This window comes from Cibotium barometz, chromosome 18 (assembly GCF_041138505.1).
Source record: "Cibotium barometz isolate CiBa-2024 chromosome 18, ASM4113850v1, whole genome shotgun sequence".
Classification (NCBI taxonomy): Eukaryota; Viridiplantae; Streptophyta; class Polypodiopsida; order Cyatheales; family Cibotiaceae; genus Cibotium; species Cibotium barometz.
Window position 1 is genome coordinate 22326480 of NC_141063.1, and position 144179 is coordinate 22470658.

Below are 144179 nucleotides of genomic sequence, written 5' to 3' on the forward strand. Positions count from 1 at the left end.
CGCCCTCTCAGGCTCCATCGCTCGATCCTCCTGCCCCTCAGAGGGATGTCTGCGCACTAGGGTGGGCTAATTTACCGCACTAGCCTGGGCCCTCAGAACTAGGCAGCATCACAATCACTCGCCTCAATCGGCGAACCTCATTCTCCCAATGGTATGAGGGATACCATGGGCCAACTCCAAGCCTTACTAACGTCTCCGCCGTCCGGCTATACAAGCACAAGAACGGGGCAGCGTCAAGGCAGGGAGAGTTGTACCTGTATCTTAATTTAACCAAGATATAACAATCCATTTACTCACTAAACCATATGACTAGGATCCATGTCACCTTCTTTAAGAAAACAATCTTTTTCACAAAGATTTTAGCATTTCAACTTGAGATTGTGAGACATTCTTTATTAAGGCATATGCTATTGCTTAAAAGAATACAAACTTTAAATGGTAAATCAATCAAATAGATCACTGTAACAATCAATAGAGAAGCCGGGGCCATACCTCAACCCCTAAGAATGATATGTAAATAAAAAAACAAAATATGTATATACCTTATAGAAATTTGTCGTTTATCTCGTTGTCCTTGCTTGTCTTCAACAAGAGCTTTAGAACTTGACATATGAGAATAGAGTCTTCTAATACCTTGTCCTTTGATTGAAATCATCCAATAATCTCCAAGCTTTATCTCCTCTTACTCATACTGTGATTCTTCTCTCTTTCTAAGATCTATGGCAAAATAGCCTTCTCCTACAGGGCTACGGCATACTATTCTTTCTCTAAAAGAAAAGCTATGGAGTTTTGGTCTCTTCCTCCGAAAGACTATAGCAATCTAAGCTTCTTTTCTGAGATATTAGATAAGAATGAACGGATATATGCATCTCAAACTCTAGGATTACCTTGAGGCTACTTGCTGTCTTCTCACAGTTTTCTCTATGTAAAGACCCTCACAGAAACAGCAAACTGTTTCGGCCATAACTCTCTGATAAAAACTCAAAATATGGTCATGTAGCCAGTCAAAAGAACGGGAAGGCATCTGGTCTACAAGCCATCGCGGGCAGAATAGGCAAGAACGTCTGTATATAGCCGCAAACGCACTATCTTTAGAAACGCGTTGTTTTTCCACATTTTTAGTATGCATGGACTCTAAATGTGTAAAAGTACTCTAAATATGACGTCTTATCACCTAAAATCGAATTTCTATTTTTGGGGATACTTATCTCTTAATAGAATTATTCTTATGTTCTTATTTCTTTTAGGATTTTTGGAGCTAATATTTTTATTCTAACACTTTTCTAATGTTTCTAGCCTTATTGTCTCACTCTTTCTAATTACACTCTCTTTTCTTATTGAAATCTATATTAAAAGAGACACATACATACATGGCTTGGGAGGGACGTTACAATCTCCCCCACTTAAAAGATTCGAGATGTCCTCATCTCGCGAGCTAGGGTAGTATCTAAGTAAATCCTCCTGTCTCTTTCAAAGCGGTGTCCCCACTAGTTAAAAATCTTCTTTTATCTAAACATTGTTCCGAGTCCCTTATTTCATGTGTTTGGCTTGTTTTATTTTACCTCCAAAAGGTCTTTATTATTCTAAAGTTGATTGGCCTTATTATCCTAATTTCATGTATCCATATACCTCTCATATGGTATGAACTTTCGAATTCCTTATTCTATACCCCCATATAATATGGTACTTAATAAATTTTCATGGAAAAATGTAAGGGAATCAATCCTTTACGCAATCTAACCTATGATAGCAATTTCATAATCTTAGTATCATCTTGTAGAATACCTCTATTCATCATGCACATTACTTCACATAAATCTTGCACCAATCCTCTTCTATTTACTCATAGAAATACTTGTTGAATTCGGTTATCTTTAACCCTGCTATCCCTATTTCTTGACCTAATTTTTGCTCTAGCTCATGATTCCTTGTAGCCAAGAGTGGACTTGACGTTCCTCTTGAATTAGGGAGCCTCTTCTTGATTAACATGGAAGGACTCATGTCCTTCTCGACACTTTCTATATAAAAACTTTATCATAGTCTCTGGCTATAACTATGGCTTCTGAAATAGAGAATAGTTTTACATTCTTGATGAGGTTATTCAAAGGTAGATTAAGCTTCCAAATGAATCGATGGAGAAGAGTTACCTCATCTATCTCTACAACAAATCGGAGAAGTCTTGGTGGTATTCTTTTAGGGTCTTCCCTTCTTGGGTTAGCTCTAAAAATTCGTTCATTTTATCCTCTCGAAATCCTGGAGGACAAAACCTTTCTCGAAGGTGTACTTTCATGGCATCTCATTATTGATTCTAGTTCTAGTGGGTTAGGTTGACAACAGTGCTTCCAACTAATTCGGTATTTCTTACAATTTTTAGACGAGCAAGGGTGAACTTGCTTTTTTTTCATTTTATCCATGAAAAGCTCAAAACTATCAAATACTTATCATAACGCCACATCTAAAGACAGTCAAGATTAGTACATCTAAGATCTTCATTTTTTTGAGAATTACATATCTGGTATCTTGGGATTAACACATCTAAGAGCTCATGATCCTTTGGGAATTACACATCCAAGACCCATGTTTGTCTGAGATGGTTTAAAGATCTTGGATGATCGTCCTAGTGTACAGTATCGAATGGATGGCATTCACACGTCAACTATTCAAATCTTAATGGAGTTACAATCTTAATAATTTATAATATGCAAGTTAATGAGATATATCCTGAAAATTTCTCTAAACAAGTTTCGATCTATCCTTCCAGTCTCTCACTAGTTTCTTAATTTGATCACCCTATGTTTTTCCTCACAAAAGGTTTTCTCCCCAGTCTTATTTCTCAAATTTATTGTACAAATATCTTGCGTGTGCACCCCCAAGATACAAGAACAATTTCATAGGATGATTGTCTCAACATGTGAGGATATTCAAATCACTTCTATGGCCAGTAGAGATGATTGATTCGTCCTCATATGATCAATAATCACTTGTTTTAATCCCTTGATAGTTAACCTTTGAAAAACAAATCCTAGGAACTAAGATCTGCTCTGATACCACTTGTAAGGTTCCCCCCTTCCAAAAAATAGGGGAAACACTTAAGATAGTTCGCTAAGTCTTATCTTAGAGAAAATTTTCTACTCATCGATACCTTGACCATACAGAGATTCAAGGATACGATTCATAGGTAAGACCTAGCTCTATCCCGCAGGGGGAGCGTGATTTTCTAAACATCAAATCACCCATAGGGTAATTGATCATAAATTGGGTAACTACTAGGCTTGATTCTTAGAGACAACGCTTTTTTCCTCATCCATGCAAGGCACAGCCGTTGGCCTAGTCTTCTAGAATAGAATTGCTCGAGAACCTATTTATCTAACGTAGGGCTTTCACTTAGTATGTTGGAAAGCTACCCGACTGATCGGGTCCACCCGTCCGTAGGATGGTGCCGTCGGGGCATTCCATCCTCCCACTTTCCACCCTACTCATGCGTCAATTTGTTTTCTAATTAATCCTACCACACTGTTTGACATAAACAAACATGTTCCTTAATTAAGATCCTTTCACAAGGTTTATTAAAACAGCCTTTGCCTTTTTCCACAATACAATAATGCCAAAGATAAGATTTATAAAAACAAAGTTTAAACATGAATCAATTTCATACAAGCCAAACTGGCTCTCTTATTCTTTTCCTTTATACCACCGATGATCTAGAATTCGGCCTTCCAGCCTCCACATGCTGGGCAAAACCCTACGGGACCATACACCTCATCGTCGGCCGCTGGCGAGGACTCAAGCCGGCCTGTCGCCCTCTCAAGCTCCATCGCTCGATCCTCCCGCCCCTGAGAGAGATGTCTGCGCACTAGGGTGGGCTAATTTACCGCACTAGCCTGGGCCCTCAGAACTAGGCAGCATCACAATCACTCGCCTCAATCGACGAACCTCATTCTCCCAATGGTATGAGGGATACCATGGGCCAACTCCAAGCCTTACTAACGTCTCCGCCGTCCGGCTATACAAGCACAAGAACGGGGCAGCGTCAAGGCAGGGAGAGTTGTACCTGTATCTTAATTTAACCAAGATATAACAATCCATTTACTCACTAAACCATATGACTAGGATCCATGTCACCTTCTTTAAGAAAACAATCTTTTTCACAAAGATTTTAGCATTTCAACTTGAGATTGTGAGACATTCTTTATTAAGGCATATGCTATTGCTTAAAAGAATACAAACTTTAAATGGTAAATCAATCAAATAGATCACTGTAACAATCAATAGAGAAGCCGGGGCCATACCTCAACCCCTAAGAATGATATGTAAATAAAAAAACAAAATATGTATATACCTTATAGAAATTTGTCGTTTATCTCGTTGTCCTTGCTTGTCTTCAACAAGAGCTTTAGAACTTGACATATGAGAATAGAGTCTTCTAATACCTTGTCCTTTGATTGAAATCATCCAATAATCTCCAAGCTTTATCTCCTCTTACTCATACTGTGATTCTTCTCTCTTTCTAAGATCTATGGCAAAATAGTCTTCTCCTACAGGGCTACGGCATACTATTCTTTCTCTAAAAGAAAAGCTATGGAGTTTTGGTCTCTTCCTCCGAAAGACTATAGCAATCTAAGCTTCTTTTCTGAGATATTAGATAAGAATGAAGGGATATATGCATCTCAAACTCTAGGATTACCTTGAGGCTACTTGCTGTCTTCTCACAGTTTTCTCTATGTAAAGACCCTCACAGAAACAGCAAACTGTTTCGGCCATAACTCTCTGATAAAAACTCAGAATATGGTCATGTAACCAGTCAAAAGAACGGGAAGGCATCTGGTCTACAAGCCATCGCGGGCAGAATAGGCAAGAACGTCTGTATATAGCCGCAAACGCACTATCTTTAGAAACGCGTTGTTTTTCCACATTTTTAGTATGCATGGACTCTAAATGTGTAAAAGTACTCTAAATATGACGTCTTATCACCTAAAATCGAATTTCTATTTTTGGGGATACTTATCTCTTAATAGAATTATTCTTATGTTCTTATTTCTTTTAGGATTTTTGGAGCTAATATTTTTATTCTAACACTTTTCTAATGTTTCTAGCCTTATTGTCTCACTCTTTCTAATTACACTCTCTTTTCTTATTGAAATCTATATTAAAAGAGACACATACATACATGGCTTGGGAGGGACGTTACAATCTCCCCCACTTAAAAGATTCGAGATGTCCTCATCTCGCGAGCTAGGGTAGTATCTAAGTAAATCCTCCTGTCTCTTTCAAAGCGGTGTCCCCACTAGTTAAAAATCTTCTTTTATCTAAACATTGTTCCGAGTCCCTTATTTCATGTGTTTGGCTTGTTTTATTTTACCTCCAAAAGGTCTTTATTATTCTAAAGTTGATTGGCCTTATTATCCTAATTTCATGTATCCATATACCTCTCATATGGTATGAACTTTCGAATTCCTTATTCTATACCCCCATATAATATGGTACTTAATAAATTTTCATGAAAAAATGTAAGGGAATCAATCCTTTACGCAATCTAACCTATGATAGCAATTTCATAATCTTAGTATCATCTTGTAGAATACCTCTATTCATCATGCACATTACTTCACATAAATCTTGCACCAATCCTCTTCTATTTACTCATAGAAATACTTGTTGAATTCGGTTATCTTTAACCCTGCTATCCCTATTTCTTGACCTAATTTTTGCTCTAGCTCATGATTCCTTGTAGCCAAGAGTGGACTTGACGTTCCTCTTGAATTAGGGAGCCTCTTCTTGATTAACATGGAAGGACTCATGTCCTTCTCGACACTTTCTATATAAAAACTTTATCATAGTCTCTGGCTATAACTATGGCTTTTGAAATAGAGGATAGTTTTACATTCTTGATGAGGTTATTCAAAGGTAGATTAAGCTTCCAAATGAATCGATGGAGAAGAGTTACCTCATCTATCTCTACAACAAATCGGAGAAGTCTTGGTGGTATTCTTTTAGGGTCTTCCCTTCTTGGGTTAGCTCTAAAAATTCGTTCATTTTATCCTCTCGAAATCCTGGAGGACAAAACCTTTCTCGAAGGTGTACTTTCATGGCATCTCATAATTGATTCTAGTTCTAGTGGGTTAGGTTGACAACAGTGCTTCCAACTAATTCGGCATTTCTTACAATTTTTAGACGAGCAAGGGTGAACTTGCTTTTTTTTCATTTTATCCATGAAAAGCTCAAAACTATCAAATACTTATCATAACGCCACATCTAAAGACAGTCAAGATTAGTACATCTAAGATCTTCATTTTTTTGAGAATTACATATCTGGTATCTTGGGATTAACACATCTAAGAGCTCATGATCCTTTGGGAATTACACATCCAAGACCCATGTTTGTCTGAGATGGTTTAAAGATCTTGGATGATCGTCCTAGTGTACAGTATCGAATGGATGGCATTCACACGTCAACTATTCAAATCTTAATGGAGTTACAATCTTAATAATTTATAATATGCAAGTTAATGAGATATATCCTGAAAATTTCTCTAAACAAGTTTCGGTCTATCCTTCCAGTCTCTCACTAGTTTCTTAATTTGATCACCCTATGTTTTTCCTCACAAAAGGTTTTCTCCCCAGTCTTATTTCTCAAATTTATTGTACAAATATCTTGCGTGTGCACCCCCAAGATACAAGAACAATTTCATAGGATGATTGTCTCAACATGTGAGGATATTCAAATCACTTCTATGGCCAGTAGAGATGATTGATTCGTCCTCATATGATCAACAATCACTTGTTTTAATCCCTTGATAGTTAACCTTTGAAAAACAAATCCTAGGAACTAAGATCGGCTCTGATACCACTTGTAAGGTTCCCCCCTTCCAAAAAATAGGGGAAACACTTAAGATAGTCCGCTAAGTCTTATCTTAGAGAAAATTTTCTACTCATCGACACCTTGACCATACAGAGATTCAAGGATACAATTCATAGGTAAGACCTAGCTCTATCCCGCAGGGGGAGCGTGATTTTCTAAATATCAAATCACCCATAGGGTAATTGATCATAAATTGGGTAACTACTAGGCTTGATTCTTAGAGACAACGCTTTTTTCCTCATCCATGCAAGGCACAGCCGTTGGCCTAGTCTTCTAGAATAGAATTGCTCGAGAACCTATTTATCTAACGTAGGGCTTTCACTTAGTATGTTGGAAAGCTACCCGACTGATCGGGTCCACCCATCCATAGGATGGTGCCGTCGGGACATTCCATCCTCCCACTTTCCACCCTACTCACGCGTCAATTTGTTTTCTAATTAATCCTACCACACTGTTTGACATAAACAAACATGTTCCTTAATTAAGGTCCTTTCACAAGGTTTATTAAAACAGCCTTTGCCTTTTTCCACAATACAATAATGCCAAAGATAAGATTTATAAAAACAAAGTTTAAACATGAATCAATTTCATACAAGCCAAACTGGCTCTCTTATTCTTTTCCTTTATACCGCCGATGATCTAGAATTCGGCCTTCCAGCCTCCACATGTTGGGCAAAACCCTACGGGACCATACACCTCATCGTCGGCCGCTGGCGAGGACTCAAGCCGGCCTGTCGCCCTCTCAGGCTCCATCGCTCGATCCTCCTGCCCCTCAGAGGGATGTCTGCGCACTAGGGTGGGCTAATTTACCGCACTAGCCTGGGCCCTCAGAACTAGGCAGCATCACAATCACTCGCCTCAATCGGTGAACCTCATTCTCCCAATGGTATGAGGGATACCATGGGCCAACTCCAAGCCTTACTAACGTCTCCGCCGTCCGGCTATACAAGCACAAGAACGGGGCAGCGTCAAGGCAGGGAGAGTTGTATCTGTATCTTAATTTAACCAAGATATAACAATCCATTTACTCACTAAACCATATGACTAGGATCCATGTCACCTTCTTTAAGAAAACAATCTTTTTCACAAAGATTTTAGCATTTCAACTTGAGATTGTGAGACATTCTTTATTAAGGCATATGCTATTGCTTAAAAGAATACAAACTTTAAATGGTAAATCAATCAAATAGATCACTGTAACAATCAATAGAGAAGCCGGGGCCATACCTCAACCCCTAAGAATGATATGTAAATAAAAAAACAAAATATGTATATACCTTATAGAAATTTGTCGTTTATCTCGTTGTCCTTGCTTGTCTTCAACAAGAGCTTTAGAACTTGACATATGAGAATAGAGTCTTCTAATACCTTGTCCTTTGATTGAAATCATCCAATAATCTCCAAGCTTTATCTCCTCTTACTCATACTGTGATTCTTCTCTCTTTCTAAGATCTATGGCAAAATAGCCTTCTCCTACAGGGCTACGGCATACTATTCTTTCTCTAAAAGAAAAGCTATGGAGTTTTGGTCTCTTCCTCCGAAAGACTATAGCAATCTAAGCTTCTTTTCTAAGATATTAGATAAGAATAAACGGATATATGCATCTCAAACTCTAGGATTACCTTGAGGCTACTTGCTGTCTTCTCACAGTTTTCTCTATGTAAAGACCCTCACAGAAACAGCAAACTGTTTCGGCCATAACTCTCTGATAAAAACTCAGAATATGGTCATGTAACCAGTCAAAAGAACGGGAAGGCATCTGGTCTACAAGCCATCGCGGGCAGAATAGGCAAGAACGTCTGTATATAGCCGCAAACGCACTATCTTTAGAAACGCGTTGTTTTTCCACATTTTTAGTATGCATGGACTCTAAATGTGTAAAAGTACTCTAAATATGACGTCTTATCACCTAAAATCGAATTTCTATTTTTGGGGATACTTATCTCTTAATAGAATTATTCTTATGTTCTTATTTCTTTTAGGATTTTTGGAGCTAATATTTTTATTCTAACACTTTTCTAATGTTTCTAGCCTTATTGTCTCACTCTTTCTAATTACACTCTCTTTTCTTATTGAAATCTATATTAAAAGAGACACATACATACATGGCTTGGGAGGGACGTTACAAATCAGGTGTCCATAGCACCAGAAGACCAACATAAGACTGCCTTCAATACCATGTGGGGAATATTCACTTTTACAAGGTCATGCCATTCGGTCTTACAAATGCCCCAGCAACCTTCCAAAGATTGATGTGCACAGCTTTTAAGGACTACTTGCAAAAGTGGTTGGAAGTTGTTATTGATGATCTATGTGCACATTCTTGATGGGAAGATCATTTGAACTGTTTGAGGAAGGTATTTGAACGTTGCTAATTATATCGGATATCACTAAACCCTTTGAAGTGCCAGTTCTGGGTCAAGCATGGTGTGATACTAGGACACAGTCTCAAAAAATGGCATATCCACTAATGATAGCAAGGTCAATTTGACTTGGAACTACCACCGCCCACCACCAACTACAAAGGTGTGCAAAGGTTAATGGGTCATGTGGGTTATTATATCGACGCTTCATTATATTTTATGTGGAGATAGCCAAACCCTTATATAAACTGCTCATTGTCTTTGAGTGGACCAAGGAGCATCAAGAGGCTTATGATCGTCTAAAGCAAGCCTTGGTAGGCGCACCCATTTTGCAACCCCCCAATTGGAATCTTATATTCCATGTACACATCGATGCATCAAATTTTGCAATTGGTTACGTGCTAGCCCAACCTGGTGAATTCAAGTTGTTGGACTATCCAGTTTGCTTTGCTAGTCGTCAATTGAATGATGCAGAGGCGAACTACACCACTACTGAAAGAGAAGGATTGGCCATGGTCTACGCAGTCCAAAAATACCGACATTATCTCTTGGCTAACAAATTCATATTTTTTGTGGACCATCAAGCTTTGCTATATGTGATGAATAAACCTTGCACCACAGGAAGAATCACACGTTGGCTACTATTGTTGTTAGAATTTGACTTTACTGTCATGGTAAGGAAGGGAAAACAACATGTGTTGGCCGACCACCTGTCCAGAGTTCCAAATGGAGAACCAGCAAATTGGTGTCGGCGATGACCTCCCTGATGCTTGTCTATTCAAATTGGATATGATACCGGAGTGGGGCGAGGAGATTTCAGAGTATTTGGCTTATGGCTTCCCTTAGAACATACCCTTAAATAAGGATAAGATGCGAAGGCTTATCAAGCTTGCAGTACCATATCAATTGATTGCCGGTGAGTTGTATATAGACTGGGCAAAGACAATGTGCTTAGATGATGCGTAAGGGATGATAAATTCGTGACCATAATAGAAGAGTCTCATTCTGAGATAGTAGCAGGTGGGCATTTTGCCGGAGAAATTACAACCCAGAAGGTACTCCAAGCTGGACTCTGTGGCCCACGTTATTCAAGGACGCCCCAATGAGTTCGTCAAAAGATGTGAGAAATGCCAACGTTTTGCGATCCCACAAAAAAGAGACAAGATGCCACTAACCCCCATCATTGTCAGGCAACCATTTGAGAAATGGGAAATAGATTTTGTGGGACCTATAAGTCGGGCAGCTCATCCATCACAAGCCCGCTACATAATCATAGCCACTGATTATTTCACTAAGTGGGCAGAGGCCAGAACTTCAAAGAAAGCGGATGCACGAACAACTGCGAAATTTGTATATGAGCAAATCATATCACGATTCAGATGCCCATTGGAATTGGTGAGTGACCACGGCTCACATTTCATTAATGAGGTGATTAATCAATTGCTTGTTGCAGGATTCTTGGTAATCCATCGTAAATTGTCACCATACTACCCTCAAGCAAATGGTTAGGCAGAAAGTACCAATAAGATTTTGTGTACCATCCTGACGAAAACTATGAAAGCAAGTCGAATAGATTGGGAGCATAAGCTTACACAGCAGCTCTTTGGGCCTACCGCACATCCTATAAGGTGGCAATAGGATATACTCCTTTTCATCTAGCTTATGGTGTTGAAGCGGTTATGCCCATGGAATACTTAGTCCCTAGCTTAAGAATTGCTATACAAGAACGTCTAGCTGAAAGGCTAATTGACTTGGAAAAACTGGATGAAACCCGGTTGATAGCATCACACGGACTCATGGTTGAAAAGTTGCGCAAAAAAAAAAATGGTTTGATAGAAACCTCAAGCAAAAAGAGTTAAAAACAGGGGACCTTGTGCTCATGTATGGTGTGGGAACCGCTAGGAAAAAGAAACTAAAATACCACGGTCTGGGACCATTCCGCATATCAAAAATCACACCTCAAGGGTCTGTCCGAATAGAGACAATTGACGGCATCCAAATGGAGGGCTATGTCAATGGGAGTAAACTAAAAAAATACTTTTGACCATTAACCCAGGAGATACTCTTCCAAGAACACCTCTTAAAAAAATAGAAGCAATTAGCAAAAGAAAAGATCCACCAAGCGCAAGATGAGGCTAAAGCTAGGCAAGCAAAAGCTAAAATGCAAAAGGACCTGATTTATGTCAATATGGCGTCCATAACCCTGGTGGACGAAGAGGATCTAAACATTGAACCAGCAAGACTCAAGTTGGGACTCACAACAGATAAGGGCATTGCAACAAGTGTTGCATTGATAGATACAGGATCGAGCCACAACTTAATCTCATATGATACTTGGATAGCCTTAGGCAAACCAAACCTGGAACACACAGATGCAAAAGTTCGTAGTGTGCACTTAACAACCACAAAGGCTGTTGGGTATTATGTTAACATTTCCATCAGTATAATAATCCCTTGGTTGGAAAGGTGTTTGTAATGCCTACAGGTACAATTGAATAGAAAATGATTATGGACGATCCTGGATCTGTGCCAACAAGTGCAATATCCAATGGGAAGATAGAACAACATCGCTAACTATCGGTACAAAAGTACTATCCATACAATTATGGACCTCGGCAAATCAGGGCAAACAAATCGCTACAGAAGCGGTACTTCAAAAACCAGAATCTACACCCACTGTGTTCAAACTGCCTACACAAAGCCCAACATACAAGAGTACATACAAATGGGTACCCAAGATTCACTCAAAGGGTCAGCCTGAGAGGAAGGAACCAATGAATGAGGAACGTTCTCATAAGAGAACCTAGTTTAAAAGTCAACCATTGACAACACCTATACAAAGTGACAGAAGGTCAAGAACTTGCAGAAGCCTCATGAGACTGTTGTCAATAATGGATCGAAAAGGACCTACTATGAGCATAAGGCTACTATCAAGGCAATACAACAATATGGCTACCTAAAAGAAAATTGATGTAATAGATGCCACAACAGGTTTGGATCAATATACAAAAGAAGGTAAGAGCTTTCAGCAACTCCCCAAAAGGACAAACTCCACACCTGCACTTATGTGGAGAAGGAAGCATCAGCAACTCCCCAAAAGGACAAACTCCACACCTGCACTTATGTGGAGAAGGAAGCATCAGCAACCTAAGTTAAGAATGACTCAAGCAACAACAATAGCCACAGTAAATAAAGAATTGAACAATATGTGTGAAGGAAAAAACAAGGGTGTCCCCAATAAAAGCAATACACAACCAGACACCGCAACAAAAATATTTAATTGGGTGGAAGGAACACTAAAAATCTCCTAATTAGAATTAAAAAAATTCATCAAACAATGCCTAAAAATACTAGAGAAAACCTTTGGTTTCCATGGTAAAATTAAAAGAAAAGGTAAATCAATGCATCATCATGAGCATGCGGGTGTGTTTGAGCACAAAAACTCAATTTTATAAACTTCACGTGAAAGAGCACAAAAATACTTCACGTCGTGAAATACCTAAAATGTTTCACGACATGAACTATTTTTGGTGTTTCAAGCCGTGAATAACCCCAAATTGTTTCATGACGTGAACCATTTTAGTGTTTCACACCATAAAAAAGTACAAGAAGTTCACGTCGTGAAACGGTAAAAATGCAAAACCAATCACAAAATGACATGTGGATTGAGCATTTAACGTAGCCGCCCAGTCTGACGGCTATGCTCTAAAAGCAATTGTTTTCTTGATTTCGCCACTTTCACTTGTGATTACGCGTTCTCTTTCATCGATTCCTTGTGCGCTTTTGACTCTTTGCTCCTGACATCACCTTCCCGACTTCTCAAGGTGGGAGCTATACCCTTCCTTTCCTTCCTTTTTGATCTTTTGTTTTCATTGTTGTTTCTTTTGAATGTATAAAGTTTTTGGGACGACATGTGTTTAAATTATATCTCTTTTAATTGCCAATTCATGGATTGATAAACAAATGAAAACGTAAAATGCAAATCCACCTTCCACAAAAAAACTGCATGAAAATATAAGGTATAGAAAACAAATAAAACAAGCTTCATTGTCATGCAAATATGTAAGAGTTTGTAACTTCACGGGAGTACTTCACGTCCCCAAGTCTACAACTCCACACAGGAGACCTTCACGGGAGAACTTCACATCCCAGACCTTCATGCGGGAACTTCACGGGAGACCTTCACAAGGGAACTTCACGGGAGAACTTCACAGGAGACCTTCATGGGAGAACTTCACATCCCAGACCTTCATGGAGGAACTTCACAGGGGAACTTCACGGGAGACCTTCACGGGAGAACTTCACGTCCCAGACCTTCATGGGAGAACTTCACGTCCCAGACCTTCATCATGGGGGAACTTCACGGGGGGACTTCACGGGAGAACTCACGGCAGACCTTCACGGGGGAACTTCACGGGAGACCTTCACGGGAGAACTTCGCGTCCCAGATCTTCACGGGAGAACTTCACGGGGGAACTTCATAGGAGAACTTCACAGGAGACCTTCACGGGGGAACTTAATGGGAGACCTTCACGAGAGAACTTCACGTCCCCGACGAGTAGTCTGCAACTTCATCGAAACCTTTCATGCCTTCAAATTCACACACGAACCTTTCACTAACATACTAACACTAATTGTATTTTTATTTTAAAAAAAAGAAGGGGGTGGCTTCTACCAGTCATTCGACTGAAAATATATGGTTGTACAGATGTCTATGTCAGAATCTGAGTCCCGAGAGCAACCACCTCCAACACAAGCCAGTAGTGCCACAGGGTCCGAGAGTGCCAGCAAGCTGAGGAGCAACTTCTTGGGCCCTTACGTGCCCAGTCCTTCCAGGGAACTCTCATCAGAAGATAGGTCATTACACTACATGGGAAAATCACTCTGCAGTGCCACAGTAAGGAATGCCTCCATCTGTTGGAAGATGCGAAAGTAAAGAATAAGCTAGAAAAAGTCAGCCTCGGTGGAATGGCTACAGTGTTACCTAAAGGGATTGACACAGACCTCTATGCAGAATATCTCCGTATATATGACAAGCAGACAAAGAGAGGAAAAATTACAAAGGCAGATGGTACCATGGAAGAACTGCTCATAACATAAGACCTTATCAAAGGCGCCTTACAGCTCCCTGCCACCGCGGTAGTAGTCCGGGCCCACAGACACACAATAGATACAATGCCCATTAAGGAGATGCTAAAGAGAGATTCTTATAACTCCAATGGGGCAGAGCACGAGAACATCAAGGATGAAGCCATGGAGAAAGCTTGCAGGGCAATGTCTTTGATGATGCAAATTTAACCAGTTGACAGGTATAACAGGATAAACCTTAACAGAATTGCCAAAGCACATGAAGAAAAGGAGGACGATTGGGCCTTTTTTATGCACAAAGAAATGGAAAATTATCTCAAGGCACATTAGTCCAAGGTCAACAAAACCTATCGCTAGCCCTAATCCCCAGTCAACCTACCGAAGCTACTGGAAGGGTGGATGAAGGACAAGCAATGTTAATGGAGACATAACAGCTCATAAAGTCAATCAAGAAAGATCGAAAGAAGAAGACTGACAAAAGGATGAGAGGACTACTAGTGGATGTCACCATAGAATCTCAACAATTGGAAGCGGCTGTGGCATCAGAGATCAAGACATACCAAAAGGCTCTCCAAGAAAAACTACAAAGCCCTACTATGCAGGAACAACACCAACAGCTCTCCCCTCCAACAAGCCCTACACAACAAATGTTTAAAGAACTCTCCCCGCTAAAGGATTCACAACTAGCGGAGATGCATACAGAGGAAGCTAGAGAACAAACACTGAAAGATCATACTTTGGAAGAACCAGTACACGAGGAGGCATCAGTTGCACAACAAGATTTAGAGAAGCCAGCAAAATCTAGTAAGAGGCCACACTCCCCAGAGATGTCCATGCCAAGCAAACAAAGAAGATTGGATGAAGATGAGCCATTGCCGCATCTTGGTTCTTTCAAGGAGATGGATTCTCAATTCCTCCAGGATACCTTAGAAGGCCTCGACACACTCCTCAATGATCCCCATATAAAAATAAGTGCGGCCACTAGTACCAACTAGGAACAAGAATAGAAGGTATGGTGTTGCCATTTGTTGACAACACACATGCTGCACGACAAGAATGCCACCTATGGAATCAGCTACTACAAGAGGCCAATGCGCCCAAACACAAAGTGTGAAAGATACCTTGGCGGCAGCAGAGGAAACTCATAAAGAAGTAATCATAAGGAGTTTACAAGCTACAAAACAATAGGAAACAAGATATGGTGCATTGGAGAGCAACAACTTGGTTTTGAGTCAAACCATTGTACAAAAAATAAATTAGAATACTGACTTGAATGCAAGGCTAGAGCAAGCAAAGGAACAGATACAAAAGGAGATAGCTCACACAAAGGGCCTAACAACTAGGCATGCCAAGAAAATGGAGTACCAAGAGAGCGCAAAGCATATTGAGGATATGCTTTGACAACAAATAGAGCTCCTCACAACCAACCTCAAAGAAGAACAAGAAAGAGTACAAGGACTGCAACAGGAAACGAGAGCAGGTTAACAAAGCACATGCAGAAAAACTAAAGGCTCTCAATGAAGTAATCATCATGAACCAAACAATGGCGCAAAGAAGCCAAGAAACAATATCACAACTAGAAAACCAATTATAGGATGCACAAAGATTGGCAACACAACAGGTAGTTTAAATTACTGAAGCTAATCAAAGAAAAGCTACTGCCAGAAGAGCACAAGAAGTTGCAACAAGAACATTCGAAGCGCTGGATGCTGAATGGATGATCAAAGAAATAGCCATTTCTACAGAGCTCAGCAGTGCTGATATCCGCATGCAAGAACTGGCCCGCCAACTAGCCACATAGGAAAGGAGTCAAAGACCGGAGCCCACAAATGATTTACATACCCTCCTTGAGCGTGCCTCGGAATTGGGACAATTTCCAGTAACTCCTCGGGCCCTTCTCAAACTCTTACCTTATTTTTGTATACATTAACACTCACATTACTTCAATACGACATTAACTTAGCTGAAGATATAGGTTTAGGAGAATTAACCCTTATTAAACAAAATACCGAGCACGATGCTGACCCAACCATCATTATGGGTATTTTGAGGGGGGATCTGATATTAACTAACCCACAAGATATCTTCTTTTATCCTTTGCATCCAATAGTCCTCAACCTCCATAGTTGGTGTCGTGTCTTACAAAATTCAAAAATTCTGGACAACAGAGTCGACAAACTCGACCTGTTTGTTCCAGATGACATACCATCAACACAAGCTAACTATGAGGTTATGGGTAGTACTTATCAATGGGTGGTTAGAAGTATATAATACCCACCAGCATTTAAATCTTTTTGGGTCTACCTTATATCACCCAGTGGGCATCCTTAAGCTATATACTAATATCCATAAGCATTTAGAAGCTATGCTTACCACCGTAAGCAATAATTTTGATGCAACTCACATAAATTACCCAGATGTGGATAACGAAGAAATCCCTAAAAATTAAACCTTTTTTCAAGCTCATAAACCTAGCCACCCACCCCCTAGTTCAGGTCACGATGAGGATGAGGATCCATCTTCATTTTTCAAAAACACCTACCGTGTGTATACTAATATCGCCAGTAGGCTTCTTGATCCCTACACTCTCACCCCGGAGGAGATATTGGCACATGTTCCATCTCCACCAAGGCAACCTCAGGAGGTACGTAATCTACCTCCAATTGATAATGTTACACCTTACACTAACAATAATGTTTTGGATTCCATGACAGCTATAGAATTCATACAACAAGGCAATCCACTGTTAAAGCTAGAGCTTATGTTCAATGCCCTGATGCAGACCACCCCGTTTGATCCTACAAGCAAGATTCTCCCAGAGGCATATTCTGCAGTCACCCCCATATGGAAACATTATGTGCCGTACCCTCTCCGGGCCACTCATCCAAAATTATAGGAATTACTGCCATTGGCTGGAGAAGGAACATTATGGGCCAATGTAGCAAAACACACGAAGCTGGTAAACCCCCATCTCTCAAACTTGTTGGAAATTCGCTTGGTCACTTTTATGATCAGTTATTCTTACTGAAGATGGAGGAGGAAACATCTAGTACACACCAGAGGTGGATACACTACCATACACACAAATGAAGAAGCACCACAACTGCAAGATTTTGGAGTGCAACCTTTATGGAGAAAGGAATTTCTAATAGTCACTGAAAACAGTAGCATTTACATCAGTGCGCCACCAACATTACGAGTGGATCCACTCTACATGCCTATCAAGAGGAGGTGGACACCACTCGAGTTTCAAGCAGCAAAGGAGAGGGATTCTCATATCTGCTACAATTTTCCAATATTTAACCTAGCAACATTTGCCAGGATTCAGGCACAAAGACAACTACTCAATTGGATCATAATTTGGCAAAAAATACCAGATCCTGCAATTGTAGCCAGTGTCAGGTTCATGAAGTTTAGTGGTTCTGATAGACCAACCTAGAGAACCTTATGATGGCTACGAGGCTCAGCATCTACAATTCGACATGAACCAAGGGCCGACAGACAGAGGTATAATGATATATTACCATCGTCTAAGAAGTCTTCCACGTTATATGCACATAACATTTGAAGACGTGATCGACATCGGGTTCTGGAAGTCCCATTCGGCACATTAGGAAGTGAATGGGGTCTTCTTGGGCCCTTTAATTTGCCCAAGCCTAATCAAGGTGATTAAGGAATAGCCAAATGGGGGGTTGCCATGTGGATTGAAATGTTGGGTTTGTAAGAGAGGTGTAAGAGTGGTCAAAGGGTGCACTTTTTCCCCCAAAAAGGGGGGGAGGCAATTTTACAATTTTCGGACCTCCATAACTTCTACATACAAGCTCCGATTTGAGCGGAGATTATAGATCCGTGATCTACGCATGAAGAGCTTTCCATAGATATGTTACATGATATGGTTTTGTCCGCTAGATTTTAAATTCCATTTTCCCCCCAAAATTTAAATTCGAATAAAGTAGTCGTTTTGAAGCTTCTAATTAGAAAACGTTTCTTCTTAAGAGAAAAGGTTTGACTCCTTAAACTGCCAAATAAAAGGGCCCAAGAAGCCTTCCAGTGAGGTCCTAATGTCCAGCGCACACTCAGGAAACTTCAATCTCGCCGCAATTTCTATCGCCATGAATTCGGTGACGAGGTCTTCAGACCTCGGTAAATAGGTTCTGGGGACAGAACCTACTTCAAGAAAGGGGGAATGTTAATTCCATTTGGATTAACACCATGATCCTCAATTGAGGACATTAATGAGTGTTATGTAAAGGCACTATAAAGGTTGTACATTATGAGACATTGGCTACCCAAGGCCTAGTTATTAAGTTTTGGGCGCCCAAGTGTGCATAAGGGACAATTGTATATAAGGTATTTTCTCATAATGAAGGGACACAATCCCCTTTGTGCTATTGAGAGCTCTTCCTTTGTACTTGTGAGAGAGTGAGGAGTGAGAGCATTCTAGCATTGTGCCTCTCTCATGCTTGTGTGTTTATACTTGTATGAGAGAGTGTGAGAGAGTGTGATTGGCCTATGTGATGGTGTGAGCAACTCCACGGTGACAGTGAGGAGGTGGAGCTTGGAGTTTGGAGCATACATGTGAGCTTGGAGGCTTCAAGAGACATGAGCTCAAAGCATTGGTAAGTACCCCATGACGATTGTGTTTCATTGCTCATCCATTAGGTGAATGTGTAGAGTTCCCTCTTGGAGGTGTGGTTTAGCATAACAAATTATGTGACAGGGCTCACATTTTGATGCAGCCACATTAGCTTAGGACTCACATTTTGATGCAGCCACATTAGCTTAGGGCTCAAAATATGATGCATCCACTTCAGTAAGGTGAATGATGTGACAGGGCTCACATTTTGATGCAGCCACATTAGCTCAAGTCAAAAATTCTAAAAAATAAGGCTGGTTGATTAAATGCCCCCCTCTGATGACCCACGTCCTTTGACAGTTGTGAATGATGCATATGGTTATGAAAGAAGCATACATTATGCTTGTGAAAGAAGCATTATGGCTATGAATAAAGCATTATGGTTATGAAAGAAGCATGCATTATGGTTATGAAAGAAGCATGCATTATGGCTATGAAAGAAGCATTATTGCTATGAAAGAAGTATTATGGCTATGAATAATGCATTATGGATGTGAAAGAAGAACTATGGCTATGATAATGCATTATGGCTATGAAAGAAGCATGCATCATAATGGCTATGATAATGCATCATGGCTATAAATAATGCATCATGGCTATGAAAGAAACATTATGGCTCTGAAAGAAGCATGCATCATGGTTGTGAAAGAAACATTATGGCTGTGAATGATGCATATGGAAACATTATGATAGAAGCATTATGGCTGGAGTATGGTTGTAAATGATGCATATGGTTGTGAAAGTAGCATTCTGGCTCTATGAAGGATGCACTATGGCTATGAAAGATGTTTAATGGTTGGGAAAGATGTATTATGGCTATGAATGAAGTATCATGTTTGAGAAAGATGAAATATGGTTATGAGATATACATAATGGCTATGAGTGATGTTTATGGCTGTGAAAAGAAGTTCTATGGTTAATTTCTTTCATGATTAAGTTTAGGATTTAATGTCATGATTAATTACTCATTCTTATGATCATTGGGTTAAGTTACAGCCCTTAATCTAGTGGCTATTTATGAGATGCAGAGAGGCTTTCAAAAATTCATGTATATTTGGGCATATTGTAAGGCTATGGTTTTATACTATTTGAGGTTGACAAGGGGAATTGGAGAGAGTAAAAAAGTTATTCTTTTAAGCAATTAAGATTATTAAACATGTATACATAATGAGTCTTATCACTCAAGAAAGTGTTCTTTTATTTTTAGTTTTTAAAGAAGAAACTAATAATATGCAAGACAAATAAGGGTGTTTGAGAAAGAAAGGAAGTTAAGGTTAGGCAATGAGTATGCTCTATAGAAAATCTTGAATATGTATTTGTGAAAATTATGAAAGGATTTTATGTTGAATTTAAACCAAGTGGATATTCAGCAAGAAATGGTGTAGACATGTTGCCCTTTTAGATAAGTGAAATTGGCTAATCTATGTATGGATATAAAGAGATGGAAGGTTAAGATATACCTTGAAATGCTACATGTAAAAACTAGTTTATATTGTTGATTTGAAATGATTATAAATAACACTGAATGTGTATTAAAATATTGTCAAAACTTAGCTAGAATAGAGCGAGGCTGATGGCCCATGTCAGTCTCATGGTGGTAAGGAGAAGTGCGGGTGGAGGGTCTAACCAACCCTCACCCCATGTCCTTTGCCTTAGGAAGGGGTGAGATCAAGATTGGCGGGCCATTGGGTGTGGGGGCTATCCGGAATGTACACCACACAAAGTAAAACAAGGGAGCGATCCCAGTGAGCAGCGGTCTAGAGGTATGGGGGCTGACTAGGGTGATTCCCATGTGAAGAAACCTTTGGTCCTGGGGGCTAGCCATCGAGGTCTTGAGAGCTAACAAGCATGCAAAGCAACCCTTGGACATGGGGGCAGACCAGGGTGATTCCCACATGAAGCAATCGTTGGATATGGGGGTTGGCTTTCTAGGTCTCATGTTTAGGTAGTACAAGTTATAGGCCTATGTATTAGTCCAAAGCTTTCCTCTTTATATGATTTTAGATATGTTCACTTGTCTTCTTTGGGTTGTAGCATGATGTACCTTCTTTGGGTTGTTTAAACTACATAAGCATGATGTACCTTCTTTGGGTTGTTAAAACTGCATAAGCATGATGTACCTTCTTGTAGCAAACTTGCATGATGATAAAGTAACTTTGTTGGTTTATTTCCACAAGAAATGACTTGATAAAGAAAGTTTTTTTTTAATGTTTTCCAAATTGTCATGTTCCATGTAAATCCTTGTGTTGTTCAAATGAAATCTCCCTTGGGCTCAAAGTTGGGGGCATCCAGGACCTAAGTGGAGGCAACCTATGCATGCCAAGTGGCCGAGGGCCTAGGGGCAGGTGGTCGGGGCCTCACAAAACATTACTTATTAGGATTTAATCTCAGAAGATTGAAACTTAAACCAATGCACAATATGATTCCTTTCAAAAATTATTAACAACATATGTTGGGAAGAAATAAATCTCATAATTAAAGGTTGAAATTCAAATTTAGTCTCATTTTATAATTATGCTTGCGATGTGTAGAAATGGTGTGTTAAGGTGATTTTGAGTACCCACAAGATCATATTATGTATAGATTTATAAAAGTTTGTTAATTCCATTTTGGGTTAACAAAGGCACTCCCTACTACACATGGGAGTAGGATGTTAACCCCATTTTGGGCTTGTGCTCCCTGGAGTAGCCGAATAAGTGTTATGTAAACGACATTCAAAAAGTTGTACATATTATAAGAAAAGCTCATAAATAACCAAGATTAATAGATTAGGGTGAAGTTTGGGTACCAAGGTATGAATAAGGGCCAATTGTATATAAATGAATTTCTCATAATAATGAAAAAACACAATCCCTCTTTGTGCCATGCCAATTGAGTTGTGCATGTCTACTTTCTCTATCTTGTTGAGAGAGAGAGAGAGAGAGAGAGAGAGAGAGAGAGAGAGAGAGTTGAAATTAGAGTGTGTGATTCTTGGTGCATGTGCCTCTTGCTCATTGTATGAGAGTGAGTGAGAGTGAGAGAGGTGAGTCCTTGTAAGGGAAGCAGAGTATCTTTTTAGTGGTGGTGACAAAACAAGGAAGACATTGGAGCTTGGAACCAGTGGAGCTTGTGGGAGGATATGAATCCCAAGCTGAACAACAAGGTAAGTCCCCTATGATGGTTGTTGTTTGTTCCACTTTTGCTAAAATGGTAGAGTTCTAGAGAGGTTGTAAATGAGCCATAACATTTTTGGCATCATTGAAGGGGATAGCTATCTTGCTTATGAGAGTGAATAAGAGTGAAATAAGGGAGTCATTGTAGGGGAGTATCTTCTTGGTGGTTCTTGGTGAGAACAAGGAGGAAGGAATGGGAGCATGGACTAGCACCCACTAGTGGAGCTTGGAGGCTATGAATCCCATGCCAGAAGCAAGGTAAGTTCCTTGATTGTGTGAGAGTGAGTGAGAGTGAGTGAGAGTGAAATAGGTGAGTCAGGGGAGCATCTTCTTGGTGGTGACAACAAGGTGGAAGGTATTGGAGCTTGGAACCAACAACCATGGAGATTGGAGGCTATGAATCTCAAGCCAAAAACAAGATAAGTCCCCTACGATAGTGGTAGAGTTATGGAGAGGTTATGAATGAGCCATAATAAAGCTAAAGCATCAAACAAACGTTATAGAGAACTATAGCCCTGGAAGTATAGCACATAACTTGTTGTACATAACTTGCTAATGTTTTAATTTATGCTGCCCATATTGGTTATGTGGATACTCAAAAATAATGGAATAGGATATTTCTACGCACTTTAATAAAGGAGAATTGTAAATGGGACTGATTTGAATTTCAATTGGATTCTTTTTCCATGAATTTTGTTTTGGAAGAGAGTTGTAATGTGCATTGGTTGAAGGTTCAATCATTTGACATTAACACTAATTAGTGCTTAAATATCAAAGCTCAACCCTAAAAAATATACCAAGTGTAACTCGCTTCTCAAAATGTCTCAAATTGGAAGGGAGTTGTGCATCAATTTAAGTTTGAGCTTAAAACTTAAAGAGATACTAAATATAAATTGCTTCTTAAAATATCTTAAAGTATAAATTGCTTCTTAAAATATCTCAAAATTAGAAGAGAGTTATACTTGGTATCCCTTTGAGGTTGTACTTGGTATCTCTTTAAGGTTTAACCTCTTGCTTAATATTTGGAGATTAAGAAAAACATTAAATCCTATAAAGAGATACTAGGTATAACTCTTTTTAAAACAATTAATTCCTAACCAATACCAAGTATGCTCCCTTATAAACTTGGTTCTTTGACCCAAGCACCTCACCCCTGAACCCTGGACACCCTCGTCGATCGCACTCCGACAACGATCAGGCTCCATGTCTAGTCGAGACCTACATAGCCTATTACAGGCTATGTGACAGCCACATAACTACAAGGACTCTAGCTCAAGGTGAGGCGGCTCCATGGTTTTTTTTGTTTTAGCCACATCATGAAGGTTGCCATCTTTATGTAGAGACAGATTTGCACACTTAGGGATATATGACCTCTTTGGTATTTTTCTTTTCATTTTTTGTTATCTACCTCTCATTTCTCCTCTTTTTCTTGTGGATTTGATAGAGCATGTCTTGGATGAGAGGTCCACAGTATCATTTCAACTTAATATGTTCTTGGTATCTCTTTAAGGGTTTACCTTTAAGTTGTAATTATACCTTTAAGGATTTACCTTTAAGTTGTAACTATACCTTTACACAATTTGCATCACAGCTTCAAAAATCCAAAAGGGGTCCTTTAACTAATCTTGAGAATCGATCATTCTAATTTTGAGCTCCAAGTTATAAAGGGAGTGGTTGTTAATATCACTTTGGAGATTAGTCCTCTAATATGATCTTGATGATCTCAACATTTTGTGCTCCAAGTTGTAAGGGAGTGATTCTTAGTATCACTTTGGAGATTAGTCCTCTAATATGATCTGATGATCTCAACATTTTGAGCTCCAAGTTATAAAGGGAGTGGTTGTTAATATCACTTTGGAGATTGGTCCTCTAATATGATCTTGATGATCTCAACATTTTGAGCTCCAAGTTGTAAGGGAGTGATTCTTAGTATCACTTTGGAGATTAGTCCTCTTTTGGTGCTACTTTAAGCTCAAAGTGATTCCTTGGGATCTATGTTAAGCTCAAATTTATTCTCTTTAGAATCATTTAAAGCTCAATTTATTCTCTTTAGAACCATTTTTCAAATAATTTTAACTCTTTAAATTTTGATTCCTTTAGAACGTGGTACCCGGTAGTTTTGTATGTACACTAATAAACTGCCATCGTGCATCTGATCAGCCCGACACAGTCTTGCTCTCGTGCCAGCTTGCATACATGCCAAATGGCCCCACGAGTTTATTTTTATTTGTGATAAGGTTTTGGAGCTTGCCATGAAAACACTTTCATAAGAGCCTTTAGTCATTTGCGGTCTCCATCATTAATATCATGGGATTGACTTGGGCATCAACAATAAAGGATTTAAAATTATTGTCATGGGATTTGTTGGCATCATCAACAATAACTGTTTCATTACAAGCAATATCAACAACAAAGTCTTCATCAACATTGGCATGGAAGTGTCGCAAGAAGAAAATGTTGTTCACTGCTGACACGTCACCAAGAAGCTTTTTCACTTCCATAACTTACCTAAATTTTTATGCTTTTCTATTTGAGTGTCAAGGGTTCTTTGCTCGGGTAGTCCCTCAAAAATGAGTTGTATTAAATGTATGTGTCCGTGTTTATGTGTTTTTACTATAGGGCTACTTATGTGTCATCCATGTTAGGAGCAAAGGTAAGTGAACAAAGAGCTAGTCCTAAAGCTCTTATCAATTGTTGATTCAAGGATTAGCATGGTAGAGGAGGTGTACATGGTTGGATCGCTCCTTTGCAGTACATTTGATGGAGAAGTGTTTGTTGGATAATTCAAAAGAAGGAGTGTTTGTTTGTGTAACCATCCTATGTGTGGAACCTTATTCATTTGTGTGTGTGTGTGTGTGTGAACGCCTACTTAGGTGTGAACACCCTCTTATATGTGGATAGGATAAGTGTGCCACATGACATTAATATGTGTGTATCTTGTGTATGTGACATGTGTCCTGTGTATGTGTGAAAAGATTAGGCTTATACCTATAAAAGCATTATACTTGGTGTGACGTTCAATTACTCTAATTATAATCATCATTAAGTCATGTCATATTATCTCTCTTTGAGCATTATCTCTCTCTCTTTCTCACTCTTCACATCTCACGACACACACACCATGGATTTGTTTGATCCCATGTAGCCTAGTGTTGGAATGGAGATCAAGGGAGCAACATAAACATAGATGCAGTAAGCAAGGAGAGATAGATGGAAGCACAAAACTCAAAGTAGACTGATGAGAATAAGTGAAGTACAAGTGAAGTGACATGATAAGGTCACTTACACACACTCATACATACGCTCTATAGAAAAAACCTCCTAAAGAGAATAAAATTACACCAGCCCATTATTAGCCTATGTCCACACATCACTACCATATAAATGGATATAAATCCCCCCTCTATAATGATGATGTAAACATGTATAAGGATCATGTGGCTTATCAATCCCCAAATGGCAATAAGCCTAAAGATTTATGAAAATCTTCAAACTTCTTTCATGAGAGAGCCTTCGTGAACATATTTGCCACATTGTTTTGTGTGTAGAGATATAAGCCAGATTAATCTCCCTTGCTGGCAGATGAGCCTCTCCTTGATATAATGATAATGCACCTCAATGTGCTTTGTGTGAGCATGAAACACTAGGTTCCTCGTCGCAAATGGCTAATGCAGTGAAGATGGAGGTGGGGGACTACTATCCTCTGAGTCATCATACACACTCCGGAGTTGTAAAAGCTACCTTGTTACTCAACTTCACAACTCAAAGTGGCCACTATCAACTATTTCTTTCTTAGCCATGATATACATGGATCACCAAGGTAAAAGCAAAATCCACTAGTGGTTGCGTGTCATATCATCTAGCCCAATCAAAATCACTAAAAGCATACAGCTAAATATCACCGCCCTTAGCATAGAATAGGCCTACGAGACTTTGCATAAACCTGCTCAATTGGGAGACCCCAAAACTAAATTCCTAGACTTGTATTACATAGGATAGATGAGGCACCCCATAATCTGCTAATAAAGTGATGCATCAATTGGTTCACCTGCATCCTAGAGACTATGCTTAGCACCTGTCTCTACTGATGTAACAGGCTTACAGTCTTCAAGACTAAACTCTGTAAGCAACTTCTATATGTATTTTAACTATAACATCACAATACCATCTTCACGTTGTACATACATTGTATGCCCAAATAATAATGCAATGAGTCCAAACTCTTAAATGACACATGTAATTCAATATTGAAAGGTAAAATTTTCTCTTCATTAGGGTCTTTGAGAGCAATATGCCATCAACATATAAAACAATGACCAAAAAATAATATTTACTCCACTTTACATAAAGGTTACTCTTAGTTAGACTATTGCAACAAAAACCATTTGCATCCAAGTATGCATTTATCTTCTTATACCATGATGTAGGAGCATGCTTAAGGCCATATAAAGCTTTCTTACCTCACACACTTTAGAGTCATGTCCCTTCTCAACAAAACCATGAGGTTAAGGTACATATACCTCCTCATGCAAATCACCATTCAAGAAGGTAATTCAAGAGAAGGCATCAACTTAGTGCAAATCCACACTTTTTCTCTCTAGGAAATTATGAAGGAAAAAACCTATGTGCATTAACGTGCGCATTTTGAATATACTTAAATGATGGCTAAGGTTATAGAATAGAAATTAAAATATTAGGACTAGTCTAAGAAGAAATAAAGATTAGAAATATCCGAATTGAAGAGAGAGAACGTTCAGGAAATAGTGTAGAGAGAGAAGTTGCTTACATGTGCTAGTTGTGCATGTGCAAAGAATGACCATGGTTAAGGCAAAAAACCAAATTCATTTTAGGTAATTTTGGGCTTAGATTACATCAACTGCATTATAATGTGCATTAGCATTGCATTTTTGTTAATCTCTAGCTCTCTTAATGTTAAATATAGAGCTTAATTGCTTAATTCTTACGTTTTAATTGTGTTTTTAGCTGCATTTGAGTGCATTAGTATAGTGTGTCAGCATACATTTTAAGTAGCTTAATCTTCAATAAAAACATAAAAGAAAGGAAGAACTACTTACTAAATCATAAAAGAAGGAAGAACTAGTTTATAAAAAATATTTCTTGAACCATGAGAAAGAGTCAAAAGAAGAATCTACATATTATACTGCAAAGTTGAGAATGAGCCAAGGATTTCTACAAGGCTAAGCTAATGTGTTTGTAATATATCATGGTGGCAAGACCCTAAAAATTGGTGGCTAAAGTGATCTATTGACATGGAAAGATAAACTCATCTTATGAGATTACTGAAATTACTCTTAAGTTCAGGCTCATACTCTGCAAGAGTCTAATACACTCTATGGAACGGCACATGTATGCCAATTCTAAACCCCCAAAGGTTTCACAAAATTACAAATCGGTCTCAGTATGGATGGTTGTAGATATTGGCCACTCTTGAGAAGGTTGAGAGTCACACTGACCAATTCCCTAACAATGTACACATTGGCCACACATTGTATACATTGGCCACTCTTGACAAAGTTGAGAGTCATGACACAGTGGAAAATTTCCCTAACATTAAACAAAAAATTGTAAACTCAATGTTTTTCCTCTTGAAGAATCTCTCAAGGTATGGTTGTAGACATGAGTATCGGCGGCGAGAGTGTAAATCGATAAAGAGCATTAGTTAGCACTAATGCTAGTCACAATATCATGTCCTAGGAAACTTGGGTATCTTTGGGCAAGAGTTTTTAATCAGTAAAGAGAATTAGTTAGCCTTGATGCTTGCCACAATATCATCTTGAGAGACTCTCTTGTGCTAAATACTAATGGAGAACCAATTGAAATCGTGGGCCATTTCAAACAAACAATACTCACAATGTGAGGAACCATGAAACATAGGTTTTATGTGACAACTTTGGATATACTTAAAAGGAAGAAAACATCCTTAGTGGAACCTAGATGAGTGACATATGGTGCACAATTAATCAATCCATGCAACTAGCCACGCCACTAGACACACTTAAGGTCATTTTTACACTACTTTTGCATGAAGCGATATCCGTAAAAGAATTGAAACCCCCAATGTTGACCTTGCTCTAACTCTTTCTAGAATAAACATTGGCCAAAGAAAGAAAAATGATACAAGCTCAAATCTATCCATGGTGTGAACCCAACCTCATGACATTTGAGTTACGGGATTTGTTGGGCCAACATGTACAAGTTTATATCTCTTAAATGGATTACATTCATGAACCCACCATTTTTGGGGTACTTTTTGAACATAGAATCTATATGTAAATTAACCCCTTGAACTATAAGTTTTTTGTGCTTATGTATTAGATGTAGATTTAATTTTGGGGTATGAATGGATCATTATGCTGCCAAAGCTATAAACTTTGCTTCACTAGTGCAATAGCTCTGAATGTGCACAACATGGAGATAATAGTACTATTTTGCAAAAGAGAAGATCCTACACAAAACGATCTCTATGATGCTGAGTGAAAAAGATACTAGCTTCCACACCAAAAACCTCTTTTTCTAAAGACTTACATTCTCCTCTAGATGTCCTATGCAGCAAAGAAGCTTCTATACCGTTAACTCTATCCTCTCCATCTAGGGAACAAGCTTATATCTCCAACTCCATAACCTTGTAATTGACATCCATTTGTGTCAACACCATAAAAAGGGTGGAATTTCATGCTAACAAGTGTGAGAATCAAGATCTACCCTCTACCTTGGCATTATTCCATGGTCAAGCCTCTACTCTTTTGTAGACCCAAGCCTCATCACTCATCTCGATGTTACCAAACCCATAAAATAAAGTGCTTCCACCTACGCTAATTCCCAAGAAGGATACAAAACCTTTAGGTATTTAGACTTGTATCATATCTTTAACATGTCCTTAATGGTATCAAGAATTATGGCTCAAGCATCTGCTTTTAGCCTGCCATGTAGTAAAACATTTTAGTGAATATATGTCGAGGGTTGAATATTTTACCTTATGGGTTTTTGCAGACACCCTATCTAGCTCTCCTAGAATAATATGCCTAGTTATACATTTATTTTCTCTTTAAATAAGCTGAGCCATGGTGTTGCTTTTTGCGTATAAGTACCTATTAACCCCTGACATTGGTATGCATGCATGCACATAGGTACACGTTAGCCAATGACATTTGGGTGACCATCATGCATTCTCTCTTGTTAGGGAAATCAGCTCCTATTCTAGGATCTTTTCTAATTAGCCCCCTCCTTCTTGAGGTTGATGGGACCTAATAAATTGGCTACGAATATCTTCGCAATCTTCATTTGTCATGTACACTTCTTACTCCGATATGTTCCAAAGTTTATGTGTGTGGGTGGCCTATATGTGCTTATTACACATAATAGTAGAAGTCATAACCTCATGTCTTCTCTCTCTCTCTCTCTCTCTCTCTCTCTCTCTCTCTCTCTCTCTCTCTCTCTCTCTCTCTATGTTGGGTAGCACCTTGTGGATCTTTAAGAGGGAATAACACATAATAGTAGAAATCATAACCCCATGCTCTCTCTCTCTCTATGTCGGGTAGCACCTCAGGGATTTTAAGAGGGAATAACACACAATAGTAGAAATCATAACCACATGCTCTCTGGGTAGCACCTCATGGATTTTAAGACGGAATAACATATCATAAATGAAGTACATCACCTCATGCTCTCTCGCACCTCAGGATTTCAAGAGGGAATAATAGATCATTAATGAACATTAGGAACTCAATGGAGTCTTCTTGGGCCCTTTAATTTGCCATGAGGTTATGGAAACGTTTAACTTTTTGACAAATAGGAGCCCGCCATGTAAGCAAAAACCATTGGTTTGTAAGAGAGGTGTAAGAGTGGTCAAAGGGTGCACTTTTTCCCCCAAAAAGGGGGAGGGGACAATTTTACAATTTTCGGACCTCCATAACTTCTACATACAAGCTCCGATCTGAGCGGAGATTACAGATCTGTGATCTACGCATCAAGAGCTTTCCATAGATATGTTACATGATATGGTTTTATCCGCTAGATTTTAAATTCCATTTTCCCTCCCAAATTCAAATTCGAATAAAGTAGCCGTTTTGAAGCTTCAAATTAGAAAACGTTTCTTCTTAAGAGAAAAGGTTTGACTTCCTTAAACTGCCAAATAAAAGGGCCCAAGAAGACTCCATTGAGTTCCTAATGGTACATCACCACTTGGTACTCGTACTCTTTGTGTGCTAGCATTGTCCTCATCAATCCCGGTGGTAAAATATTGCACCTAGTATCTCATCCTAGAGGGGTTCTAGGATGGACTTGGTGCAATATATGATGGTAGAACATTGTACGTATATCTCATCCTAGACGGGTCATTCTAGAGGGGTAGAGGGGTCCTACGACAAACTTGGTGCAGCATACCATGTATCTCATCCTAGAGGGATTCTAGGATGGACTTGGTGTTGTATATGATGGTAAAACATTGTACATGTATCTCATCCTAGAGGGTTCATCCTAGAGGAGTCCTATGACAGAATTAGTGTAGCATGCCATGTCGTAATATCCTCCTCACCTCTTCTTTTTCTCCTCCTTCAATGGTGTGCCCAGAGGAGGAGGCCATGAGGTACTTGAGAGATTATATATACATTAGTGTTAGATACTCTCTCACACTTCCTTGCTCTATATAATACTTCAATAGAATAAAAGTTAGCATGCAAGGTTTATCTTGGTTGTGTATGGTAGATCTAGGAAGGTAGAACTAGAGAAAAATTAAAGAGATTTGTGTGAAAGTAGTTTTCGAGGCTTGGAAAAGTTCCCAAATTCCTACAAAGTTAAAATGTGGGGTGGGGTCTTTATAGGTGCAACTTCTACAAACGTAGAAGTGTACTTCTTTGAGCATAGAACTATACGTTTTTGAACATAGACGTATACTTCTACAAATAAATAAGTGACATTGCACTGACTTCTATGGACAAAGAAGTGCAAGTTTTGAGATTTTTTCTCTAAAATGTAGAAGGGGTTGAATCATACATTTTGTTTATTAGATGTAGAATTATGGGCGTAGAAGTGATGTGGCATGAACTTCTTTGAGCAAAGAAGTGTGACTTCTATGCTAATGTCAGAGCTACTACTATGGATAGAGAAGATGACATATGGACAAAGAAGAGGACTGGACAAAGAGTGATGTGGCACTTCTATAGGCATATAAGTGTTTTGAAGTTTTGGCCCTCTTTTGGTGATTTCCACACTTTGGAAACTCTACATCACTTTTTTGGACTTATTCTTATGTTCCTCTCTTTTGTCCCTCTTTTGGTGATTTTGGTGATTTTCACGCTTTGGAACTTTTACCACATTCCTTTTGGACTTATTCTTCTCTTCCCCTTTTGCTTTGTTTGATATTTCTCCAATACTTTTCCATGTTCTTTGATATTTTTTGCTAATTCAATCGCTTCCTTCATTTCTTCTATTTAGTCTACTTTCCTTAGCATTTTTCTTTTGTTTGGACAAGACTTACTACGGCATTCATCTCATTCTCTTTCTTAGTATACTTTTCGTAATATTTTTTCTCTATTTTGACAAGACTATGTCATTTAGCTCATTCTCCTAATCAGTATACTTTCCTTAACATTTTTTATCTATTTTGATGACTTACTACATCATCTTGCCAAGTCTAGCTATTATATTTGTTTTTGTGTAATGCAAATGGCTTAGCCAACCGCCCAACCACTATAGTGATGGGATCCAATTTAGAATTTGGTTAGGTTTTGTCCCGGGTACCAGGGAAAAGAGTTCCCAAGCCCCCTAGCCGGATGTTCATGCAAACATAAACTAGTCACACCACTTACACACCCAATATGAAATTGCCTTTTTCTCAGCATCAGCTATCTTTAAAACAATCCTTTAATGAAACCATTGTGTCACTTATCACAATCCTCAAAATCTCCGGTTGAATCCTTATTTCCAATTAATCCTTCATCGGTGTACTTATGGCATCATTGGCTCATCACACTGCCACTTCTACACATGGTGGTAGTGGGTTTAATTCCCATGAATTAGCTTATCTATTATATATGAGATTATATATGAGAAATCCTCAAATCTTTGGTACCTCAAGTACTTATTCATGATACCTTTTCATAGCTCTCTTTGGAGCAAATTAGGGATTGGACCATTGGGCTTGATATAGAGGCTTCTTCTCAGTACTACATTGTGTAGGTGAAGTTGATTACTTTTTTGTCATTTAATTTATTCCTTTGGTAATCCATTCTTTTACATTTCCTTTGGTGTCTTAAATTGCCACATCTTTTAGAGTTATTGGAAACATTGATATAATGTATGCTTGTTGATCCAACTCATGATTCTTATGGCTAAATTTTTACATTTCCTTTGGTGTCTTAAATTTTCACATCTTTTAGTTACTAGAAACGTTGGCATAAGCTCTGCTTGTTAATCCAACTCACAATTCTCACATTACTAACTTTTTATTATGGGGAAACTTTGTTTACAGTGACAACAAGTAGCCTACCTTGGGTACTTAGGCATTTAGTATTTATTTGATAGAACTCTTGGGATAATATCAATTGTCTTGGTGCCCACATGGTTTCGCTGGTGATATAATGTGTGCTCCTTTGTTATCTTGGTACCCACATGGTTCTGGTGATATAATGTGTGCTCCTTTGTTGTCTCCTTGATGTGATTTATGTTTCCTCACTTTTTCATGGCCGTGGCTCACCTTGATAACCATGTGGTAGCATTTCCTTGGTAGTAACCTTGTGGTGGTGCCTCAACAACTTGGCAACACCCAACATTGACTTTTAAAGGCTTAGGTGTGGTATAGTCTCATATGTTAAGCTAGGGTGATTACCTTTTGTCACATCCAGATCTAAGTTTCATTTGGGGTGATCATGAGAGCTAGCTTGGGTTGATAAAGCTTAACGTATAGTCTCATATGTTAATCTAGGGTGATTACCTTCTATCACATCAAGATCTGAGTTTCACTTTGGGTGATCAAGAGAGTTAACCTAGGTTGATAAGTTTAAAGGATTTGGGTCTTGGATAGTTGATTTGGTTGTTATGGGGGAGAGGGTGAGGAATTAGCTAAAGGTTTCCAGTGGAACTGGGCTGGTTTGAGAGAATGAAATTACTTGTTATCTATGATGTGATATATAGTCTCTCCTAGTGGTGGATATGTCATTGATTATCTACCATTCGCCCAACAATAGGTCTCCCATGTTCATGATATAGGACTTTATTTTAACATGGTTACATTTTATGAAGAATGAAATTCTAATAACCTTTAATTTTGACAATAGGAAGAACCTTGCTATATTAGTGGGTTAATATTTACATCTGTCCAATGGAAGCCTTGCTATATTGGTGGGTTAATACTCACATTTGTCCTGATTCATCTATGCACGCACCAAATTTGGCTAGAGTTGGACCACTTACCAAAAAAGCAATATCCAATAAATAGTAAGCTAGTCCAAGACTAATCACACCGGGATGCTAAGGGCATCATTTGGGCAAAGTTTGAGAAAATTTTGAGGCTTAGTAAGGAAATTTAAGCTTATATATGTCATCACACCATGGAATGCAAGACCTTATAAGCAAATACCCCCCATTCTGTGGCAAGGATGTCTTGTCTTGGTCAGCAAGTGGATCAATGAATACTTCATTATATCCAGAGAATCCATTTTAGAAGCTGTAAGCCTCTTTTTGTGTAACTCTTTCCCACACATGAATACTCGATTATATCTAGAGAATCCAGGAAACTCTAAGCCTCTTTTTGCACAACTCTTTTCATTACATACTCTATATATGGAAGTGGGTAGTGGTCTCGAACTATGGGCAGCATTCACCTTTAACATAGATTCTGAGTTTGCGATGGCACAATTATAATTGGTGAGACCCACTCTGTATGCTCTATCTCATACTAATGAATCCTGCATCAATGAGTTTTTATAGCTCATCCTTGACCATTTATGCATATTCTGGATTCATTGAATATGGTCATTGCTTGACTAGTCTTGCACCTTCCATGATTGGACTGGTGTATTTGGCCACTTAAAGGAGGAATACCTTTCATGTCAATAAACTTCCATGCAAACATATCCTCATATTCTTTGATTAAATCAAGCAAATATTTTTCTTCTTGGGGTGAGAGGTCTTTAGCAACAATAAACAAAGGTCTTGGTTCTTCTTCAAGACTAGCAAGATTAACCTCTTTCACTGCTATGAGGCCATCATATGACGAGTTAGTACATTCCCTTGCTCTACATTGAGATTTTTCATATCTCTAATGTTATAGGACTTGAGATAGTCTAGAATAGGGTATAGATCCTCCTGTCTATATGAATTTTTAAGCTCCTTGAGCTTTGCCTTTATCTCTTTATTAGTTTCATCTAAAGCTTTGTTTTTCTATCTCCTAGCCAAACGTGAGAGTTTTTGTCATATCAACAGTGTTGTTGGGGGTTTTTGCTTATAAAGGGAGAATTCCCATTGTGTTGCAAAGGTAATGTGAGATTTGACAGCCTTAACATATCTTATCCAATGTTTCTATGTATCCTTACATACAATACTAGCTGTCCTTTTCTTTTCTGGTTTTGTTTGTAGCGTGGATTTTTTTGAGCATGTGTCTCTTCTATTATAGAATTATCACTATTCGATGTGGTAGTGGATATGTTTATTGTATATAATGACGTTACTTTTGTGCCATCAAGATGCCCAAATCGTGTTCCCAATTTCTGGGTCAAAGTGTCCATAATTGCATGTATGTGTATCCAATTCTCTGAATCATCAAGCTCGCGACTAGGTGAAAATTTTGAGTAATATAAACTCTCGCCCATCATGCATTTATTCATGTTTGACAAATGTTGATTGTAGTGGATCTTATTGTTGTCTTTGACTCATCCGAAATAATATTTTGTGTGAGGGGATGTGTCTTCCATGTCTTCAAATCCTCTTTGAATATGCAATCACCCTTACATAAATAGGTCTGATCGTCGGTGTCCCAATCACATACTAATCATGCATGTCGCATTGTAAGGACGTCCAAGAATCATGTTATACAATCTCAAGCTTTCAAAATTCATGAATCACCCTTACATAAATAGATCTAATCAGTGTCCCAATGATATACTAATCATGCATGTCACATTGTAAGGACATCCAAGAATCATGCTTACAATCTTAAGCTTTCAAAATTAATGACCTACAAATGCATGTTTGAGGCCCATTCTCAAGGTTTTTAATTTTAACATCAGTGAGAACTCCCATGGGTTTATAAGTATTCCCATTTGCAAGTTTCACTGTTAGGTTTGTGTGGTCAAAGAGGAGTGGTTTTTCCCATGACTCCCAACATATGCACATTTCCTTGTACGAGTGAACCTACTGGGACTTGTACTTGTGAGGATAAGAATGATGTCAACCTTATAATATGACGAGGCCTATATCTCGACTCACTACTAGGAGATAGGCTAGATTTGGTAATTGTACAAGGAAATAATGTCAACCCTGTAATATCACGAAGTCTATATCTGGACTCACTAGGAGATGGGCTAGATTTGGTAATTGTATAAGGAAATATTGTTGGAGTTCATGGTGTACGGGAGTCCAAAACTGTGCAGAGTGTGATAGCGACTCAAGTGAGTGTGTGTTGGAGCTCACATGGTGTGCAGGAGTCAGAGACTATGCAGTGTGATAGCGACTCAAAGTGAGTGTGTGAGAGTTAAAAGTGCAAGAATGCTTAGCAGCACGAGTACTTCTTTGATTACGTTGAAATGAAAGTACAAGGGCCCTTTTATAGGCTTGGCCAAGCCTTATCTTTGGCTAAATTAAAGGCCTAAATCATAGGAGAAAATATCTACCTAAATGGTGTTGACATCACTACTTAGCTAAAGGCACACTTACATGACCAAGTTTACTTTCTGGTTATTTAGGAGGAACACATACACACACATAAATGGCAGATACTCGATGGACTACGAAACCCACCAAACCCCCCTTTAGAGTTAGCAAGGTCTTATGTGGGTTGCCTTCATATTCATGATGATTTGGGCTCACGAATGTACACGTGATATAAAAGATCACAGCATACCAACACCTGAAACTCTCATGTCATGTGTGGGTTGTGTTGCCTATAACATTGGTTGGTGTCATGATTGCCATATCTTTGGCAATGTGTACAACACAATTGAGACCTAGTCCTCAAATGCAGGCACTCTATGCTTGTGTGGTTTTGACGACATATAGCACAGTAAATCAACTCACATCTTGGATAGAGGTTTTGGTTATTGCCAACTAGTTGCATCTCATGCACTTTGATTTTCTTGAGCAAAGCATTGCTAAACTCTCCTACAGTCAGTCCCACCGATTGATCCACATTTTCCTTAGAGACAGGTCTATCTAATGTATCTTATTTAGATGTAGCTAGCGGAATCAAAGATTCACTCACTTCTTCCTCCGTCTCCATCATATTATCATCCATGCTGATTGCCATTTGACAAGACTCCTCAAAGGTTACTAGGTCCTTGAGAACCAAATAGTCATGTAACTTCTTATTGCATAGATCTAATCGAAACTTTGGTCGCAATTGTTTACCACTCAATCTTTTCCATGGTTCGTGATGTGAGTTAAGTGCTTGGTGTGTGGCACATAATCTCTAACTCATTCACCTTACATTACTCAATCATATCACTACACTCCAACGTGCACCATTCTGTGTAAACCCTGGTACAAAAAGAGATTTTAAAACATAGAATTTACCTTTTTCTTCAGGTCTAAGACCACAATACCATTTTCCAACTCTTCCATCTAAAGTTATATTGAAATCACAAGCCTTGTTAAGGTTGTCGATAATCCCATAGGTCTCACAAATTTGCTCAAATGTTTCCAAATGTTGGATGGGGTCACCGTCACCTGTGAATTTGGTCATTTGTTTGGCAATGTGAACTGATTTCACTTGATTAATTCTCAAATATCTTTCTACTACAAGTTACATAGCTAAACCCCTTCCTACTTCTCTTGCCATTCCCAAAATATTTAGAGGTGCAATCCCTAGTGTTGCAACATAATGATAGCCGTAGGTGGTGGAACACCACGATACATTATTGGCCTCATTATAGGGCATGCATGGCTTCTAGAAATTGGTCTTACATGGTCAACATAGGGGTTTATATAAGTTGGTTTGTGTATCCCTTGTCCCCGTCCTCTTCTTCCTAGGATAGGTCTTACAATTGTCTATGGTCCCCTTACAATGACAGTTTCTTATGGCACATCGGTTGCTAGATGAATGCCTTGGATTGGTCTTTCCCTTGCTTGTCAAGCCTCTTCTTCCAACAACTGTGCATGCTATCGAGCAACTTGTGCTAGGAACTTCATATCCAAACAAATTTTCCACATCCACCATGGAACACGGCTCTTGTTTAATTAATTTCTTCCGCTCTCACATCGTGGAGGGTTCACCAACCTCAAAATGTTGTTGATCTCCACTAGCGTGTACATCTGGTGCCAAGTTTACTTCCATGTATTGTGCCCCTTGGTTAGAGGTTATGGGAACTTCAAATTCCTTCCTTGAGAACCTCGATTGTTGGGAGAGATAGGTTCATGCATGTGAGAACGTGCATATGCCCCTGCTTGAGGGTCTGGTTCCAAATTTCCTCCCACCTCTTATAGTATTAGAGTAGCATATTGATTTGCTAGAGACGAGGGCAATGGAGCCTCAGTGTTATATCTAGCCATTCTTGCTCTATGCTCAGTGTCTAGACATGTGTGCCATTCTTTGTCATTTTCATAATACGAATCAAGCTCTTTGGCCACTCTACTTGCAAAGGGCTCGGTAAGAACTGATAAAGTTCTCTTATCATGATTGTTTCAGGTTCGTGGGCGAATCACACAACTCTAGAATGGGGTATGTGATTTATCAGAAGCCCCTCTTCTACATTGATTGTTGTGTGTAAATGTGAAGGTCTTTAAACAAGATGCTAATTCTAAGCTTACAGCATAGAAGAATACTAAATGAGGCAAATGAGCTAAAACCAAGTCCTATTCATTCATAAGGGGGTATTTATACAAAAAAGGTAGGGCTACAATTTTCCCACTCAACACTAACCCTAATCACCATGATCCCACATTTGTCCACCTAAATGGTACCAAAAGAGACCCAAACACCACTACCTAAATGAGACCCACTACAGATACTATGTGACTTAAATGTTTCACTGTCCTCGGTGCAAGCCAAAAAAAGATAGTGAGTTAAACAAGCCTCAAAACCATGGCAAGAAGCGTACATCTATATGCCAAGTTTCCCACATACAGCCACCATGCTAATCCAACAAACTCCATCCCATGATAGTTGCTTACATCAACGCCATATTCTCCAATCCATAGAAATGATGCTAAGACTCTCGAATGACTGGTCTAATCATCGGGCTCCCTTGAAAAACTTGTGCTCCCTTGAGTAACTCAAGCCCTCATCTCTACATGAAGCCAATGCTCACCAAGGGGGGTAGGTCTAACCCTCAAAGCTCCCGTGATACTCAAACCCTCATGCTTCCAACTGAAGAAGATAAGAGAAAAAATGTGACACCATCATAGGGCTAATCAACAATGCACAATTGCACATGTGGAATTGACCTAGCACATTGAGGGGTAAGGGTTGACATAACGGAAGGCTAACAAACCCACAATGTTTTTTGGATGTAGATGGTTAAAAAAAAGGGTGAAAAGGGGGTAAGGTTTTTAGGGTTAGGATTTATATTTTGTTTCTTCTAATGCTTCTTGTAGAATATTCCCGGAATCAACCGACCTATTTTCGGCCGGTTGATTCTGAGAATATTCTTCGACCGATCACCCCATGTACTGCAGTTGGCCCATTGACAGCCCTGCTACGCACTTGGCTTTGCTCTGTGCTTAACGATGGCCGCACCGGGCTCCTCTCTCTATGCCTGTGATGGCAGCCACACCGGCCGATTGAAGCTCCTGTGGTAGATGAGATATGGCCACTTAGCTCTTCTTCCTCTTCTCTATGTGCCACGCTGCGCTGTGGTGGATGATGGCCACAGGAGACACCGGTGCACAGCGGCGTTGCTGTGCTTCCACCAAGCTCTACTACTCTCTTTGCTCCATAGCAGAGGCATAGCATCGAACAACACCTCAACTGTGTGCCGCCATGGCAGGTGATGGTCATGATGAGGGGGTGTGCTGCAGTAGCCCACGACTCGCAGAAGTGGTAATGCCTAAAGAAGTAACCCTAACCTCCCCCCCCTCCCCCCCCAAAGCTATTAATGGTGACATCCCTATGTAAGTAGGATCCATGCTAGCAGCTTAAGGGTGTCATGATGACTAGGAAGGTACCCATAGAGTTAGAGCAAGGGTTTGGTGGAGAGAAAGGACTCCCCCAAATGCTCACCTAACAAAAAGTCTACATAAGCTGCTAAACCTCTCTAATCAAGATTAAGAAAATTAATGCTTAATTATTATAAGCTTACATTATAGCTTAATACTAAATGAAGTGTGGCATCTTCCATTCATAAGAGGGTATTTACACAAAAAAAGGTGGGGCTAGGGTTTTCCCATTCAACTCCAACCCTATCATCATGATCCCACATTTGTTCACCCAAATGGTACCAAAAGAGACCCAAACACTACCTAGAGATGTGCTGAAACAATAGGCATTATAAAAGGATGATCCACCTTTTCTTTTCCTTTGCATGATACATGTGAACTTATTGAATTTTTAGCACTCGTAATAATACCACCAAATGACACAAATGCCTTTTTTTTGTATGAGTTAAGTTTGGGACTTTTAGCAAAAATCCTTATGTGCATGTGTGTGCACACTCACCCCTTTTGTATTTCAAATCGAAGAGCAGAAATGGAATTAAGGACCTTCATAAAAACAGAATGAGAAATGCACTTAGACCATTAAAAAGTTGATTCTTGAAATAAAGAAACCTTAAGATTTTGAGAATAGACCACAAAAAATTAAAATAAAAACTATATCCTTTGTATATATGAATAGGTACTTTTTAAATTTAAAAAAATCCTATGAGACTTCGAACAAAGAGAAACTTAGAGATTACTAGAGCCTTGGAAAAATAAAATTAAACCATTGGTATAAGGATTAAATAGTAGTTAAAGGGGAGACTAATTCGACATTAAAGAGAGAGAAAGGAACAGTGGAAACTGAAAAGAAACTAAGTCGATATCTAACCACTAAATTGGAAGTAGATAATTGGTGTTTATTTATATGCAAAAGTGAGTTGAGTAAAATGAGGCTATCCGGCCACTTGCTTACTTTGCATGTGTAGACCCACCTTGGGGTTATGAAAAGAGCCCTCTCTCACATGAAATTAGGCGTATTTTTTCTAAAGCAAATAAACAAATTAGCAAGTTTCTTGAACTCTCTTTATTCAATTTCACTCATGGTTATTCAAAGTACCATAATCTTTTTAAATAAAATACTTATTTCATGTCTCTAAAATACAATAAGGAAAATACTTTCAATTTCCTTTAGTCTTTTACTTTTGAATATCAAATAGAGGCATAAATTAATATAGATCTATTTAATGAGAAAAATATCCCTTTTTCACCTTAAACTTTGAAAAATAATGTAAATTAGATTTTCTTATACTGAGAAATATCCTTATAATTACAAAATTAAAATATTATGATTATTCAACCTGTGAAACTCACCCTATGTTGAACATAGACTTTGTTTTTTATGAAAGTAAACCCAAAAATCTTAACCTATAGGAGCATAAATTATTCCAATGACCCTTGAAGTATTTCTTGATTTTTGTTTAAGACAAAAGACTTAAAGTAATTTTTTCCTTCATTAATTAACATTCGATAATGACTCTAAGTGTAGCTTTTACCTTTCTAGCCTTATTTTGGGTAGATAATAAGATTTAAACCTTTTTTATTAGTTAATTGAAGATTTTTTCTAGCTATAATTTTTACCTTTAGCCTTATTTTGGGTAGATAATAAGATGTAAACCTTTTCTAATTTAAACTTCCTATGCACTATAAGGAAATCTTGCATCAAGAACTTTGTTTATGAAACGTGAGCCTTGATCACTCACTATTTTTAGTGGGCAACCAAAAAGTTTAAACATATAATCATCAAGAAAGTTTGTGATTGATCTTGCATCAAGAAGCCTAAGCCCACTTGGTGAAGTAGTTTGTGGCAACACTGATGGAGTGCACTTATGTTCCCTTAGCCAATGTTAGGCTAATAGGACACACAAAGTCTATAACCCAATTCTTAAAAGGTGGTTGTGATACCACTAGGATAAGGGGCATGTGGTCTTTATTTGGACCATGGGCAACCCCTTTGGCATTCATGGTAATGCTTATAATAAACTCTAATACATCTTCAAAGAGAGTAGGCCTGGCTTAAAGAACCTTGCGAGCTGAGGTGTTAGGTTGTGAGGTGTCTTTGGCAATGCCACAATGAGCTTGCTCAAGAATGTCAAAGAATTTAATTTCATGAATGTACCTTCTCATAATACCATCTTGGTCTCTCTTGTAAACATTCCTACTTTTAATTGGTATGGAGCAAGCTTCTTTATAAGGCATCTAGCTTAATCTTTATCTTTATCTTAATGTGGGAACATGGAAGACTACTAACGGCAAGGTAGTGGGCAATGTCTTTGCTCCATTTGGGTACATGGTCAAGGTGAACTAATGGAGCATTGGAAAGATAATATTCCACTTCTTGGGGAGGTTCTCCATTTAAAATTCTAGAAAGGTAATTGGCATACACATGTGGTGACCCTTTCTACATTGTGATAGTAAAGTTGAATTTGACGAGCGAGGACGAGCAACCATGTGGTGATTTGTTCTGTCGAAATAGTTTTAAAATTTTGACTCTAGTCCACTAAGTGTGTGATTTCTCCTCAGCATTTAATGCACCCATCTGATTCTTTTCTTTAGCCTCTATAGAATACTATCTACTCATCTCATGAAACACAACTTCGCTCACTTGCATCTCACGTGTACTGAGGTTAGGGCTAATGTGCGAAGGAACACTTCTATCCCGCCGGCCTATAGTCAACAAAATCTCATCATCGAACTCAAGGGCACGACGAAAACTAGTCAAATTCAAATAAAGGCGCGTGCTTGGACTACTCTTGGTTATTGAAGAATAAGAATAAGGAACATTGAATTCGCACTTGTCGGGCTGGCATTTCACTCATATATAGGAGAAAGCCTACACCAGCCCTAGCCTACTGCTGCTTCCCTTGGGAGTAGGGTTGCATAAATCCTATCCCTCCCTTGCCAAGTTGGCACTAAAAAGAAGCAAGCCTTCCTCTCCCGCGTGGGTTATAAGGAAGCACATCAACAAGACACCTCATTTTTCCATCTTGATAGACAAAGGAACTTTTCCAACCTGCACAATAGGGTGTGTTGTATCATCACATGTTTCTACATTAAATGTAAGCATGCTTGAAGTGAAGGATTAAATGTTTTAACACATTCTACCAATTCTATTTCCCTTTGCAACACCAAGTCACAGTGGTTTCTGAAATCTTCCACATAACATCCATGAGTGTTAAACCTCGCTTATAGACCCTACTCAATCATTTGCCCAAAACCAAGTTCTTTGTTATGTTTGTTGATACATGCAACACATTAGCAAGACACTTCATTTTTCCATCTTGATTAGATAAAGGTACTTTCCCAACATGTGCTATTAATAGAATGTGCTCTATCATTACATGTTTCTACATAACATGGCCGATCATGTGATTAGAGATACCTAAATAACATTCCATAAATCTCCTAAACTTGGTACAGCTTTACAGTCATGAAACTAAGCATACCATCATAAAAGTAGCCCACTTCTATCTTCAATCTCTTGCTTACTTGACAATGCTTAATTCCCTTGCTGTAACTCCCCACTTTTTATGTCATTCTACTTTTTACGGCAGTCCTTTGTTATATGCCCTAGTTTGTCATAGTAATAGCATTTTATGTTACTTCCACTCTGATTTCTTTACCATCCGCCTTTTTCTCTCTGGTTCTCCTTGCCACTACATTGGCCTCTTCCACCTATTTGGAAACTGAAATCCTATTGTTATTATCCATGATTCATGTTTTCATATCAACATGCACCTTGGCCTCATTTAGATGAAGATCTATCTCTACCTATGTCCGTTTAGAAGGCATGCACCTGCACATTACTAGAGGAATTATTTCTAACTTTTATCTCCTCACTAAATCACAAGGTCTATAAGGTCCAAAAAGTTTAAGAAATTTCTTGAGTTTAGGTAGATGTCTGAAACTCATCATAGTCTTTTTTTCGGTCTATTCAAAGTAACCGACGTTTATCATCAATAGTGCTCATGTTATAAACTCCTAATATCCTTTTCCCATGAGAAAGGTTAGCATCCTAAACTTATATGCTTGAAAGTTGTTCTTGTCAAATTCTCACTCACAATCCTATAAAATAATGTTATCTGTTGTAACTTTTACCTACACCAAATATGGTATTATTTAGGCACTCAAGTAACCTTGCAATCTTCAGGTATCTATCTGACATATACATACACAATTACCAATGGTACTATAAACATACATACACAATTAATTACCAGTGATACTCTAAACATATTTATATGATATTATGTAAGCACTCAAGTAACCTTGCAATCTCCATGTATCTATCTGACATATACATACATAATTACCCGTGGTACTGTAAGCATATTAATATGCAACCACTTCATGTGAACCAACAATCACATTAACAACATACATCTCCTTTGCTTGTCACTTGCTTGCCTCTTGAGCTTTGCATGTCGACTCTCTCATATCATGAGAAGAATGCACGGAAGAGGTTGAACTTGAGCTCCTTCTAAGAAAACTTCTTCACACATACACACACAAGTTGACAAACACAAGAGAAAAAGATGGCTGAAATTTTTTCTTTCTTCTTATGTCTCCACAACCATAACATAAAGATAAGAGTATATACTATAAAGAAAAGTACTCTACTACTAAAATATACGATGCTTATATGGTGAACCTATAGCTATATGAACTGGTGCTATAACTATGCCATAACTCTAATAATCAAAGTGGATGTCTTATAACATGTAAACCATTGATGGCATAACAACCATAATCTCACCAACCATGGCAATGGTATAAGTGTGGAGATGTCATCCTAGCATGTCGTTTATAACTACACTAATTGAGCTTGATGTCTCAATATAAATCCCTGTCAAGGTGCTAAAAGTTTTAAGGTTTCTACAAGGGAAACCCTTCTCTCTAGGTCCCAAAAACCTCCTGTCTACACCCGAATATTCTAAGCCATGTCTTATTGGAATAGTTAAACACAATAGATTAACATGTTGACGTTGAAATCGTTAATAAATAGTTTGATCCTTAGTATTGAAAAACACTCAACAAGTTCTAAATTTTGAAATTTTTTTACATATTTTTAAAATCTTTTCTTTAACAAAATGAACTCAATGCCCCACCCCCACACAGTGCATATACAAGGTATATATTTTGATACTTTAAAATACTATTAATCTTGTGTTTTTTGGATGTTAAACATTGAACAAGAAACATGAGTAGAGGATTCTTACTGGAAAAAATGTATTTTGATTCTACACGGATTAGAAAACATAGTCTTTCATAAAACATGTGCAGAATAAAAATTGTTTCCACACACACACACACACACTAAGCCAATCTGTAGTGAGAACCACTGCTCTGGTTAAATTCATTAGTCAACAAGTGATAAATACCTGGTATTAAGTGAAGTTAGAAATAATAAATGATTATAATGTATGCCTCTCTAGCTGCCCTTTTTCACACTCCATTGTGCACTCTCTGTTGGAGCTTTACATGGACACCTTTACTCTGAAGCAGCATTGATCTTGCTGTAGCAGTTTGTAGCTGCTGCAAATGAATATTTCTACTTGCAATGTGCGTGCATCTTCACTCCTGAAAAAAAACAGTGATATACTTATAAGTCAAAATGAGATTCATCAGACACAATTGTTAAGGTTATTATGGACTCATGCATGAAATAGAACAAGTGAGAAAAACTAGTTGACCTTCGTCGTCTCTCCTCGAAGGGATCGAGAATATGAGAGGAAGTGCTCATTGGCTGGTAGCTGCTCCATTGTTTTCACCTCTGGTCGTAGATCTTTGGCACTTTTGAATTTCCAGAGCCACCTTTTAATAGAAGTATTGCATTAATTACTAGCTTTGATAATCAAATGCCTAATTTTGACAGTCACACATCCATACCTGGATGCATCATACAATTAATGCCATGCATTATCAGTACACATGCAATACAATACACACCACCCATTTCCCACAACTCATTAAAAACTGCTTAAAACACATTTGCTAATTGTTCCACACCTACAAGGAGCCTCTCGTAGAAAACATTTAGCTTGATGCTAGATAGGAGAAATGAGTTAGTTGAATGGTACCTTCACATAGGCAGGATGAGTTCCAATGGCCGCCATAACCTGCAAGAGGCCATCTATCTATTACATATGAAATCAAATAAATCCAAGCTGATTTTTCAAAGCCTTTGTCATAGGTATTGTTTAAACAATCAAAATCATGCCACCTGATACCGTGGCAGGTCACCTAGTATACTCAAAAAACCTTAAAAACACTTGATTAGCACACAAACACATACAATGCAAATGGGGCATGGATGCAGCTAACAATTCTGTGTATGTGTGTTGTGTCATGTACCAATGGCCGCCACAACCTGCAAGAGGCCATCTATTAAATATGAAATCAAATAAATCCAAGCTGATTCAAAGCCTTTGTCATAGGTATTGTTTAAACAATCAAAATCATGCCACCTGTTACCGTGGCAGGTCACCTAGTATACTTAAAGAACCTAAAAACACTTGATTAGCACACAAACACATACAATGCAAATGGGGCACACACAATCCCCCCCCCCTCTTGGGAACTTTGTTCCACAAGGGAATCCAAGCACAAACCTCAATGGGCACTCCATGAAACTCTGACCTAAAACACCAGCTTTCCATCAAAGCATATCATCTTCCTGCAACCCATGGTAGAATCCAATCCCAGTTGTACAACCCTTTGACAAGCCCCAATACCAAGCCTTCCACCAGTTGTACCAGCCCTTTCCCTAGGTGTACCAACCCTTGCACCTTCTTCAAGTGTCCAAACAGACCATACATGTACCAATAGCGCAAGCTTTTATTGAAAAGAAAAATAGTCCTAACACACCTTCCTAGGCACCCAACAAAGTAGATGAAGCAAATCTGCTGGAAAGTATTCAAAATCAGCTCCATAATTCACCAAAACTAACCTTAGACTAAATTCGTAAACAGTAATGATAATAATTGGTTTCATATTGTCACCATTTTGAGAATCTCCAAAATTCATGTGTGTGGATGGGCTTTGGATGCCCAAAAGATTAAGAATGTACAAGCTTTGGGACTGGGGGATTATCCAGTATAGAGAACCAAGTGTTCGTAGCATAGTCCAGGCACTCGAGACGGTTTCTTGGATAGAGAAATGGACTTTAGAGCTCAAGTGTCAAGTGGAAAGTAGTTATGGCGAACTCTTGAGGATTTGGGAGAGATTGAGCAATGAAACAGGTTTCTACATGGTGCTTACATGTATTTCTCATGTGGTGGAACGCAAAGAGATCATCTCCTAAATTTTAGGGGAAGTTGCTATTTTTGGCAATCTCCGATGGAATTTCCGTTCGCGTCATTGCCTCCAAAATTCAGCAGAGATCGAGGGTTGCCAAAGCGCCATTGTGAAATTAGCTATCATCTGCGATATTTTTAGAGCTGAAGATTGTGAAATTTTTGGCCTTTGGATTTGGGACATGTGGCAGATAAGAGGATAAAAGTGAGACAAGTGTCCTCACACTTGTCAATTCAGCTCTTCACATCGCATTGTAGCATTTTCTTGCTTGTTTGAGTTATCTCTTGGGCGAGTTTGAGCTTCAAGAAAATTTTTCGAGGCTTAAAACTCTGATTTTTCAACATTTCTCTTCATATCTAAGCCCACCATAGCCATATCCAACTTGGGGAAGATGCTTTTCACTACTCTACACCATCTTGCACACCCTGGATGGCTGAATTTCAGCAAAACAGTCCTAAAGATTGCTGAAATTTCTAGTTTTAAGTAATATACAGGCTGTTTTAGAGGTTTTGGCACTCATGGATGCGACATACAGGCTGTTATACTGGTTTATGCGCTTACACATTAGTCACACCTGCATTATTGTATGGAGCTCCCATCTGGGGTCCCAATTTATACCATAGGAGGAGACAGAGAAGGGAGTCAACTGTAGCCTGTGATAGATACAAGAGAGGTATATGATGGGTGGAAGCCAATAGAGAGACCACTAGTGATGATGATCTCGCACATGATAAGGAGTAAGCCTTCAGTGCCACATGAGATTGTGAGAGCAGAGATGGGGCTGTCCCTATTGTGACAGAGGCTCTTTTCTAGACAATGACATACTAGCACAGATTATGGAAGCTCCCACTAGATAGATACCCCCGGCTTGCCCTAGAGTCCTCAAGACAGCTGGCACTTGATGGGAGACACGCAGTGTTGGTATACACAAGTGAGCACTTGGTTTGGTATGCATGGCATGCAGATGGGGGCACTCCCACCGTTTCAGCATAGCATAGAGGCCCCTTCCTTTGCTCTCAGCCGCACAGAATTGAATAGGGTGATCAGGAAGGACATTGTGAGACTGGATACTCAGAGGACCTGGCATTCACCCCTCCAACCCCTAGGGACGAAGACGGCTTTCTATAGAGACCATCTTCTTCACATAACGGAGGACGGCTTAATCATATGCCCGCCCTACATGTATACATATCTCTCATTCGGGGTGCAGTGTGCGATTGGACAGATCCGCACCTCATCCCACCAGTTGAGAGTGGAGATAGCCAGATATGGGCCGAGAGCAGCTGCACCAAAAGACAAGGCATGCCAGCTTTGCCATACAGAGGCTGAGACAGAGGCTCATTATATATGCAGATGCCTAGTATACTATGAGCTCAGGAGAGGTTCCACTACCTCTTCCGAGAGGGATTCGGACCATTCTCTAGGATCATTGATTTTCCATACCAGAGATGCATGGGGCTCTTTCTTCGGGAGCTCCATAGACACAGGGAATCCCTACTATGGCCCAGATCAACTACACCCGCCCCAAGGACCAACACAGGGAGCGCTCACTGACTTCTTCCAGACTAGAGCACCGAGAGCTGATCCACCCACTGCCCCTAATCTCCAAGCTGATGCAAGAGCCCGGTCGAGAGGAGTGACATTAGAACAGAGCCACCGAGCTATGCAAAGCCCGATGCCCCAGACTTAGTGGCCACCACCCACACTCACATCACCTCAAAAGAGAAGCCATCATTTCCCACCATCGGAGGACTTTCTCCCGCCCTGTCAGCCTCACTACTTCGGGTACCATATTGCAGCGCCCTATCAAGATATTCTTGGCTGATGCGAGAGCTTGAGGCTCTTTATGTTCTTTTTTTTCATGGATATTTTCTTTTAGTTTTACTTTCAGTACCATGATAATGTATTCCATGGACATGATGTAACATTTTGGTCTCATAGGTCATTTTGGCCTTTTGAAGACATTAATACAACTCTCTCTCTCTCTCTCTCTCTCTCTCTCTCTCTCTCTCTCTCTCTCTCTCTCTCTTCGGGAAATGCAAAGAGATTTCGATTTCCTCATCTGCCAAAAGAAACGTGCATTCTTTGCAACGCACAAGTCCGAATTGTACAAACTCTTTCTAAGTGCGGACACCTTGGACACATGGCACCTTTTGGAGGAAAGGAAGACCTCCACACCCATCATTGAGCCTCTCATGTGGGAGACCTACACACGCCATCTATACGACATTCCAATCAGCCCCCCCTTGATTTATCTCACATTTCCCTTCCCATCTCGGCCAGCCTTTTCGCCGCTACCAGTGTCACTATAGCACTATTGAAGCTGCACAATGGTAGAGCCAAGGACCATGAGGACCTCCACACGGAGCACTTTGTACACCAATCCACCACCTTGGCTCCTATTGCACATCCCCCACCCCCCCCCCCCCCCGCAAAGAGATCCTTCTATTAGTTACCGAGAAAAACAGCCAAAATGGCTAAGTACAAACTCATCCCCAAATGGGAAATGAGAGTCAAGGTATACAAGAAGGGAGGATGCTCTTCTTCTCCGGCTAGCCACTCTAGGAGGAGAAGGCTATCTCATACAATGGGGGGAGGGGGAAACAACCACACAGGTGTTCTATAATGCCAAGTGGGCTTGCCACCACTATCTGTAAGAAAGGGACCGCGCCACCAAATCTTCAGGAAGGCTGTGGCCTCTGGAGGGTCATCGGTCCTCTCGGGAAACTGAAAACCTCGAGGGGGACCCCGACGAGGTAGTGGTCTCTAGGAGAGGAGAGTTGGGGACGGGTTCTTCAAAAGAACTGAGGGGGGGCCATCACCGTCGGGGAGTTGCTGAGATAAATGCTCATAACAGTTCTCTGACACAACCTTATCCTCTGGATCCTGCTACGGTCTCTGGAGGGTCATCAGTCCTCTCGAGAAACTGAAAACCTCGAGGGGGACCCCGACGTGGTAGTGGTCTCTGATAAATGCGAGGCCGGGCCTGCTGCGGTCTCTGGAGGGTCATCGGTCCTCTCGGGAAACTGAAAACCTCGAGGGGGACCCCAACAAGGTAGTGGTCTCTAGAAGAGGAGAGCCGGGAGTGGCGAAAGAACTGAAGGGGGGGCATCACCGTCTAGGAGTTGCTGAGATAAATGCTCGTAATGGTTCTCTGACACAACGATATCCTTTGGATCCTGCGAGCCTAGGGCCATTCTACCTTGGGTCAATGGTCTGCTACTCTCTTGCGTCAGTCTCAGTCACGGTCGGGGCTTCATGCTGTGGTACTTGGGAGCCTATGTCCGGCCCACCCCCCTGGGAGGGTCTAAGCTGGGACCGCAAGGGGGGGAGGGGAGGGGGGGACAATAGGAGGCGGCCTCCGGATTGTCGACGAGAACGAACTCTGGCAAGGTGTCCCATCTGGCAACATATGAAACATTGGCCTGGGAGGCTACAGTACTCAACTCTCTACAAAATCACGTCCACCCGCAGACTAGGGAGCAAAATGGTGTGAGGCACTGAGTCTCGGGAGTCCGGGACGCAATGCAAATACGAAGAGATGGAATCCCAACCATCTCTGCAAGAACTCAAGCGGCGGTGTGGGAGGGGATTCCATCACTCTCCCAAGGCACCACCTATAATTGGGAGGAGAGGACCTAAGACCTAGAAAGCAGACTGTCACAGAAAAGACTGAGACGCCAGCCAAAGGGTTGGATGCCGGGTCGAAGCCATGCTGACACCTCGCAAAGAAGGCATGGGCTCAACTGCATGACTCTATCAAAAGCAGTGCAACAGGGCTCAACTGCATGACTCTGTCCGAAGCTATAGGCGAATCAAACTCAACCTGATAGTAGTCGTGTCCCAAGGGATGAATGTCAGTGATCTTGCCTGGCTTGCCTATAACAAATCCCTGAACTATCCGCGTGCCGGGCGGCTACCCACAATCTTGCATACCAAGGTGGAGGCTTCCAAAGAAGCGATTGTCGAAGCGAGGAGCTGGAGATCCTCTTCTGAAAAGGAAAGGCAAGGGACAACGGCTGGAGATCCTCTTCTGAAAGGAAAAGGCAAGGGACAACGGCCTCGGTCGGGGATGACGGAGAAGCTACAATGGAGTCCTCCTCAGAGATCAAGACCGGAAGATGCCGTAACTTGCCACAGATTTAAAAAACTCCCAAAAGCTAATATGACCTCACCAGGAAGACAGAGAGGGTAAGGAAGGAGGGGGGGAGGGGGGACAGAAGGAAGGAGGGAGACGACGCATGCTGGGAGGGGCTACGGCGGAGAAGGAACAAGGTGAGGGGGACAAGGGTGAGGGAACGTACCAAAGCGGATGAAAAGAGGGGGGGCTGGTGGAAAAAAAAAGGGGAGGGGGAGGTGCAAGGCGGACAGAAGGAAAGACCAGCGGGTTGGAAAGCTAGGGGAGGCGCTGGAAGAATAAGGCACGGGAGCAGGAGCTCAGCAGGTCAGTGTGAAGGCTGGACCACAAACACCATTGTCCTCATCCACAAGGCAGAAGACCCTACAGGTAACAGACCCCAATAACTACCGGACTATCATGATTCGTGATTGGCCACACCTTTGCCAAGACCTATGGGGCTCTATTATGAGGCAAAGATTGAAACTATGGCAAAGAGGTAGAGGTAGAGGTAGGCGCAAAGGCAGAGAGCACCAGGACAGGGAGGCTTTATGAGAAACTATTCGACGTTGGATCATACTTGTACCCTCAAGGTCGTGATTGAGGAGGCTAGAGCAAACCGGCAATGGGCTTATTGTTGCTTTGTGAATTTCTGCAAGGCTTTTGACTCGGTCTCCAGGTCACGACTCCTTGGGCACTTACACCTAGGAGCTCTACTTCCCACCTCAGATGATCTTGGCACTGTGGCATTATATGAGTCTGAAACCATCAGGGTTCGAGCGGGCCATTCCAGATAATCAGTAGTACTACGGGGGTCAAACCGGGCTGCCAACTCTCTCCAACTCTTTGGGCTGTACCTTGATGAGATCTCGAGCTTCATTGACCGAAAGGGTGGCACAATCTTCATGGGTAGCACAGATAATGATGATGATAGTCATTCTCTTATATGCAAATGACATTGTCCTAATATCGGACTCAGCTGAGGGGATGTAATGACCATTTAGATGCATTGCAGGCCTTTTGTGATGAGAGGGACTTCAAAAAAAATCTTAGGAAGACCAAGATTATGCTTTTTAACACCTCCTATCCACTTGCAACCAAACACTCTTTCACATGCAAGGAGAGAAGGTTGAGTGGCCAAATCATATGTATATTTGGAGAGAAGGTAACTAGTGAAACCTTTGATTCCTGGCTTTTAACCTTTGCTCGCGCAGAGACTGTAGATTTTTGTTGTAGTCTAATATGGTTCCAGTCAGGTGATGTGGTCAATTTGGTCCATTTGGACCAGTCGTACGGTGGCCGACATTGGTGGACCTGCGATATGACTAACCCTGGATACTATATATAGACTAGTTCCATAGTCCTCATTTCATATCAAGATCATTCAGTTTAGATCTATTCACTGCAGTAGTGCACCCTTGTTTGTGCATGATATCTCTGTCCAGAGTCTACCTAGTCACCATCAAAGCTCTTTGCTAGAGCCCATGGGTGGGCAGTTGCCATCAGTTTGTAACTTTGGTTTGCAATACTAATTCAGTATTATTCTCCATACCTCTTGCTTCAAGTTCCGTTTAGTGTATTTTCTTACACACTTGAATACCAACAAGGGCTTGCGGGATTTGAACTCAGGATCTCCCCTCCCCGAATCACAAGCCCACACCATTGGGCTACGTCACACGATCGTTGGTTGACTAGGTCTAGGTTTCATCTTTACAATAAGCCTTTGTAGCTTTTCACTAAATATTTTCTCTTCTTTCTCCCACACACCCTAAGCAAGTTTTCCATAAGCCCCTCAAGAACCACTAGAAGGTTTACCCAACATCCATCTATGGCAGGTTTGAGACTCGGTCATCGACACAAATGTTGGGTTCTCATACATCTGTTGTACAAGAATACAACCATCCAAATCATATTCTAATCTCCATCTCTTTATTGGACTGAGATGCCGTCATCAACACAAATGTTGGGTTCTCATACATCTGTTATACAAGAATACAACTGTCCAAATCATATTCTAATCTCCATCTCTTTATTGGGCATAAAAGCTTCATTGCATGCCTCGGAAGATCATGCCTGTGAGTATTAACGTGTTACACCACACAATTGTGTGGGAAGATCATGTATGTGAGGGATTATTGATTGCATCACACAGTTCATGTTCTTACATTGCACAACTCTAAGTACTTTAGAGACTCTGCATCTCTACGTCCATTTTGGACTTCAGAACTTGAAAACCGTACACAGCTGGCAAAGCCTGACCCCACCAGGATATGACTTCAGAAGAGGGATAGAAACTGTGAAAATTTTCAAAATCCTTGTTTCTTCAGCAATCAACAAAATACATCAAGAATCTCAATTGAAAACTCAAGAAGATTGAAAACTAGCAACAAAATCAACATTAGATTGAGTTCGGGTATGAAGCAAAGTTGCTGACCGTCTCAAACTTTTCACCAAATACACTCAAGCGCACTATCTGCATTCCTTTACGGACTTTTACTCCTTGATAGAAATCTTCAGTTCCATAAACGATTGCACTCGTTGCTATCAATTGATCACCGACATCCACCAGCCCTGATTTGTCAGCATTCCCATCTTTCACAACATCAGCCACAAATATGTTGCCAGCCTTGTCTTCTTCTAGAATAATACCTGCACTGGAGGTAGAATGACAATAAAAATGTTGCATTGAGTGTGATTCTTTGTAAATCTTCAGTTTTTTGCATTCCAATATTCTACACACCCACTATGCCATCAGGGTTACTTAAGCAGCAAAGATAAGGTGGGGAATAACACCGGGAGCCACCTTTCCAAGAAAGGGCAACCAGTAGCCGGGAGTCCCTTTTAGAAAAGGGGGCGACTGGTGGCCATTCCCAGCAATTGTAAACAGAGGGATGGCCACATCAGCCTTTGGCAAGCGCGAGTTTTCAGTATGAGATGTGACCCGACACATCAGCAGCGAGATGTGAAAGTTGACTGGTTGAATTGGGCCAACAACATACATGACGGATGGGAGCACACCACCTCATAACTGCAGGTACCTCTCACTAGCACATAAAGCATTCTTTGACAATCTCAATGACTGCATCGATTAAGATTGAGCATTCCGCAAAATATCACAAAAAAGGCAACTTATACAAATAAGACCTCCCATAATCCATACCAAGAAAACATGAAGATGGCTCACCAAGTGGTTTATTCAATTCAACTTTCACCCTTGTGCAGCCAGGGGGGGGGAAATCAGAATCCTCTACTTTATCGCTTGAAGTTATTTTCCCAGAATCCACTGTTGCATAGAGGCGTTTGCTTTGCATTTGTGCCATACGTAATTCAAATGTGCAAAAAACTCTTCCATAAGCCCATGTAGGAGGATGAAGTGCATCAGCCCCTCTGCTTTTAAGAAAAGCTATCCTCTGCAAATCTTGACCTGATTCCAATACCTCATACATATTCAGCTTCAACAACAGATTCAAGAAATTCCATCACCAAACCACAAATCAACAAGGCCATTACAAACCTCTGACTTTCATTATACGGTATACCACACCATTTTTTCTCTAAGGTTAAGAAATATGGGGTTTGAATGACAAGATTGTAGAACAGCAATGTCTGCATACTCACATTAAGAAGCAACTGGATCAAAGCACACAAATAACACGACTGTGTAAAAACATGCATGCATGCGTCCATTAAATATGTATGAAATCTTGAAACCTAAGTTGCGAGGAGTCCACCTATTTTTCTGACAATAAAAATAAAAGAAGATCAGTATCAAATAGATATACTCCCCAACCCCCCCCCCCCCCCCCCCCCTTTTTCCCCGTTGCAACACCAACCCACCCCTCCCATCCCTCTTTCCTGCTCAATTTCCTCTTCACATAGCCAGCTTCCCTTCAGCTCCCTTGGCACAGCCCACCCCTCTTGTTTGTTCCTTCTGTGCTGCCTGTCACCAGCCTGGACAATTTCTTGTTTTTATATTTGGATGGGCTCTGGAGGATGCCAAGATGCTAGGAACTGAAGCAGTACAAGCTTTGGGAATGGGGGATTATCCGGTACAGAGAACCAGGAGCCCAAAACCTGATCAAGGCGCCTGGAAGGAGTTCCTTGGACACAGACATGGTCATTTGAGCCCAGATGTTGAAGGCCACATACCTGAAAACCCTATTAGGGTTAGGAATAACCCGCATTGAAGCTGTATCAATGATGACTGCGATAGATTGTGGCTACTCCCCTCCCAATCATAGCCTCCCTTCGGGAACCAACCCCCGAGCCTGAGGTCAGATTGCCGAAAGTCAGCCAAGCCCTGACAGCACACCTTGGCATCCCAATACCACTAGGACGCCTACCTGCAGTCATGTGGATACATTATAATCCTCACAAGTGAACCCAAACTCACTTATATAGTAATAACTGGGCTATATTTGGCCCACTGCTTCTATTATAAGCTTTTAGCCATTATAAGCCTCTAGCTAGCTTTTTATTCACTCTTGGCCAATCCCAACCTCATCCTTGCTACCTCTTAGCCCTTGGGACGTCCCTATCAGCCCCTATGCCTGGCTAAGCCCTAACCCTAACTTGTGTTAGCACATCCCCTTAACCCCTAATTATCCTACTACACCCCCCCCCACCCCCCCCCCACCACCACCACCACCACCCCGGGCGCAATTCACTGTCTTGGGCCCAATTAGGGATGTAACATTATCTCCCCCTTTTTTTAGATTCACGTCCTCATGAATCCAAGTGGAGACAATCATATGTAGGCTTAACCTCAAATTCGTCCCACCATAGCATCTGCTTGAGTTCCCTAGCCCTTGTGGACTCTAGTAGTGGATCTTTACTACTAGAATGATAGAATCGCGACAAGGTAATTTGCTTACCAATTCCATCCTAACTCAAAGGTCAGAGTTGGATAATTTAAAAAAACTGAAATCTAAGGAACCCTAGCAAAAGTCCACTACACAATTCAGCGCTCACACCAAACTATCTGTGCCAATGCTTGCCAATAGTCACTAGCTGACTTTGTGCTACAAAAATATCGGTGCCTCCCCGTGTGGAGACAATCATATGTAGGCTTAACCTCGAATTCGTCCCACCATAGCATCCGCTTAAGTTCCCTAGCCATACCTAAGCCAGTGTGGACTCTTGTAGTGGATATTTGCTACTAGAATGATAGAATCACAACAAGGTAATTTGCTTGCCAATTCAATTCCAAGGTCAGAGTTGGATAATAAGAAAAAAAACTGAAATCTAAGGAACCCTAGCAAAAGTCCACTGCACAGTTCAGCCCTATATGTGCCAATGCTTGCCAATAGTCACTAGCTGACTTTGTGCTACAAAAATATCGGTGCCTCCCACTTGCACTTCATTTTGTGTACAATTCTTGGAGTACACATTTGTACAATCATGGGTTAACTCAATCAATCCATATATCCGTGGTAAGTCGTACAACTTTCCCACCTCATGCATAGACCTATGCACTCTACAACCGATTGTACAACCCGCCAATAGCTCTTTCTCAAAGCCATACTGGTTACACAATGTGGGACATGCATCCATGCATGAGAAAAGTCCTCTATCACAACCTAATATGCACGGAAGCAACCCATGTTGCTCTGCAACACGTACCCAAAAGTACCACAATCCAATTACAAGATCCCCTCTATCAACAACCCAAACAACAAAGACTAGACAGAGACCAAGTTCCAAATCGGCTCAACACTCGGAAAAGTACCCTCAACCCACACAAAGCTAGACCAAAATCTGAAATTTCCTCCACCCTCCCTCTGAGCTCATGGCTCGTGGAAGAGGATCTCAAGCTAATGCAACTTGTTCACAGAGAACAACCATTCTCCCAAGTTACATTCCTAAAAGGCCTGACCCCTCGGGTCATTACGCATTTCTAAAGCAATCCATAATGAAGGCAGTAAGCACTTCCAGATTCCCAACTACAAACCGTTAAGTAGCTTGTCTCAAAACCAATTGTCACCACAAACAAATAGGTCCATAATGAAGGCAGTAAGCACTACCGGATTCCCAACTACAAGCTGAAAAGCTTCCTCATGTTACTGGTTATTGGAATCTCAACAAAACTCGGAAACCCCCACGACAATATAACGAGTCCCAAAATCAGGGAGATCCTATGCACCAGTTCTCACAGTTGTCCTATCACGACGCAACAAATTCAATCACGGGGACTACATAACATCTTTCTCATCCACAAAAGATTTCGTGAGATGGGTCCAAATTCTCACAAATGCAAGAAATTTAATCAACCAAAAGTTCCAACCAAAAGTTCAACCTTTAGTCTAACCTTGGGGCAAGTATTCAACTCCACTCCTAGTCCACTATGTGTCCATTCCATTGTCCTCACAAGTCCCTAAAGACAGACACACAACCTCCTCAGCAAGAGGTCATTGTTGGCAGTGCTACAGAGACACGGGTCCTGGATATGGTGGTTCAAAGTGCTCCATGGTGTGTGCTGTGCACAGAGAGAGAGAGAGAGAGAGAGAGAGAGAGAGAGAGAGAGAGTGTGCTAGAGAGAGTGTGCAGTGCTAGAGAGAGAGTGCACTGCACGACTCAATAATGTGATTGATATTTCTTCAATGAAGTACAATACCTTTGTAGGTATAAAGGTTTAGCTCATGACATCATTGCTTATGTCAAACACACATAAAATATCTAGATATTATGCTAACCACTCTAAGAGTGGGTTCACACACTAATATACATATAACACTTCACACACTAATACACATATAGCCACATAAGTGGGTGTTCACTACCGAGGGCAGAGAACCCTCATTGACACTCACACATAAAAACATAAACATTTAGGGGAGATAAATCTCCCAAGTTGGGAGATGCTCCCCGCACAGCTGTTGCACACGTGTACACACTCTTGCTCTTTTGTCGATGTTGTCGATGAATCCCTCCGCAAGAATGTGTCAGAATATGCAGCGGAAATGATAACCAAACTTGGGTTCACAAGAGCAAGTAGAGTGCAGAAAATAGACAGCACAAGAGACACAGAGAAATAGGCGTGTAAACTCTTCTCTATACACAAGATCCCGCAGAAAACTGTATGATACAATGGTGAGGAGCATGGGGCCTATTTATATGCCCCATGGATGCAGTCGGCCAGCGCTAGAGGCTCTCCACGACTGCATAAAGCAGGTCGGCCAGCACAATATCTCCACGACTGTATAAAACCAGGTCGGCCAGCATAAAAGCCTCCACGACTGCAGCATAGGCAGTCGGCCAGCCACCAAGAGCACATGAGGTGCAGTCGGCCAGCACCATGGGCTCCTGCCAACATGTGGCATCCATCCACACCATGGAAAAAATGGGGAAAAATGGGAAAAAATGGGGAAAAAATACGGGGAGTGAGGAAAAATGATAAAACACCTATACAAGGCGGCGGGCACACCCACAACAGAGGCCCTGGTGTCTGATTAAGACAGGAGATGACTTCTAACACCCCCTCTCAGCTCCTGGTTGTGCAATCAACCCAAGGGAGCTAGAGTGCCGCCTGAGCGTAGCCTGAGGTAGAGACTTCGTGAAGAGGTCCACCGCATTGTCCTCCGTCGAACAATAAAGTAGCAAGATGTCACCAGCCAAGATCTTCTCACATACAAAGTGATACTGTATCTCTATGTGCTTGGTCCGGGCATGGAAGACCGGGTTCCCCGCAGCCACACAACCTCGCAAGCAGCACCACAAGCAGCCCGGTACTCTGCCTCTGTCGAAGAGAGGGCAATAGTTGGCTGCCTCTTGCTGCTCCAAGAAACTCCTCCTGAGCCGAGGGTAAAACTGTATCCTGAAGTAGATCTCCTTGTGTCTGGATCTCCTCCCCAATCTGAGTCACTCCAACCTTGGAGTCTGACTCCATCCCCTCCTGTGTAAAAGAGTCCTAGATCCTTCATACTCTGCAGATACCGCAAGATCCGCAATCCTACGTCCCAATGAGACTTCAATGGCGTCTGCATGAAAGAGCTCAACAGCCCCACGGAGAAGCTCAAGTCCAATCTGGTGTTCAGCAACCAGATCAATGAACCAACCAACTTCCGGTACTGCGAGGCATCAACTGGCTCACAAGGATCAGTACCGGTTAACTTTGTGTTCGGGTCCATCGCCAAAGTAATAGGCTTGCAGTTCTCCATCCCAAAGGCCTCAAGCAACTCATGAACATACCGCTGCTGAGAGACGAAAAACCCCCTCTGGGTCTGCCAGATCTCCAATCCCAAAAAGAAGTGGAGTAAGCCTAAGTCGGTCATCTCAAACTCCTTTGACAAGGTAGCCTTCGTCACTCCAATGTGCTCCACATGAGCCAGTGAGAATGAGATCATCCACATAAAGGATGATAATCGTGACCATGCCGCGTTCCCGAAAGAGATACAGGTTTGGATCTGCAACCGATCTCTGAAATCCAGTCCGAACAAAGAAGGAATCAATCTTTTGATTCCAAGCCCTGGGAGCCTGCTTAAGACCATACAAGGCCTTACGTAACCTGTAAACCATCCCTTCAAATCCTGGAACAATAAAGCCTGGAGGCTGCTCAACATACACCTCCTCCTACAGGTCACCATTAAGGAACGCAGATTTTACATCCATTTGATACACAGGCCACCTCTGAGAAGAAGCAAGGGCAAGAACGGTCCGAATCGTGGACATCCGTGCTGTCGGTGCAAGGGTATCCTCGTAGTCGATGCCTGGCCGCTGAGCATAACCTTTAGCCACAAGTCTGGCTTTGTGTTTGTCCACCAACCCATCAGACGTATATTTGGTCTGAAAGTCCCATTTGACACCAATGACTGACCGTTTCGACGGCCTCGGTACCAACTCCCATGTGTTGTTCTTCTCGATGGCATCAAGTTCCACCTGCATGGCTTTCCTCCAAGTATCCTGTGAAAGAGCTTCCTTGACGGAAGTGGGCTCCTTGTCCCGCAGAATACGAGACATCAGAGCATAGTTTACCTCTAGAAGCTCCGCTGAGTTGTTTTTATCTCGGACTCTGTGTGATCTTCGAGGGCCGTCCTCTGTGGTCCACTCGGAGGGTAAATCCGTGACACCTGACTCCCGAAGGGTGTCTAACAACCACCTAGGTACTCGAACAGATCGTGGAGCCTCCTGTAGTCGCAGGGACTCTACTCCAGCCCTGCAGGCTCAACCTCCTGTACTGACTGAGGTTGATCAACTGGAATAATGGTCTGGGAATCATCATCACTCCTCTGGATCTCCAAGAAGTGGCGGCTCATTGACAGTGGATACTCGAACATGCTCGTCAAAGACCACATCCCGGCTGACAACAATCTCGTTCCTATCTGGAAAGAGAATTATACCCCACAAATACAAGCTTGCGAGACTTGGAGTCAAGCTTCCCCCTCTGCTTCTTTTGAATATGTACATACGCATCACTCCCAAAAACACGGAAGTATGAGACATCAGGTTTCCTGCCAAAGTATGCCTCAAATGGAGTCATATGGGGTACTGAAGTCGTCGGAGATCGGTTGAGAGTATGGACAGCCGTTGCCACAGCCTCTCCCCAAAGTGGACGAGGAAGATCACGATGCTCAAGCATGGTCCTCGCCATCTCCACCACAGTCCTGTTCTTGCGTTCTACAACTCCATTCTCCGAAGGCGATCCTCTATTGGCCAGTTCCCTTTTGATGCCATGATCTGCACAAAATCTGAGAAATACAGTCGAGGAGAATTCATCTCCTTTATCAGCCCTGAGAGTCTTTACCTGAAATCCAGACTCTTTCTCCACCATCACGTGCCAATCCTTGAACCGTGCAAAAGCGTGGTCCTTCTGGGAAAGTAAGTAGACCCACGTGAATCTGGTACAATCATCAACAAGCAGCATAAAGTAGAGAGATCCTCCCAAAGATGGTGTCTGTCTGCTGAGGTCCACAAAAGTCAGTGTGAATCAGCTCCAATGGTTTCGAAGCCCGCCTGGAAGCCTGCTTCGAAAAGGATTCCCTGTGCTGCTTACCACGTATGCAAGAACTGCAACGCCCTTGCCTACTGCCAACACCTGGCAAGCCAACCACCATCTGGTCTCGGAAAGCTCGCCTCAATGCATCCACATTTAAGTGACCAAAACGAAAGTGCCACAAATCTCTGACCTGAGAACCTATCAACGAGGAGAGTGCAGAGAGCTTGTAGATACCATTCTCCACACCGCCTTCCCAAACAACCTGGCCAGTCTCATGGTCCCGTAGAGCAACTGAATGCTCCTCAAATTCCACCCGAAAGCCAGTCTTGCATACTTCATGCACTGACAGAAGATGAAAACCCAGAGCAGGGACATAAAGAACACGGGAAGCATGCTTGCCCCCCTTGCCGTCGGGCTGGAAGCACCACTGTCAAGAATCCATTCCCGGGTATCCTTCGCGGTGAAGCCAACTCCCTCCTCGCTCGAAGACGATGAAGCGTCGGAGTCCATCATCTCTAAGTGCACAAATGCAGGAGTCTTTGCGGCTGAGGCTGAGGAATCAGCACTCTTCCCTGTCCGCTTAGGACACTTCCTCCAATAGTGGCCTTTCTCGCCACAATCATTGCAGGATCTTTCGGCCTTCAGCTTCTCTCGTTCTGAGTCAGGCTTCTTCTCAGAAGACTTCACCGGTGAAGCCTTCCCTTTGCCCTTGTTGTTATTCCGGCCTTTCGACCGTTAGCCAGTTAAGGCCTCCGAACCGCCGCTCTGAGGGTTCATGAAACGTTCCTCCTGGTCCAAGACTATTGGCACAAGCTCCTCCCAGGTAATGGTGCTGAGCCTGCCACTCGTAATCAACGAGGAGTAGAAAGCAGAATACTGAGCAGGCAAGTGGGACAGCAAAGTGATGGCCATGTCTTCAGATGATATCTCCTTCCCAGCTTGGAGGACTTCCTGCTGAAGGGCCTGCAGCTTGTTAATGTGTTCCCGCATCGTCGAGGACTTTGCAGGGTTCATAACCCGCATCTGCACTTCCAAGGAGATCCTTTTCATGGGTGATACCCTGTTATAAAGAGAAGCCAAGTGCTCCCATATGCCTCTGGCCAGCGTCATGTGCTTTACATGATTGATCACTTGTGGTGTGCAGTTGAGGAAAATAAATGACCGGACCCTGGCGTTGACACGATCCCACATGTGTGCCTGTGCCTCTCGGTCCTTCTTCATCGACAGTAACTCCCCTTCCTCTGCTTCCGGCCGTGGAACCCCGATGATGATGAAATCAGCAAGGTCATATGACTCCAGCACAGACTCCATCATAACCTTCCAGATGCCGTAATTGTTCCCGTCCAACTGACGGTCCACTGGGAACATGGGGAGAGTCGGAATCTTCACGTGCTTCTCAGCCATCTCTAGTAAATCTGCCATCGCGGAGATTAAACTGAAAAAGGGTGGGTGGGTGGGAAAAAAAAAACTCTGCTCGAAATCGCCAACCTTCCAACACCCTCCCTCGATTCGAGCTCCGCAAGCCACCGAGGCGCGAGGGGGTCACCCAGGACCACACACGCCTGAGCCGCCCAAGACCACACACTCCCGGGCTCTGATACCATGTCAGAATATGCAGCGGAAATGATAACCAAACTTGGGTTCACAAGAGCAAGTAGAGTGCAGAAAATAGACAGCACAAGAGACAGAGAAATAGGCGTGTAAACTCTTCTCTATACACAAGATCCCGCAGAAAACTGTATGATACAATGGTGAGGAGCATGGGGCCTATTTATATGCCCCATGGATGCAGTCGGCCAGCGCTAGAGGCTCTCCACGACTGCATAAAGCAGGTCGGCCAGCACAATATCTCCACGACTGTATAAAACCAAGTCGGCCAGCATAAAAGCCTCCACAACTGCAGCAGTGGAAAAAATGGGAAAAAATGGGAAAAAAATACGGGGAGTGAGGAAAAATGATAAAACACCTATACAGGGCGGGCACCCACAACAGAGGCCCTGGTGTCTGATTAAGACAGGAGATGACTTCTAACACCCCCTCTCAGCTCCTGGCTGTGCAATCAACCCAAGGGAGCTAGAGTGCCGCCTGAGCGTAGCCTGAGGTAGAGACTTCGTGAAGAGGTCCGCCGCATTGTCCTCCGTCGAACAATAAAGTAGCAAGATGTCACCAGCCAAGATCTTCTCACGTACAAAGTGATACTGTATCTCTATGTGCTTGGTCCGGGCATGGAAGACCGGGCTCCTGCCAACATGTGGCATCCATCCACACCATGGAAAAAATGGGGAAAAATGAGGAAAAATTACGGGGAGTGAGGAAAAATGATAAAACACCTATACAGGGCGGGCACACCCACAACAGAGGCCCTGGTGTCTGATTAAGACAGGAGATGACTTCTAACAGAATGCCCCAGAAAGGATAATATCGATGCATCCCATGGGAACACCTGCTTAGGGCATTTAGCCCATGATCCTCAAAACTACAAGGCTGGAGTCTTCAATCGTGGGTTAAAAGGTCAAATTGGGTAATAACCCCAATTTGTAGGTTCCAGCAGCTTCAAATTGTGAGGCAAATTATGGATTATACAAAAGCCCCAATTTTATTGCTGAAGCCCAAAATTGACAGCAGGGTGTCACAGTGAAGGAGACGTTGCTGGGACAAAGATATCAGTTGTCGACAATTAGATGGCAAAGGCAAGGATGGACAGCTATGGGCAACGGATTTAAAAAAACAAAACACCACCTACACCTGATGCACAAGGCACAAGTTGCAATCGGCTGAATGGTGGTTAGGCTGAAAGCGGATGTACACGAGGAAGGTACGAGAAGTTGATGCAAGCGGTAATGGCAACAGCCAAGCCAGCAACAAAGATGGACGTGTAGAGTAACGGGCTCTAATACCATTTGTTTGTAGCGCTACAAACAAAAGTCCTGGCTATGGTGGTTCAAAGTGCTCCATGGTGTGTGTGGTACTAAGAGAGAGAGAGAGAGAGAGAGAAAGCGTGCTAGAGAGAGAATGACAATGCTCTAGAGAGAGAGTGTATTGCATGACTCAATGATGTGATTGATATTTCTTCAATGAAGTACAATACCTTTAATAGGTATAAAGGTTTAGCTCATGATATCATTAATTATGTCAAACACACATAAGATATCTACACACGAGCTCCGAAACCCCACAAAACCCCTTTCAGAGCGAGGATGGAGTGGTGCTTGAGAAGATCTCCAGTAACAACATCAATGATGGCCTCCAGACTGCACATAAATGGGGCTAACACCCGGACCTCAGGTCAACAAGGCGTGATAAAAGGAGCTCCACCATGGCTGCCCACTCCAAGGACTTCCTTGCAGCTACAACACCCCCCCCCCCTCCCTTGCACAAAGCAGGGATACAAGATAACACAGCAAGAGGTTAGTGTGCACCCTATAAGATAGGTGGATTTCCTTGTGATGTCTAGAATCCAGGGATCGCATGCCTCCATGGAATTTCATCCAACAAGATGCCTCCATGGAACCATGCCCACCCTAGAGCATCATTGACATTTGTGGGTTACCTCACGCAAAAGCGTCAATAAGTTACTGTTGTCCCAAAACTTAGGGCACAACAACCAAATGGTATGTGACTCATGGTCTCAAATCCAAAAGTTCTCAAAGGGGATCCTTTGTAGTTTCCACTTCCATTGTTGTAGCACTCAGTGCAAGGAGGTCTTGCATTGTTTGGTATGTGGTGTGCACTTTCATTCTCTGGCTTTGCTCTATTGGTTGGCTACTTCACTTCTTGTCTCCAAAATTAAACTTCCTTTTGTGAGGTATTCTGATAGTGGTGGTAGTTGTCTCACTTGCAGTTGGCTTGGGTGGTAGGCTCAATATGATCTCGCTTTGACATGTTTTGCTCTTCCTTGTTATGACATTCATACACGATAATCCCGTACACAAACCGTCTTATTCTGGAACAGCAATCCATTTTGAATAAGGAATTGACCACCTGCCACACTCACAGATGGCATGATTCTTGAGTCTCGGTCTAAATCTATGGAGCTCCTTGCCTGGACCTGTTGCCAATATCAACCCAAATGATTGTCAGTCTCACATACCCCTCTCAGAGAGTCATAGAGGTCAGCCCTAAACTTGGTGAAGCTCAAAGAATTCACCTCCCCAATTGTGCTCAAGGCATCCGCCACTCGACTCAGGCTATAAAAGGCCATTAAGCTTGTTTTATCAATTCAGGAATCCTAGCCAACTATTAGCTTGCTAATCCCTAATCCTGGGATCAAGCAACTAGAAGTGTCTCTTCCCTTGCCACAACAAACAACTGAACCTGTGCCAACTTCCAGCAGAGTAGTAAGGCTCCCGGAAAGAGTGGATACACAATGGGCTCAAGGGGCACTGAAGGCCCCAAGGAGATCCAAAGGCTCAAGGATGCCCTAAAGGAAAGGGAGGTAAAAGCAGAAGAAGACCACAAAAGCTGAGCTACAGCAGCAGCAAAGTATCCAAGCACAAAATGTTGGGTTTGCAGGACACAACAAGAACTTAGCAAAATAAATAGGTTCCTTAAAGGCTACAGTGGCTAGGTAGGAATATGAGACAAGGCAAATCACAGAAAGAATGGAGGAAGCCACTGCAAAAGCAGCACTAGCAGTGGCTAGGTAGGAATATGAGACAAGGCAAATCACAGAAAGAATGGAGGAAGCCACTGCAAAAGCAGCACTAGCACATCAAGGCGGAGGCTAGACTAGTAGTGTACGAGGTACACATATGATCTGGTGTACTCCGCTGATTCACCTCTAAAAGTGAACTGATCCTCCTTGCCTGCCTCTTCCCCTTGGTTCAGATTGCTCCTCATCCGGGTTCAAGTCGGCCTTCTTTTTCGATTAGCATCATGGCTAATCATTCTCCCTCGGCCGGGCGAACCATTGTTTTTTCCGAAGACGAGCTCGCGGTCCTCTTCGCCGAAATCGAGCCGAAATTGAGAAAGACTCCAAAACGACCCTCATTGCCAGAATCTTTGGATCTCACCCTTCCTGTCTCCAGGCTTGAGATTGGGTCCTGGTGGCTCTACCTTCCGACCTCGCTCCACACTTTCATGATGTCAGGTTGCTTGGAAGAGGTTTCTTCCAGGTAGATTTTGATTCCGAGGACACAGCCAGAGGTTTTGAAGGGCAGCCCTTTGCCATTGGGCCCGAGGAAGGTTTTTTTTTCTTCCCTACTCCAACTATTTTGACCCTGTTGAGAAAGACCGGAACCGTTTCCCGATTACTCTCAAATTCCCAGGTCTTCCTCGCGCATATTGGCCTATGCTAGAGGCCATCGGGTCCGCCTTTGGGCTGGTTCTTCAAGTGCCCCCCCTCCACGCTTTGCCGACATCTTCTGCCCAGGTGGTTAACTGCCTCGGCGGATGCCGTCCCCAGGGTCATGGTTCTTGCCCGTGACTGTGAGCTTTTTGAGGACTATGTTTTGCTTCCGGGCCCTAGTGGTCTTTTGAAGCAATGTATGGAGGTTGCAGGTAAACCCGATAAGTGCCGGGTTTGTCACCAACAGGGTCACTTTGCTCGAGATTGCCCTCGGGCTCGGGGTCGTAGGAGGCCTCGCAAGCGTGCTTCTCAAGCACCACCTCCCTTGGATCCTTCCCATCCTACAGTCCGCCAGGTGTGGCGAGCTCTCTCTCATGCCCGCCCTCCTGGTGCGATTGATGGGAAGACCTCCTCAGATCTTGCACCTCATATAGATGATGTTTCTGGGCAGAGGCATGTATCAGCTCATGCTTCTTTGCAAGGAGATGATATATCAGATCATGATGATTTTGTTGAGTCCTCTCTACTTGGAGGGGGCGATATGCACGATGCTCAGCGCAGTGGGGATCGTGTATTGCAGGATTTTCAGCATGATGCCATTGCCCTTGATGCCAAGCAGGGCACATAGGTTTCTCGTACATATGCAGGTACTGTGCAGGGCCCCAGACAAGGGCATGTCAGTGGACTTTGCCCCGTGGATTATCCCGTCCTCCAGCATTATGAGAGGCGTCCTCAGGCTGCCCATCGTCTTCTTAGATCAGGGGTCAAACCCTCCTCTTCCATGAGAATCGTCTCATGGAATGTTCAGGGCCTTGGAGGGCTTCCCACCCGTGGTAGGAAGCGCCTTCTGAAGGACCAGCTTCACCCTGCTACAGGAGGGTCTATGGATATACTTTTGCTGCGAGAACACAAATTGGATAGATCTCAGTGTGGCAAATCTGGTAAGATGCTTTCTGGCCACACCTTCTGGTCCTCGGCTATTGGGACTAGAGGGGGTGTTTGCATTTCAGTGGCAACATCTGTTATGCCTCATGTTATTGGGCACGGTGTTATCACCCCTGCTAGAGCGCAGTGGATCTTGATCATGCATGAGGGTCAGAAATTGGGAATCTTGAATATTTATGCACCTAACGTGAGAGGTGAAAGGGTGGTCTTTTGGGACACCATTACAAATGTCATTCCCCAGGTTGATCATTGGATAGTGGGAGGAGACTTCAATATGGTTGAGCAACCTTCTGACAAGAAGGGTGGACGCGAAGGGGGTTTACACCCTTTGGAGCGAGTGTAACTTGGCTGAACACAATGCTAATCAATACACTTAAATACACTAAGATTTGAAGGACACTTGCTCATATACAAGAAGTAAATTGCTGAATTGAAAAGAGACACACAATGAGCCGGAACGGCCGACCCCTCCCTTGAGTAAATTGTATTACTGGAGAAATTCAATACATAGCTTCACGGGCATCCATTGCCAAATCCTCCTTGCCAATGCATATGAAATTCAGCATTTAGAAAACAATGGTATGTCGATGTAGATCACCAAGGAGCTGCCTTGATGCCCGGCCCGACTTCAGTGCCCATATTCTCTACCATTGGCTCTATGTTCTACCAAGCAAGGTAGCAACATCTTCAAGAGCACATAGGACAAGAGAAATACTACACAGGGCGGCTAAACAAGGAGTCCTGCCCTTCTACTGAATAAGTAATGACAACACATTGTCCAATTAGCTTACCAGTCTTCATAGAAGTTGTTGCAAGCGGAAGCCTTCGCGTTGGAAGCTTTAGAAGTGTTGATATCTTCGATTTGCCGCAATCCTTCGCGACAAAAGTCTTCAAGAGGATGAAGGGAACCCTGGGAAAGCTTCCCCTATGGTTCAACTTGAGAAAGGAAGGTTGAAATTAGGGTTTTCAGCAAAAAGACCAGAAATTACAGCAAAAATGAGAGCTATTTTGCTGAATTTCAGTCATTGGGAATAAGTAGGAGAGTGATTAGCACTTGGAAACACCCTTGGAATCTTGGAAAACACCCTAGCAAGTTGGGTACGGCTATGGAGAGCTTGGAAATGGAGAAAAATGGTGGAAAAACAGAGTTTTCAACCTCCAAAAATCCTCATGAAGAGAAAACACGAATTTTCTCTTAATAAGTAAGTGAATTGGGGTCCAATCAGGTGAGAGGACATGGGGAGATGCCCATTTATGAGTAAAAAGGGAGGATCAGGTCCTAGACATTGAGTCTTGTCCGCCTCGGGACTTCACTGAGTGTGAACTTGGAAGCTGTCATAATTTATAAGTGACTTTTGGGCGCCCAAACTTTAATGAAGTGGGAACGCACTCACTTATAAATATTGGCTAAGTCCTAAAGGCTATTTGAGCCTAGATTGGGTAATACTTACCACCTGTTCACATGCAACACAACCATGTCAACAGACAGTTTCACACGCACGGTTCACGGGCGAGCGTCCCCTAGCCCGGAACTACACATAGGTCATGCAGGCATGAAAACAGCATGCAATTTCATTTGCAGGCAAGCACATAAAGATGCTATGCAATGCAGCATTGGCATGAGCAATTTCCATTCATGAAACTATATAAGATCAGGCGTTTCCAGGCAAGTATATGCGATACCAGACCCAGTGGAAAGCCAATCCTCCAGGCGTTTCCGGGCATGTACACAAAGGCACAAGTCCCAGCGGAAAGCCAAGTCCTCCAGATATTCCGGGCATGATAACGTCAAGTCCCAGCGGAATATCATATCCAACTATACAGCATGACACGTGTCAATCACATGCATAGGCACATTCCATAAGCCATGGACACCAATCCAATATGTACATAGTGTGAAAGCAAGAGTGAACCATTCGGGTGGCCAAATGGTGACATTCCCCCCCGCTTCTAAACAGTTGTCCGCAACTGAAATGCATCCAAGTTCTTAAACTTCACAAGGTAATGCCTCACAACTTTGCCTGCAGCAGCCTTGCGTTCCTTGTGATACACAATCTGCTCTGGTTGCAAGATCTCCTCAAGCTCATCCACTTCTGGTGGATCCTCAATGACCATTTCATTGGGCTCCGGCCCTACATACTTACGAAGGAGACTCACATGAAAAGCATTGTGTATGTGCCAATGACTAGGTAATGCCAATCTGAAAGCCACTTCATTGATCTTCTCGATCACTCGAAAAGGTCCATAGTACCTGGTTGCAAGCTTAGGATATGCATCCTCTTTGCCAAGTCTCTTTGCAAGTCTTGCTTTCTCAAATTTCAGCAATACCCAATCATTCTCTTTAACATCCAATTGCCTTCTATGCTTGTCGGCAGCCTTTTTATACTTGTCTTGTGACCTTGCAATGGCTGTCCGCACCTGAGCAAAAGCAATATCCAAGTCTCTTACATACTCATCAGCTGCAAATATCTCATCCTTTGTGCGAAGGATGGGTGGCAAAACCACCTTACCATAAACAATCTCAAACCGGGCCTTTCCCGTAGATGCATGCACTGTGTTGTTGTATGCAAATTCCACAAGCGGTAAGTACTTCTCCCAAGAAGACTTCTGATCCGCCACATAACATTTCAAGAGATCCAACACGGCTGAATTTGCAGCCTCACTTTGCCCATCCGTTTGAGGGTGATAAGCTGATGAGAAGTCCAATTTGGTGCCCATATTATCAAATAAGGCCCGCCAAAAGAGACTTGCAATCCTGGGATCTCTACCCCCCACAATGGACTTCGGCATTCCATGATGTTTGAACACTTGTGCAAGATATATTTTAACCATATGCTCGGCTTTGATGGTCTTTTTGACCGGCAAGAAATGAGCTTGCTTGCTAAACCTGTCCACAATTGTCCAAATTGCATCATTACCTTGTTGGGTACGTGGCAAGTCCATAATGAAATCCATTGTAATACTTTCCCATGGCTGCGTGGGAATAGGCAATGGCTGAAGCAAACCTGGTGCCTTTTGCCTATCAAATTTGACCTTTTGACAGGTGATACGTGCACGTACATGTGCCTCTATGTCCTTCCGCATACCTGGCCAAAAGAAATACCGCACAATCATGTGCGTAGTAGGCATTATGCCTCTATGACCAGCATATGGAGGAGCATAGCACTCATCCAAAACCTTTTGCCTCATGTCAGACACCACACATAGGCAATTATCTTTCATGAGATAACCCTCTTTGATCACATATGAGGCATGTGCATGACCAGCCATCAAATCAGCCCAAATAGTGACAAAATCAGCATCTGTATGATACAAATCACGCATGGTAGACAAGTCCCCATGAGAGGCAACCGAGATAGCTGCTACATACGGCTTTCGTAACAATGCATCGGCCACTACATTCTTCTTTCCCGGGGTGTGCAAGATCTGAAAATGAAACATAGAGAGGAAATTGGCCATCCTCATATGTTTCTCTGATAACTTAGTTTGAGTAAGAAAATACCTCAAACTCTGGTGATCTGTCTTCACAGTGAAATCAGCCCCAAGAAGATAGTGTTTCCATATAGTAAGTCCATGAATTACAGCCAAGAGCTCTTTCTCATATATGCCAAGAAATAGCTCCACATCATGCAACCTACGGCTGTCATAAGCCACGACGTGTCCCTCTTGATTAAGGACAGCTCCTATGCAATTTCCAGATGCATCACATTCCACACAAAAAGACTTTTGTAAATCCGAAACGATCAACACTGGACCATGAGTAGTTGCATCTTTCAATTTGAGGAATGCATCTCTCTCTACATTAGTCCATTTGAACACGGCCTTCTTCTTTGTCAAATCATGCAAAGGAGAAGCAATCCATGCAAAGTGCCAAATGAACCTGCGGTAGTAAGAGCATAATCCAAGAAAACTACGGATCTCATGCACCGAACTCAATTCGGGCCAATTCCGAATTGCATCAATCTTTGCATTATCCATCCGCATTCCATCTTTGGACACAATATGCCCAAAGATAATGTATCTCTGACAAGAAGAACTCACTCTTCTTTGCATTTATGAAGAGTTTATGCTTATGGAGCTCTTCAAAAACAATAGCCAAATGAGCTTTATGCTCTTCTTCGGTCTTCGAGAAGACTAGAGGACGGGTGAACAATATGGGGAAGAGCTTGGCTGAACCAAACCCTTCTCAAGAAGCTCATTTACTTGCTTCATGATCTCCTCTTTTTGGGATGCACTTACACGATAGACTGGCCTATTAGGTGGTGAGCTACCCGGCACAAGATCAATGCGATGATCTTCCGGTTGTACAGGTGGTAACTCATTTGGTAACTCATCAGCAAAACAATCATTGTGCTCTTGCAAAAATTTCAGCCTATCATTACAAAGAGTGTTTACATGTACATCATTTTCCTCAACAGGATCTCGTACAAAAATCAAGTACGTAAAAATACTCTTTTTCATTACTTTCTTAATTTGTACATGAGATACAAGGGGAATGGTATCACCCTCTTCATCAGCATCAATTACATGTTCTCGGTCTTTATGCATGAAGGTGATCCTGTTAGTCTTGTAAGCCTTGCACGGATCAATACGTGTATGCCAAGGCTTTCCAAGCAATACATCACAGCCATTCAAAGGCACCACAAGAAAATCCTCATGATCCACATAGCCTTGAATTTGTATACACAACTTGCCAAAAATAGGCATGACCTGCACTTCTCTACCAACAAAGGCAGCCCCTGCTTCAATTTGAGGACCCATGTCCTCCACTTCAATACCCAAAGCAACTGCCATCTGAATGGATATGAAATTCTCCGTTGCACAATCATCAAACATAAACAAAGCGGGCTGATTCTTGAGTTGTCCCCAAGCTTTGCATACAACCCTATCTTTGCTATCATGTGAAGTGTTGCCCTGCACATCCAGAACCATATGCACATTAGGCTTCGGTACATTAGCATTTTCAGCTTTGTTCTTCTTATTTGGGCATGCTCTTGCCATGTGCTCAATGCTGCCATGTGCTCAATGCTGCCACAAGTAAAGCATTTGCCTTTACGCATATATTGCTCCTTCTTCTCAGCACTAAGACCAAAGTTTGCCGGCTTATAAGGGCACTTTTTAGCAAACTTATTTTCAACTTTTGGACCTAATTTGGCTTGGTTTTGGTCCCTTTTAGGTGGCTATCCATCATTTTGCAGGTTTTGGACAGCCCTCTCTTTGCCTTGAAATGAGGGTTTAGCCTTATTGGATCGACTCAATTTGAGTTCCAATTGCTCGGTGGCGGTGGTGGCTGCGATTAATTGGTGTAAGGTATGACCAGGATACATTTGTAATCCTGCTTTGTACACGGGTTGCAATCCCGATTGAAACCTTCTCTTCCTTTCCGCCTCGGTGACATGCATAAATGGAGACACCTCCAAGAGCACTTTCCAAAACTTTTGTACATATGCATTTACCGATTCCCTCTCATTTTGCTTCCCAATCCCACTTCATTGTTATCTCATTCAATGTATTGGGAGGCAAGAATTGAGCATAGAACCTCTCCTTGAACTCTTCCCATGATCTAACAGGATTCGGTCGTGAGAGCTTCTCCGTGAGCCACCAATGGGCAGCAGTGCCTTTCATGAACATGCTTACATGCTGGATCATGGATTTCTGAGTGAAATCCTCATCACTGAAAGCAATATCAAACTGGGCAATAAAAGCAAGTGCCTTTGATGCATCATATTCCCCATGATAAGTGTCAAACTTCACAGATTTGTCTCCGGCTTGGAAGTCACGAGACTTTGATGCATGTGTATGCATGTGTTTGTCCATTGGGACAGCCCCTGTAATTGGCATCATTTTTGGACCAAAAGGTGATGCATAAGGCATAGATACATGTGCCCTGTAAGCATGAGGCATGGCTGGCCCCTCAACATGCATTGATACATTTTCAGCCATAACTTCTCCCTCACGAGCACACTCGAAGGCATGAGTGGCATGAGAGATACGCAGAATACCTACACCAACAGAAAATTGCAGCCTATGTTGCATGTGTTGTGCATGTACATTTTCAGCCGGCAATCGTATTTGACATACATTTTGACCACTGCCATAAACATTGTATCCTTCACGGGCTACATGAGGTATTCCTGCATGGCGTGAAGTCACTGATTGTTCCTCTCCCATAGCATGGAGATTTATCCTCTTAGACATAGTTCTTGTTTGGGCACCAGTGGGGATTCCAACACATGTGGGATGGTTGCCTTTTCTGCATAGGCATCCTCGGTACGTGCCAAGTATGCACGTGCTGCATCCATCGGTTGCATGTGCAACTCTTGAGCAATCATTGCCATTTTTTTTTCATTTTTTTTTTCCGAGAAAAGATCCTTTCAGTAGTTATATAAAAACGCCCGTAGGGCTACAAAAGATCTCTCCTGCTCATAAGAGAAACAGAGCAATGAATACAGCAAGGCAGCTCGGGAGACTCTCCCTAGGTGCTGCAAAATACAAGCATCAGTACAAAGGACTGAGGGGCTAAATCATACAATAGGAGGGGGGAACAACCAAACAGGTGGCTTGTAATGCCAACGGGGGGATCCCATGTGTAAGGTATAGAAGGGGCCGCTGCGCCAGGTGGTGTGAAAGGCCTGGCGCCGCAAGATCGCCTCATCCGAGTCGCCCCGGCGGATGCGGTCATAATGTCCTCGCAGGGTGTGGATCAACTCCTGCCAAATCCCCCGTACAGTCTCTGCTGGTGGCTCCAGTCTCCCCTCAAAGGCCGTGAAACACCGGGCCCTCCAGGTGAACCAGATGGTGAGGCTGCTGAGGAGCTCCCATCGTAAATCCCTCTCCAGTGTCCAGCTCGCGGACAAGAAATCCGATGACGGAACCAGGTGAGGCTGGCCCCTAATGAATCTGATGGCCTGACTGTCCTGCTCCATCTCATAGCCCATAGCACGCCCTGACGAAGTCGACCAAGCAGCGGCACCCCACGTAAACATACCCTCTGGAGAGAGGGGGGCCAGAATACGTAGCATCCTCAGCCAAATCTGTTGCGCCTGAGGGCAATCCCATAGGCAATGTCTCTGTGTCTCCATAGGGTGGCCGCATCGGACGCAGGCCGCTGGAAGACCGCTGTAAACAAGCCAGGAGCCAACTGCTGAGCCCCTGTGGGCGAGCCACACTGGAAAGTCGAGATCCTGCGGGCCTGTTGACTAGCCCAAAGCTGAGCCCAAAAATCCTCCAGGAACTCCTGTGAGAGTCCCTGTAGCCGCCAGTGCCCCGCTGCAGCTGGAGATACCGTCCTCCTCGCCGTCAAAATATGCCGCCCCAGCCGAACAGTATACTGGAAAAAGATGATCTCTGTGGCCTCAAGGGATGCATAAGGATCATGCCACTCGTACTCCCCCGGGTCCCACTGTAGCCGGGCCAAGGGGCGCGCTGCATATGCCCATATGCGCCAATCCGGGAGCACATCTGCAGGGTCGGGGTCAATATGCCACTTCCGAGAAGCGGCGGCCACTACCCGTATCCTCTCAAAAGGTGCACTCTGCAACCAAAGGCGACTCCACCTCTACTCTCTGAAGTCTGCCCTCATCCTGAATCTCATAGTAGAGGCATCTGCCATCCTCAGTGCAAGCTCTGACAGCAATCACGATCTCCAACCGTGTAAAGGCTCCCATCCACCGTGGGGCCGCTATCTCGAAAGGCGTGAACCACTCCTCTGTGAGTGCCTCCTGAATATCATCCCTCATAATCAACCCCCCTCTGAAGTGACTCAGCCTCTCCACCCGGATCTCCTTTGGGAGACTGCAGAAGGCCTGCCAGTCTCCAAAACTACGTGCTGGGCCTGCCGCTAAAGGTCCCCAGGCTAGACGAGGCCGAGAACCCAGCATATGACCCTGCTCTGTGCGAACCGCTGGGCTCCAGATGAGCAGCTGTCTGGCCCGCTCCTCAACACAAGAAGGAGGTCATTGAGAGAGCCCCGGTCTCAACAGCTCCCAAGCTCTCAGGATGCTCAAAGCAAATCTGTCCTCCCATCCTCTACTGAGGCCTGTCCTCCTCATCTCTATGAAGATCCAACGAATCTCTGGTGCCCAAGTGCCCCCTACTGGGGGGGCCCGAGCCTGCAGCCGCTGCAAGAGAAGCTCTTTCCACGGCTCTGCGCCCCTGGAAGCAGCCCCCGAACAATAAGCTTTCCCAATAAGGCTCTACTCTGATCGACTGGATCTATAATGCCCAAGCCTCCCTGAGCCAGCGGAAGTGTAATAACTGCCCATGCAACCTTTGCCCGGGCTGGCTGACCGTCCCGCCCAGACCAAAGAAAGTTCCTGATCAGCCTCTGCACCTGGCTGATACAAGAGCTCGAAAAGACCCAGCAAGACGTAATGTACCACATGGTCGCTAACAGCACCTGATTTGCTACCACCACCCTCCCCGCCAAGGATAGTCGAGCTGTACTCCAATACAAAAGCTTCTTCCGAATGCTCAGAAGAAGCGGGGCAATCTGCTGATCAGGTGACAAATCTAGTCCAATCTGGCATCCCAAATACCGCACTGCTGTGCCAGGAGGAATCCATCTAAAACCGGGGTCCGGGGTCCACGCCAGAGTGGGAGCGCTGCTGATCCAAAAGGCCACTGTCTTGTGCCAATTGATCAATGCTCCCAAAGCTGCACTAAAAACCTGGAGCGACTGCTCTGCCCGAAGAAGATTGGCCTCTTGGCCATGCAAAAATAAGCCCGTGTCGTCAGCAAACTTAGCATCGAGCAGGTCCTCCCCCCTGACTGGGAGCTGGAGTCCTCTCAAACCAACCTCCTCTGCCGTCAAATACATGCTCATAGCCTCCGCAAAGAAGAGAAAAAGAAAAGGGGCGAGGGGACACCCCTGAGACGGACTGATCTGGTCAGCTCAAAACTCGGCCCCCGTCCTCCTGCAATCAACACCTGGCTACGAGCTGTGGAATACAGAGCCGCCACCCCTCTAATCCAGCCTGGCTCAAAGCCCAGGCGAAGCATGGTGCCCTCTAAGAAACCCCAATCAACTCTATCGTATGCCTTATCAAAATCGAGAAGCATCACGACCAAGTCCTCACCAAGAAATCTAGCTCGGGCCGTCGCTCCCAGAAAGTAAAGATGTTGTCAGGAAGGGCTGGATCCTCAAACTCAAGGCCTTGGCTAAGACCTTGTAGACAGTATTGAGGATCGTAATAGGTCTCCAATGCCGAATATCATCTGATACTCTCTCCCCCTTGGGGATAAGAAAGATCAAGCCCTCTGAAAAGCTCTGTGGCATCACCCCAGTGTCCAAAACATACTGAAAGCCCCTGCGGAGGCCTGGCCCCAAAAGGTCCCAATAGCGCATAAAAAAGGCCAGCGTCAGTCCGTCCTCCCCTGGGCAACTATGTCGCGGCAGGACCCTCAAGGCCTCGGCAAGCTCAATCTCTGAAAGAGGCGTACCAAGAACTATACGCATACGATCTGTGACCCTCCTCTGCACATGGGCCCACACAGTCTGTCTGCAAGCATCTCGATCCTCAGTGGCTGGCTCCGCTCAAAGCAGGTCTCTATAGAATGCAGTGGCAATGGCTCTGATCTCCCCAGGCTCAGTAGCTACCGATCCATCCAGCCTACCAAGCTGACGGACTCCTGCTCGAGCATGGCGGGGTCCAGTGATCTCAAAAAACTCCCCAGTCACTCTATCACCAAGCTACGTCCACTGAGAGGCCTGACGACGATAGTAAAACTCATGTCTCTGCTCCTCTGCCTCTCTAACCTCCTGGCGTGCCTGGCTCAGCTGGGACGCCACCCACTCACATGCAGGCTGCTGCTCCTGAAGGCGCTGAAGCGAAGCAAGGCTGCGTCTCAGCCGATGGTCCCGCTCGCGAATCTCTCCCAGCCGTGTCAAAGCTGCAGCGTGTAAAAAAGAGCTAAGCTCAATGAGTCCCTGGGCACACTGGCCTGCTGCATCCTGGTCAGAGCACTGACTATCATGCCAGATCCTCTCAATGTCCTCAGCGAGACTGGGATCTGTAAGTACCCTCTCTGGGATCCTCAACTGCAAGCTAGGCTCCCGTGTCCTCTCCTCCAATGTCAAGATAACTGGCGCATGATCTGAAATTGAGGTGCCAGCGAGAATGCCGACGGAGCCCCCTCGCTCCCCTAACCAGTCGCCCACATAAAAGCGATCAATCCGTGATAGATTAGTCCCTCCCTGCCGGCGATCCGACTGAGAGAAACTAAGACTGTCCTGAGAGCGGGAGAAGGCCCCATGCTGCCATGCATCAGTGATCCTCAGTGACATGCAAAACCGGTCCCAAGCTGCAAGCTCCGTGCCGTGCACTGTAACATGACTGCCTCCCATCCTATCGGCCGGGTCCTCAAGCATGTTGAAGTCTCCCCCGACACACCAATGTGCGGCCTCTGGCAATGCATCCGTAACCTGGGTCCAGAACTCTGCTCTGGCACTAGCATGGTTGGGCGCATAGACGTTGAGCACGCCCAATAGCTCATCATGTATCCTCAGAATGACATACTGTGCTCTACCAGGCACAATGATCCCACGATCCACAATGGCCTGCCGCCATACATATGCAATGACCATGCATACTCCTCCCTGTCCACCCAAAGGACCAAACCCTGCAGACCAAAAGGTGTCCCATCTACTAGGCATCACCGAACCATATCTCCGGATCCTGCTCTCACCCAAGTGGTGCTCCTGCATCATCAAAATATCAATGCTGCCACCAACCAGGCATCTCTGAAGCTCCTGCCTCAAGCATCCACGATAGCGTATAAAATGTGCTCCGCCAAGGCCCTGTACATTCCATGAGATGATCCTCATGGATGGCCTGCTGAGGTGGATGCTGTCTCAGCCGTACGGCGGGCCTTCGCAAGCGGCTTGGATGGAGAGTAGTCCCCATCCGAGCGGCTGCGAATCTGCCCACCCGGTGTACTGCAAGAATCATGGATCAGGCGCCAGTGGCTGTGGCCCATGGCGACTGCCTCCCGCTCTGACAAAGCAACCTCGTGTATACATACATATCCAGGGTCGCGTGCTAAGTCTGCCACTATACCAACGACCAAATGACGAATCCCTAAGGCATCCACACTCCCGGGATCCAAGAAAAAATGAGCCAACTCCCATAGTCGGCCTATCACATCTGTCACCTCCAGATCGCTCATATGATGAGAAAACTCAACTGCCTGAGTCTTCAAAGTGCTAAGAGCGAGCTCTAGAGTCCACTCCCGGCCGCATGGGCCACATAGAGAGAACGAGAAGGCCACCGCTGAATCAAGTGCCTCCTCCCCGCGGGCCGGAGGTATCACTACATGAACTCGGATGGGTGCTGGCTCATGGGGGCCCTCTGCTCCAAAAAGCCGTGTGAAGGCGTAATCAAAAGCCTCCAAGCGCTGTCTAATGCCAAGGCGACTCAGCCGACTGCGGATAGATGATATCCATGAAGCCCGAATCGGCATGGTAGGTCTCCTCGGTGGTGCTCGAGCGAGGTCGGTGCTCAGCGCCCTCCGGACTGCAGGTGAACGCCAGGGGACTGCCAGGGCCTCCCGGGAAGGTGAGGCAGGCGGGGGGGGAGGAGGGGGTGGAGAGGGGGGTGGAGAGGGAGCCGCTGCCGAAACCGGAGCAGGGACGGGAGGAGGCTAAGGTGGAAGCGAGGCGGTGGGAGGGGACGGGGGTGGGGGGGTGAAGGAGGGGGGGCATCTCCTGGTCCTTAGTCGTCGCAGGGGTCTCCTCCTGGAGGGGAGCAAAGCTGTTCCTCACGGGAACTTAGTGATGCTAAGACTGTGGCTGCTGCTACAGCGGTCTCTGGGCGTGCTGCTGTGGCTGTCTCCCTCGACGGCGCCCCTGTCCAGGCTGCCACTCCGAGGTCTCTGTGGCCTGAGCAGGTGTCCCAGAGGCAGCCTGCCGAGCCGCATCTGTGGGCGGGCCATCAGGGGCCTGCTGCTGTGGTGAGGGTAGGGGTCTCCTGCGAGGGCAGGCCTTGGCCAGATAACCGACCTACCTGCAAATGAAGCACTGGTTCGGGAGCCCCGAAAACTCCACTCTCTGATCAATCCATCCCCCCCTATCCTAGGTAGCTGAATGACCTTAGGAAGGGAGGAGATGTCAGACACCAAAACTCTGACCGACGGTAGCCCAGCTGCTCTGGCCACCACCACTGAAGCTGCTGTGAGGCCAGTCTCTAGTACCGAGCCCACCAATGCTCCTAGCCTCGAGAGGAGCGGAAGATACTACCGGCGGAGTCCAGGGAAGCAAACTGTAACATGGAAAAGGCGCTCTCCCTGCTCAGCCGCTGCTGGGTCAAAGCCGTGCTGCCAAGGTCTGAAGAAAGCCCGAGCACCCCTGATGTCAAGGGGACTCCTGGCTAGGACCTTGGCCACGCTCTGGGCGGTCTCGAACTCGATCTGGTAATGTCCACGGCCCAGTAGCTGTACGTCCAGGATCTTGCCCACATCTGCAAGAAGGCGGGCCTGGAGAAGATCCCGGATCTCCCCTCTGCTGGGGCAAGTGCCGACTATACGACAGATGGTGGAATGAGCCTGGAGGCGTTCCACCTCTGCGGTGAGGCTCGCTTCCTCTTCTGGCGAAAGAGAAAGCCTGATGGGTGTCCTCTCAGGGGCGGGCGAGGGGGCTGCGGGGGAGTCCCTCTGAGGCGGGGCAGGAGGAGCCTCCATCAGAGTCTGAAGCTATGGCGAAGGCGAGGCGAAAGCGGAGGTCCTGCAAGAACCGAGCTGCACACAGAGAGGCGGAAGACGAAAGCCGGAGAAAAAAGGAAAAACCCCCCTGGGGGCGGAAATCAGCAAGAAAAGGGAGGGGGGGGCGAAGCGGCGAAGGAGTAGCCCTAGGGGGGGGGGGGGGGGGGAGGGAGCTACGCACAAGAGGGGTGGGGGGAAGAAAGAGCTGGCGGAAGAGGGGGGGGGGTCGGGGCGCTGCAGAGGGGAGGTGCGCGAGAAGAGGGGGGGCACGAAGGCGAGGAGGGGCGGCGGGCAGTGCAGCGAGGGAGGGGGGCAGGCGGATTCAGCTTTCTTGGCCTTCAAACGATCATGTACCAATGGATCCTCGCGGTGATAGAGATTCAATTCTTCTTGTTGCGCATGGAGAAGTGCCTAAATACGAGTAAGTTCAGCCCTCAAGACTATGGACTCTTCTTCTTGCATCTTCTCTTTGCCACGGGACGGCTATCCCACATATTCATGTTCCCTATTGTGCACCACATGAGTTTGCTCATCCTGTAAAGCATTGGAGGCATGCATTTCATTGTCCCTGCCTCTTGTATTAGCATCTCCAACATTCATTGTATGGCTATCCATAATGCTCTAAGTGTAGAGATAGCTAGTGTTCACGGTGATCGTCTCTCACGATAGAAGTGAAGAGAACCGTATGCTCTGATACCAATGTAACTTGGTTGAACACAATGCTAATCAATACACTTAAATACACTAAGATTTGAAGGACACTTGCTCATATACAAGAAGTAAATTGCTGAATTGACAAGAGACACACAATGAGCCGGAGCGGCCGACCCCTCCCTTGAGTAAATTGTATTACTATTGGAGAAATTCAATACATAGCTTCACGGGCATCCATTGCCAAATCCTCCTTGCCAATGCATATGAAATTCAACATTTAGAAAACAATGGTATGTCGATGTAGATCACCAAGGAGCTGCCTTCATGCCCGGCCCGACTTCAATGCCCATATTCTCTACCATTGGCTCTATGTTCTACCAAGCAAGGTAGCAACATCTTCAAGAGCACATAGGACAAGAGAAATACTACACAGGGCGGCTAAACAAGGAGTCCTGCCCTTCTACTGAAAAAGTAATGACAACACATTGTCCAATTAGCTTACCAGTCTTCATAGAAGTTGTTGCAAGCGGAAGCCTTCGCGTTGGAAGCTTTAGAAGTGTTGATATCTTCGATTTGCCGCAATCCTTCACGACAAAAGTCTTCAAGAGGATGAAGGGAACCCTGGGAAAGCTTCCCCTATGGTTCAACTTGAGAAAGGAAGGCTGAAATTAGGGTTTTCAGCAAAAAGACCAGAAATTACAGCAAAAATGAGAGCTGTTTTGCTGAATTTCAGTCATTGGGAATGAGTAGGAGAGTGATTAGCACTTGGAAACACTCTTGGAAGCTTGGAAAACACCCTAGCAAGTTGGGTATGGCTATGGAGAGCTTAGAAATGGAGAAAAATGGTGGAAAAACACAGTTTTCAACCTCCAAAAATCCTCATGAAGAGAAAACACGAATTTTCTCTTAATAAGTAAGTGAATTGGGACCAATCAGGTGAGAGGACATGGGGAGATGCCCATTTATGAGTAAAAAGGGAGGATCAGGTCCTGGACATTGAGTCTTGTCCGTCTTGGGACTTCAGTGAGTGTGAACTTGGAAGCGGTCATAATTTATAAGTGACTTTTGGGCGCCCAAACTTTAATGAAGTGGGAACGCACTCACTTATAAATATTGGCTAAGTCCTAAAGGCTATTTGAGCCTAGATTGGGTAATACTTACCACCTGTTCACATGCCACACAACCATGTCAGCAGACAGTTTCACACGCACGGTTCACGGGCGTGCGTCCCCTAGCCCGGAACTACACATAGGTCATGCAGGCATGAAAACAGCATGCAATTTCATTTGCAAGCAAGCACATAAAGATGCTATGCAATGCAGCATTGGCATGAGCAATTTCCGTTCATGAAACCATATAAGATCAGGCGTTTCCAGGCAAGTATATGCGATACCAGACCCAGTGGAAAGCCAATCCTCCAGGCGTTTCCGGGCATGTACACAAAGGCACAAGTCCCAGCGGAAAGCCAAGTCCTCCAGATATTCCGAGCATGATAACGTCAAGTCCCAGCGGAATATCATATCCAACTATACAGCATGACACGTGTCAATCACATGCATAGGCACATTCCATAAGCCATGGACACCAATCCAATATGTACATAGTGTGAAAGCAAGAGTGAACCATTTGGGTGGCCAAATGGTGACAGCGAGCCTCATGGGAGAGGTTCACGCTCTCTTTCTTTGGCAGGGATTGCTGGACTGAGGATGACTTCCAGAGAAGGCTAAATTCCTTATCTTTGTCTTGGCATAATCGCAGCAACGGGGTTGAGAGCATCTTTGCACGTTTGGACAAATTTTATGTGGATGATTGGTCCCTGGACAGAGGAGGCACCATTGCTATTATGCCTGGCACCACCAAATCCGATCATTGCCCCGTCGTTTTGTGTCTCAAGGAACCTAGGGCTCGCTCGGCCTCTCCCCGTGTCCGTATCCCTGACTCTCTTTATCTAGATGCTGACATCTCCCTTGAGATCAGAGAGATATAGAGATCTTGTGATAGTCCTGATCCTCATCATAATATTGCACTGGCTCTTGAGAGGACCAGCCATCATTATCATAGCACTGCCTTCTCCAAGAAGAATGATGCTCTGGACAAGGAGAGAGCTATTAGGCGAAGGATTGTTGCTCTTCAGAGGGAACATCAAAAGCATCCACATGCGTCTTGGATTACAGACCTCTTGACCACAGTTAGAGCAGAGCTGCATTTGGCCATGGACAGGAGGACTGAGTTCGCGTTTCATGCGAACTAGGCTTTTTGGACTCAGATGGGTGGCAGATGCAACAAAGAGTTTTTTTCAGCGCACAGGCTTTCCCATAGCAGGGATTCTGTGAGGTATTTGCAGGATTCACAGGGTGAGGTTCAGATTGATCCTGACAAGGTAAGGGGTATTGCTTAAAATTTTTATCGGTCTTTGTTGACTACAGAGGTGCCCTCTCCTCCGAGATATGTGGCACGGTAGAAAGTCTGGGAGTGCATGCCCAAGCTCATTACAGATGCTGTGTTCTTCCTTAAATGCCCCTTTCTCGAAGGATGAATTCCTTCACGCACTACATGCTCTTTCCAGTGGTTCATGCCCAGGGGATGATGGTCTTTCTCCTGCCTTCTTTATTCTTTTTTGGGATCATATTGGAGATGCTATCACTGTTGCCCTTCAGGAAATGTGGCTGTCGGGTATGATGCCGCCTTACCTCACGGAGGGGCTGATTCACCTTATCCCCAAGAGTGGGGACAAGACTAACATTAAACAATGGAGGCCCATCACTCTCCTTGGATCTGCATATAAGATCTTAGCTAAAGCCTTGAGTATAAGGTTGCAACCGATTCTCCAAAGGACTATCCATGATACACAGAATGGGTTCCTCCAAGGAAGGAGTATATTTGATAACATCTTTTCTTTCTGGGAAGCTGTCGAGTGGGCAAAGTCTAGTCAGCAGCCTCTTGCCATTCTTTTGCTTGATTTTGAAAAAGCTTATGACAGAGTGGATTGGGATTTTTTGGAGGGCACTATGGCACATATGGGGTTTTCCCAAAACTGGATCAGGGGGGTGTCCTACCTTTACAGGGAGGCTCATAGCACTATCTTAGCTTGTGGGGGGCGCGGCGAGCATTTTCAGATTTCCCGTTCGGTGAGGCAGGGTTGTCCCCTCGCCCCTTTACTGTACCTCATTGTAGCCGAGGCTATGAGCAAGCTTCTTCGGGCTGCCCCTGGTGTTGTGGGTCTCAGGCTACCTTTATGCACAGAGGAAGAGTTTTTGGACTCTTGAGTTAGCAAATGATACGGCATTGTTCCTTGAGGCTTCACATGCTTGTTTATGTGCTTTCCGGACAGCCTTGGAGGCCTTTTGTTTGGCAGTAGGAGCTACTATCAATTGGCATGAATTAGTTGGTTTTTGGATCAGTGATTCTCCTCTTGTTGCAGATTGGGGTACAGATGTTGGTTTTACTTGGATTGAGAGAGGTTGTCAAGTGGGCGTTGACATCTCCCTTGCACAATAGTTTGCTCCAGTGCTCTTAAGCATTAAAAGCAAACTTCATCACTGGAGTAGGAGGAAGCTCGACTTGGCCTCTAGAGCTTTGGTGGCTAACCAAGTTTTGCTAGCCACGTCTTGGTTTATTGCTTCGTGTTGGATTTTTCATAAGGGCTGCATTGGCCAGCTTCGTCGCCTTATTCGGAACTTTCTTTGGTCAGGGCTTGATGGAAATGCACACACCAGGACCAAAGTTGCTTGGGAAACCATTATCAGGCCTACGCAGGAAGGGGGATTGAATAACATTGACCCCAAGGTGCAATGTAAGGCTTTGCTCTGTAAGCTTGTTGTTAGGGGCTTTCTTCCAAGCACTGAGCCGTGGAAGGACTTTCTCATGCAGCAGATTACGAAGTGTGTCCCTGTTCGTGGAGGTGATTGGACTCTCAGCTCATGCTTTATTTTTTTAGATGCAGTTCACCGCTCCCCTTCATCCCCCCTGGTTAGGTCCCTCCTACGAGCTTGGGACTGCTTGCAGAGTTTTTTGGTACACATCCCCCCACGTTCAGCGGAGGAAGCTAACCGGCAGCCCATTCTATGGAATGATTTGATCTTAGATGGGCATGGTAGGCCTCTTGGGGCAGCTATGCATATTCTCTGGGCTGGCTGGGAGACCCTTTGCCCCATAGTGCTGGCTTGGAAGAGGTTTCAGTGCCTTACCGAGGTGCAGAGATTGGATATCATGCAGCACTTGAGAGGTTCTAGCCGGAGGATTGCACAGATTGATGCAACCATTCCCAACCACTGGATTACTGGATCTTTTTTGGAAGGTCGTCATCATTCTTGGTTTGGGGTTTTCTCTGGGACAAGTGTTCCTCTTCAGGTTATGGGTATCTCCTTGCCTAGGGAGGATGATGTACTAGTCTTTTTTTCTGTACAGGATGGATGGCAGCTAGAGAGATGTGATGTGCAAGACCTTATTGAGGGCCCCCAGATTCGTCCAGTCAAAGTTGTTGGCAGGTTAGGGAAGCACGTGTTTGTTGACACCCCCCCCCTCCCCCCCCGGATGATCACAGAGAGTGTTAGCCTTTGGTTGTATGGTGGCTGCCCTGTCAGACATTTGCCTTGGGACCCCGGTGAGTGGGAGTGGAAGGACGCTTGTAATCCTTTAAAAAGCATGCCTTTTTTCAGTTATACGGTGCGGAATGCCAGACATCTTATCTTGGGACACATTCAGAGTGTCCCTACTCTTAGACCCCATTGGGAGTCTTACGGCATTTCGATTGACATTCAGAGGGCATTTTGGCAGAGATTGTGGCACTCTTATAGGAAGCCACAGATTTCCTCCTTTATCTGGGTTTCCCTTCATGGTGGTCTAGCCACCAATCCGTGGAGGTCTGTTGGTGCTTGCCCACCATGCCCTAGATGTGCATGAGTTTCGGAGTCAGTTTACCATTGTTTATGGGAATGCAGGGAAGCACAAAGGGTTTGGTCTGCGATTTAGACAATTCTTGGGAGATTATTGCTAGCATCTCAACCTGGAATATCTGGAAGGCTAGATGCACTGAGGCCATTGAGGGTACTCCCGTTCTTGTTTCTCAGTGTCTTTGCAGGATTTGGAGTGATATTATTCACATCATTATGGCTACCTTGGCCAGAATCCAAAGATCTTCGAGGGTTGTGGAGAGGAAGCGCGCCCAGTTTATGAGAGTGGGACATTGGTATCTTTTTCACATCCTCTCATTCGGGACCCTATTGCAGCACAGGGTTCCTGATTGGTTGAGATCTCCACCTTGATTGGTGTGAAATCTCCATTTTGTAAAAATTTTCATACTTAATAGAAGTCTCCTTTCTGAAAAAAAAAAAGAAAAAAAAAGACTAGTAGTGTACGAGGCCCAAACGCTGAAGTGTACAAGTTAGATACAGCCAAGATGGAGGAGTGGGAAGATCATGCAGCAAATGAACTAAAGGGGGTGTGGGTAGATTATATACAAAAATTGATGGACATTATGGAAGCACCCATACCCACCCACGGCCAATAAATCCCCTATAAAAGGGAAGACAAGAATCCAGACAGGGGCAATGGACAGCCAAAAAAGGGAGCTGAAGCAAGCAGGGGAACCGGAAAATTGGGTCAACGAGAGAAAAGCACACGAGGAGGAGTGGTAAAAGGCAATGGGGTGGCCTCCAAAGAAACTGTAACTCGCAGCGGGGGTGCCCGGGGGACTAGGGCCTTTGACACACTTGTTGATACCATCAATGCATATTAAAACATTTAAACATGGCCACAGCCTTAACACATATCCATCATCACTTTGCATAAAACATAAAGCAGAACAAAACATCCACAAATGCTGAAAATGGAGCTTGCACGTGTGACACTGCATAGAGGCCGGAATGGGCCGACCCCCCCTTGGAGTATTTTATTACCCAAGGAGAACAATATCATGTACAAGCTTTGAGGGCCTTACTCTCCCCACGGGAGATGCCGGATTATCCATATACAAATGCCATAACACAGCCCAACACGAGGCAACCAAGCCGGAACATAGGCTGTAGAAATGCCGAGCCAACAATATAATCCATATACCTCCGTGTGGGTACTGATTCTTCCCCAAAAACCACGGGTCTTCATGCAATAGAGAGGGTACAGTAAGTACAACTCTCCATTCAGTCGGTACAGCAGGTACAATGGCTGGTACAGCCGGTACAGTGGCTGGTACAGCAAGTACAGCAAGTATAAATGCTGGTACAGCAGGTACAGTGGCTGGTACAGCAGGTATAGTGGCTGGTACAGTCGGTACGGTGGCTGGTACAGCAAGTACAGCAAGTACAGTGGCTGGTACAGCAAGTACAGTGGCTGGTACAGCCGGTACGGTGGCTGGTACAGCAGGTACAACAAGTACAAATGCTGGTACAACACATACAATGGCTAGAAATCATAATAAATGATTGAATACCCTTGCCTTCAGTATTTCTTCGCGATGGAAGCCTCCAAAACAGTCCCCAACAGCCGGTATTCTTCATGGGCAGCCTTCAAGAGAGAGAGAAAGAGAGTAGCCATCATTAGAGAAACCTTCAACGGTGGTAGAGGCTAGTGTGCAGCAAGAGAGCCTCCATTAATGAAGAGAGAGGGCTCCAATTTATAGATTTGGGCCTCCCATGAGCTAAAATGGCAAGAGAAGGCTACAATGACAAGTGGAGAGCCACACAATAGCTGAAGTGACAAGTGTGAGGCCACTTGGATCAAAATATGTAACTCGCAGCGGGGGTGCCCGGGGGACTAGGGCCTTTGACACACTTGTTGATACCATCAATGCATATTAAAACATTTAAACATGGCCACAGCCTTAACACATATCCATCATCACTTTGCATAAAACATAAAGCAGAACAAAACATCCACAAATGCTGAAAATGGAGCTTGCACGTGTGACACTGCATAGAGGCCGGAATGGGCCGACCCCCCCTTGGAGTATTTTATTACCCAAGGAGAACAATATCATGTACAAGCTTTGAGGGCCTTACTCTCCCCACGGGAGATGCCGGATTATCCATATACAAATGCCATAACACAGCCCAACACGAGGCAACCAAGCCGGAACATAGGCTGTAGAAATGCCGAGCCAACAATATAATCCATATACCTCCGTGTGGGTACTGATTCTTCCCCAAAAACCACGGGTCTTCATGCAATAGAGAGGGTACAGTAAGTACAACTCTCCATTCAGTCGGTACAGCAGGTACAATGGCTGGTACAGCCGGTACAGTGGCTGGTACAGCAAGTACAGCAAGTATAAATGCTGGTACAGCAGGTACAGTGGCTGGTACAGCAGGTATAGTGGCTGGTACAGTCGGTACGGTGGCTGGTACAGCAAGTACAGCAAGTACAGTGGCTGGTACAGCAAGTACAGTGGCTGGTACAGCCGGTACGGTGGCTGGTACAGTAGGTACAACAAGTACAAATGCTGGTACAACACATACAATGGCTAGAAATCATAATAAATGATTGAATACCCTTGCCTTCAGTATTTCTTCGCGATGGAAGCCTCCAAAACAGTCCCCAACAGCCGGTATTCTTCATGGGCAGCCTTCAAGAGAGAGAGAAAGAGAGTAGCCATCATTAGAGAAACCTTCAACGGTGGTAGAGGCTAGTGTGCAGCAAGAGAGCCTCCATTAATGAAGAGAGAGGGCTCCAATTTATAGATTTGGGCCTCCCATGAGCTAAAATGGCAAGAGAAGGCTACAATGACAAGTGGAGAGCCACACAATAGCTGAAGTGACAAGTGTGAGGCCACTTGTCTCATTTTGATCCATTTTCTAACAAGTGTCAGGCCACTTGTCTCACTTTGGTCCACTTTCTTGCCACATGTCCCAATCTAAGAGATGGGTCCTTCCATAATCTTTACCTCTAAAAATATCCCAACTGGTAGACATTCTGTCATAGGCACTTTGCCAACTCTTGGTATCTGCTCAATTCCACATGTAATGACGCGAACAGAATTTCCATCGGAGCGGGCCAAAAATAGCAACTCTCCTAAATTTTAGGAGTGTGGTCCTTTGTATTCTAGGATAATCCCCCATTCCCAAAGCTTGTACTTTCCAAATATTTAAACATCCTGGAGTCCACCAGACCCCTTTCAGACTAGGAAATGTCCAGGCTGGTGACATCCTCCCCAACTTCTTAAAAGTTGTCCGCAACTTTAAGCTTCAAGCCATATATTCAAGATATAATCATGTCCCATCGATTGGGCGAGACGAGACAGTCTCAAAAAATCCAATATAACTGAAGAATCCATGTCCCAAAAAAATGGGCGAGACTAAATAAATCTCCATAATACCAATATCAAAATCATGTCCCAAGATAAATGGGTGAGACAAAACAGTCCCATAAGTCCAGATAGCATAATCCATGCCAATGCATATGAAATTCAACATTTAGAAAACAATGGTATGTCGATGTAGATCACCAAGGAACTGCCTTGACGCCCGGCCCGACTTCAGTGCCCATATTCTCTTCTATGTTCTACCAAGCAAGGTAGCAACATCTTGAAAAGCACTTAGGTCAAGAGAAATACTACACAGGGCGGCTAAACAAGGAGTCCTGAAAACAATCACTCGCAGGCATAGATAACCTGGTGTTCCATAAGAATTTCTGCTACACATAGTTTATAGGCATTTCGGCCACCAACTCACACTACCCTCTCAAGTGCCCATGTTCCCTTCCATCTGCTCTCTATTGTTCCACCCACACATGGTAGAAACAATCTTCAAGAGAGCACGTAGGACAAGAGAACACTACACAGGGTATGTTGTGCTTGTCACTACCCTTTGAAGTGCCCATGGTTCCCTTCCATCTGCTCTCTATTGTTCCACCCTCACATGGTAAAAACAATCTTCAAGAGAGCACGTAGGACAAGAGAACACTACACAAGGTAAGTGAACCATGAGTTCCATAAGTCCAATGCATCCCAAATAAAGAGAGCCAAAAAGAATAATCCATAAACCTGAGGATGGATCCAAATTCCTAGAAAAGAAGTCCAGGAATCCATACACCTGTATACCATAATCCTTGTATACCATAACTCTTACCACATACTCAGTGCTAACCACACACCTTGGAGTAGAGGTGAACTTAATCCATAAAAGCATCATATCCATGAGATAACCAAAGATTTCTTCTCTATAAACTAGGACAGATTCGTCCATAGAAATTGCCTGTTAAGCCCAATATCTATATAAATCTCGTCCAAGAAAGAAATCTCCATAGATATATTCCATCCCAATAAAGGGAGCCATGAAAAGAATTCATCCCATTAAAGGGAGCCATAAACAATGTTTCCCTGAAACCATCTCAAGGCAAACAACAACACCTTTCTCCTTGCATAGCTATACAAGGGTTAGTGAACATCAAAAACACTTCATAGTAAATAGCAAAAGCACCAACTTTGCAAACTCAAAGTATACTTAGCTATTCTTTGCCAGGTTGGTCATGAAGCCAACAGAAATATCTCGTCACCATATCCTTAAGATATCTTGAGATATATCTCCATATAGCTTGCCTGTAAGCTTGATAATATAATCCACAATATCCATATGGAAAGAGTGCTAAACGTGTGCACATAAAGCCAACTTCACACTTCCACGATAAAATTCCGTGAATTCATAAATCCTTATATCAACAAGCTGCCTACTGCTCATGCTCTTGCTTCATAAGCTATGAAGCGGCTGGCCATGCTTAACAGCAATGATGGTAAGTGTGGTCCCCACTTGAGATCTTTTCTCTTCCTTATTGATAGAAGGAAGCCTCCGCTTCCAAGAAAGCCTATGCTCTGATACCAATGTAACTCGCAGCGGGGGTGCCCGGGGGACTAGGGCCTTTGACACACTTGTTGATACCATCAATGCATATTAAAACATTTAAACATGGCCACAGCCTTAACACATATCCATCATCACTTTGCATAAAACATAAAGCAGAACAAAACATCCACAAATGCTGAAAATGGAGCTTGCACGTGTGACACTGCATAGAGGCCGGAATGGGCCGACCCCCCCTTGGAGTATTTTATTACCCAAGGAGAACAATATCATGTACAAGCTTTGAGGGCCTTACTCTCCCCACGGGAGATGCCGGATTATCCATATACAAATGCCATAACACAGCCCAACACGAGGCAACCAAGCCGGAACATAGGCTGTAGAAATGCCGAGCCAACAATATAATCCATATACCTCCGTGTGGGTACTGATTCTTCCCCAAAAACCACGGGTCTTCATGCAATAGAGAGGGTACAGTAAGTACAACTCTCCATTCAGTCGGTACAGCAGGTACAATGGCTGGTACAGCCGGTACAGTGGCTGGTACAGCAAGTACAGCAAGTATAAATGCTGGTACAGCAGGTACAGTGGCTGGTACAGCAGGTATAGTGGCTGGTACAGTCGGTACGGTGGCTGGTACAGCAAGTACAGCAAGTACAGTGGCTGGTACAGCCGGTACGGTGGCTGGTACAGCAGGTACAACAAGTACAAATGCTGGTACAACACATACAATGGCTAGAAATCATAATAAATGATTGAATACCCTTGCCTTCAGTATTTCTTCGCGATGGAAGCCTCCAAAACAGTCCCCAACAGCCGGTATTCTTCATGGGCAGCCTTCAAGAGAGAGAGAAAGAGAGTAGCCATCATTAGAGAAACCTTCAACGGTGGTAGAGGCTAGTGTGCAGCAAGAGAGCCTCCATTAATGAAGAGAGAGGGCTCCAATTTATAGATTTGGGCCTCCCATGAGCTAAAATGGCAAGAGAAGGCTACAATGACAAGTGGAGAGCCACACAATAGCTGAAGTGACAAGTGTGAGGCCACTTGTCTCATTTTGATCCATTTTCTAACAAGTGTCAGGCCACTTGTCTCACTTTGGTCCACTTTCTTGCCACATGTCCCAATCTAAGAGATGGGTCCTTCCATAATCTTTACCTCTAAAAATATCCCAACTGGTAGACATTCTGTCATAGGCACTTTGCCAACTCTTGGTATCTGCTCAATTCCACATGTAATGACGCGAACAGAATTTCCATCGGAGCGGGCCAAAAATAGCAACTCTCCTAAATTTTAGGAGTGTGGTCCTTTGTATTCTAGGATAATCCCCCATTCCCAAAGCTTGTACTTTCCAAATATTTAAACATCCTGGAGTCCACCAGACCCCTTTCAGACTAGGAAATGTCCAGGCTGGTGACAGAAACCCAGGAGCTGGAGGCGCAGAATAAAGAACTTGCGCAAGAGCTGGAAGTCTGGAAGAGCAAGTTTTGGAACCAAAAGGCAGAAGGCAAAAAAGCCGCGGTAGAGCAAAAAAAGGGAGCAAACGCAAAGAGCTGGTGCTGTGGACCAGCACTGCAATGGACAATCCCTGCTAATGAGATGAGAGAACACATTCTAGCCACCACCAAGCACTTGGAGGATAAAACAAACGAAGAGACTGTACTCAAGGCCCACATTGAAGAGCTGGAAGGGCTAATGGAGGAATTCAAGGAGCAACAGAAGACGGATAAGGAGGCCATAAAAGAACTCAGGAAGCACGCGAGCACTAACCTAGGGAGAACCTGCAAAGGAGCCAAAGAACATAACTCTTTGGACGACCTCAATGAAGCCCTCAACTCCTCTAAAATGGAGCTGGCAAAGATGAAGAATGAGATCCAAGAAAAGGAGTAAAGACATGCAAAGGACTTGGAAGCCAAGGATGACACGCTTCAGGACTTCGAGGATTGGGACTTAAGAGAGAGCAAGACCAGGAACGCATTAGCACGGGATAAAATCGAACTGTTGAGCGAGTTGAGTGGACTGGCCCTCTTGGCAATCGAGTGGAAATCCGATTGTTCCATGACTGGACAAAGACCTGGCACTGCAACCTCAAGCAGAGAGCAGAAGAGAGTCAGAACTCGCAAGTACTGCACCAGGCGCCCAAAGAAACCCGAGCAACCAGCTCCAGGTTCATAACAGGAAGCGGATCAGTGTCCTGACTAACAGCCCGGGGTGAAGGGGGTAGAAACCCTTGCAGAAGGTGACACCGCCAGTACCACTCACAAACAGATCAGACTGGCCAAAAAGGGAAAAGGAGAAACAATGAGGAGCCCCTCTCAAGATTCCAGAAGACCTCCATATGGATAGGATTCAAGCACTGGCAATAGAAGTAGAACAAGAGAGCTGGAAAGTCAAATCTATTATGATGATGCCATCTCTTCGGAATATCCAGAGCCACGCGCTTTTTCTGGAAAAATGGCTGCGTCGGTCATGTGAAGGGCACAAATCAAATTTCCAGACACCAAAGTAATAGAAGTGGAACACAGGAGACCAGGAGAGAAAACAGGCCTAGGACATGCCACAATGAGCAGACACAAAAGAAACTACAAGCCCCGATACACACCAGAACGAAGGTTGGCTTTGTATACAGAGCCATCAATGCGTCAGCTGAATCGACTGTGGAAGGATGGGAAAGGAAATAAAATTCCTAATCTGCACTGGTTCCGGAAAATTTCTTCCTCCAGTTCAAGGGCCAAAAGAAGGATTCAACTCCTGGCGCAGTGTCCACTGGGCGTGCCAAGTGTTGGCAGGAGGATAGGCCCCACAGTTCTCACTGCCACAGTTCTCACTGCCAATGAGTGCCAGCTCATCTTGACCAGAAACTGAAGCATCATGAGCCGAAGCCAAGAATATTGATTGTAACAACTTTTACAACGGGTCTCATTCGGGGGGAATAGAAGGAATGCTAGGCGGCAAAGTGGTGATTAACACTTACGAGAATAGAGGCAGAGGCATCAAAGAATCGCCCAAGACACGATGGTTTGTCACATGCACCCATGCATTGAGGTGCCATGTGACACACTGGCTCATCATGGTGCTATACTTCTATAGATTTAGTACCTTTGTAGGATTATTTGTCGTACACTGCCGTGACCCCATTGTGAGCCGCAATCTAAGGCCATGTTAGGCACGAGCTACGTAGGTCTTTCCAAGCCTTGTGTGTCAAAGTTTGTAATTAACCCACTTGGAGAACAATCAGTTCATGTAGGTCATCCTAGCATAGGAGTCCATAGCAAGCATGTAGAAACCTATAGAAAGCATGTAAGCATGTAGGGGGCATGAGGCTTGCCTTATGGCATGGCTCATGGACCATGAAAAGGGGCAAACAATAGCCTGAACCCAGTCGGCCAGCTCTACTAGAACATACACACTTGTCGGCCAGCATACACGTCGCGGTCAAGACTCAACACTTTAGTGGTTCTGGACCACAGCCAGCATCGACTAGCCAAGCTATCTGACTTTGCCCAATAGGATAAGGGGGTAGAAATTGCCCATACCGATTGCCTTTGAGGGGAACGTTTGGAAGTTAATCCAAACAGCTAGAGTGCAGTCCGCCTTCCAGAAAGACGACTACTACTGAAAGCATGCATGCAGACTTAGCTAGGTGAACTTAACAACATTTCATGGATACAGTACAACATACACCTCAATTGACCATTGCATTGCATTCCAGACAGTACATACCCCTCTCTCTCTCTCTCTCTCTCTCTCTCTCTCTCTCTCTCTCTCTCTCTCTCTCGGGTACTTATACACAGTAAAAAAGCAACGCTTCTTTCCATCTCTCTATCCCACAACATCATGCAACATCAACACCAGCAAATCCTTAAAAAACAAGAGAGCTATAGTTTTAGGGAAAAAGAAGCGATGAGCAAAATACCTAGAACCCTGACATCAACGCCTAGATACGCATAGCTTCATCAGCCTCTATGTTAGGGTTGCTAAGATACCAATTGTAAAGTCCTTCTCAAGATATATACATGAAAACACGGTTAGTGCTAAATCAAGTCATAAGGTAGCAGGCTAACTCACCTCCCAACCAGAACTGGCATCCACCAATCTCCCCCGAGCCAAGATTAGGGCTCCTGCACAATCCCATAGGCCCATGTCTAACTCACGCGTCCCATACCACACCGAAGCCTACCCGAAGGCCTTTGACACACCAACCTATGTACTCGCCATGTGCACAGCATGAGCAAGTCTACTCTCCTAGTCCAAGCCAGACCTTCAGTGGTGCATTTGCACAACTGTCTCTCATAATATATATATATACCTCGATGAATCCAAGAACATGTCCAAATTCACCTTTTATGAGCGTGCATGTTATATACTCATGGTAGTCAACCCACAAGACTATATAACTATCAACTCAATTATGCATAGTATGGACTAGATACTATGACATCCCCACTAACGTCATCAGTGCCCAATAGTGGGTGCAGAACTCTGTATCAAGATATGCTCACACACACACACACACACACACACACACATAAGAGCATATATTCACACAAAGCCCTTCGTACTGAGTTTCTGTCAAACCTCCGGAGATGCAGGGCAGACTCGGCCATAATGAAGCCTAGCACTAAGGGAAGTAGCAAATAGAAAGAATTAGTGCAGCAAATAAGTAGTTGATAGGGCAAATGCACCACTAAAGATAGAAAGATATGCTCTCATAATAATCCAAGCCCTCCCTGATATAGTGATAACTACACTATAAGTAGCTAGCTTGCTATAAACAACCATTAAGCCTATTTTATCAATCCAAGAACCCTAGCACAATATCGGCCTGTTAATCCCTAATCTCAGAGCCCCCTAACCCCACTAGCTTAGATCCCTAATCCATAGATTAGTGTCCAAGTACATAACATAGGTCCCCTCTTGCATTAGAAGTGAGAAGTGGACTTCATCGTCAACCTTTCTCGTACTAGAACACAAAAGCCTCCTGATGCTCAGCTTGAGTACCCTCTCTCCCATTTTTCGTGAAAGGGTCAGTGGAGAAGAAAGAGGGGGGGGGGGGGGGGGGGGGGGGGCGCGTAAAACAGGCCTTTTATCTATAACAGAGTCTGAGCTGATAGAAAGACCTCAAAACACAATCTTGCACAAACACGCATAAAAGACCAATCAAGCCTCAAGCTTGAGGATAGTTAGACCTACCCTTGTTTGTGTCCTGATATTTTAAGAATCCTCCCAGCTGGAGGAAAACAGGCCCTTTATCTAAAGCAGTGTCTGAGCTGATAGAAAGACCTCAAAACACAATCTTGCACAAACATGCGTAAAAGACCAATCAAGCCTCAAGACTGAGGATAGGTAGACCTACCCTTGTTTGTGTCCTGATATTCTAAGAATCCTCCCAGCTGGAGGTGATCAATTATGGGCAATCCATTGACTTATATAGGCTTGATTGAAATCAGCAATAAAGCCAACAGCTAAAACACTTTACACTAAGTCCAATAATCATAAGCCTAAACTCGTTTATAAAGCCAGCCTACTTATGGCCTTCAGGCACATAACAGGAATGATCTCTCTCACCTACCCTCCAGGAAAAGGAAGGAGTAGAGGGAAGGAGAAGAACCGGAGGGGTTCTGGTTGGTGGTGGGCTGGTCTCTCAACTGGAGAGGGTGTCTTGAAGAATTCTGTCACTGAAGACATTGCTTCGCCACGTACACTTCATCGAAAGCACTTGTCCTCGGAATCCCCAGAATTCAGAACTCAATGCAATAAAGGGGCACAATGCCATCCAAACAAGGGATGGAAACATGCTGCAGGGGTTTCACCAGTGAAAAAAACATCAACCAGAAAGATGGGATCTTGCTGCACGTGCAATGGTAGACACTGTACTAGGGAAAGTCCACGACTTCACCCACATAACAGTTGATGGCATGAAGCAGCTCAAATGCGCTGAGGGAAGATGCCCAGGAGACGAAAACCTGCTACAGGTCCGTAAAGATAAGATCAACTTAAGAAATGAGATCTTGACCGGATGCACACAGGTAGACACTGTGGTGTCAGAAAACTCCACCACCAGACCCGATGGCAAGGACCAGAAAATGGACCTCAGGTCAATGTCAGGTGAGAAGAAATGTCTCCATCAAGAAAAATGCATCGTAGAATTAGAAAGTCCTCTAAAGGAGGCTGCTAGCCGAGGCATCATAGGCCAAGAAGATGAATGTGACACACCCTTGTCCACCGCCCAATGTCACTTGTTGTCTCTTACATGGCCTCCAGATTGAAAAGATGCAGGGGGGAAGAGAGCTTGAGCTCTTGCAAGCACACACACACACTCACAAAACCCTAATAGAGAACACACAAGGTGAGAGGCTGCAAATCTTCTTCTTCTTCACTCAACACTCAACACACCATATACAAAGATAAGAGTACACATAATATGAAAGGTACTCAACAAATACATACACGGGTTCTCTATAGTGTGAACCCAACTAAATGAGCTGGCGCTATAACTATGCCAGTCTCTAGAATGGCTGTCACACAGCCTGTCTTCCCACTGGCCGCATATCACCCATGATCTCACCAACCATGCCAGTGGTGTAAATGTGGGGCCTATCCCCCAGGCGGGTCATCAGTGTCCACCGCCTCACTAGACGAGCTCGATATCTCAACACTCCCCCTCGAGCTCAACTCCATCTCATGTACACCAAAGCGAAGCCCTGAATCTGCGGAGCTTCTCTGTACCCAATGCTTTGGTGAAGATGTCAGCTACCTGATCCTCTGTGCTGACATAAACAAGGTCAAGGTCTCCTGCCAAGACCTTCTCTCTGACGAAGTGGTAGTGGACCTCTATATGCTTCGTACGAGCATGAAAGACTGGGTTCCTGGCCAACTGTATACTGCTAATGTTGTCACAGAAAATGACAACTTGTCTATCCACTGAATAGACCCAAATCTGCAAGTAGCTTTCTCAACCAAGCTACCTCACATGCTGCCATAGCAGCTCCTCTGTACTCGGCCTCTGTACTGGATAGAGCAACCGTAGGCTACTTCTTGCTGCTCCAAGTCACAGCAGCACTCCCCAAAGAAAACATGAATCCACTGGTAGATCTTCTATCTGAGATACTATCAGCCCAATCAGCATCTGTGTACCCATGTACACATATCTCTGTCCTAGTCTCATAGAATAGTCCACAATGCAAAGTAGACCTCACATACCTCAGTATGCGTCTCAATGCATCCAAATGCGGTTTCCGTGGAACCTACATAAACTGACTCACCAACCCAACAGCATAGCTCAAATCCTACTATGCGTCTATACATAGTAGGATCCTCCAGAATCTCTCCTGAATCTGCACTCAACTTGCCATTCTGATCCAATGGCACTGAGATAGGCTTACAGCCTGTCATACCATACTTGGACAACATGTCCAAGCCATACTGTCTCTGCAGTAATCCAAAACCATGTGGTGACCTAATCACCTCAATGCCCAAGAAATATCTGAGCTCCCCCAAATCCTTCATCTCAAACTTCTGTCTAAGCAAGATCTTTACATCAAAGATCTCTGCATCATGGTCCCCCGTAATGATCAAGTCATCTACATAGATGACAACAAGCACAACTCCTCTATCACCATGTCTCACATACAGCATTGGCTACATGAAAGCCAATAGTGACAAGATATTCAGAAATCTTGTCAGACCATGCTCTTGGTACTTGTTTTAAGCCATATAAGGCTTTCTTCAACCTGCAAACATGCTCGGGGTGACCCACATCCTCATAACCAGGTGGCTGCAACATATACACCTCTTCTTGCAAATTCCCATGCAAGAATGCATTCTTTACATCCATCTGATGTAAAGACCATTGCTTTGACGCAGCCACTGCTATCACAACTCTCACTGTTGCCATCTTGGCAACTGGGCTGAAAGTTTCCTCATAATCAATGCCATATGTTTGCGCATATCCTTTGGCTACCAATCTAGCCTTAATACTTATACCTGTTTATGCTTCCATCACTGTTATGTTTTACTTTGTACACCCACTTGCATCCAATGGCTTTCTTGCCTTCAGGCAATTGCACTAAATCCCAAGTCTCATTTCCATATAGTGCATTCATCTCCTCATCCATAGCTTTCTCCCAATACACATTTCCAACAGCCTCATCAATGCATGTGGGCTCTACAACCTGCACAACCTTTGCCATATATGCATAGTGATGTGCCACATAACCATCATAAGTAAATCTCTGCACAGGATTTTTCACTCTCCCAGATCTTCGCAGCTTTTCATTCATGGCTTCCATAGCCTTCTTTACACCAGGTGTTCTCATAGCTGGGATCCCAAGCTCCTCATCAAGGCTCATCTCTGAGCCACTAGACTCTCCATCAACATGAGAATGCCCTGCAGAAATGTCAGGCATACCAAGGGGCTCAACCACTTTCTCTTTTCCTTTACGTGATGTACTAATCGTATTTGCAGGACTGGTATTATGACGCAGCCTGCCACTCCATGGCCTATCAACAGACCCACTAGATGAGGACTCTCCTGGTCCACTCAAAGACTGTGATTGCTGACCTGCATTCTGTGCAACCACACTTACACTCACATGAGCCCCAATAGCTTCTTTTTCAGCAACATACCAGTTGCTCATTTCATCAAAAACAACATCCCTGCTTACCCTCAACTCACGTGTAGTAAGGTTATAACACCTGTAACCCTTTTGCTCAAGGGAATATCCAATAAACACACATTTTTCAGCTTTTGGATCCAGCTTAGTTCTCAGCTCATCTGACAAATGCACATATGCAATACATCCAAAGACTTTCAGATGAGACAAATCAGGTTTTCTGCCAGTAAACCTCTCCTCTGGAGTTACATCATGTATGGCTGCAGTTGGAGTCCTGTTCATGATATATACTGCTGTAGAAACAACCTCAGCCCAATAGCTATGCGGCATATTCTTCTCTTCCATCAATGCTCGCGCAATCTCAGCAACGTGCCTGTTTTTCCGCTCAGCAACTCCATTTTGTTGCGGAGTGTATCTGCATGTAAACTGTCTCCGAATACCATTCTTCTTCAAAAATTTAGAGAACTCATTGGAGAAGTACTCTCCCCCTCCATCTGACCTTAGGCACTTTACATATTTCCCTGTTTGCTTTTCAACCAAAACTCTGAAATTCTGAAAGTGAGTGAATACCTCACTCTTCTCCTTCATGAAATATACCCACACTTTCCTTGTGTGGTCATCAATACATGTCACATAATATCTGCAGCCTCCCATAGACATGGTCTTCGTAGGACCCCATACATCTGAATGCACAACATCTAGTGCATTTCTGCTCACATATCTGTTACGTGAAAACACATGCTTTGTTTGCTTCCCAAATTGGCATGCTTAACATATTTTCTGCATACCTTCCACTTTAAATTTTGGCAGCCCTGTCACAATTCCTTTAGTCTGCATAGACTTCAATCTCTGCACATTCACATGTCCAATCCTTTTATGCCAAATGTCTATGTCTGCAACAATTCCTAAACATCGCAGCACTCATCTCAGGCATGTCTACATTCAACGTAAACATTCTGCCCACTCTGTTGCCTTTTGCAACCAACCTGCACTTGTCTTTAAAGTCTTCAACATAACAACCATCAGGGTTAAACCTAACCTGCAAACCCTGCTCAATCATCTGGCCAACTGAAACCAGATTCTTTGTTATGTTTGGAACGTGAAGTACATCAACAAGATACTTCACTTTGCCATCCTGCATAGACAATGGCACATCTCCAACATGGGCAATTGGATGAGCAGTGTCATCCCCTGTTTCCACAAAACCTGGTCTTTCCGGGTTTTTCATCTCCTTGAACCACTCCCCATGACTTGTCATGTGGTTCGAAGCACCTGAATCCACATACCATACATCATCTTTTTGTGCTGCTTCAACATTTTCAGACATGGCATTCACGACATACTGCATAACAAATAACCTTTCATTATCCTCATTGTTTCTGCTTGAGGATGCATAGTTGTTTTGCTGCACTTTTCCATTTTGCATGTCAGCCTGCTTCTTATAACATTCTGCCTGCACATGTCCAGGCTTACCACAATAATAGCATTCACGTGCATCATTATATTGCCTTTGCCAATTTCCACGGCCTCTTTGACTCCCCCTGCCTCTGAATTTGCCTCTCCACTTGTGTGTTGTTGTTGTTGTTGTTGTGTATTCTGGGACTGTTGTTGTTGCTGCTGCTGGCCATAATTCTGATTACCTGTTCGGCCACCTCCTTGACCGCGTCCACGGCCTCCTCTTCCTCGTCCTCTTCCTGAACTTGTGTAGAAGGCCTGTTGCTTCGAACTGTTTTTGGTTTGTGAAGATTGTTGGTCTTCACCCAAGCTCTTCTCTTCTATAATCAGCATAGACACCAAATCTGTAAAGTTGGGAATGTTTTCCCGAGTCTCAATAGACGTCTTGAACGCCTTGTATTGTGGCCCGAGACCACGTAGACAGACTTCCACCTTGTCATCATCATCTACTGACACACCAATAGATGCAAGGGATTCCACAATACCCTTTATCTTCAGCGCATAGTCATTCACAGACATGCTCTTTTTCTCCACAGTATGAAGTTCATTCTTCAACTGTATCTTACGTGCCTTGGTATTTGTTTCATAGAGCTTTACCAAGGTGTCCCACGCCTCCTTGGGGGGACTTGGCATCCTGAATGTGCCCAATCATGGTGTCCTGTATACTAATGGAAAGCCAATACATAACTTTCCTGGCTCCTTGGTTCCAGTCTTTAAACTCCTTCACATCTGCAACAGTCGGATTTATGTCCGGTATCTCTGGTGCCTCTTCATGCTCACCTTCTATGTAGTCCCAATAGCCCTTTCCCATCAGGAAATTCGTCAACCTGAACCTCCAAGCATGGAAGTTATTCTTATCAAGCTTCTCAGCCACAATCTGGGTTATCCCATCATTTGACATCTTGCCAAACACACAATTTTACCAGAAACAGCACTCTGGTTTGTCCTGCACACTGCTGTATTTTCTGCAGCGGTACTACAGTACACTCAAATGTCACAACCAGTGACCTCAATGTGCATACATACACCCCAATGGCAACTGTTGACCTCTTTGCAGCACCCACAGTGTCTGCACAGCCAATCTGTCTTCCTGCAGTTCTTAAAACAGAGTTCTGCAGAGAATCGATGCTTACCCGCAGTGCTCGAAATCGCCTGCTTTCTGAAAAACGGAGGTCCAGACGCGCCTGAAACGCTTTTTCGGCCCGAAAATTTCAGTCCGATAGGACTATGTAGTAGCCCTATATAGCTTTACTCCCGCGAAGAAAGCTCCTCAATCAGAGATCGTTTGCCGGTGCCTCCCGTAGAGCTCCCGACAAGGGTGTAGTCACCAATATAAATAGGGAAGAGTAGTTGAAGCTCTTACCCTCGTACCGCTTCCTGTGGTTCTCTTGCTTGCAGCTCAGCCCTTAGCATGAACCAGGCTCTCATACAATGAAAAGATGCAGGGGAAAAGAGAGCTTGAGCTCTTGCAAGCACACACACACTCACAAAACCCTAATAGAAAACACACAAGGTGAGAGGCTGAAAATCTTCTTCTTCTTCACTCAACAGTCAACACACCATATACAAAGATAAGAGTACACATAATATGAAAGGTACTCAACAAATACATACACGGGTTCTCTATAGTGTGAACCCAACTAAATGAGCTGGCGCTATAACTATGCCAGTCTCTAGAATGGCTATCACACAGCATGTCATCCCACTGGCCGCATATCACCCATGATCTCACCAACCATGCCAGTGGTATAAATGTGGAGCCTATCCCCCAGGCGGGTCATCAGTGTCCACTGCCTCACTAGAGGAGCTCGATATCTCAACACAGATGGTCGGTTTCTTGTGATGCAGCTCACCAAGGTAGCTTCCATCAAGCCCTCCTGAAGTTGAGAAACCAGAGGTAATTAAATGCCTGTACACAATTGGATCCTACAGCTGATGCTGAAACCGCTGGAGGAAGAAAAGAAAAAAAATAATAAGGGACTAAGAGAAGAGGAAAAAATGAGGCAAAACAGAAGAAAACAGTTGTTGGAGCCCCAAAGGCACCAGGCTAGGAAAGCGCCAGCAGGCAGCAGGCAGCATGTTGGCCATTGGTGGCAGCCACCTTGAGTGGGCAGCCAACGAGGCCGTGGGCAAAAAGCTGCAGTCAGGTTGCAGGCACCTCAGCATGCAAACCACTGGCAATAGCCAAAAAGACAGCCAATGGGACAACACCATAGTTGTTACGAGACGCGCCTCTAACGGTTAGAGGCGTTCGAGGCGTACGACTGCCTGATTGAGGCATCCACATAAAATATATAAATATTTATTTTTATTTTTATTTTTTATTTTTTTTTATTTTTTTTTTATTTTGTAATTTTTTTTAAATTTTTTTTTTTCTGGTTCGAGTCTTTAGACACACACTCTCTCTCTCTCCCTCATTCTTTCCCTCCCTCCCTTAAGCCTTTCTCAAGACCCAAAGTTCAAAGTTTTAAGGTCAAAGTTCAAACTTCAAACACACTAGGATGATGATGTTTTTTATACCCACTTTTGGAGCTCTCTCTATACTCTACCAATTCATTTCAGTTCATTTCATTTTACTTTGTACCCTTGAATCTTGATGATGTATCCAGATGATGATGATGGACTATTTTGGTCTCATAGGTCATTTTGGCCTTTTGCAGACGTTTAATACAGCTTTCTTTCTCACACACACACTCTCTCTCCCTCTCATACACACCCTCTCTCTCCCTCCCTCAAGGCTCATACATACACACTCTAGTCTCTCTCTCTCTCTCTCTCTCTCTCTCTCTCTCTCTCTCTAAACTTTCACTATATACATATATAACAAACGCCTCTAACGTCTCTAAAAAATACGAGTCTTTCCAGGTACGTACCATACCTGCCTCGTACCAAACTCCTCTGACGCCTCTGACAACCTTGGGCAGCACCATGGGGACAACTAACAAACAGGGGGTGGAAGAAGATTGAAGACTAGGATTGATCAGCAAAACATTCGGCTAGAATTTCATCAAACCTGTTAAAATGATACGATTCAGCACACATCTATGAACGATGGTTCAAGGCAAACCCATCTATAAATTTCAACACTTCTCTATAGCACCCGAAGGAAGCCTGAGCGAAGCGATCACCTTTAACTAGGTCATGGTCACTAGATTACCATTTTATTTACTCAATTTCCCGGAAACCAATATCATAGGAGCGGGATGCACATTCTTCTCGTGACTATTGGTAATGTCAATTCGTGACTTCATATGACTATTCGTGCTATCAATTCGTTGTCATTCGCGTTGTCAATGAGATGGTGACATTTCAGTGTTCAAAATACTCGTTAGGTGGTTCCTTGGGCCATTTTCGGAGAAAAGCGCCTCAAACATTTCCATAAGCATGCTTTGTACAACGAAACAATCCATAATGTCGCAATATTGTCCATTAAGCTTAAGCATTCATAGTGCACCACAGTTCCCACCTGTTGCACATCATGTTCACCCCCTTGCAAAGCCATCCATAGTGATCATTCTTGTAGAGAGGAGAACCTATTCTTTAAGAGCATTTCCCTCCGGAGCTCCCCACGAAGATGCACTTCCACAGAGATCACTTCCTCACACTCACTAAGGATGGATTCATCCAACAGCCGGGCTACTTGAGTGTTCACATGTCCCATGCCATGCGGATTGCGATTGGCCAGATACGGGTTTCATCCCACCGCCTCAGAGTGGAGACAGGTAGAGTTGAGCGCATCTTCAGAGCCAGGAAGCTCATACAGAGACCCAGAGAGGAGAGGATCTACCGATTACGCCACACAAAGGTTGAGACGAAGAAGCATTACATATGCCGCTGCCCAGTATACTATGAGACCCGCGGGAGATTTCACCATCTATTTCATGAGGGATTTGGTCCACTCTCCAGGATCATTGACTTCCAGAACCAACGTTGCCTAGGCCTCTTCCTGCTTGAGCTCCACAGACACAGGGACACCTTCTTGAGAGAGCTTCAGCCACAGCCACCCCGCCCCCTCCCTCACCATGGACATTATTGTATCACTTTGGTCTCATAGGCCCATTGGGTCTTTACTGGACGCTTAATATCTCTCTCTCTTTCTCTCAAATCACGGTCCAAAGCCTTAAGAAAGAATTCAAGACTCAAATTACATTTGAGTTCATGGAGCACAAGCTCCGTGAATCCACATATCATCAACTTCAAGTTGGGGGACTACCAGATGGGTGGTATAAGCATGGAGACTATCACAGCTCGTAGAACAACATACTCAAGGGGACATCAAGCATCTCATGAGATATCACTGCCACAAACCACCTCCAAAAGACAAGCAAAACCATGCAATCATTGCTCATAAAGGCAAGATAAACGGATCAGACCTAGGCAAGGTACGAGCAATACGACAAGAGGGCTAGTGGGCAGTTTTTCGCAATGGTAGAGAGCCATCATACAAGAATTCCATATTCCAAAAAAGGCAAATCCTACTTAGACTTAAACTGATGTACTCCCTATTGTGAAGTTTCATTAGCTAATACTACCCTCAGTTCTTCTGTTCTTTTATTATTGAAGCCTTATGGCGGATGTGCTGTGCCTGTTCTATTTCTCTCTCTCACACACAGATGTCACGTGTTGGTGTGAGAGAGAGCGCACACACCACATAGATGTAACATGTTGGGGCTATCACCCCTCTCTCTCTCTCTCTCTCACACACACACACACGCCTGTACCGCAAATAAATGGTGAGGCACCTCGTGCACACAAGCTTTAATGAGAATCAAGAGCAAGTAAATTATAGAACGGTGGAGTTATTCTTGCCAGCAGCGGCGCAGCGGAGAGAAGGAGGAGTGGCGCCAGCAGCAGCGAGCACCACCGCCATAACGAGGCGGCGCAACTTCGATGGCAGTAAACTGCTACCTTCTGTTGCGTGACACTCTGACAACAGAAACTGCTATCACAAATCATATGTAGTGTTGAGCTTTACACGTGTCAGCACACACGAGTGTGTGGAGTCTGGACTAGATGTGTTGGGCGGGGAGATATAGCAAAGACCCGTGTGAAAACAAGCGCTTGTAAAAACATGCAATTTTTTATTTTTTTGTATTGCAAGGTTATTTTTTAGAGACAGAAATTGACAGACCACAAGCCTAATGGCATGCGAGAGAAGGGGCCGGGTATTGAACCCTGGCCTCGTGGTGTCTTACCGCTAGGCTATCTCCCCCACCTCAAAAAAAACATGGAATTGTGTGCTAGAACTTTGACATAGTTAGGTTTAGACAACTTCCCCAAAAAAGTATTCGAATTTGCTATATGTGCTTGTTGCTAACTGTGTTGTAGTCAGTGTGTTGAGCTTTACTCGTGTAAGCACACACGAGTGTGTGGAGTCTGGACTAGATGTGTTGGGCGGGGAGATATAGCAAAGACCCGTGTGAAAACAAGCACTTGTAAAAACATGCAATTTTTTATTTTTTTGTATTGCAAGGTTATTTTTTAGAGACAGAAATTGACAGACCACAAGCCTAATGGCATGCGAGAGAAGGGGCCGGGTATTGAACCCTGGCCTCGTGGTGTCTTACCGCTAGGCTATCTCCCCCACCTCAAAAAAAACATGGAATTGTGTGCTAGAACTTTGACATAGTTAGGTTTAGACAACTTCCCCAAAAAAGTATTCAAATTTGCTATATGTGCTTGTTGCTAACTGTGTTGTAGTCAGTGTGTTGAGCTTTACTCGTGTCAGCACACACAAGTGTGTGGAGTCTGGACTAGATGTGTTGGGCGGGGAGATATAGCAAAGACCCGTGTGAAAACAAGCACTTGTAAAAACATGCAATTTTTTATTTTTTTGTATTGCAAGGTTATTTTTTAGAGACAGAAATTGACAGACCACAAGCCTAATGGCATGCGAGAGAAGGGGCCGGGTATTGAACCCTGGCCTCGTGGTGTCTTACCGCTAGGCTATCTCCCCCACCTCAAAAAAAACATGGAATTGTGTGCTAGAACTTTGACATAGTTAGGTTTAGACAACTTCCCCAAAAAAGTATTCGAATTTGCTATATGTGCTTGTTGCTAACTGTGTTGTAGTCAGTGTGTTGAGCTTTACTCGTGTCAGCACACACGAGTGTGTGGAGTCTGGACTAGATGTGTTGGGCGGGGAGATATAGCAAAGACACGTGTGAAAACAAGCACTTGTAAAAACATGCAATTTTTTATTTTTTTGTATTGCAAGGTTATTTTTTAGAGACAGAAATTGACAGACCACAAGCCTAATGGCATGCGAGAGAAGGGGCCGGGTATTGAACCCTGGCCTCGTGGTGTCTTACCGCTAGGCTATTTCCCCCACCTCAAAAAAAACATGGAATTGTGTGCTAGAACTTTGACATAGTTAGGTTTAGACAACTTCCCCAAAAAAGTATTCGAATTTGCTATATGTGCTTGTTGCTAACTGTGTTGTAGTCAGTGTGTTCAAGATACTGTTTTCACTAAGCCTTACATCAATACTTTTCACCATGGATTGATCAAAGACGAAATTGTAATTTTGAACTTTTTTTCCATATTTCAATCTAATTATAGCTAATTTGAAGATTTTTTAGAGTTTTTTTTCCCTTTTTCCATGAATTTGAGAAGGATTTGATTAAACACATTCTAGACTACACGACAAACTATCTTTTCCCATACCCATCCTTGTTGTGATTCATAAATTAACATACATCCCTCTTTTGTGTTTAGGAAGGACCATGCTCAAATGTGGATGCACCCATAGGCCACCATTATCCACTAAAATGGTGTTGTACGATTGGTAAATTTAAGTTAGTTTAAAAAAAACGTCCCTCAGTTGACAATATTGTTTTCTAGCTAACGGACATATTTTCCCATTTTTTGCTTTCAGCTTACACTAGAATCCACCCATTTTGTGAGCAACAAAATGATGCAAAACTTAAAAAATAGTTGTTTGAATTTTTTTGTTTTGACACCACTAGGACATGTCATCATCATACAAAGAAGCATCACCCACCTAACAAGATTTGTGGCCCAAAAGTGTTTGCTCGTGGGATATATGCCATGTTTGGATATTGCTAACCTTCATACATGAGGTTTTTATATACTCTTCAATTTTTGGACACATTGTGTTTTTTAAAAAGGATATTTGGAGCCTTCTTTCCAATATCCATGCTAGAAGACATGCAAATTTTATCACATTTTGAAAGCTTGATGTTAATGTAACCACTTCATTTTTGTGCATGTGATTTAAGCTTGATGTTAATGTAACCACTTCATTTTTGTGCATGTGATTTAAACATCATGTAGTCAAGTAACTTGTTTTACTTTAAGATTTTATAAACTTAGAGATTTTACATATGATGGGACCATTCACATTTCGTACAGTTAATCATGCAACGAAAAAATGTCCAAATTATTCTTAAAGAAATTGTGAGATGAATGCTTTTGTTAGCTTATGTGATGGAGAGGCCATCAAGCGTTAGCAATATTCTTGTTTCTCATTTTGTTATAAACATAATTCTATGCTAGAGGTTGTTTTTTTGGGTTGTTCGAAAAGGAGTGAGAAGAAAGATGCTCTGATAAAGGAGCACCTACTACATGTACTTATAAAGCCAACCAGGATACCTGAGCCTCAAAGAATTAAAGGCTTATGCAAACATTTGAAGCAAGTGAGATCACAAAATGGAGGAAGGCACCTATTGTGTACATCTAAGCCTTGTTAAGATATCGAGCTCAACTAGTGCGAATATGGGTGACACCCTAGGATGATAGCTCCACACTTAAGCCACTGGCAAGTGAGATCCCAAAACAGAGGAAGGCACCTATTGTGTCTACATCTAAGCCTTGTTAAGATATCGAGCTTAACTAGTGTGAATATGGTGACACCCTAGGATGATAGCTCCACACTTAAGCCCCTGGCATAGTTGGTGAGATTATGGGTGATATGCCGCCAATAGTTTTTACACGTTGTGTGATAGCCACTTTGGTGTATTAGAGTTATGGCATAGTTATAGCACCTACTCATGCAGTCAAGATAGCTTCAAGGCAAGATCGCTCTCCTCACACACACCCTCACACTCTTACTAGCATCAATGAGACAAGGCATATATATGAGGTTCACACTATGGACCGGCCTTTGTATGTGATAGTAGGAGAGTACTTTCCCTTATAGTATATACTCTAAACTTTATGTTGTGGTATCCATCTATCTTGTGTGTATGCCTACTCTTTTGTTTGTGTGTTTTCTTGCAAGGAGCCCTAGCTCACCCTCTCTCCCATATTCTTCTCATGGTATAGGAGCATCAGTTCACATGGTGAACTGAAAAGGCAAGCAAGAGCCAAGCAAATGAAGGGGTACATTGGTAAGGGTAACTCCATCTCTTTCCCTTTGGAGGGTACTTTAAGGGAGGGGACAAAAAGCAAGCAAGCTAACTTTCCCCCTCGGTTCTGGGGCAGTTCGATGAGCGCACTTTTGAATGGCTGATGTTGAGCCATAAGGTGAATGCAAGGGACAACTTAATTGTACACTTAATTATACATCCTAGCCACTATAGGTGTCCCCTTCAACATAGCTTTCAAATAAAAGGAAAAGAGATGGAGTTATCTTTACCCTCTCTCTTGCATCCTTCTAATACCACGCATCCTTCTCATGGTATCAAAACGTCGGTTCACGTTGATCTCTCTTATGTGATTATCTACTCTTTTGTGTGTGTATTTTCTTATTTGCAAAAGGATCTCAAGCTCACTCTCTCCCCCGCATTCTTCTCATGGTATCAAAGCATCGGTTCAAGTGGAGAACTCAACAAGCAAGCAAAGGAAACGATACATGGGTAAGGATAACTCCATCTCTTTCCCTTTGATTTGGAAGAAAGTAGGTAGCTCCTAGTAGGCAAGAGGAGCAAATGAGCACAATGGTAAGATGCATTGTCACATCTTAAGTGTCGGGAGTAAATTATCATCAATAAATATGTAGGAGAAAGCCTTCTCAACAAGCCAACATCTAGAGGCCAAGGTGCTAGCCATTTTGGAAACAAAAATCATGGTCAGAAACAACAAGAATCTAAGCACAAACATGTGGAAGATGCCAGCCATAGAGGCTGAGGTGGATGGCAAAGAAATCACAGTGGAAATAGCATGGAGTATTATTATTGTGGCAAATCATGTCATATAGCAAAGGAGTACTATAAAAAGCTGAACGGGATTAAAAGTTGGAAGTTACAGGAACAAGGGAACTATGTATCTTATGGGAACTAGGTATCTTCAAGCAAGCAAGTTGCAGGACAGATAGAAGCAAGGAGCATCTTTTTATGATGTAGTAGATGTTTAGTTCCATGACTGCAAATATATGGAATCCTAGAGATGTATGGTTTGTTGATTCAAGTGCTTCTAACCACATGACCAGTCATGGAGAGTGATTTAGAGATATGTAAAACATGGAAAAACCAAGGTATGTGGAAACAAGTGATGATGTTGTGCATCCTATTGTACACGTTGGTAAGTTGACATTGTCTATGCACGATCGCAAAATGAAACTGATTGATGTATTTCGTGTTCTAGACACTGCAAGGAACCTGCCTTCAGTTGAACAAATGGTTGAGCAGGGTATGTAACAGTAAGTTTTAATCCTCACTCATGATATAGGTGTGATGGGAGATTGAAATTTGGCATAATCATCTTGGTCATGTCAATATTTAAGAGTTGAAAAATATGCATGGCCAAAGTAGTAGTAGTGGAGGGAAGGAGGAGTGGCCCCAGCAGCAGCGAGCACCACCGCCATAACGAGGCGATGCAACTTCAATGGCAGTAAAATGTTACCTTCTCTTGCATGTAATAATGACAACAGAAATTGCTATCACAAATTATATGTAGTGTTGAGCTTTACACGTGTGTGTGGATTCTGGACTTGGGGTCGCAAACATCTAGATGTGTTGGGCGAGGAGATATAGCAGAGGGTGTCTGCACCCATGTGAAAATAAGCACTCATATAAACATGGATTCTTTTTTTGAAAATTTGTATTGCGAGGATTTTTTTTTAAGACGGAATTTGATAGACCACATGCCTAATGGGGGCGGGTATTAAACCCTCGCCATCGTGGTGTAGGGCAAGAGCCCTTACTGCTAGACTATCTCCCCCACCTCAAAAAAACCATGGAATTGTGTGCTAGAACTTTGACATAGTTAGGTTTAAACAACTTCCCCAAAAAAGTATTCGAATTTGCTATGTGTGCTTGTTGGCTAATTGTGTTGTAGTCAGTGTGTTTGGGATATTATTTTCCCTAAGCCTTACATCAATACTTTTCACCATGGATTGATCAAAGAGGAAATTGTGAATTTGAACCTTTTTTTCCATATTTCTTTCTAATTATAGTAAATTTGAAGATTTTTTAGAGTTTTTTTTCCCTTTTTCCATGAATTTGAGAAGGATTTGGATAAACACATTCTAGACTCCGGCAACCTATCTCTTCCCAAACCCATCCTTGTTATGACTCGTAAGGTGACATACATCTATCTTTTGTGTTTAGGAAGGACCATGCTTAAATGTGGATGCACCCATAGGCCACCATTATCCACTAAAATGGTGTTATATGATTGGTAAATTCAAGTTTGTCAATAAAAAAGTCCCTCAGTTGGCAAGATTTTTTTTTGGCTAATGGACATATTTTCCCAATTTTTGCTTTTAGCTTGCTTGCACCATAATCCACCCATTTTGTGAGCAACAAAAATAATGCCAAACCTAAAAAAATAGCTAATTGAACTTTTTTGTTATGAATAGACCACTAGGACATGCCATCATCATACAAAGAACCATCACCCACCTAAGACGATTTGTGGCCCAAAAGTGTTTGCTCGTGGAGTGTGGACTGCAAATAAGCACTTCTCCCCCTTTGCCTCACCAAGATTTTCTATCTTGTAGAACATTGTCAAGTAAAAAAGTGTATTTCCTTTTTATTATTATTCATCACTATGTGAAATTCCCATTAGTTTAAATTATTATTATTCATCACTATGTGAAATTCCCATTAGTTTAAATTATTTTCAATGACTAATTTTGATTTAGAAATATATGATATATGTGCCATGTTTGGATATTCCTGACCTTCATAAATGAGGTTTTTATATACTCTTCAATTTTTGGACACACTGTGTTTTTAAAAAAGGATTTTTGGAGCCTTCTTTCCAATATCCATGCTAGAAGACATGCAAATTTTATCACATTTTGAAAGCTTGATGTCAATGTAGCCACTTCATTTCTGTGCATGTGATTTAAGCTTGATGTTAATGTAGCCACTTCATTTTTGTGCATGTGATTTAAGCACCATGTAGTCAAGTAACTTGTTTTACTTTAAGATTTTATAAACTTAGAGATTTTACATATGATGCATGACCATTCACATTTTGTTCACTTAATCATGCAACAAAAAAATGTCCAAATTGTTCTAAAAGAAATTGTGAGATGAATGCTTTTGTTAGCTTATGCGATTGAGAGGCCATCAAGTGTTATGCAATATTCTTGTTTCTCATTCTGTTATAAACATAATTCTATGCTAGAGGTTGTTTTTTGGGGTTGTTCGAAAACGAGTGAAAAGAAAGATTCTCTGATAAAGGAACACCTACTATGTGTACTTAACCTGAGCCTCAAAGAATCTAAGGCTTATGCCAACATTTGAAGCAAGTGAGATCCCAAAACGGAGGAAGGCACCTATTGTGTCTACATCTAAGCCTTGTTAAGATATCGAGCTCAACTAGTGCGAATATGGGTGACACCCTAGGATGATAGCTCCACACTTAAGCCACTCGCAAAAGTGAGATCCCAAAATAGAGGAAGGCATTTCTTGTGTCTGCATCTAAGCCTTGTTAAGATATCGAGCTCAACTCGTGCGAATATGGGTGACACCCTAGGATGATAGCTACACACTTAAGCCACTAACATATTTGGTGAGATTATGTGTAATATGCCACCAATGGTTTTTACATGTTGTGTGATAGCCACTTTGGTGTATTAGAGTTATGGCATAGTTATAGCACCTGCTCATGCAGTCAAGATAGCTTTAAGGTAAGATCCCTCTCCTCACACACACCCTCACACTCTTACTAGCATCAATGACAAGGCATATATATGGGGTTCACACTATGGACCGACCTTTGTATGTTATAGTAGGAGAGTGCTTTCCCTTATAGTATATACTCTTGTCTTTATGCTATGGTATCCATCTCTCTTATGTGTATGCGTTGTCACATCTTAAGCCACCTTTGTGGTGAATGAAGGGACATTATATTGTGTGCCTTAGGAGTGGAGTGATTTCACAATTTGTATTTGATGTCGTTTCACGTCCCATTTTAACTTTGTAAGTTTTCTAGCACTGTGTGAAAGTGTCCATTTTAACTCAATTTCTTGTTCTGTGCAAAGTTTTACAGTAGAGAATCTGAGATTTACAGGTTGTTTACAGATGTATGTTTTTGTGACTGGTGGGGTGTGGTGGGGGGGGGCAGAAAAGACTCCCCCCCCCCAAATGCTCACCTCACAAAAAGTCTACATAAGTTGTAGATGATATAATCAAACCTCTAATCAAGATTAAGAAATTCTTAAAACAAGATGCTAATGCTAATCTTACACCATAGAAAATTACTAAATGAAGTGTGTATCTTCCATTCATAAAGGGGGTATTTATATAGAAAAGGTAGGGTTGGGGTTTTCTCATTCAATCCTAAACCTTAATCACTATGATTTCACATTTTTTCTGCCTAAATGGTACCAAAAGAGTCCCAAACACCACCTAAATGAGACCATTTAAGCTACTACACCTACGAACATCTATATCACTCCCAAGTGCTCTTAACACTGCGATTGGGCTCTCTATATATATACTAGGTGTAACAACAGTTAAGATCCCGAACTCCTCATCAAGGCTCTATTTTGAGCCACTATGTTCATCAACAAAGGAGTGATGTGTTGAAATATTAGGCATTATAAAAGGATCATCTGCCTTTTATTTTCCCTTGCATGATACGTGTGAACTTGTTGAATTTTTAGCTCCTTTAATAAAACAACCACATGACACATATGAAAGCCTTTTTTAAAATATGAGTTGAGTTTGGGACTTTTAGCAAAAATCCTTATATGTATGTGTGTGCACATTCACCCCTTTTGTATTTCAAAGTGAAGAACACAAATGGAATTAAGGACCTTCATAAAATTAGAATGAGAAATGCACTCAGGCCATTAAGAAGCTCGATTCTTAAAATAAAGATTTAAAGAATTTTAAATAAAAGACCAAAAGTAAAATTTTCCTTCATGAATTAACATTGGATTATGAATCTAGGAGTAGTTTCTACCTTTAGCCTTATTTGGGTAGATAATAAGATTTAAACCTTTTTTGATTAGTTAAATATGAAGAATTTTGCTAGTTATGGTTTTTACCTTTATCCTTATTTTGGGCGAATAATAAGATGTAAACCTTTTCTTATTTAAACTTCCTATGCACCATAAGGAATTCTTATAGCAAGAACTTTGTTTATGAAATGTGTGCCTTGATCACTCACTATTTTTAGTGGGCAACTAAAAAGTTTAAACATATGATCATAAAGAAGTTTACGATTGATCTTGCATCAAATTTTTTGTGGCTTTAGCCTAAGCCCACTTGGGTGAACTAGTTTGTGGCAACACTGGTGGAGTGCACTTATGTTCCCTTAGCTAATGGTGGACTAATAGGATACACAAAGTCTAAAACCTAATTCTTAAAAGTTTGTTGTGATACCACTGGGATAAGGGACATGTGGTCCTTTTTTTGGACCATGGGCAACCCCTTTGGCATTCATCATAAAGCTCATAAAAATAAACTCTAATATGTTTTCAAAGAGAGTAGGCCACCATAGGTTGGCTTAAAGAACCTTGTGAGTTGAGGTGTCAGTTGTGCAAGGTGTCTCTGGCAATGCTATAATGAGCTTGCTCAAGAATGTAGGAACTTAATTTCGTGAATGTACTTTCTTATAATACCATCTTAGTCTCTTTTGTAAAGCATTCCTACTATTAATTGGTACAAAGCAGGCTTCTTTATAAGGCATCTAGCTTTATCTTTCTTAATGTGGGGAAATGGAAGATTACTAATGGCAAGGTAGTGGGCAATGTCTTTGCTCCCCAAGGTGAAATAATGGAGCGTTGGGGACATGGAAGATTGCTAATGGCACAGTAGTGGGCAATGTCTTTGCTCCGTTTGGGTACATGGTCAAGGTGAAATAATGAAGCATTAGGAAGATAATATTCCACTTCTTTGGGAGGTTTTCCATTTGAAATTGTAGAAAGGTAATTGGCATACACATGCAGTAGCCGTTTCTACATTGTGATAATAAAGTTGCCCATCCATGAGGATGGGCAACCATGTGGTGATTCGCTCCATCGCACAATACTTAACATTAAAAAAAAGGACTTTGTTGGTCCACTAAGTGCTTATCCCCACACCATAAATCTTCACCTTATTACCCCCAAGCTAATGGCCAAGCAGAGAGTACTAAATAAGACAATACGTGCTTTCCTCACCAAGATGGTACAGGCAAGTCGCAAACAACTGGGAAAAGAAGTTGCCAACTGCACTTTGGGCTTATAGGATGGTATATAATTTGGCCATTCACAAAACACCCTTCAGCTTAACATATGGAATTGAAGAAGTCATGCCTATGGAATTCTCAGTGCCAAGCCTAAGGGTTGTAGTGCAAGAAAGGCTCACTAGAAACATCTTAAGTGACCAACTCTTTGAGCTAGAAAAACTAGATGAAACGCGTCTAAGAGCTATATACAACATAATTGTCGAAAAACTAAGGCGTAAACAATGGTTTGACAACCAGCTCAAGGACAAGGAGATGAGTGAGAGGGATATGGTCCTTCTTTGCAACACGAAAAATCACAGAGAAAGACGCCTAAATACAGAGGAACACAACCCTTTCTAGTAACTTAAATAACTCCACATGGCATTTTACACATTGAAACACTCGATGGCGTGGAAATGGTGGGCTACTTCAATGGTAGAAAATTATGATGCTACTACGGGCCACTCATGCAAAATGCTTTGAAGGCAATTCACCTCAAGAAGGAGGAAAAACAAAAATAAAATGAAATAAAAGAGGTAGCACAAAAAGAAGCCAAGGAAAGACAAGCGAAACTTAGAGGGAAACAAATCTCTGTGAACATGGCTGAAGTAGTCGACCCTGATGAAGAAGAAGACTGGAAAGCCAAACCTCACAATTTATGGTTGGGAATGACTACACTGGCAGGCTTTACCCAAAAGTTAGTGCTTGTAGACACAGGTGCTAATTAGAACTTGATGTTGAGCTAGGAACTATTGAAAAGGCCCCTGAGTGGACAGGTGGTGAGCGTTCTGGTTTCCAATGACACCATAGGTACATCGATGAAAGAATGATTGGAAATTAGAATTCAACCTGGATATTTTGGAGGATTATGATCAATGATACTATGGTTTCATTAAAAGATTGTTTTAAAGACAGTCGAATCTGTGAAAAGGCAATTTCATATTGGGTGTGTAAGTGGTGTGACTATCTTGAAGTTTGCTTGAAGCGCCGGCTAGGGGGCCTGGGAACTCTTTTCCCTGGTACCGGGGACAAAACATAACCAAATTCCTAAATGGATCCTATCACTACAGTGGTTGGGCGGTTGGCTAACCCATGGGACTGGATGAGGCTGGACTGATGGATCCCTAAAATGAGACTCAATTCTATTACGGTACGATAGATGAAGTAAATCTCGGATAGTCTTGTTCTATGGAAAAGAATATTGCTTCTCTATCTTAGAAGAAGCCCCTAACCAATCAATTAGTTAGTGTATTGAGAGGAAAAGCGGTTGAAGAGAGAGAGAAGCTCCACTCTCTCAAAAAGTAGAGGATTTTTAAGGGATAATAGAAAATATAAGTATTTTAATGTAATACTGGCAATGTATAGCTCAAAGATGAGAATACAAAAGAATGAGGGTCTATTTATAGGTGAGGGAGGCCACTAACTGAGTCCAACTAAGTTCTAGAATTTTCCAGCTTCAATTTGGCAAAATTTGGACAAGATTTGGATCAATTTGTGTCCCTTTTTTATTTGGTTTGATCCAGGAGAGAGGAGAGATAAAAATATCACAATTTTTTTGAATTAAAAACTCATCCACGTGTGAAATAGGAACCTACCTCAAAGTCTCCCCCCTCCTTACCAAGGTGTCAAAAATGTATCATTATTCCAAAATATCTCATTTTTTTAGTAATATCTCATAGTTTTTAACTAATAAACCTTGTACTCAGTCAACTCTTCATCTTATGTAAGAATTTACTCATTTTTGGGTATTTTCTTTTATTCTTTGGATTTATCTCATCCCAACACTTGGATTAATCTTATTGGTCCATAGGAACCTTAATTGGACCATAATCCAGAAATTTCTAAAAATCTTGACCCTTAGGCTAAGGTCCTTTATACACATTTTCAATTAATTCCAAATGCACTGGAAAGTTCTTTTTGAATTTTTGTTTCAGGGGAAACCATTTTAGACACTAGCAGGATTTTTATATCCAAAAATATCTCAATTTTTGATTACCTCTCTCTCTAGACATTTTATCTCTCTAGGCCAGGGTAAAACAAGATCTTTCTTTTATTTCGGAGAGGGGAATAATTACAAGAATAGAAGGAGAGGTTCTTACACCTTTACACCTCAAAAGGTGGAGGGAGGAATCTTACAGTTACCTCTAACCAAAAACCATGGAGGTAAATCTTGGGCTTTCACCATACATCATGCCATCTCCACATGAGAGACTTGTTCTTCCTCTCAGGCACACCATTTTGCTGAGGTGTGTATGGCACTGTACATTGATGCCTTATGCCTTTTTTAGCCGTATATGCATGAAATTCCCTGGACATATACTCCCCCCCTTGATTTAGAACGCGAAGGGTGCCAACTTTACATTCACATGCATTTTCAGCCATGAATACGAAGGGTGCCAACTTTACATTCACATGCATTTTCAGCCATGAATACGAAGGGTGCCAACTTTACATACACATGCATTTTCAGCCATGAATACGAAGTGCTTAAAGCACATAAAAACCTCTGACTTTTGCTTGTATGGATACACCCAACTATATTTGGAGTAATCATCAATAAAAGTGACGAAGTAGAGATATCCCCCAATAGATGTTGTCCTCATAGGACCACATACATCACTATGTATAAGCTGTAATTTATTAACAGCTCTCACAAATCCATCCTTTGAAAATGATGCCCGATGCATTTTACTAAGAATACACCCCTCACATACATGTCTAGTAGGGGTCTCAAGAGTTGGCAACTCAGACACTATATCATGCCTTTGAAGGCATAACAAACTGCCATAATTCAGATGGCCAAATCGTGCATACCATAATTCTACATCACTCATAGTACTAGTCATATAGAGACTGAGCAAACATCATGCTACAACTTCTCAAATACATCCATCTTATATAGGCCATGAAACAAGGTACCTGAGAGGCAATGATAGAATAACCATCATTTCTATCTTGAATTGTACATCTGTCATCCACAAATTTCACTATCAAGCCTGACAAGGCTAAGGCTAAAACTGATAGCAAGTTCTTCTTAATGCCTAGCATATATAAAACTTTCAAAAGAGTAAATGCACCCCCATTTGCAGCAGTGAGCACAACTCTACCAACTCCTTTAACAGGATATGAGGAACCATTTGCACATGTGACGGTTCTTGCACTTGGGATAGATTCCAGAGATGAGAACAAACTTTTTTGTGAAGTAATGTGCTTACTAACATCACTGTCAAAGTACCAAGCATCTGATTCTGCCACCACTGACATGCATACATCATGAACAAAAGGGTCATAAACTGCAATGTACAGTCCCATGCCCAATCATCTTGAGCAAAAATTATAGATTCCTTCTTCTATGCACTTGGTGCAGATGTATCAACCACACCCATGCCCAATTCTTTCTTTTTCTCCTCCTCTTACATACCTTTTCTTGCACTCATGTATGTAATGCGCTGGTTACCTGAAATAGTGACACTTGCCCTTCTTTTTAGGCTTATCACCTTCTTTCTCTACATCCTTACCTGAGGATTCTAATTTTGGCTTATAGCCACCATGCGAAGAAGCTTTACTTTTACCTTTCTGATTGGCAACAAAAGCTTGATCACCACCTCGCATATTAAATCTGTTTTGCCTAGACTGCTCTTCTTGCAAGAGTACTGAAACCAGCTCATCAAATGTAAGGGCATTTGGATTTCCCTTCATCAATCTCATGAGTCTAAGGGTAGAGGCAAACCTCTAAATCCGACAATGCATTGAGAACTGTGGGCACCAATGTACTATCAGGATATATCTTATCCACACTAGCAAGTTGCTCCTTAAAATCTTTGATCTTGGTCAAAGAAGCTGTCCATTGAGTCTCCCTCATTCATGTGCTCAGACTCCAACTGTTTGCACAGATATGCAACACGTGCTTCATTACTGGTATAATGCAGCAAGTGCATCCCATGCCTGTTTTGAAGTCTTACATAACCGAATATGAGGAATAATGCTTCGCTTCTTCACAACAGAAAGTGCAAGCAATGCATGTGCGTATGCATCTCTTCCTCCATCCCATCTCATTTGAGCAGCAGTGGGAGGTGCTGGTGGTGCATGTGGAGAAGCCACATCTATATCAGATTCTACTTCAGATGTACCTACAGCACGTGGTTACATTGGTAGTTGTGAAACAAGACGAGTTTCACTACCACTAACCACATTCCAAAGGCCTTTAGTAACCAGTTTATGCCTCATCATATAGGACCATAATGGGTAGTTAGTCCCATCAAGTTTGTCCTTAGACAACATGTTGAATACATCACTACTTCTACAGCCATGACGTTCTACCAAAAATGCAAAATCTTTCAACACACTGCAAGTACTCAGTATTTATTGAATGCAACCCTGGATGGCTACCAACTGACTGAATCACCTGCAAAGTGTATGAAAAATAACACAAAGTAGAGAATAGAGTGTTATTGGCAAAAGTATGATGGCCGATGTTGTCGAAGACACTGTAGATGCTGCTGCACACCAAATCTTTGTCGCTACACAACCCAAACACCCAAAATCGAGCAAAACCAAAACAAAATGATGCCTCTCTACAACGTGTGCAGAAACCTTGTGGTGCCGAAACGCGCCCGAAACGCGACCTTCGTATATAGCACACTACATTATACACCTTCTTCTCCTAAGAGGGTATCTCAATCAGAGACAAAAGATAGGGTCGTGAGAAGGGAGGAAGACTACTAGATTAATTGTCAAGGAAGCTAGCTCTGATACCAATTGTTGGAATTAGGGTTAGGGTTTTAACAATGCACACACACACACAAGATAGAGAAGCTTGAGAGCACACAAACTCACTAGAATAGAATGAACAAATGTGTGCCAGATACAAAAAGATAAGTACACACCCCAAAATGAGTAGATAAAAGGGTGTACATACGCACGGGGGAAAAAACCTCTTAGTGAGGGAAAAAGTGCCCCGTTGGTCCTAAGTGTGTTCACACATCACTACCATATAATGCTACATTCACTATAAGTCCCTCCCTCAGACTCTTTAGGAATTGGAGTAGGCACATCCAATTTCCTTTCCTTTATCACCTCGTTTCTTGGATACATTGTATCCCTAACCCTGTTAGGCCTTATTTGGCTTCCTGATTTCATTGGCACTCCTCAAGTAGGGCCTTACTTGGTTGTGCCCATCTTGTTTTGGCACTTGGTCACCTACTTCCCTTGATTGGGTGGATCTGGTGTCAATAGTATCTTCTTCGGACCCATCCTGAATTGTGACCATGGTGTCACCTTTGCCCACTTGTTTCACTCTTCTCCTTCTCCCAGTTTTAGAAGTTTTGACATCTACTAGGTTTTTCCCTTTGTCCACTTGTTTTGCTTGTGCTCGCGTGTCAAGACATTCAATGGTGTGATATTCCCAGGTTACACACTTATGGTCCTAATAGTGGCATGGTTAGAAGTGGAAGCAGAACCACTGGCACGATATGGGCAGTCTTTGATCAAATGATCAATCCCACACTTAACACAAGTAAGTGTTGGCATGTCGTTAGGCTGTGGTGCCATTGCCCAAGCTTGGCCCACATGAACCACTTTCTTATTAGGATAGTCTGCTATTTGATGAGGTCCACCGTAACCAAAACATTATATTGGTCCCCTTCTCATGGTTGAGTTTATGTCTTTGGCTTTCCATTGTACCGTGGTTTGAAACACTAGCACTGGCGTATTATTCTGTAGTAAGACATAATACTCTGGAAAGATCTCTGGGGGTAGAGATGAGCATGCCCTGATGCTTCTCTCTCATCTTGACCTCTAATTTCTCTAATATAGCATTGTTGAGCTCATCAATTGTTGTGTTTCCAACTTGCTTACTCTGGGTTCCTGTGTCCTTGGTGACTTGAGACTCGCGATATTGTTGCTACTGAAGCTACCTTGGCATCTTTAGGTTGTGGCAATTCAAGCATATTTCCTTCATATTCTATTTCCAGCTTACAGCATGTATCTAAAGTAGCCGGTTGGGCTAATACTAGATAATCATGCATTTTATGATCTCGAACTCCTCTCCGGAAGCAAGGCAATAACTGATCATCAGTTAGCCTCTCTCGTAACTTGCATCTTAAATTCAAGTGCTCAAGTCGAGATACATAATCTCGCACATGGACTCATTTTCTTTTTGCTTGATATTATGAAGCTGAGCCATAAGACTCCACTGTCACCACTTCGAGCAAAGCTTGGTATGAACACATTCTTAAGCTTAGTGAAGTTGACTTTATCCTCTAGATTTAGGGTTCAATACCATTGATGAGCCTTTCCTTCTAGGGTCAATGGATTAAACCATAAGCCAAATTCTTCCTCTAGCATTCTGGCGTAAGATAGTCTGTTACAAAAAATAGAGTTTCTATGTAAGTAAGAATTTTCCATTGAGTTGATTTTTCAAGACCCTTTTTCTCAAAACCCAGACTTTCTCAATGAAAATCATGAATCTCGTATCTCGGTGATCCACCCATCAATTACAATGAATTTCTTAACCTATTTCTCGACAATTTTGGGTCTTAGGAAAAACTTCTCTAAGTCAGCCGATTATCCATTCTTCGTACTGAAGAAATGGGAATGGTCTCACAAGACTTGGTTTAATTTCTGATTCAAGAGATGGGCAGACATCTTACTGATCTGCCTTTCTCATGTGGTCATGGTCTAGCCCTAAATTACTCGGGTTAAATCCTAGATTTCTTTCCTAAAGATTTTTTTCCATTTATCTGATAAATTAACTGTGATTTCTAATCATAAGGGTAAAAATCCAAAATTATGAAAATTGATTCTTTCTTGGGCATAATAGAACTTTAAATAACTCTATTCGTAAATAATGGAATTTAACAAGGATATTTCTTTTTCCAAGGATCCTTTTTTGTGAATATGCATACCTCATTTATTTAGAATATTCAACTAGAAAAATATTCTTTTTTTTCCATTTGGACCTAAGCATTCACATGCCCTAAATTATCTACGCAAAATATGGCGAGACTTTCTCTTTTTGATACCAAATTAATTTATGCATTTTTCTAATTAAAAATACGATGAAAATTCCTCTTTTGATAAATAATTAAAAGTACCCATGTATATACATATCATGAATATATCTATTTTGAATTATGACAAAAATTCATCTTTTAATATTTAAAATGTTTGTACATAGAATATCATAAAATTTCCTCTTTTTGCATCTAAATTTTTATGCATGCACATATCAAAATAAATATAACAAAAATTCCTCTTTTCTCCATTTAAACATTTATGCATAAATACTATAAAAGTATTTTCAAAAAATATAACTAAATCATTCTTTTAGCATTAAAATGCTTATGCATAGAATATGATGAGAATTCCTCTTTTTACATTATCAAATTTATGCATAGAATTAAATTCATTTTTAATGGTAAAATTTTTACCATAGCTTCGCTGCATTTTTTGAGAATACTCAAAATTCTATTTTTAAATAATTACACATAATTGTAAAATATGGTTGGACTTCCTCTTTTAATCTAAAAATTCATTATGCATACCTAAGCATAATTATATTTAAACCTCTTATTTATTTTTAAAAATATCCCATTATCATTTCCATATGAAAATAATTACAAAAATGTTAGCATAAACTCTCTTTCAACTTAAAATGAATAATTATGAATTTTCTAATCATAAAACAAGCTTGAATGAATTTATCCTCATTTTAATTAGAATAAAAATCATAAAAATGCTTAATCTCTATCTCTAGCTTGTTAAGCCTAGAGTTTTGGTTAAGAATATGAGATTAATACTAAGATCCATCCTTCCAGGAAGGATTAATCCATAAAGGTGAGTATTCTTACAAAAAGAGAGATTTACTAATTAAAAATATTATATTTAAGCATAAAGGATTAGCATTAATCCATTTAAACAATATGAATCACTAAAAGCTTGGTTTTAAGAAAAAAAACCATTAATTAAAATGCTTCCCAGGCGATATAGAGGTTGGAAGAAGATTACCATTCCAAAAAAGAGAAAAACACCATTGATTTAAGGCTTACCCTTGGTTTTTGGCTTGATTCTTTAAGAAGAGGTGAAGCCCCCAAGAGAAAGCTTGGCCACCAAGATGAAGAGGGTAATCTCCAAGAGAGGATAAAGATTAGTGAAGCTCCAAAGCTTCTCAAAGGAGAGGCAAAATAGAGGGATAATAAAATTACACTAAATTGAAGATTATACTGGCATGTAAATACACAAAGATGAAAATACAAAGGAATAAGGGTCTATTAATAGGTGAGGGAGGCCACCAACCAAGTCCAACTGGGATCTTGAGGCTTCCACCTTCAATTTGATCCATTTTGGATAAGTTTTGGACCAGTTTGGCTTACTTTTTGATCCAGTTTGAAAGAGGAGAGATAAAAATATCTCATTTTTTTGAATTAAAAATATGAAGTAATGATGGATTTTAGGTGCCTCCTTCATGAGCCCCCTCCCCCCTTCCTGAGGTGTCAAGAATTCATTTTTCTACTAATAAACCTCATTTTTTTACTAATAAACCCTAGTACTAGTCAACTCTTCATCTTATGGGGGATTTTTCTTTATTATTTGCATTTTTGTTATTCCAACACTTAGATTAATCCTATTGGCCCTTTAGAACACTCTTTGGACCTTAATCAAAAATTTCTAAAAATGTGGACCCTTAGGCTAAGGTGTCTAATACACATATTCAATTAATTTCTAATGCACATTGGAAAACTCTTTTTGAACTTCTGTTTTAGGGGAATTCATCTTAATTAAAGGGGATAACTTTATATCCAAAAATATCTCAAAATTGTATTATCTCTCTCTAGAATATTTTCTCTCTCTATACCAAAAAACAAGGAAAAATAATGTTTTCTTGCATTCTAAAATAGGGGATGATTATTACAGGGGACTGAGAGGAGAGCTTATACGTCTTTTAGGGCTGAGGAGGAACCTTACACCCGAGAACTTTTGCACAAGCTTGGAAATGATATGTGACTTCATTTGGGATGATCTAGATTCTAGAGCAATGCCTAGTTCCCTAACCATTTCTCGGTCCATTTTCGCGGCTATATCTAGCAGATCCGCAGCGTTAAGATCTGCATTTGGATCCACAATTGGTATTTGAGCAGCTACTTTCCCCCTAACTAGACCTCTTCCTCTTCCTGCATTGGTTCTTCTATGTAATTGAGATCTATGCCTAGGTCCCCGGCCAACTCGTCATGGCCTAGCTCATTATTAGCGGCCTCAACCTGCCTCTGTTGGATTAAGAGCTCCATGCCCTACAAGAATGTGGGATCATTGATCATTTCTTGTATGTCTTCCTTTGTATAAAGGTGGTCCTCATCTTTTGCAGATTCCCTAGGTAAATTGTCCTCCTCATTTTACGTATCAAGGCCTTCCTCCATCCTTGACTCCTTATTGATGGGTTCTAGAGTTGGTATTGCTCCTTCAGTCATGCCCATCCACATGCTATCCGTGGCATTTCTAGACGTTTCTGATTCCTTGCCACGTGATTAAAATGGATTTACATTCTTCGTTTCCTTTTGTTCCTCCCTTGTTCATCGAGTATCGAGCTCTTGTTTTCTTAAGCTCAATAATCATAGTTGTCGCTCCGCCTCAACCCTCTTCAAGTCTATTTCTATTTCCTCCGATGTAGGGAAGAAGACTTGACCTGTCCTAGCCACACTTTCCTTATCTCTCCTACCCTGGGGGTTGTCCCACTGATCCTCACCATGTTAGGCTACCTGGAACTCAAAGGTTGGGTTGGTAATTCTGGTCTTAGAAAATAAGGGTTCACACCATGAAACATGGAATGGTTCACATTGTGAAGTGCTTAATGGTTCATGCCGTGAAACCATAAATGGTTCACATAGTGAAGTCATCAATGTTCCACACCGTGAAATAGGTTTTGTTTCACGTCGTGAAACGCATCATTAATATTTCACAGGATAAGATTCCTTTAGTTTCATTGTGTCGTCAGAGGTGTCAGGATAAGGTACCCTATTTTTGGCAAGTTAATCCCAAAATTTGCGATGCTGATTTGCGGCGGAAGGTGGTTCACACGGTGAAGTAGCAGGAAATGGTTCATGCCATAAATCGTTTTCTGCACTTTCATGTGTTTAGAGTCTGCATCGACAGAATGAAGTTTGGAGTGTAATTTACCTATCTAAATGTTCTAGAATGGTTGTGCTAAGGGATAGGAATGTAATGCAAGTTATAAGCATAGCCATTGGCTTCTTGTTTTTGTATTTTTTTGTGAATTTTTAGAAAAAAACAAAAAGCAAAGTATCACACCTGCTCACTCATGGTAGCAAGTTATATGTAAGTGGTTCTACAAGGCAATTATATGTAAGTGGTTCTACAAAGTGAACTATAATTCACATGCACAAACATATGGCATTGACTATGAGGAGACATTTATCCTAGTTGCTAGGATGGCAACTATGAGACCAGAAATATTATTATGGCTATAGCTAAGAGATGGCCTTTACATTAGATGGATGTTAAAGAATACATTTCTACATTGTAACTTATAATAGGAAGTTTACATGGTATAGCCACTAGGATATGAGGATCATGCACACCCAAATTTTGTTTGTAGGTTACACAAAGCCTTGTATATCTTGAAGCAGGCACCTAGAGTATGGTCAACAAACAAGATAGGGAAGTATCTTGTCACTATTAAATACATAAGATAGGGAAGTATCTTGTCACTATTAAATTCCACATATCCAATGTAGATTCCTCACTTTATGTGAGAAAGACTCATAAGGGCTATTGTGTTCGTGGTCATCTATGTTAAATACTGATAGGGGCTATTGTGTTAGTGGTCATCTATGTTAATGACTTGAGTGCCACATGTGATAGTGACATTAACATTCATGAGGTGAACATGCTTCTTAAGAAGAAGTTTAAAATGAAAGATTTGGGTAAGCTACAATACTTATTGTGGGTATATGTTGAAATTAGAGCAATGTGGTGAGCTATGGTGGATCAAATGCTAGAATCAACATCATTAACAAAGTGATTAGATGATAATTAAGACATAATTAGTGAGTAATTAACTAATAGCTTAATGTAGGCATGGATAATAAAAAACCAGCAAATTCTCATTAGGCCAATGCCCAATTTATAGAGTTTACATCCAAGCATCTAATCCCACTAATTTCTCCTTGATTCACTCCACCTCTTTTGCTTGATTCTCTCCACCTCTTCACTTTTCCCAGAATATCTCCACACTTCCTAAATCTTCTCATGCTACCCTTTATTCTCTCCCAGTAGATTCTTCTCACCTTTTCACAGGTTCTTTCACATTTACACATCCTCTTTTACAGCCTCTAACCAAGGGCTTGTTCCTGCACACAACCTATTCACTTGTATATTTCAACACCTCCCCTCAAGTGAATACTCCTAGTACACCTAGACCCTATACCAAGTTTCCCTCTTATTTGATAGTCCGCGAGCGACCAGTGTTTGGCACTCCTCTCCTCAAGTTAACTTAGCACACCTGGACCCTGTACCAAGTTTCTCTCTTACTTGATAGCCCGCGACCAGTGCCTCAAGTCCCTAAACTCATAGTCCTTGACACTCTCTCTCTATGTGTCCAAGGCTACTACAAGTGCCCGCCACGACCTTGACTAAAGTGCTCACACGTACATCTACCACGTGGCCTACATCATCGGTGGCTCAGAGGTGGTTTTACTTTGTTGGGGCAAGTTACATTGGGTTGTGGGGTCTCTCTCTCTCTCTCTCTCTCAGAAAAGATGATCCGACTGCACTTCCTTTGGAGCCTCCATGAAGTTTGCTGATGTCGTTCCTTCTCCACTGGGTTTGCTGTAACAGTCTCTTGCCATGTGTCCTAGCTTTCCACAGTTGTGGCAAGTGAAGGTCCTTCCTCCTACTCTGCCTCTTCCTCGTCCTCGTCCTCGAGAGAATCCTCCTCGGGTGAAGAATGCTTTTTCTTCTCCTGCTGTTGAGTTGAGCCATTTCTTCTCTTTGCCTCTGCTCTCTTGCTCTAGTAGAGCTCCTTCTCTGTCGTGTAGCTTCAATTCAGGTAAATTCTTTAGTGTTGCTACAATATTTTCATATTCACCTTTGTCCACACTCTTCAGAAGCACTGCTAGTGCCTCATCATCTTCTACCTTTTTGCCAATAGCTGCCAGCTGTTGCTTAATGCTTTTATATTTGTTTAAGTGTGTGATTAAAGGTTCACTTTCCTTCATATCTAATTTGTAGAATTCCATTAACAGATTTATCTTTGAATTTTTAGCTTGTGTGCCAAATAATTTATTGAGTTCATCCCATGCATCTTTTGCCCATTGTATCCCTGTGATGTGATGAATGATTTCATCATTTAAAATGAGTGCAATAAGTCCCAATGCTTTTTCATTCCTGATCTTCCACTCATTTTTCCCTCTCACCTCTGGGCATTCATCTCTTCCCTCAACTAGCCCCCACAGATTTTTCCTCATGAGCAAATACATGGTTTTTGTCTGCCATGTGTAAAACTGCTCCCCATTAAATTTGGCTATTTCTTGAGCTGTACTCATGATGATGTGAAGGGGGTCTTACCTCTTGATCCAATTTCAAGATTCAAGGGCAATGCCTACCCTTTTACAACTCAATCTGGTGTTTAAGAGATGCTTACAAACATAAATTTATCAGCATAAAATCACCAGAAATTACATTAAATCAAGGGTAACCAATTTGTATGGAATGGCTAGAGTATCAAACCAACTCCGAATTGCAATCTGAAGTTATAGGGATCTGTATCAGATACCTAATGGTTAATTTGAACCCTCAATTACACCAAAATACAGTGATTAGCATTGATTAATCACACTGATTATCAAATTAATCCTCTGTTTTGTGTGCAGAAAACAGAGTATACAGGGAGTCCAAATCTGGTGCCTTGGACTTCAAATGAGCTCAAATGCTTTCAAGGCCATCAATAGCAATGAGTTTAGTAGAGGATTAAGCTAATAAACACAAGATTTGACCAAATATTGAATGCTTAATCTCTGTTTTACCAAAGTCATCAAATGCTAGAATCAACATCATTAACAAAGTGATTAGATGATAATTAAGATATGATTAGTGAGTAATTAGATGATAATTAAGAATCAAATGCTAGAATTAACATCATTAACAAAGTGATTAGATGATAATTAAGATATGATTAGTGAGTAATTAGATGATAATTAAGATGTGATTAGTGAGTAATTAGACGATAATAAAGATGTAATTAGTGAGTAATTAGATGATAATTAAGATGTGATTAGTGAGTAATTAACTAATAGCTTAATGTAGGCATGGATAATCAAAAACCAGCAAATTCTCATTAGGCCAATGCCTCAATTTATAGAGTTTACATCCAAGCATCTAATCCCACTGATTTCTCCTTGATTCACTCCACCTGTTTTGCTTGAATCTCTCCACCTCTTCACTTTTCCCAGAATATCTCCACACTTCCTAAATCTTCTCATGCTACCCTTTATTCTCTCCCAGTAGATTCTTCTCACCTTTTCACAAGTTCTTTCACATTTACACATCCTCTTTTACAGCCTCTAACCAAGGGCTTGTTCCCGCACACACCCTATTCACTTGTATATTTCAACAATATAGAGGTGATTAGATCATGTGATGGTATTTGCATAGAGACATTATGCTTTGGACATAATGTGTTCTAAGTATGGGATGATGGGGTGTAGGCCAATCTCATCAGTGCCATTGGAGTAGAACATGCAGTTGTCTATAGATACAGGTGATCTCTTGGAGGACACAACTATGCACATAGTAGATAGTTTGAGTTACATAACTATCACTAGGCTAAATTTGAGTTACATAACTATCACTAGGCTAAATTTGAGCGATTCGGCTAGATTAGTGAGTTAGTTTATGTAGGCAACGAGGAATCCACATTGAGATGTTACCAAGAAGATACTCAAGTATATAAAGTCCACAATTTATTTTGACTTCTCTATAAGGCTGAAATATATGTGCATGTACAAGGGTACATAAGTGATGCAAATTGGGTTAGTGTAGTGACTCGTACAAGAGATCTACTAGCAGCAGCCTTTATGTTCTCTTTTGGGATCTTTTGGGAGTATTTTTGTTAAAGATGAGCAAAGAAGTATGGTTGTTTTATAGAGGATGTGTGTAGGGGTGATGTTGCTATGGCAACATGTGAAGTAGGTTTATTGTAGAAGCCTTACAAATATGGGTGAGTCCATGGATAAAACAATTATTATTTATTATGACAACATGATAAACATAGAGTTGGCCTAGTAACCTAGTGTATCCCAAGAATGCACTGATTCTGTGCTGCATTGGTATGAAGATCTGGGGTGATTTAAAGCACTATCTTCTGGGTCAATCTAATCCCCTATAATGCAACCTGACCTTAGGAGCATCAAAAGGTAAAACCCCCTCAGTCCTCACATTGTACACAATAATTGCTTAAATTTCTACCTGTTCCAATATCTTCTTTTTTTTCTTTGTTTTGTTGTTGTTTTTGTGGCTTTCACCTATTTCATTAAGCATCCTTCTCTTGGTCATGTTTCTGTTATAAGAGGTTGGCTGTCCAGGTTTTTATTTTTATTTTATTTTTTGTGGCTTTGGTGGTCTACATGGCTTGAAGGGGCAATTTGTCTTGGTTTATCTCTCTCACTAGTGAGCTCGGTTTGTTTGTACACTAACCTAGGTTAGTATTTAGTCTTTAAATTTTATCTTAAGCTAAGCTTAATTTTCACGTAAGCTATTTACTAACTTGCTAACTATAAGGATTAACATAGACTAACTAACTATCCCCTAAAACCTAATTAGACTAATTAAAAACTAATCTAACAAATCTAGGAAATTAGTTACTAACCTACAAAGGCTTAAATTAACTAACTTACTAATATAACTAACTAAGTTAACACTAATATTAATTACCTAAGCTAAATCTAATGCTGACTTACCTAAGCTAGCTCTTAAAAAAATTATACTTAAAAAGCAAAAAAATAGAGAGCGAGAGAGAGAGAGAGAGAGAGAGAGAGAGAGAGTGTCACGTAGGCTGTAATGCCTGTGATCGACGGTAGACCGGATGGCCAAGGATGTGGCCATCCGGGGTTAAGAGGACACTCGTGCGGAGTCATGGGGGGCGGCCAGGCTAGTGTGGATGGCAGGCCACACACTATATAGCCTGGGGGATGAGGGGCAATCCTCATTCTTCCTCTATGGCTGGGAGGTGAGCCAGAGGCCGCCGTCCCCTCTCGTGGTAAGGCCCGTAGTGGTGTTACGGGTATCTAACACTGGTATCAGAGCGTGAGTTTCGATTGGGTCAGGGTTCGTGCGTGACCGGGGGACCTGGAGCCCCCACTCAATGGTTTTCAACCATTCAAAACTCTTATCCTTATCCACACAATGGAGTGTGTGGAGGGAGGCGGCCAGAACTAAAAGGAAGAATTCTCTCTCTCTCTCTCTCTCTCTCTCTCTCTCTCTCTCTCTCTCTCTCTCTCTCTCTCTCTCTCTCTCTCTCTCTCTCTCTCTCTCTCTCTCTCTCTCTCTCTCTCTCCGTCGCACACACCAAAGCGATAATCTGCAGGTAAGCATTTTCATCTTTTTTTGCTTGAAGCTTGTCTGCGGAAAAAAAAACATTTTCGTTTTGGTGTAGAGAGAGAGGTCATCTGGTGTAGAGCGAGAATGGCTGTGAAGAGAGACGTCGATGAGGTCAGCTGTGAAGAAACTAAGCGGCTGCCTAATGCTGCCGGCCAGCCCTGATGCGAAGAGGAAGAACGGAGGCCTGGTGCTGGAGGGAACTGGCACTAGTATGTCTGCTGCTGCCGGCGGCCAACCCGGCCAGCCAAACCACGCAGCAGCGGCCAGCCCTACTTGAGAAAACCTGGTGGCTGCAGAGAGGGTGACCATGAAAACGGTGAACTGCTGTTTGAAAAACGCTGTGCAGAGAGGGCGAAAACCACTGTATGTGGGGGCCAGCCAGCCAGTGGCCAGCCGCGACGGCCAGGCCCAGCCAGGCCACGCGCCGGCGGCCAGCCCTGAGACGGGCGGCTGGCCTAGCTCAGCGGGTGGCCAACCCACAGGCGGCCACCAAAGCCAGTAGCCCCGGCAGCCAACTAAAAATTTTATTTATTTATTTATTTTTTATATTTTTAATTATTCATTTTTAATTTTAAAAAAATAAATTCAAACGAACACCTCTCTCCCGGCAGTGGAGGGGTAATCCCGGCAGTGAGGTGACGAGGGATAATCCAAGGTGTTTCGGGCACAGATTCTACGCGAAAATTAATTTTTGTTATGAGTTGCAGACACTTTTCTCTCGGATCGGAGCATCCCGGAGTAGCGATGCTTGTAGAGACTCGCAGCGCAACACAAATCGGCAGTCGACGACAGTCGTCGCAGGCGACCGTAAGGGGGTGACTATTCTCTCTCCACCACTGCTCATTTTATTAGCGTTTTTATAATTTTTGAGTTCTCGCATTTTTCTTTGTGCAAGAATTAAAGATGTCTGCTAGGCGTAGTGTGTCCGCACTGCCTTCTACTTCTCTAGGGTTTTCAGGTCTCTTGTCCTCGGTTGTGAGTTTGACCCCGACCGAATTGTCAGGCCGTATACACCCGACCATTGTCCGGTCCGGAGTGCGCTCGTTGATCACGCGTGATCCGCCAGCGCCCTCCTCGTCTGTTGACCCCGCCTTAGGACCCAGCGAGCCGCAACGGCCGCAGTATAGCAGATGACCCCTTTTTGGCCGATGAGCCAGATGACATGAACACCGACATCGCCGAGGGGACCGAGGAGGACCTCTTGGAATATGACGACGACGATTATGACCTATTGGACCCTGCTGCTGATGTCCTGATAGAGACGGAGCTCTCTAGTCGACTTTTTAAATATCTTAATGCAAAACTGAACAATATGGGTAAAGTCCAGGCTGACTTAGTCACGATGCTACAGAGCATCTCCACACGGTTAGATGCACTGACAGCCGCCTCGGCTAGTACTTTGACTCCTCGTGGTAGCCGAGCTCCTGCGGCACGGGTGAGCGTAGCCTCGCCAGTGGTTGCAGGAGTACAGGCCGATGCGCCTGCAGGGCCATCCATAGAGACAGCTTTGTCGTTATTAAAAGACTTAAAGCCGCCTAGTTTTGGTGGGCGAGGAGGAGAGAACAAGGACTCGGTCAACATGTTTCTAGCGAAGTGGTCAGATTTGCACGCGCTGCGACAGCAGCCTAGTCGGATACAGCCCGTAGAGGCTAGCCTCTACGGGCAAACTCTACGGGCAAAGCGTACAAGTGGTGGATGAGTTTAACAACTCGTCCTGCCACTTGGACAGAGTTTGAAACGATGTTTCGAAAAGAGTTTTTGCTCGTCAATGAGGCGGAGAGAAGCTGGGAGGCTAGCCCGTTAGAGGCTAGCCTCTCATTAACCGGCAAAGCGTACAAGTGGTGGATGAGTTTAACAACTTGTCCTGTTACTTGGACAGAGTTTGAAACGATGTTTCGAAAAGAGTTTTTGCCTGTCAATGAGGCGGAGAGAAGCTGGGAGTTATGGGAGAAGTGCTCGATGGAGAACAAATCCCTGACTCAGTACATCTCAGACTATAGGGAGAGTACTCAAGCTAAAGGGGATCGATGCATTCCAAAAATTATGAGGCTTTAAAAGAGGCCTCAAAGATGATGTCCTTCCTAATCCATTCTATCCCCCTGCTTATCACTGCGGAACCCTTTTCTTTTAAGTCCTGACCTCCTCTTCTTTCACTACCCTCCCTCGGCCTTGCTAGAACCACCACGCGCACTACGGCGCTTGATGTCATCAAATATCTATGCATACTTAATTGCCTTTGCTAAGTCTTTAGGCTGTAAGGGCTCTACGTGAAATCCAAAAGAAAGAGCAATATATTAAAGCGCGAAAGGAAAATCGCTGCTTTAATTGCAACGATGTAGGGCACATGACGGCTGAGTGTCCATGCACTTAGCCAGAGCAGACGTATATCTAGGCAGGGAGTGGCTGTATGGCTTGGGCCCTAGTCTAGCTCGGAATTACCTACATAATACGCTATGTTTTACGCATGGAGGTAGAGTCATTACCCTGCAAGGCGACCGTACTATCCCCGCCATACCACTTATTTCCTCCATGGAGCTGTGTGCACAGCGGTCCTTAGAGACTAGATAGCAGAGGTATATGCTTGTTACCCTCTTTTAAATTCTGTTTTCGTAGATGAAACTGTAAATGATGTTTGCGTTGACAAACAAGGAAAACAAAATAGCCTTGGACAAGACCCATTGTTTGAAAACCCTATTTGGCATGCATGCGATTCAAACAAAAAAAATCCAAGGTGAAAGAGACATTAAAGAAAAAGTACGTAGATACTTTAATGAATTTATTAGAGGAATTTCAGGATGTTTTTCCTGATGATTTGCCAGATGGCTTACCACCATCTAGAGAAGTAGACCATGGCATCAAAGTTATGCCAGGATCAAAACCTATAAGCAAACCTGCTTATAGATTAAGCCACTCTGAGGCACAGGAGGTGGAAAAACAATTGACGGAATATTTGAACAAAGGCTTCATTCGGCCTAGTTCAAGTCCGTGGGCATCGCCTATTCTTCTGGTAAAGAAGAAAGACGGATCTATGCCGATGTGCATAGACTATAGGGCTCTTAATTAGATAACGATTAAGAACAAGTATCCGATGCCACGCATGGATGAGTTGTTTGATCAACTCTATGGATCGAGATACTTCACAAAAATAGACTTGAGATCAGGGTATCGTCAGGGTAGAATTAAAGCAGAAGATGTTGTGAAGACAGCATTTAGGACCCATTCGGGCATTTTGAGTTTTTGGTTATGCCATTTGGGCTAACCAATGCTCCAGCGACGTTTATGACGCTGATGGATAGCATTTTACGTCCATATCTGGGAAAATTCGTAGTAGTTTTCTTAGATGATATTCTTGTGTACAGTAAGACATAGAAAGAACACATATCGCAGATGGAGCCAGAAAAAGTAGAGGCTATTCTTAAATGGCCAGCGCCGAATAATCTCGAGGAACTGTACATTTTTCTTGGCATGTCGGGGTTCTACCGACAGTATGTGAAGGACTACTCGAAGATCGCAATCCTCTTGACTAACCAGTTACGGTCAAAAACTAAAAACATTAGTTGGGGGGAAGCCCAACAGAATAGCTTTGATAAGCTCAAGGTGACCGCAACTGCACTTGTTTTGACTATTGTCGATCCAAATGAGCCGTTTGTTTTGGAAACAGACGCTAGTAATGAGGCCATTGGAGCCGTACTTATGCAAAGGGGACTCCCAATTGCATTTGAGAGTAAAAAGTTAGATCGTGCGCAGCGTAACTACTCGGCTTACGAGCAGCTGCACTTGTTTTGACTATTGTCGATCCAAATGAGCCGTTTGTTTTGGAAACAGACACTAGTAATGAGGCCATTGGAGCCGTACTTATGCAAAGGGGACACCCAATTGCATTTGAGAGTAAAAAGTTAGATCGTGCGCAGTGTAACTACTCGGCTTACGAGCGAGAGTTACTAGTGATAGTTCATGCACTGAAAAAGTGGAGACACTATTTATATGGTACTACTTTTGAGGTCCGAACGAAGCATGAAAGTCTGAAATGGCTTTCAAGTCAAAATGAACTAAAGGGTAGAAAAGCTCGGTGGGCCGAGATTCTACAGGAGTTTGACCTTCAGATACATTACCAAAAAGGTAAGTATAATGTGGTGGCAGATGCACTTAGTCGCATGCCACATATTAATGAACTTAGTTTCACAGTCTTCAAGAATGATTTCTTGGAGTCACTACGTGGTTTATGTGAGCACGATTCATCTTTTACAGTGGTCTGGCGCGCTGTACGCGTATGCACTTCTTCACAGACGTGACCACCTCCCTCGTTGGCACGGATTGCTATAGTCCGGAGAGACTGGCCGAAAGTGCAACGGGAAGGAAAGCGAGAGTTAGTCCGGAGAGACTAGCCGTGTCTTTTGGGTATAGTTTGGAGCAGGAGAGCTTTGACGTAGGCCCTTTATCACCTTTGACTGCCACGGCTTCAAAGGGGAGTGATAAACTTCGTCAGGGGAGAGAAATATGCTAATTACTCCATTGATGACGGGTACTTACTCTACAAGGGTAGAGTATGTGTACCAACTATTGGTGACTTTCGGGCCCAAATTCTTAAAGAAAGTCATGATAGTCCAAGTGCGGGTCATCCCGGGATTCAAAAGACCTATGCACTAGTAAAGAGACAGTTTTATTGGTCTAGTTTGTTTAAGGACGTCCAGACTTATGTGCTGAAATGCAGTAAGTGCCAGGTCAATAAACATGAACGTCTTAAGGTTGGAGGACTACTCCATCCGCTGGAGATTCCTCAGGGGAAATGGGAAAGCATTTCCATGGATTTCATTACCGGTTTACCCAAGACGAGTCGAGGGAATGACTCGGTGTGGGTGGTAGTGGACAAGTAAACTAAAATGGCAAAGTTTATCACCACAAAGAAAACTGTTAAAACGCCAGAGTTGGCAAAACTCTTTATTGAACATCTCTACAAGCTATATGGCCTGCTCGCAGATATAGTGTCGGATAGAGATAGAAAGTTCAACAGTCATTTTTGGAGGGAAGTCTTCAAAAAGTTGGATACTACTCTAAGTATGAGTACGGCAGATCATCCGGAGTCTGATGGTCAAACTAAAAGAGTTAACCAAATTCTAGAGGATATGTTGCGTTCTTATGTTAGTAAGAAGCAATCTAATTGGGAAGAGTACTTGCCCTTATTGGAGTTTGCCTATAACAGCTCCAAACACTCAGCGACCGAACGACTGGATTTACACCATTCATGTTAATGTATGGATTCCAGCCGAGATCTCCGATAGCTGTAGGCCTAGAAAAGGAAAAGATTCAATCTATCAAGGATTTCCTTGAAGATATGCTCAGAGCCGCACGTGAGAGCATTCGTAGCGCTCAGGATCGCGCTAAAACTTATGCGGATAAAGGACGTAGAAAGGTGACTTTGTATTCCTCAAGGTTCCTGCGCAGTCAGAAACCATGAAAACGAGAAAGTGTAATAAACTTTCTCCGAGATATTGTGGTCCTTTTAAAATCCTTAAGAAGATTGGGGATGTAGCATATAAACTTGAGTTACCGGAGAGTTCTCAAGTCCATCCTGTCTTCCATGTCAGTAAATTGAAGAAATCAGTTCACGGGTTAGAGAACGCAATTTCTCCAGAGATTTTGGTGGACTTGATAGAGCCACCAAAGATACCACATGAACCTGAAAAGATTCTAGAGTATCGTGACAGATAAACTCGACATAAAGTGTACCAAGAGGTACTTGTTAAATGGACAGATAGGGATGAGGAGGTAGGTACCTGGGAACGTCGAAGTGCAATTTCCAAGAGGTTTCCCCAGTTTGTTTTCGAGGACGAAAACTCTTCTTAAGGGGGGGGTAATGTCATGTAGGCTGTAACGCCTGTGTGACCGACGGTAGACCGGATGGCCAAGGACGTGGCCATCCGGGGTTCAGTGGGAGAGGACGCTCGTGCGGAGTCATGGGCGGCCAGGCTAGTGTGGACGGCAGGCCACACACTATATAGCCTGGGGGATGAGGGGCAATCCTCATTCTTCCTCTATGGCTGGGAGGTGAGCCAGAGGCCGTCCCCTCTCGTGGTGGTAACGCCCGTAGTGGTGTTACGGGTATCTAACACACACACACACACACAGAGAGAGAGAGAGAGAGAGAGAGAGAGAGAGAATCTCTTTTTTTAATGAAAGAGAGAGAAAGAGAATGTGTGTGTGTGTGTGTGCTTTTTTTAATAAATAACTTGGTATTAATTACATTTTTAATTATGATCCTCTTTTAACATGGGAAGGAGCTAAAAGAAGCTCAAATCCATGAAAGAAACATTATGGCTCTGAAAGAAGCATGCATCATGGTTGTGAAAGAAACATTATGGCTGTGAATGATGCATATGGTTATGATAGAAGCATTATGCCTGGAGTATGGTTGTAAATGATACATATGGTTGTGAAAGTAGCATTCTGGCTATGAAGTATGCACTATGGCTATGAAATATGTTTAATGGTTTTGGGAAAGATGTATTATGGCTATGAATGAAGTATCATGGTTGAGAAAGATGAAATATGGTTATGAGATATACATAATGGCCATGAGTGATGTTTATGGCTATGAAAAGAAGTTCTATGGTTAATTTCTTTCATGATTAAGTTTAGGATTTAATGTCATGATTAATTACTCATTTTTGGGTTTAATGAATGCAATGAGGCCTTGTATCACTTCCTTTAATCATAAATTAATCAAATAACATGTAATGTACTTAATTAACCGGTAAAAACTCAATTTATGTTTTTTGGACACTTTCTTCTCACTAATCACTTTCCTAATATAAAAAGCCAATCCATTATTTAGTGAGAATTAAGCAGATTTTAATAGTTTTTTTAATGTTTTTTCTTTGAGTCAAGGTGTCTAAATCTATTACTAATACTCTAATGCACTAAAAAACAACACAAACCCATTCAAAAAGTGAACAAATTAAGCAATTTTGCCCTATTTTTATGTATGCAAAGAAAGCTACAGAATCAATTCTTTGCTTTTTAATGCACAAATTCATGAAATTAATACAAAACTAACCTTTAGAATTCCTATATAGATGCTAAATGCATACTTATAGACAATCAATTAACATAATTGAAGGCAAATCCTTCTCTTTTTCTTCTATTCTTTCTTGCATAGCTATGAACTAATTCTCCACAAATACAATCATATATTTTTGATTAGTGCCTCAAAAGCTAATGGATCAATTCAAACAAATAAAAGCACGATATTTTTGCACGAATTTAACTTCTTAGTCTCTTTTCCTCTTAACCTCCATAGCTTAACAAGAATCAAAAAGCTAATTTCCTTCTTCTTGTGCAAAAGAATCACCAAGGAGACACTAGAAGAGAGCAAAGCATGGGACTTTTTCCCCATAGAGCGTCACCTTCTTTGTAAGCCACTTATTGTTATACTTGGGTGTTGCCCAATTATGAGCTTGTAGTTCCGCTCAAGAGATTAGTTTGCCAATTCTCCCTCCAAGGTTGTCAAGCCTGGGGAGTCTCCATAGGTTGTAGAGCTCCTCATCACTGCACCAAATTCGAAGGAAGAGAGGCTGGTGAAGAGCACTTCTCATAATTTCTTCTCCTCTAATTCCCACTTCCTCACATAAACAAGTAAGTAGCATGTGCAGAAGCAAATCATAAAAGGTTTAGAATAAGCATGCATAAGCTAAAGAAAAGTAAGAGCTTAATAGACAAATGGGAGGGTGGGCTGTATTATGAGAGGAAGTTGACTTATATACAATTTGGTATGTCTACACTTAGAGTAAGTGTGTCCACCCTAGAGCGCCCAAAATAAAGATGCGAGATATACACTCTAGTAACTCTCAAACTCCTTGAACAATGAAGCACACAACTGGCAACGTTATAGATCGAGCTCCACTTACAAATAATAAAAGATAGAAAAAATTACAAAGTTGCTGTCAAATAAGTGCTTGCTATTATTTGGAGAAGGCCAATACATTTATAACACAAGTAAGTCATCATGTGTGAGTAAATGGTGAATCCACATATACATAATCAAGTGAGGAGTTCATGGAGGAAGCAAAAAATGGAAGAGGCCACATCAAGTTGAATACCCTGCTTCTATGTTTGAGATCACGGTAGATACAACCACTCTGTAATGGGATTATTCAAACATAATCTAGAGCCTCACAAGGAAACACAAGCAAGGATTTACAATCCACCAAGCAGTATATCATACCCTCACATTCACACACAAAAATTAATGTAGAAGAAGGACTCTCGATAAATCACACACCCAATCTAGAGTTGTGCGATTCACCCATGAACCTGAAACACTCATGATAAGAGAACCTTCAGTTCTTGCCAAGCCCTCTACAAGTAGAGTGGCCAAAAACCTGATTCATATTACAAGAACGACGAAGAATGGCACACATGTCTAGACACTAAGCATAGATCGAGAATGGCTAGATATAACACTAAGGCTCCATTGCCCTTATCTTCAGCAAATCAATATGTTGCTCTAACACTACAAGAGAGATAGGAGGAAATTCTAAACTAAACCCTCAAGTAAGGGTGTTCTCACGCGCATGATCTACTTCTTCTCCCAATAAATCAAGGTTCTCAAGGAACATCATTTGAAGATCTAATAACCTCTAACCAAGGGGCACAATATGTGGAAGAAAACTTGACACCAGATGTACACGGTAGTGGAGTTAGAAACATTTCGAGGTTGGTAAACCCTCCACGAGAGCAAAAGAAATCATTCAAATGACAATTGTATATTCCATGGTGAATGTGGAAAATTGGTTGGGATATCAAGAGTTCTTAGTAGAAGTCAGCTCCCTGGCATGAATAACTGGAAGAAGAGAGAGTGGTTCACACACCTTATGCTTTCTTGGGGATCTTGGTACATTGTGAGCTTTGTTCACATGCCTTGAGCATTGGGGCCCACAAGTGTAAAATTATGAACAAATACTATTTCTTGCCCCTCCTCAAAGGTAGATAGTAGCCCTACCTGCTCCTAATGCTATCAGCCCCACAAGCTATTAACATTTTCCACCAACACTTGTGGCTAATCAAAGGGGAGTAATCTATCTTCTTAATGACCATTACCTTTCCTACCTCCACAACTACCTATTCCAAGAGTAACATCGATAAGGCAAGTGGTGTTAAAGAGCATCGAGAAATGAGGTTTCTAAGCTGAGGAAGTCGAGTATGTAGAAACTCCTAAACCAAGCTACTACATGGTACACGATGAGTACTCAGAGCCAAATTTAGTCTATTATCAAGTTGGAAATTTAACTAAGGTTGTGAACATGAACAACCATATATAAAGACAACCCTTGTAATGTTACCATTGCCAAGGTCTACAGAGGATTACAACCAAACTTCCTAGGTTCTCAAATAACCTAGTTCCAGCCCTTGCACCTGTGTAAAATGCTACAAACCCTACACCTAGGTGCAATGAGTGTGGAGTCACTCATCTTTATACAGATTTCCAACCATTGCATTGATGACTAAATCTCCTGTCTCTGCAAGTTTGAACATTTTGAGTGTTAACAATGGAGTTATCCAAGCAATTTCATTGAATGTTGTTACCAGACTCTAAGCAAAACAAAGGGCTATAAACAAAAATAATTGGACATCTCAATCCCCAACTTAAGAATAAGTTCCTCTAGCATGAAGAGAAAGGCGGCAAAAAGCACCAAGCAATGCATTGCTAGATCTAGACATCTGAATCTCCAGCTTAAGAATAAGTTTATCTAGGAAATGAAGGGGCTAGAAAAAAGACTGCTTCCCCTTCTAGCATGAAGAGCAATGCTATGAAGAGTGTTATGGAACGATAGGTAAGGTAAAAGAGGCTATTTCTATACATAGTGGGTCTAAGGATTTAGATATGGCTTTATTTGCCTCTTAAGAGGAAATCAACAAGTTACTATTTCTAAAAGAGAAAAACCTTATAACTAACTCCAAAAAAGACACACAACCCTCTAAGAAAACTTTTGGAATACTCCAATCCAATTATTGAAAAGGAGTAGATCAAACTGGCACAACATTTGGTCAAACAATTACAAGGAGAAATTGAACTCTTACTTGAACAAGTGACTGAGTATGAGCCACTTATACCCTAAGAGACTAAGGAGATCCATGATCCAAAGCATGTGCAAGAAGTGAATCCACCTTTAAAATCAAAATGAATTGGAAAGAGGCCCTTGATTTGCCAAAATTGAGGACCCGTTGAACCCACCCGCCGACTCTCTTCTAGATGTAAGGGTTAAGGATACAGAAGAAGGCTCAGACAAATTGCCTATGGGATGACAAGGCACAATCTTTTCTCAAGGGATAAGAGATGTGTTTTTGGTTATCTTCCTTATGATCTTCTATGTGAGCAACAACATAATAAGCGGGCTAATAAGGCAATAAAATATATTTTTGTGGGATACAATTCAAAAGGCAAAGGATATTAACTTTACCATCCGGCCACCACAAGGTAGAGTAGAGATGTTGCCTTTGTTGAGAACTCAATTCACTCCATGTTTTAATGCAAAGAACAATAAAATGCATGGTCACATAGGACATCTTTATACCTTTGTACAATGCCAAGCAACCATATGTGAAGCAAATGAATGCTCAACAAGTGTTGCTATAATCAACCCATATCGGCTGAAAAATAACTCAAATTTTGACCCTCAAATCAGCCTATTCACATAATTATGGATGATGATGAAGTGGATGAGGAAAGGATAGCCATACAGGCATCCAAGAGAATGCCATTTAAACTGAAACATTGTGGCATAGCAAATCACCTACTCCTTTGCCTAGCAAGACATGTGCAAGTTCTCATGTGCAAGTTCTCATCATGCATCTTTCTTTTATGGATCATGCACTCATTGCCAATGTATGCAATGAAGAGGAACCTCTTTCCTTTGAGGAAGCACAAAAAAATGATCATACAAGCTATGCAGGATGAGTACGACTCAATCCTTAAAAATGGCAGATTGCCCTATGGTAAGAAGGCCCTTGGTACAAAGTGGGTTTCTAAGCTTAATTGGAAAGCTAATGGTAGCATTGACCACTAGAAGGCAAGGCTCATTTGTAAAGGGTTATGCCCAAGAGAAGGGCATATATTATGACAAGACCTTTGCACCCAAATCTTGTATGACTACAATCAGGTGTATTACTACATTGGTAGCACATCATGGTTAGAATGTACATATGTCTAAAGTATATAGGTTAGAATGTACATATGTCTAAAGTATATAGGTTAAGAAAAGCTTTATATGGCCTTAAGCAACTCCCATAGCATGGTGTGAGAAGATAAATGTATACTTAGTTGCAAATGGTTTTTATAATAGCCCAGCTGAGAGTAAATGTTATTTTGGTTATCATTTTATATGTTGATGACATGGTGCTCACATGCCCTAATGAGGAGAAGATTTTAGCCTCCTTCAAGGTTGAATTACATGTGTCATTTAAGATGATAGATTTGGGCTCATTGTATTATTATTTGAGCATACAACTTATGTAGCACGATGATGGTGTTGTGATGTTACATTACTATTTGGGCATACAGCTTATGTAGTACGATGATGATATTGTGATGCTGCATTATTATTTGGGCACACATCTTATGTAGCATGATGATGGTATTGTGATGTTGCAGTCAAAGTACATACAGAGACTACTTACATGGTTTGGTGTTAAAGATTATAAGCCTATTGCTACACCAATAGAGATAACTACCTCAAGTGAACCATTTGATGCATCACTTTATCAGCATGCGATTAGGTGCCCCATTTATCTATGTAATTTGAGGCCAAACATTTAATTTGGGGTCTCCCAGTCAAGTAGGTTTATACATAGTCCTAGAGGTAAGTGTTGGGACATGTTATCAAGTGAGTATTCTACTACTTACAAGGCACTCAGTCCCTGGGGCTATTCTATGTTAAGAGAAAGGATACTAAGCAAGTATTCTGCTTCTTATAGGGTACTCAGTACCTTGGGCTATTATATATTAAGGGGGGTGATATTTAGTTAAATGCTTTTAGTGACTCCGATCGGGTTAGATGTTATGACGTAGGAGTGTGGCTTTTGTTTTCATCTTGGTGATTCATGTATACCATGGCTCAAAGTCGATGAGTGGCCACTTGTGTAGACACCTTTTAGCAAGAACTTGGTGTTAGATAGCATCCACCCACCTCCATCTTATGATAGTAGCTACAGTGCATTAACCATTACAAGGAGCCTAGTGTTTCATGCATGCACAAAGAAATTAAGATATATAATCATTATGTAAGGGAGATGCTCATTTGGAGATTAGCCTAGCTTATATCTCTACATATGACAATGTGGCATATATGTCCACAAAGGCTCTCTCATAAGAGAATTTTGAAGCTTTGTGCTTATTGCAATTTGGTCAGCCATATGATCCCTATTCATGTTCACATCATTACTACAGGGAGGATTTTTAGCCATTTGTATGGTATAGTGATGTGTGGGCATCATAGGCTAATAATGGGCCAGGCCACTTTTCCCTCCTCAAGCATGTGTGCACACTCTTATGAGTATGTGTTAGTGACATATCATGCCACTTCACTTGTACTTCACTCATACTCATCAATCTACTTTGAATGTTATGCTTCTCTCCATGTCTAGTTGCTTGTTACATTTGTGTGTGTGTTGCTACCATTATCTCCACTCCAACACTAAAATATAACTACGAAGGGTTATTTCCTAAACTAACATAAGGCTAATATCCAACGAAATATATTATATACTTATGTAAATCTAAGGCTAACACCCATTAAGAGGAACTAAGACCTTATGATATTTCCAACCTTACATCTTTCTTATCCTCAAATATTCTAACTCCCATAGTCACATTGTTATAAGGAAATTAAGGCCTAATGAGCTAGTAGATGATTTGTGGTTGATACTTATGTAGGTGTAAGGCTAACACCCATTAAGAGAAACTAAGACCTTACGATATTTCCAACCTTACATCTTTCTTATCCTAAAATATTCTAACTACCATAGTCACATTGTTATAAGGAAATTGAGACCCATGTAGCTAGCAGATCATTTGTGGTCGATACTCATGCTAGTGATTTTTCCATTGGGGTAGCCCTATTCCATAATGGAAGGATGCTTGCATATGTGAAGTATATGTGAAGAAAGGTGGCCCATGATTAGGATATCGACCACATAAATCTTAGTAAAAAGGACTGAGTATTAAAGGTTAATCTCTATAATTAGAAAACACATTTTATGAATGGAGGACTTCTTGCTAAAGAATCTAACATGAAGCTAGAACCTTGAAAAAGAAAGAGTATGTAACACTTTCGAAGTCCAAGGACTTAGAGAATTAAGCGCATCTCTTGACAATGTGTTACGATAATTAATTTATTATTGGGTGATCCAACAAGAGAAAAGAATATCTTGGGTGACCCAAGCGTGATTAATTTGGTTGTGAGTGAATACAACCAAATGTGACATGTGTGACGCATGTAAGAAATGCGTGAGTTTGATTGTGAGTGAGGGAATAGTACGATAATTAATTTATTATTAGGTGATCCAATAAGTGAAAAGAATATCTTGGGTGACCCAAGTGTGATTAATTTGGTTGTGCGTGAATCCAACTAATTGTGACATGTGTGACGCATGTAAGAAATGAGTGAGTTTGATTGTGAGTGAATCCAATCAACTCTTTTGAATTAATGAGGGTGACCCTAGTTGGTTGTGAGTGAATCCAACTAGCTGTGACACATGTGAAACT

The 144179-nt window shown here is 42.4% G+C and overlaps 1 protein-coding gene across 2 annotated transcripts; it reads right to left on the minus strand.

The window, feature by feature from the left end:
* Positions 1 to 44708: 44708 nt before the first annotated feature.
* Positions 44709 to 105203, minus strand: LOC147629076 (uncharacterized). Of its 2 annotated transcripts, none has more exons than XM_086812320.1 (6): positions 105050 to 105202; positions 54057 to 54296; positions 53307 to 53521; positions 45540 to 45578; positions 45153 to 45273; positions 44709 to 45039 (listed from the first exon to the last, which is right to left on the minus strand). In XM_086812320.1, exons 1-5 carry the CDS (start codon positions 105108 to 105110, stop codon positions 45199 to 45201), a joined length of 630 nt encoding a protein of 209 aa, XP_086668446.1. In that variant the 5' UTR covers positions 105111 to 105202; the 3' UTR covers positions 44709 to 45039; positions 45153 to 45198. The 2 variants fall into 2 exon arrangements, 1 of the variants encoding a protein (XP_086668446.1); XR_015267884.1 differs by lacking the exon at positions 44709 to 45039 and adding an exon at positions 45755 to 45829 and having other exon boundaries at positions 45178 to 45273; positions 105050 to 105203.
* Positions 105204 to 144179: the final 38976 nt, after the last annotated feature.

Bases quoted from the DNA above. Each gene is read 5' to 3' on its own strand.
- LOC147629076 (XM_086812320.1), bottom strand. From the start codon at position 105,110: ATGGCGGTGGTGCTCGCTGCTGCTGGCGCCACTCCTCCTTCTCTCCGC. The intron at 54,297-105,049 runs GCAAGAATAACT...TATTGGAATCAG, and splicing joins TCTCCGCTGCGCCGCTGCTG to GTCAAGATTTGCAGAGGATA. The intron at 45,274-45,539 runs GTACCATTCAAC...TTCTATTAAAAG, and splicing joins CTCATCCTGCCTATGTGAAG to GTGGCTCTGGAAATTCAAAA.